General features: G+C 54.5%; 40 protein-coding genes across 45 annotated transcripts; 21 read left to right on the forward strand and 19 right to left on the reverse strand.

Moving 5' to 3' along the window:
- Positions 1 to 16,695: 16,695 nt before the first annotated feature.
- IUM83_11862 (Neutral zinc metallopeptidase) lies at positions 16,696 to 17,613 on the forward strand (the record flags this gene model as incomplete). Its single annotated transcript, XM_067936449.1, has 1 exon — positions 16,696 to 17,613. One exon carries the CDS (start codon positions 16,696 to 16,698, stop codon positions 17,611 to 17,613), a length of 918 nt encoding a protein of 305 aa, XP_067792109.1.
- A 1,008-nt stretch (positions 17,614 to 18,621) lies between these two features.
- On the forward strand, positions 18,622 to 20,833 carry IUM83_11863 (40S ribosomal protein S16; the record flags this gene model as incomplete). Its single annotated transcript, XM_067936450.1, has 2 exons — positions 18,622 to 20,673; positions 20,741 to 20,833. 2 exons carry the CDS (start codon positions 18,622 to 18,624, stop codon positions 20,831 to 20,833), a joined length of 2,145 nt encoding a protein of 714 aa, XP_067792110.1.
- Positions 20,834 to 21,904: 1,071 nt separating this feature from the next.
- Positions 21,905 to 22,288, forward strand: IUM83_11864 (Iojap-like ribosome-associated protein; the record flags this gene model as incomplete). The annotated part of the gene is made up of 1 exon (XM_067936451.1): positions 21,905 to 22,288. The coding sequence occupies one exon, from the start codon at positions 21,905 to 21,907 to the stop codon at positions 22,286 to 22,288; it is 384 nt and encodes a 127-aa protein (XP_067792107.1).
- Positions 22,289 to 25,877: 3,589 nt separating this feature from the next.
- IUM83_11865 (AGC protein kinase) lies at positions 25,878 to 27,338 on the reverse strand (the record flags this gene model as incomplete). The annotated part of the gene is made up of 1 exon (XM_067936452.1): positions 25,878 to 27,338. One exon carries the CDS (start codon positions 27,336 to 27,338, stop codon positions 25,878 to 25,880), a length of 1,461 nt encoding a protein of 486 aa, XP_067792108.1.
- Positions 27,339 to 28,056: 718 nt separating this feature from the next.
- On the reverse strand, positions 28,057 to 30,681 carry IUM83_11866 (TKL protein kinase; the record flags this gene model as incomplete). Its single annotated transcript, XM_067936453.1, has 7 exons — positions 28,057 to 29,387; positions 29,456 to 29,625; positions 29,699 to 29,764; positions 29,840 to 30,040; positions 30,135 to 30,200; positions 30,274 to 30,333; positions 30,407 to 30,681. The coding sequence occupies 7 exons, from the start codon at positions 30,679 to 30,681 to the stop codon at positions 28,057 to 28,059; spliced, it is 2,169 nt and encodes a 722-aa protein (XP_067792105.1).
- Positions 30,682 to 31,090: 409 nt separating this feature from the next.
- Positions 31,091 to 33,701, reverse strand: IUM83_11867 (TKL protein kinase; the record flags this gene model as incomplete). Its single annotated transcript, XM_067936454.1, has 3 exons — positions 31,091 to 33,122; positions 33,194 to 33,259; positions 33,349 to 33,701. The coding sequence occupies 3 exons, from the start codon at positions 33,699 to 33,701 to the stop codon at positions 31,091 to 31,093; spliced, it is 2,451 nt and encodes an 816-aa protein (XP_067792106.1).
- A 691-nt stretch (positions 33,702 to 34,392) lies between these two features.
- On the reverse strand, positions 34,393 to 40,678 carry IUM83_11868 (TKL protein kinase; the record flags this gene model as incomplete). Its single annotated transcript, XM_067936455.1, has 7 exons — positions 34,393 to 36,238; positions 36,309 to 36,374; positions 36,446 to 36,508; positions 36,584 to 36,985; positions 38,746 to 38,942; positions 39,014 to 39,159; positions 39,286 to 40,678. 7 exons carry the CDS (start codon positions 40,676 to 40,678, stop codon positions 34,393 to 34,395), a joined length of 4,113 nt encoding a protein of 1,370 aa, XP_067792113.1.
- Positions 40,679 to 41,101: 423 nt separating this feature from the next.
- On the reverse strand, positions 41,102 to 42,424 carry IUM83_11869 (AGC protein kinase; the record flags this gene model as incomplete). Its single annotated transcript, XM_067936456.1, has 1 exon — positions 41,102 to 42,424. The coding sequence occupies one exon, from the start codon at positions 42,422 to 42,424 to the stop codon at positions 41,102 to 41,104; it is 1,323 nt and encodes a 440-aa protein (XP_067792114.1).
- A 628-nt stretch (positions 42,425 to 43,052) lies between these two features.
- IUM83_11870 (phosphatidate cytidylyltransferase) lies at positions 43,053 to 43,915 on the forward strand (the record flags this gene model as incomplete). The annotated part of the gene is made up of 2 exons (XM_067936457.1): positions 43,053 to 43,496; positions 43,571 to 43,915. The coding sequence occupies 2 exons, from the start codon at positions 43,053 to 43,055 to the stop codon at positions 43,913 to 43,915; spliced, it is 789 nt and encodes a 262-aa protein (XP_067792213.1).
- Positions 43,916 to 44,032: 117 nt separating this feature from the next.
- On the reverse strand, positions 44,033 to 45,508 carry IUM83_11871 (phosphatidylglycerolphosphate synthase; the record flags this gene model as incomplete). The annotated part of the gene is made up of 1 exon (XM_067936458.1): positions 44,033 to 45,508. One exon carries the CDS (start codon positions 45,506 to 45,508, stop codon positions 44,033 to 44,035), a length of 1,476 nt encoding a protein of 491 aa, XP_067792212.1.
- Positions 45,509 to 50,662: 5,154 nt separating this feature from the next.
- IUM83_11872 (uncharacterized protein) lies at positions 50,663 to 57,894 on the forward strand (the record flags this gene model as incomplete). The annotated part of the gene is made up of 7 exons (XM_067936459.1): positions 50,663 to 50,822; positions 50,897 to 51,018; positions 54,291 to 54,730; positions 56,984 to 57,172; positions 57,251 to 57,426; positions 57,501 to 57,782; positions 57,851 to 57,894. 7 exons carry the CDS (start codon positions 50,663 to 50,665, stop codon positions 57,892 to 57,894), a joined length of 1,413 nt encoding a protein of 470 aa, XP_067792215.1.
- Positions 57,895 to 58,803: 909 nt separating this feature from the next.
- On the forward strand, positions 58,804 to 59,787 carry IUM83_11873 (uncharacterized protein; the record flags this gene model as incomplete). Its single annotated transcript, XM_067936460.1, has 1 exon — positions 58,804 to 59,787. One exon carries the CDS (start codon positions 58,804 to 58,806, stop codon positions 59,785 to 59,787), a length of 984 nt encoding a protein of 327 aa, XP_067792214.1.
- A 143-nt stretch (positions 59,788 to 59,930) lies between these two features.
- IUM83_11874 (prefoldin, alpha subunit) lies at positions 59,931 to 60,377 on the forward strand (the record flags this gene model as incomplete). Its single annotated transcript, XM_067936461.1, has 1 exon — positions 59,931 to 60,377. One exon carries the CDS (start codon positions 59,931 to 59,933, stop codon positions 60,375 to 60,377), a length of 447 nt encoding a protein of 148 aa, XP_067792216.1.
- Positions 60,378 to 60,786: 409 nt separating this feature from the next.
- IUM83_11875 (ER membrane protein complex subunit 6) lies at positions 60,787 to 61,119 on the reverse strand (the record flags this gene model as incomplete). The annotated part of the gene is made up of 1 exon (XM_067936462.1): positions 60,787 to 61,119. One exon carries the CDS (start codon positions 61,117 to 61,119, stop codon positions 60,787 to 60,789), a length of 333 nt encoding a protein of 110 aa, XP_067792191.1.
- Positions 61,120 to 61,278: 159 nt separating this feature from the next.
- On the forward strand, positions 61,279 to 61,799 carry IUM83_11876 (uncharacterized protein; the record flags this gene model as incomplete). The annotated part of the gene is made up of 3 exons (XM_067936463.1): positions 61,279 to 61,281; positions 61,473 to 61,512; positions 61,588 to 61,799. 3 exons carry the CDS (start codon positions 61,279 to 61,281, stop codon positions 61,797 to 61,799), a joined length of 255 nt encoding a protein of 84 aa, XP_067792192.1.
- Positions 61,800 to 62,467: 668 nt separating this feature from the next.
- IUM83_11877 (uncharacterized protein) lies at positions 62,468 to 62,796 on the forward strand (the record flags this gene model as incomplete). The annotated part of the gene is made up of 2 exons (XM_067936464.1): positions 62,468 to 62,683; positions 62,770 to 62,796. The coding sequence occupies 2 exons, from the start codon at positions 62,468 to 62,470 to the stop codon at positions 62,794 to 62,796; spliced, it is 243 nt and encodes an 80-aa protein (XP_067792217.1).
- A 102-nt stretch (positions 62,797 to 62,898) lies between these two features.
- IUM83_11878 (putative peroxisomal targeting signal 2 receptor) lies at positions 62,899 to 63,506 on the reverse strand (the record flags this gene model as incomplete). The annotated part of the gene is made up of 2 exons (XM_067936465.1): positions 62,899 to 63,333; positions 63,450 to 63,506. 2 exons carry the CDS (start codon positions 63,504 to 63,506, stop codon positions 62,899 to 62,901), a joined length of 492 nt encoding a protein of 163 aa, XP_067792219.1.
- An 83-nt stretch (positions 63,507 to 63,589) lies between these two features.
- On the reverse strand, positions 63,590 to 64,785 carry IUM83_11879 (Peroxisomal targeting signal 2 receptor; the record flags this gene model as incomplete). Its single annotated transcript, XM_067936466.1, has 4 exons — positions 63,590 to 63,892; positions 63,965 to 64,462; positions 64,531 to 64,650; positions 64,738 to 64,785. The coding sequence occupies 4 exons, from the start codon at positions 64,783 to 64,785 to the stop codon at positions 63,590 to 63,592; spliced, it is 969 nt and encodes a 322-aa protein (XP_067792218.1).
- Positions 64,786 to 64,974: 189 nt separating this feature from the next.
- IUM83_11880 (TKL protein kinase) lies at positions 64,975 to 69,056 on the forward strand (the record flags this gene model as incomplete). The annotated part of the gene is made up of 12 exons (XM_067936467.1): positions 64,975 to 65,042; positions 65,200 to 65,406; positions 65,479 to 65,553; positions 65,631 to 65,771; positions 65,844 to 66,056; positions 66,130 to 66,273; positions 66,347 to 66,559; positions 66,637 to 66,711; positions 66,798 to 66,872; positions 66,946 to 67,023; positions 67,094 to 67,242; positions 67,357 to 69,056. The coding sequence occupies 12 exons, from the start codon at positions 64,975 to 64,977 to the stop codon at positions 69,054 to 69,056; spliced, it is 3,138 nt and encodes a 1,045-aa protein (XP_067792070.1).
- Positions 69,057 to 69,373: 317 nt separating this feature from the next.
- On the forward strand, positions 69,374 to 70,096 carry IUM83_11881 (protein-L-isoaspartate O-methyltransferase; the record flags this gene model as incomplete). The annotated part of the gene is made up of 1 exon (XM_067936468.1): positions 69,374 to 70,096. One exon carries the CDS (start codon positions 69,374 to 69,376, stop codon positions 70,094 to 70,096), a length of 723 nt encoding a protein of 240 aa, XP_067792039.1.
- Positions 70,097 to 70,636: 540 nt separating this feature from the next.
- Positions 70,637 to 71,505, forward strand: IUM83_11882 (Protein-L-isoaspartate O-methyltransferase; the record flags this gene model as incomplete). The annotated part of the gene is made up of 2 exons (XM_067936469.1): positions 70,637 to 70,855; positions 70,933 to 71,505. The coding sequence occupies 2 exons, from the start codon at positions 70,637 to 70,639 to the stop codon at positions 71,503 to 71,505; spliced, it is 792 nt and encodes a 263-aa protein (XP_067792040.1).
- A 113-nt stretch (positions 71,506 to 71,618) lies between these two features.
- IUM83_11883 (cell division control protein 45) lies at positions 71,619 to 73,899 on the reverse strand (the record flags this gene model as incomplete). Its single annotated transcript, XM_067936470.1, has 3 exons — positions 71,619 to 71,763; positions 71,839 to 73,261; positions 73,353 to 73,899. 3 exons carry the CDS (start codon positions 73,897 to 73,899, stop codon positions 71,619 to 71,621), a joined length of 2,115 nt encoding a protein of 704 aa, XP_067792099.1.
- Positions 73,900 to 74,239: 340 nt separating this feature from the next.
- IUM83_11884 (protein kinase) lies at positions 74,240 to 74,743 on the forward strand (the record flags this gene model as incomplete). Its single annotated transcript, XM_067936471.1, has 1 exon — positions 74,240 to 74,743. One exon carries the CDS (start codon positions 74,240 to 74,242, stop codon positions 74,741 to 74,743), a length of 504 nt encoding a protein of 167 aa, XP_067792041.1.
- Positions 74,744 to 75,164: 421 nt separating this feature from the next.
- On the forward strand, positions 75,165 to 76,038 carry IUM83_11885 (Transmembrane protein; the record flags this gene model as incomplete). The annotated part of the gene is made up of 3 exons (XM_067936472.1): positions 75,165 to 75,586; positions 75,658 to 75,864; positions 75,930 to 76,038. The coding sequence occupies 3 exons, from the start codon at positions 75,165 to 75,167 to the stop codon at positions 76,036 to 76,038; spliced, it is 738 nt and encodes a 245-aa protein (XP_067792042.1).
- Positions 76,039 to 76,719: 681 nt separating this feature from the next.
- IUM83_11886 (TonB-dependent receptor protein) lies at positions 76,720 to 77,589 on the forward strand (the record flags this gene model as incomplete). The annotated part of the gene is made up of 2 exons (XM_067936473.1): positions 76,720 to 77,038; positions 77,126 to 77,589. 2 exons carry the CDS (start codon positions 76,720 to 76,722, stop codon positions 77,587 to 77,589), a joined length of 783 nt encoding a protein of 260 aa, XP_067792043.1.
- A 2,616-nt stretch (positions 77,590 to 80,205) lies between these two features.
- Positions 80,206 to 82,428, forward strand: IUM83_11887 (START-like domain; the record flags this gene model as incomplete). 2 transcript variants are annotated; one of them, XM_067936474.1, is made up of 2 exons in its annotated part: positions 80,206 to 80,537; positions 80,665 to 80,674. In XM_067936474.1, the coding sequence occupies 2 exons, from the start codon at positions 80,206 to 80,208 to the stop codon at positions 80,672 to 80,674; spliced, it is 342 nt and encodes a 113-aa protein (XP_067792044.1). The 2 variants fall into 2 exon arrangements, with proteins under 2 accessions (XP_067792044.1, XP_067792045.1); XM_067936475.1 differs by having other exon boundaries at positions 80,206 to 82,428.
- A 2,916-nt stretch (positions 82,429 to 85,344) lies between these two features.
- Positions 85,345 to 86,557, forward strand: IUM83_11888 (ubiquitin-40s ribosomal protein s27a; the record flags this gene model as incomplete). Its single annotated transcript, XM_067936476.1, has 3 exons — positions 85,345 to 85,425; positions 86,011 to 86,116; positions 86,190 to 86,557. The coding sequence occupies 3 exons, from the start codon at positions 85,345 to 85,347 to the stop codon at positions 86,555 to 86,557; spliced, it is 555 nt and encodes a 184-aa protein (XP_067792036.1).
- Positions 86,558 to 86,733: 176 nt separating this feature from the next.
- Positions 86,734 to 87,834, reverse strand: IUM83_11889 (the record flags this gene model as incomplete). Of its 2 annotated transcripts, none has more annotated exons than XM_067936478.1 (1): positions 86,734 to 87,834. In XM_067936478.1, one exon carries the CDS (start codon positions 87,832 to 87,834, stop codon positions 86,734 to 86,736), a length of 1,101 nt encoding a protein of 366 aa, XP_067792038.1. The 2 variants fall into 2 exon arrangements, with proteins under 2 accessions (XP_067792038.1, XP_067792037.1); XM_067936477.1 differs by having other exon boundaries at positions 86,734 to 87,042.
- Positions 87,835 to 88,649: 815 nt separating this feature from the next.
- Positions 88,650 to 89,591, reverse strand: IUM83_11890 (acyl-CoA desaturase; the record flags this gene model as incomplete). Its single annotated transcript, XM_067936479.1, has 1 exon — positions 88,650 to 89,591. The coding sequence occupies one exon, from the start codon at positions 89,589 to 89,591 to the stop codon at positions 88,650 to 88,652; it is 942 nt and encodes a 313-aa protein (XP_067792165.1).
- A 2,178-nt stretch (positions 89,592 to 91,769) lies between these two features.
- IUM83_11891 (Uracil phosphoribosyltransferase) lies at positions 91,770 to 92,585 on the forward strand (the record flags this gene model as incomplete). The annotated part of the gene is made up of 1 exon (XM_067936480.1): positions 91,770 to 92,585. One exon carries the CDS (start codon positions 91,770 to 91,772, stop codon positions 92,583 to 92,585), a length of 816 nt encoding a protein of 271 aa, XP_067792164.1.
- Positions 92,586 to 93,073: 488 nt separating this feature from the next.
- On the reverse strand, positions 93,074 to 93,517 carry IUM83_11892 (Protein involved in establishing cohesion between sister chromatids during DNA replication; the record flags this gene model as incomplete). Its single annotated transcript, XM_067936481.1, has 1 exon — positions 93,074 to 93,517. The coding sequence occupies one exon, from the start codon at positions 93,515 to 93,517 to the stop codon at positions 93,074 to 93,076; it is 444 nt and encodes a 147-aa protein (XP_067792163.1).
- A 2,087-nt stretch (positions 93,518 to 95,604) lies between these two features.
- On the forward strand, positions 95,605 to 96,282 carry IUM83_11893 (uncharacterized protein; the record flags this gene model as incomplete). The annotated part of the gene is made up of 1 exon (XM_067936482.1): positions 95,605 to 96,282. One exon carries the CDS (start codon positions 95,605 to 95,607, stop codon positions 96,280 to 96,282), a length of 678 nt encoding a protein of 225 aa, XP_067792162.1.
- Positions 96,283 to 96,397: 115 nt separating this feature from the next.
- On the reverse strand, positions 96,398 to 96,949 carry IUM83_11894 (duf339 family protein; the record flags this gene model as incomplete). Its single annotated transcript, XM_067936483.1, has 1 exon — positions 96,398 to 96,949. One exon carries the CDS (start codon positions 96,947 to 96,949, stop codon positions 96,398 to 96,400), a length of 552 nt encoding a protein of 183 aa, XP_067792170.1.
- Positions 96,950 to 97,212: 263 nt separating this feature from the next.
- On the forward strand, positions 97,213 to 98,075 carry IUM83_11895 (putative V-type proton ATPase subunit E; the record flags this gene model as incomplete). The annotated part of the gene is made up of 3 exons (XM_067936484.1): positions 97,213 to 97,305; positions 97,392 to 97,501; positions 97,598 to 98,075. 3 exons carry the CDS (start codon positions 97,213 to 97,215, stop codon positions 98,073 to 98,075), a joined length of 681 nt encoding a protein of 226 aa, XP_067792169.1.
- Positions 98,076 to 99,131: 1,056 nt separating this feature from the next.
- On the reverse strand, positions 99,132 to 99,674 carry IUM83_11896 (Carbohydrate-binding protein; the record flags this gene model as incomplete). The annotated part of the gene is made up of 1 exon (XM_067936485.1): positions 99,132 to 99,674. The coding sequence occupies one exon, from the start codon at positions 99,672 to 99,674 to the stop codon at positions 99,132 to 99,134; it is 543 nt and encodes a 180-aa protein (XP_067792054.1).
- A 3,237-nt stretch (positions 99,675 to 102,911) lies between these two features.
- On the forward strand, positions 102,912 to 104,452 carry IUM83_11897 (uncharacterized protein; the record flags this gene model as incomplete). Of its 3 annotated transcripts, XM_067936487.1 has the most annotated exons (2): positions 102,912 to 103,358; positions 104,108 to 104,452. In XM_067936487.1, the coding sequence occupies 2 exons, from the start codon at positions 102,912 to 102,914 to the stop codon at positions 104,450 to 104,452; spliced, it is 792 nt and encodes a 263-aa protein (XP_067792168.1). The 3 variants fall into 3 exon arrangements, with proteins under 3 accessions (XP_067792168.1, XP_067792167.1, XP_067792166.1); XM_067936486.1 differs by lacking the exon at positions 104,108 to 104,452 and having other exon boundaries at positions 102,912 to 103,511; XM_067936488.1 differs by lacking the exon at positions 102,912 to 103,358 and having other exon boundaries at positions 103,934 to 104,452.
- A 605-nt stretch (positions 104,453 to 105,057) lies between these two features.
- Positions 105,058 to 105,981, reverse strand: IUM83_11898 (reverse transcriptase; the record flags this gene model as incomplete). Of its 2 annotated transcripts, none has more annotated exons than XM_067936490.1 (1): positions 105,058 to 105,981. In XM_067936490.1, the coding sequence occupies one exon, from the start codon at positions 105,979 to 105,981 to the stop codon at positions 105,058 to 105,060; it is 924 nt and encodes a 307-aa protein (XP_067792161.1). The 2 variants fall into 2 exon arrangements, with proteins under 2 accessions (XP_067792161.1, XP_067792160.1); XM_067936489.1 differs by having other exon boundaries at positions 105,058 to 105,876.
- Positions 105,982 to 106,059: 78 nt separating this feature from the next.
- On the reverse strand, positions 106,060 to 107,736 carry IUM83_11899 (reverse transcriptase; the record flags this gene model as incomplete). Its single annotated transcript, XM_067936491.1, has 1 exon — positions 106,060 to 107,736. The coding sequence occupies one exon, from the start codon at positions 107,734 to 107,736 to the stop codon at positions 106,060 to 106,062; it is 1,677 nt and encodes a 558-aa protein (XP_067792159.1).
- A 352-nt stretch (positions 107,737 to 108,088) lies between these two features.
- Positions 108,089 to 108,655, reverse strand: IUM83_11900 (reverse transcriptase; the record flags this gene model as incomplete). Its single annotated transcript, XM_067936492.1, has 1 exon — positions 108,089 to 108,655. The coding sequence occupies one exon, from the start codon at positions 108,653 to 108,655 to the stop codon at positions 108,089 to 108,091; it is 567 nt and encodes a 188-aa protein (XP_067792252.1).
- Positions 108,656 to 109,076: 421 nt separating this feature from the next.
- On the reverse strand, positions 109,077 to 109,544 carry IUM83_11901 (uncharacterized protein; the record flags this gene model as incomplete). Its single annotated transcript, XM_067936493.1, has 1 exon — positions 109,077 to 109,544. One exon carries the CDS (start codon positions 109,542 to 109,544, stop codon positions 109,077 to 109,079), a length of 468 nt encoding a protein of 155 aa, XP_067792251.1.
- Positions 109,545 to 119,099: the final 9,555 nt, after the last annotated feature.

Raw genomic sequence — 119,099 nt, forward strand, 5'->3', positions numbered from 1 at the left:
TTGCGCTACGTGTATGAGGAAGCGTAAGTACTTAGTAATTACTTGAGTTAATCATATTTGAATACACGAATATAATTTATAGCAGATAAGACTCCAAGTAGGTAAAATGAGAACTGTATTGTTTGTAAATTGATCTTCCTCCTAAATCTGCTAAAACTGTTTATCATCTATAAAAGGTGTTGACAGCGACTGGCCCGCCAACATCCACGTCTCTAATTGGTAGAAAGATGCTGCTTTGTACCAATAGGATCTTTGGGTAGGTATGGACCACTCATTGTCGTGGCCCACTTCAATATATCTATTGGTGTGACTTACACCAAGGTGAGGAAGTATCTAACACTTTTAACAGATATCCTATCTGTTAAATTCACAAGTGGTTTGTAGCCACTTGTGCGTGTAACCCTGTTACACCATCCCCCCTTAAGGTTAGACGCGCGGGGTCCCCGCACGTCAATCTCTGAATTGACCATTCGTCAAATCTCCGCGTTTGGAGATGAAACCCGCGCTCATTCAACGATGAGCGCGCCCCAAGGGAAGAAGGACCCGAAGGCGGTGGAGAGTAATTTCTCCATCGACGACTACTTCGAGCGCCAGAAGGCGAAGTATGGCGACGTCGTCGATTTCGACGACGACGATGAAGACATGGAGGACGAGAAGGACTCGTTCTCAAAGCGCAGAGACTCAGTGTCGAGCGAATCGTCGACCCTCACGCTAAGAACATTCGCCAGCGTGAAGGGGACGAATCGGACGCTTCGAGTTCGAAGCGTTCGCGAACTGAGAGTGATACCCCACTCGCTTCCGCTGGGGCTCTCAGTTCTCCGCGCGCTACATCTGCAGCGCGCGATCCGTGGATGCCGTCCGCGTCCGAGATCTCGGACCGGTATGGGAACTCGGTACCTCCGAATGAGGTGCCGTTGTACGTATGCAGTGCCATCAAGGATGACGCCGTGGCTGCCGAGCTGCACTTTGATGCGGAGACGCATCAAAGGCGCGATTATTACATCGGACTTTTCCATGAGCTCCGATGGTTTCAAAGCAAGAAGACTTCTTCTCGCAGCAAAGTGCCCGAGTGGCAGGCACTTTGACAAAGTTGGAATGCTTTTGTTGAGAACTTCAACAAGAAGCCGGATGCTTACCGTGAACGGATTAAGCAAGAGCGTGATCGCTTCGAGACGTACTCGAAGCGTGGAAAGTTGGAGCAACTCCACGTTGCTGCGGAGGAAGCTAATGTGCCGTGCGCTGTGCCCGAGGGTTTCAGTGCTCGAAGTGCTTCCCAGGCGCGGTCCGCTTGAGCGACCGCGACCTGAACGGGTACACGTCCTTCCGTGTGCCCGAAAGTCTCAAAGAGCTCCGTGCTAAATTCTTAGCACGTGAGGGTTCGGGAGCTAGCAATGATCGCAGCGCTCGCACTACTTCCGCTGCGCCAGCGCGTACTGCTCTTCGTACGCCCTCACCATTTCCGGAACGTCCTCCAGCAAGACGTTCCGCGGCTCCCATGTATCTTGATGGGGAGGAAATCCCCTCCAACGAATACGAAAACGAACCCTCAAGGGGCTCGTTTTCGGGATACTATGGTCAACAATCCGCTCAACAATCCAGCGGGTTGAGCCGCGGGCGTCACGGATCGGCGGTGGCGGGGGTGGGAACACGCCCCGGGTATGATCAGCCCCGGGCTGATCCGTACACGTCTCTCCACAACCGGGTGACCGCCGTGGAGCGTCTGCAGGGCGCTGAGTTCGCCGCCCTGAAGCAGGAGCGGGCGAACCAGAAGGCCCAAGTCTTGGCGGTCTGCGAGACCGCCTCGAATATCCAGGTCGAGTTGGGGGCCCGGATGAAGGAGTTGCTCCAGCGCGTCCGCGCGCTGGAGGAGACCCTGCTCGTCGCCGAGGCCAAGGCTTCCGCTTCCGCCTCGGCTCCTGCCTCGGCTTCGGGTCAGCCGAGCTAGGTGGCTCGTGCTGCAGGTACGGCTTCAGCCGTCCGACGTAAAAGGTCGGATGGAGGCGCATGCTAGACGGTATGGCTATAGTGTAAGCGTTGCCGTGCCTCGTCAACAGAGGGAACGGCCCGATGAAGCGCGGAGCAAGCTTACTTGCTCCGAAATCCGAAACTGCATGTTTAGGCAGGTTTTGAGTAGCTAACAAAACCAATGAATTAAATTTGAATTCATTTGTGTTGCCTCTGACCACATTGTCTGCGTTCAGCTTCTGTTGGTCAACAGAAGCTGATATTGCGTCTTGGACAAACCGAATTGCGGCTTGCCTTTTGTTAATGAAGTCGATTACATCCGAGTTGAAGTAATTCAGCTCGCTCTCCGCTAGAGGCCCGGCCTCTGCGTGGTTCTTTGCGGTGTCTGCGCCCTGCGCAGACCCGTGGTCCTTGGCCTTGTTGCTACAGAGGTCTGCGCCCTGCGCAGACTCATGCGTTTTCTTCGTTGTTGCAGCTGACACTGTGCAAGTGTCAGCGGTTTTCTGCGACTGCTGTATTGCAGTCGTAGATCTTCCCCCATTTAAAGTGGGAGCCACCACTCCGAGGAAACTCGGCAGACGTGGATGCCGCATGGAATTCACGTAGAACGGTGTGTGCCCGGTCGAGGCATGCACTGAGTTGTTGATGGCAAACTCTGTCATCGACAAACACTCGCTCCAGTATTGGAACGAGTGAGCGTAGCTCTTCAAAATGTCGACGAGCACGCGATTCACGCGCTCGGTTTGATCGTCCGTCTGCGGATGATCCGCAGTCGACATTGAAAGCTGGCTCACAAGAAGTGTAAACACTTCTTGCCACAGGTGCGCTGTGAAGCGCGGGTCTCTGTCCGACACGATGTCGGCCGGCATGCCATGGTGTTTGAACACCATGTCGACGAACAGACGGGCCGTCTGCTTCGCGGTCACTTCTGCCGGCACCGCAGCAAGATGTATCATCTTGCTGAAGCGGTCGACGAAGACCACGACACCGGGGACTGCCTCCACGTACTTGCACAAGTACGTGGCCAAGCCAAGGAACTGCCTCAGTTCCTTGACACTTGAAGGCGTTGGCCACCCATTAATCACTCTCACCATTTCCGGGTCAGGGCGAACACCATTTTTCCCTACGAGACACCCGAGGACGGGTATCGCGCTCGCCCGAAGATACACTTCATCAGGTTCGCATAGAGCTTATGCTTTCGCATGAGCTCAAGTAGTTTCCGGAGATGCCCTGTGCATCTCAATGTCTGTATTCTCGTCCACAGCCCGAACACATCATCGAAGTAGCTCGGTGCGAAGTCGCGCACCGAGGGCAATAAGTGCGTCACGCACCTGTTGAAAGTCGCAGGGGCGTTCTTGAGCCCCCGTGGCATTACTAGCCATTCCCAGAGCATGCCGCTTGGCGTGCTCACTGCCGTGAGAAGGGTATCGCTCTCACGCCTTAGGATCTGATAGAATCCATCTCGTAAGTCGAGAGCACTGTAAACGGTGCTCCCGGTCATCGAATCGATGATGACATCCTTTCGCGGTATCGGCGTCTGCGCCGGTACCGTCGCATCGTTCAGCTTGTTATACGCATGAACGATGCGCCATCCGCCCTGTGGCTTCTTGACACAGAACGTCGGAGCACTGTGCGGGGACTTTGATTCCCGCACTTGTCCTGCTTTGCGACGACTTTCAAAGAAGTCGTTGATCGCTTTCACTTGCTCTCGCGGCAGTGGCCACTGCCGCGTGACACAGTACTTCGTGCCCGGCACGAGATCAATCTCGTGCTGAATGCCCTTGTCCTGTGGAAGCTCCACAGGAATTTCTTCCGGGGAGTACGTCTTTGTACTCCCTCAACAGTTCGTAATAGGGACTGGACTTCAGCGAGTCCCAACCTTGTTCCTCGAAGCGCTCTCGCTTCGTCTTCGCACTGAGAGTGTCTTCACTCTCAGTGTACTTCCCATGAAGAGCTGTCTCAGCTCTTCCCTCTCGCGCTTCGTTCTTTCGCTGTTCGAAAGAACGCAGACCTGCTCGATGCGTCCACCGTGCAAGTCGCGCGTGAAGCGCTTCCAGCTCATGACTGGAAGCGAAGTCAACTCCGACGCCGTCGTCGGAGGATTAGCGAGCTCGATTTCGCGATATCGGAATCCAGTATCGGTGCGCGTCAAGACGTTTAGCATCTCGACGTCCGGCGTCACTGCCTCAGTCTGCCCAGCAGACGTTCTTGTAGCGTCTCGGTCTCGGAGCGAGCCTTGCGCAGCGTTCTTCGCATGCGCCGTCTTTTTGTTGTGCGGATCCCGGCTCCGCACAGTTCTGCTTCTGGTCTAGGCCCAGCCGTGGACAATTGTTCGCCGACGGGCTCTGTCCGCGGGCGCGCGGTATCAAGCCCGACTTGATCGCATGGCGCTTCGGCGTGCAGCCCGGCTGCACGACAGCATGCAAATTGGGTCAGTGCGGTACGTTTGCAACCGTCCGCACTGTTTGCAGCGTCAACTCCCGGAGTTGACACGTCATCGTCTCCTCGACGCTATTCATTGGCGGAGCCCCTCATTACCGAGGGTGCGTCGACTCCCGGAGTCGACGCGTCGTTGTCGACCTGACCGCTTCGGGTCGACGATTTTCCATCCGTATTTGAACGTTCCTGGAACTAACACATCTTCACCTTCCGACGTCGGCAGCACCGCCGACGTGGGTCTCACTTGTGCGCGCCCTCGCGCACCCCTTGGGCACCCCGGGACAGCGACATTAAGCGCTGTCTCGACTGGCGAGTCGCGCCCACCTGCTGGTGCGTGCGCTGCGGTAACAGGGCCATCGCTCTCTGTTCCGCTGTCGCGTCCGAAGCGCACGAGCGTGCGCTTCTTCCAGTCTATCGCCGGATCATGCCGTGCAAGCCACGGCATGCCCATTACCACGTCGAACTTATCGTCCAGATCCAGAACGATAAAGTGTTCGACAAACACCCGTTGTTTGTACGAGAAGCGCACGTTCAGGACGCGCTTCTCGGTTTTCACGATGGCACCTGTTGCCAATCGAACTTCTAGAAGACTGCGAGGTACATTTACCCTCGAAGTCAAGACTCGGTAAACTCCGCAGTCGAACAAAGTTGTTCGACGCGCCCGAATCTACCGGAGCGCGAAGAGAGTCGCTCGCCCCCTTCGACGTTACCTTCAAGATGACCAGGTTCGGCCTGTCATCTTGCTTCTTGCAGCGAGATCTGGTCTCACTGGGGGCTGCAGTCCTCAGTGTCGCGTGCCCGATGTCGGCACGCGCGACTGCATTACCAGTAGGGCGCCCCGCGCCTACTGGATGTTCGCGTTTTTTGTTGGTCCGCGGCGATGCCTGGCATCGCCACGACGGCCACCTTCAGGGGGCATGGGAGCTGTGCACTCCCGTGCAAAGTGACCGATCCTTCCGCAACGGAAGCATCGCACGTTACCTCCCTGCTGCTGGTAACCAGCAGTTGTTGCGTTCGAGAGGTCCATTGGCTCCGGACCTCCCGTCCTCGCTACCGGGCGCGGTTGCGACCTCGGCACGTTCGCATGCAGTTTAGCCTGCCGCAGGCTAAACTCTTCTTGCATTGCGAGAGTAATCGCAGCTTCGAGAGTACTCGGGTACTCTCGGAAGAGATAAGTCTTCATGGGCCTATCTCTAAGTCCCTTCGTGAACGTGACGGCCTTAGTCGCCTCGTCAATTATTTTAGTCACGATATTTGATACCAAGTATCGTGCGCGCTGCGTGTAAGCATGGACGTCATGCTTACCCTGCGGAAGGTCGAGGAACTCCGCCCTCGACCGGAACTTGTTTTGCGGGGGGCTCAAACGCTTGTCTAAGCTCCTCTTTGAATACTTCGTACGTGCTGAAGCACGTAGGATCAGAAAGTCGGCGCCCATACGCCCAACGCCTTGTGCGTCCGCCAAGACAGGACATGGCGAATGCGACCTTCGACAGCGGGTCGACGATGCGTCGAGCCGCTATGGCTGTGTCGAGCTCGACAAGCCGCCGAAGGAGAGGCTCGCCCTCTCTTCCCACGTAATTGCTTAACTCAATTTCAATGATTGGGCACGCGGTGTCGTCCCTGACGACGCCGTCACTGAGGAAGCAGCATCACGCTGCTCCTTCATGATGAATCCTAGAGCAACATCATGTTGCTCCGTCGGCGATAGCGTACGCAGCACCGTAGCTATCGCCGCTTCTCCAATGACTGTTGACAGTCGTTGTAGGGCTTCCCACTCTGGGTCAGACAGGTGGGGGCAGTCGGCGCGTGCAACATGCGTTGCAGGCGTGTTGGAGCTCTCCATAGGCAGCTCCGTGTCTATGGGGTTCTCGACTCCGCGGTCGTACACCCTATACGAACGTGAAGTAGTCGGTCGTTGGACGGACTACAAAGTACTACCAGGTGTAGTGGGCCTACTTTGGCTCGCTACTTTCGCTTACAAGTGTGCCACGTGTATGAGGAAGCGTAGGAATTTATTAATAATTTGAATTAATTATACTTGAGACGGGCGCTTGTCAATGTGACTCTGGGATGGGAGCGGGTCTATGAGTCCGAGATGCGGATCATGAGCCATAATGCCGGCGTGGACGTGGTTCTTGGCATGGATTTTATGATCCCAGCCGGGATTCGGCTTGATCTCTGATCGCCCCCCCCCCCCCCCCTGACGAGGTCATGGTATATCTGCTGACGTCGCAAAGCAGTGTCGAAGACGAGTCCCGAGGTGAGCGGGTCGCCGGAAGGCCGACAGTTGATTTATACGTATCAGGCCGGGAGTAGCAGGGATTTCGATTGCAGAACAAGTTACCCACTCGGTCGAGCCAAGATGAATGGATTCGACGGAAGGACAAGCTGCTCCCACCTCCCCTGGCCGTTTTCATCAGTCCCATCACATCCGTGTGGACTAGCTCCAACACACGCGATGTCTTCATCTTCGACCGTGACGAGAACTGTTTCACAGTCTGTTTCCCCTTCATGCATCCACCGCACAAAGTCTTGACACTACGCCCCACGGTTGGCAAACCGATCGTAGCACGCTGAGTCTCAGCCATAGCGTTCTCACCGGGGTGTCCCACGCGAGCGTGCCAAAGCTCCCACTGACTGTCAGCTCCGGCGTACTGTACGAACCGTGCCGATTCTTGCTACCACTCGCAGTCGAGCACGTACGGCTTGCCCACCTTGTTGCCCAACGCGACCGCGCTGGTCTTCCCCTAGATAACACACGAGGAACGCTGAAATTCCACGCTCAGACCACGCGTTCCGCAAGCTTCCCCACCGACAGCTTCGTGATCCGGACCGTCTGTCGAGTCCCAGCGGGAACTATGTACAGCGGGGACACGTCCATCTAGGGTCATCTTGATGCGTCTACCGTCCATCCCGGTCAGCTTGACTGTTCCTCTTCCGACGACGACCTGCAGTTTCTCTCTCCGTCCGTGATCGTCACTTTGATGCCCGTAACCGTTCCCTCATAGTGACGAAGAAGGAAAAATCAACTGTTTAAGGTGTTACCATGTTCTAGTACTGACCCTGTTTGTTCTCCTACACCACTAATTTTGGCGCCCTATTACAGGCTCCCTGGACCTCGCTGACTCTCTCTATGGTGTTTGCGGCGTCAGTGGGACTGAGATTCGGTGTCTATCTTCAAGATCAGCGTCATTCAGCAAGATCGATACTGCGTCGTTCTCACCCCCGCTGGCTTCCGTGACACCTCGCTTGTGACCCTGACACTCTTCCGAGGTATTACATCCCTTGCCCTTGATCGATGGGTTGAGATCGTGGCATAATTCGATTCTCCACTCCATCACACTACCCACTCTGCAAATGAGATCGAGTTGACTGACTACGCGCAGGAATGGGTGTTTTGCCGGGCTTAACTGAAGTCTTGGTGACAGCCGTTGATTACAGGCCAATGTACGACAACACCACAGGGCATTATCAATCACCCGCTGAAGAATCACGAAGGCATCATGATTGCGAGCAGGAATGCTCTGCCGCCTGAAGCCGAATGGCATATCGATGTACAGCATGCACTCAGAAGTGCCCCCGGAGCGCACAACGAAGCTGAAAGGGTTGCTGAAGGCCAGCCTCGTCGCATTCTCGGCCAGCCCGTGGACGTCACCCATAGTCATCGTCTTGAAAAGAATGGTGTGGTCATTCGAACTCGCTCACTGCGTCGAGCGAACAATGCAACATTGTGATGACCGAGCGAGCAAGGAAAATCCTTCGTTTGTGCGCTGGGGCACTTTGAGTGGCTACGTAACCTCGGCTTCAAGAACGCTCCGGTGATTTACCAGCGGGTGATTGATAATGCCCTCCAGCCGATAAGGAGGATGGAAGAAATGACCACGGAGCTCATGCGTGTTGCTGACCAGGACGATGACTATGGGTGGGCCACGTCCACGGGACTGCCCGGGCAAGAACGGCGGGGTGAGAACGACGCGGCACATGACCCCGCACCATGAGGATTTGTTCGACTATGAGGGAACGGTTGGCCTAAAGTGACGATCACGGACGGAGAGTCCGTCGGAAGACTTAATCAGTGCATGACCGGGATGGACGGTAGACGCGTCAAGATGATGGACGTGTTGTACATACTGGGACTCGACAGACGGTTGCTGTCGGTGGGGAAGCTTGCGGAACGTGGTCTGAGCGTGGAATTTCAGCGTTCCTGCTCCAGCGCGGTCGCGTTGGGCAACAAGGTGGGCAAGCCGTGCTCGACTGCGAGCAAGAATCGGCACGGTTCGTACAGTACGCCGGAGCTGACAGTCAGAGCTCCTTTGGCACGCTCGCGTGGGATACCCCGATGTGAGAACGCTACATTGGTGAGACTCAGCGTGCTACGATCGGTTTGCCAACCGTGGGGCGTAGTGTCAAGACTTTGTGCGGTGGATGCATGAGCCCGGCAAAACACCCATTCCTGTGAAACGTTCTCGTCAGGTCAACTCGATGAAGACATCGCGTGTGTTGGAGCTAGTCGACACGGATGTGATGGGACCGATGAAAACGGTCTCCAGGGGAGGTGCGAAGTACGTGTTGGCGTTCCGGGACGACTACTCGGGATATGTTGTGGCGTGCTTCATGAAGAAGAAGAGCGAAGTGGTTGAGTTCAAGGCATTCTACGTGAACCAGTGGGAAAACGCTTGAAGCGCCTGCGCTCGGACAATGGAACGGTGTTTGTGATCAAGACGGTCACAGAATTGTGCTGTCGGAACGGTATCATGCACCAGCAAACGGTGCCATACACCCCGCAGCAGAAAGTGGTGCGGAACGCATGAAGCACCTGATTAACTGCTCCATCAAACCGGAACGATCGAATGTAACGCCAAACGAGGTCGGTTTCAAGGTGAAGCTACAGTTGAAACACTTGCGTGTGTTTGGGTCGCCAGAGTACGCTCACATTGACGACGCTAAGAGGACGAAGCTCGAGCCCAAGAGCTTCAGGTGTGTGTTCCTCGGGTATGCGGAGAACGCTAAGGGATATCGTGTGTATGACATGGATGCGTCCAAGGTCAAGGCGTCACGGTCAGTGAAGCTGAACGAGCGCAAGGTGGGCGGAATATATGCTTCGCACTCGCCGCAACATGGTACGGTCATCCATGGGGCCAAGGACGGTGGTGCACCAACCGTCCCAGTTGAGACGGATCGCCAACCCGTCGAAGAGAAGCAGATGGAAGCTGCTAAGGAGACTGTCCAAGACGTTAGATGGACGAGGATGAGTCGGAGCAGGAGGTACTGCAGTTACCACCGTCATAGCACACGGCTACACGTTTGGAGTTGACTACGTACCGTTCTCCACCACAAGCGTTCCAGGACGATCGCATAGTATTTCACCCCGAGCCGGTACGATCGAGGAGATCACAGGAACCGTTTTTATTTTCTTGGGGAACGGTGATGAAAATGACGAGGAACGGAAGTCGGAAGATGGCGATGGACCACCATCTCCGAAGCGTCCGAGGATCGATGAGGACGGTCTCATCGCCGAAGCAGCCTTGGCGTATGCGGCAAGGATTACGGAAGCAACGGATCTGCCAGAAACATACGCACAGGCAATTGCTAGTGTTGAAGCTGCTGCCTGGATGGATGCAATGGACGCCGAGTTGCTCTCTCATGAACGGAACGGAACGTGGACGCTAGTACCACGTGGAACGGATAAGCGTACCATCGGGAGTGGGTGGGTATTCGCGAAGAAGCATGACGAGATCGGTCGCGTGATTCGGTACCAGGCACGGTTGGTCGCGAAGGGGTTCAAGCAGAAGTACGGTGGCGACTTCTTCGAGACGTACTTCCCGGTCGTAAATATGAACTCGATTCGAGTCGTTTTGGCTGTATGCATGGCAGATGGCTACGTGATGGAACAGTTGGACGCGGATACAGCGTTCCTGAACAGTGACTTGACGGTCCGTGTGTACATGGAGGTACCACTTGGAATTGACAACGGTGCTGACAACGTATGCGTGCTGAACAAAGCTATCTACGGTTTAAAGCAAGCGGCAAGCGCATGTAATAAGACCATTCATCGTGTGTTCTTGAAGAACGGTTTCAAGAGCTGTGGCGCGGATCAGTGTGTTTACGTCAAGCGTTCTAAGTACAGTTACATCTATGTGCATGTACGTTGATAATCGCTACGAAGATGAGCAATAAGATCCGTGAAGTGAAGGATGGGCTGAAGAACGCATTTAAGATGAAGGAGCTGGGTACGGTGAAGTTCATCTTGGGTATGGAGATTGATCACGACGAGACTGCTGGAACGCTTATAATCAAGCAGACAAGGTACATTGACGACGTTGTGGAACGCTTCGGTCAGCAGAACGCTAAACCTGTGGACAACCCGTGTGTGTCAGGAACGAAGCTGACGAAGACACAGTAGCCTGGAACGGTCAAGGAGCGAGCTGAGATGCAGTCGCGGCGATATCGTTCCCTCATTGGGTGTCTGATGGACATCATGACATTCACCAGACCGGACATCGCTTGTGTGGTGACGCAACTGTGGTGATACCTGGAGAATCCCGGTCTGCAGCATTGGAGAGCTGTTATTCGCGTGCTACGCTACTTGAAGACAACGCGGGAGCACGGCATTATGTACCAACGCGGCGCTGGCAACGTCACGGTTGAAGCGTTCACGGATGCCGATTGGGGAAGCAACATCGATGATAGGCGTTCCGTGTCGGGCGTCATGGTGAGGATCGAGAACGGTCCGGTAGTGTTCAAGTCCAAGTTCCAGAGAGCGGTTGCGCTCAGCTCTGCGGAAGCCGAGTATATGGCCCTGTGCATGTGCGTTCAAGAGGTGCTCTGGACGCGTGCGATGCAGAAGGACATGGGTAAGGAGCAAGTGGATGCGATGCAGATGTGGGAAGACAATCAAGGAGCGATTGCATTGGCGCAAAACGCTGGGTACCATGCTAGAACGAAGCATGTGGATATTCGACACCACTTTATTCGCGAGAACATGGAACGCGGAACGGTCAAGGTGGACTACATCGACACGAAGCATCAGCTGGCCGACGTGTTGACGAAGGAGATGCTCAAGTACTTCCGGGACGCCAGCGGGATCAAGGCAAAGATCACAGTGCAGTAGCGGTGAGTGGGAGTGTTGAAACGTACCGCTAGCAAGGTTCGGACCGTGTAAAACGGTTCACCCTGAACCGCCCTAGAACGCTTCCTATTAGCCGATCATGGGGTGGTCGGCTTGGTTGGTTCGAGGGAGCAGGAAGCGGTGTTTGCACAAGCTCACGCGAAAGGACAACAGGAAGGACAAGAGGGGAGTAACGTTAAGAAGGACAAGTAGGACAACTTTGGTAACTTTAATGAACTCATCTCGGCTTTTGCCACCAACATCACAAGCGTTCCTCAATATCTTTCTTGAAATCGCCAGAAAACGTAGTCTTAAATTAAAAATTGCATGGACCACTCATTTGTACCTTGTTTTAAAAACTTGCAAGTAGGGTGGGAAATGGTGTAGCTCCGAAATACAGAGAACACCGGTTATAGTGGAGGTGTTTGGTCACCAACTCCCGAAGCTCTTTTACAGATGTATTGCTACTATAAGGTAGAACCTATCATTTAACATACAAACTATTATTCCGCATGGTAACAACCAATCATTTAACATACTACTATTCCGCATGGAAGTACGAGGTGATCGAGGCCTGGCACTTAGAGGTGACTACCATTCTCCTGGTGGCGTTGACAACGCTGGTGTCCCGCAATCCGTTGGTAAACATGTAGATCTGGAGCTTTTGCGCTGCTACTAGTGCCTCGCCGTGCGAAAACACCTGTCACTCGAAGACGGCTCGCTTGTGTCTGTGGGTTGTTCTCAACAGCATCTTCAACAGCGACGTAGCCCGGCGCGCTCAATGGATCCAATAAATCTAATCTAGATATCAGCAGTTCTAGATCGCCAAGCTCCGTTTTTCACTGTCGCGCTCTGGCCTAGCGTTCATGCTCGCTGACACAATCCAGGCGCGGTGTCTAGAAAAAAAATCGGGTTGCAGCGCTCGCTCGCGCAGACACGCCCCCGCCGAATCGGCGGGTGTTGGCTATTCGTGAATGCACAGAGTGAGTCTTGCGCTGTAATGTTACTTACGGTACTTGTTTTCCAGTCCTAATAATAATGTGGTCCACATGATATTTTAGGGGAAATCCTTAGGATTAGGAAGCTTTTAGGTACGCACTGGTCTCCCTTTTTAATAGTGAGCCACTTGTCCCCCACTCCTCTTACAACCAGGGATTGACAGTAATTCGATTAAAAGTACTACTCCACTGATACCTATATTAAAATGATGTTCAAAATGATGTACTAACTAGGAATCTGGGACGAGGTATTATACCGACTGATATTACTGTAGCAACTAGTATTGTGAAAAGCAATCAGAATGTCTAATCGGATAGTAAATCGGCTGATTTAGTGCCTTATTTAGAGACGGGAACCCTTATTTATTTCGATCCGTCCCTTATTTAGAATTGGGTACCCCTAATTATAATTGGTCTTATGCAGCATCGCGTCAAAGCTATTTTAGAGTTGGAATCGATTTGGTCTCTAAATAGGCTGAAATGTCAGCTCCAACCTCGACATTCCGAGGAAGTCCGCACAAATAGATCCACCGAGCAAGCGGCTATGCAAACACTAGCCAATATATCAGTCAAAATAGGAGGAATAAACAGGACGAGCAGAACCAGCGTCCGTGTCGAGGACGCGGAGTTTCGCTTCGACCCAGAGGGCAGCTTTGATGACCTTTACGCGAGAGCGGAAGAGCGCATCGTAGCCGCGCTAGTTGCTTTCGATATTAGAACGTTGCGCCCTGATACTAATCTCTACGCTAAGCCAAGTCAAGTTGCCACTCAGCAGGGCTGGGTGGCTTTAACTGAGTCAAATTGGACTGCCGTTATGGCCACGGTCCGATCCAACTTCCAGCGGCATCGCAAGGACACAGGGCCGCTCTGCTTGGAGCTATTCTCATTTGCTGTCAGGGAAAATCAGGCAGGCGACACAACGTGGCGACGAAATTCTGCGGCATACATCGTGTCTCCGCTGTCTCTCTCCCTCACCACTCTGTTCTGACAAGATGGCTTTAGAGCCCAGTTCCCAACTCCTATTTAAGCCGACTTACTCAGATTAGCACCCACATTAACTTCTTATTCAGTACAAATTACCACGTATCGTTTTTGCTCACAGCCCCGATTTACAGAGCTATACGGAGTGACAAAATCACCGGTTTTCACAATAACTCAGATTATTATTATCAACTGCTGTCGCGCACTTGAAGAAATCCAGAGGCGTGTGGCAATCCCCGCTTCCACAAAGCAGGAATTCTGGTTCGGTCCCATGCAAGCTCATGTGAATCACTGCTTGATTGGAGACTGATAGGGCGACTTGTTGGGTGTCTGGGTCCGGGCAGCGTTTGCAAGAGCTCAATCGTCACACAAGCAAGCCGGTGACGCCAGTCTTGCCGATCCAGACTTCTCAGCCCTCATTCTGCAAGTTTACAGCAACACCAGAACCGCCAGCAACGACCAAGAACCCTCTCGGCCTGCCACCCTTCATCCCCATGAAGTGCGTTAATCCCGACTGTTCGTTCGCCGATTTGACGACGACCGATCCGTGTGGTGTCTGCAAGCGTGGAGTTCAGCACCTTTGCAGTAAGCCGACAACGTTCTGCAAAGGTGGCTTGAGTACTCGGTGGACTGGACCGCCGTGGCACTGCAGAAATCAGCGAAAGAGGGGGTGAACAAGAACGACTTTGCTCCTTTGTTGATGGTTCGTCGAAATGGAGTAGTTTGCTGATGTGTGGAGGCCCTCTGCGAGCATGTGGACATTCTTCGTTGGTTTCGCGATGTCGGTCGCGTGAAATTTTCATCTATCGCGGCCTTAGCACGCGTTTGGGTAGGACGCAGCCCTTCCAACGCGTTCCACGAGCGCGTCTTCTCTACAGGGGGATTTGTGATGAGCAGCCTTCGGACGAGAACCGACAACGAACGTGCGGAAATGCAGGTCCTTCTCAAGCGTAATCGAGCAGGAATCCGTCGTATGGAGCTTGACAGCGATAAATACAAAGGTCTGACGATGCAGGAGGTCGAGCACTGAATCTACTAGGAATTACTGGGACATTACTACCGTAATATTACTATAGTAACGGAGATCCCCTGAAATTATAGTAATTTTACTCCAGTAAGTCGGTAGACACAACCGCCCTTTTAATATAGTAGTTTCGGGAAAATTCGTGTTAGTGTCAATCCCTGCTTACAACGTGTGGTTTTGGTTTGGTGGGGGGAGCTCTCTTACATTCTTACAACCTAATAGCCTGTTTCACTTGATTTTATTATAGTCACGATTTGGGATCTCACTGAAAGTCGATTTTCATGTATAGCCGGCGCCACTATAGCCGGTGCTCTCTGTACGGTTGGTCGTACAGATCCCCGTGGGCCAGTGGTCAAACCCTGACGCGGAGACCGGGAGGTACCGGGATCGATCCCCGCCGAGTGCGGGACTTTCCACGGAGGCCGGAGATAGGCAATATCTTGGACGAGCAGCCACTCCGTGGAGTGGTCCGCCCTGCCAACTCGCGCCCCGGTGTAGGATAGTTGGGTGGGCTGGAGGCCCCAAGTGCCGAAAAATGCCCCATAGTGTAATGAGGGGTATCAGAACCCGGTCCCGAAATGGGTCGGATAGCCACAGGCATCCCCACCAGAGCAAGCCTCAAGCCTGGTGTGTGGGTTCTGGTGGCTTAAATCTCTGTACAGTTGGTCGTGCGTGCCTGCGCATCGAGGGCTATAAAACGGGAGGACTCCCCGCCGAGAGCCCTTTTATAAAAACACATAATACGGATATGTGTTTTTCAGGGAAGGTTATTGATTATCCACATTTTCTCCCAATCAAACTCTTCTGGGTGAAGCTCAAGCTTTTGTTACCGCTCCAATCTGTCGTTGTCTGTAACGCAACCACGCCCAAAGCATGACCGATACTCGTCTAATAAGTTAGACCGCCGTATCCCCGTCGATTTGCTTGCTCATGCTGATCGCGGGAGTTAGGCGAGTCGCTCACAATCTTAGGCAGAATTATTAATGAATGAATGATTTACGTGTTCGCGTAACCAGTTACGCTGCACATATATAGCTAAGTGGCACCATAGCAGCATTATGAATAGCATTAAATAAGCGAGAGTGCAGCCCACCTTGGTCAGTGTGGCCTGCTGCTGGGTGCTGCTGGTTGGCTAGTCCCTACCTAACCGCCCCCTGTTCGTGTCGCCGATTGGGAATCGTTCATTTGCCACAGACGCTGCGCTTTAGTGTGCTGGCACAGCACGTTGTTGCGATAACCCACAATTGATGTGCTGCCGCAGACTTACACGAACACATATTAATACATATGGTGGTTGTGTGTCACACGTTCTCTTCTGGCCTCTCAAAATTAGGTAGTGTGTGTAGGGAAAGTGCAAAATGCCTTATCCTATTTTTTTCAAAATACCTAATTGCGGACATGCCTGAAACCACCCTAGCTCGCAGTCTATTCGCGTCGCTGCCTGTGCATTCCACCTTTCGGCGCTCTCCACCTCCTAGCACGAATGGGGAAGACAAAAGGATCAAGGAGAGGGTACCAACAGACCGCACCACAGCCTAAAGTCACTGGTGCAAACCGCTGTGTCAACACTGCCCTTGTGCAAACTAAAATCACCCCTCTACAGCAGCGACAAAAATGGATCCCCATCAAGAACCCGCAGAGAACAGCTCTAACCAACTATGCAATGGAAGGCCAACTCCAGTCGCTGCAGTACTTCTTTTGCTCGACCTAGCTGAACGCGTCGCTAGGAGTCCACGTAGCTAAGACAATTCACTTGAATAAAGTATACCACCTGCCTGCCTAAGTTGGATTTTGAGCCATTTGTATCGAACTACTTAAGAACTATCTATTTAGACCTTTCCCAAAATGCCTAATCGAGGTCAAATTAGGTAGGTAGGTATTTCTGCCTAATTTTAAGAGGCCTGCCGATGTAGCATGTACAATAACACACGCTGTGACTTGAGCGATAAGAGGTGGTCAGCGATTGTCAACACTGCGAAGAGTATTCTTAGTTTCAATATGGTATGGTAGTTGCTTGAAGCATTCTTGCGGTGATGCAAGTTGCTTCATCGCTGGAAGCGCTTCCGCTGCCGAACGCAGGACAAGCTGGAGTGAAGCCCAAGGCGCCTCTCCATGTATTTATTCAAGAAAAGCGTATTGTCATTCTCCAATTTTCTTCCTACAGTGTCACCAGCCACGCGATGCAGTCATCCTCCAACTCTTCGTATTCGTACTCCACCCGCCGTGGTCTTGCTGTCATTGCCATCGCTGGTCTTACCGCGTCATCGGTCATTTCGGCTGCTCTTTCCGCCAATGTCACCACCGGAGGCGAGACGTTGGGCGACATCACATCGGGCAGTGTTCAGTGCGTCGTGGGCAACCCGAACGCCTATGTCCTAACTGAAACAGTTGACTGGGTTTGGACGGAGCGTATGAGCAAATACGTGCCGGGCTCCGAAAACATCATCTTCGACCAGCTCGTGACGAACAAGGGATCGCTCAACTACTGTATCCGCTGGGACAGCAAGGACAGGCTCTCCAAGAGCGATGCGTCCAAGTTCGAGGCTATGCTGAACCGCCAGTTCAAGGCATGGAACCAGTGGCTCATCGGCTACGACTGCTGGCCGTACAACAAAATCAACGTCAAAATCGTCGGCTGGGCGGCACGCGATGCCTCGCTTTTCGAGTGGTCCGATGACTCTCTCGGCAAGATCTACACGAGCGACAAGGACGTCGATGGCGTCCCGCAGTGCCCGACTGCCTGCTACAAGCACCAGGAACGGGCCCTGAACTCGGACACGAGCGCGTGCGAGGGCACGCCGTTCGACATGTCGCTCTGGCCGACACAAAACATGGATGGCGGTGCCGGTGGCGACTGGGGTCAGCGCGTGAACGCTGAGAACTTGCTGGCCACCCTTGACCAGGATCAGACTTTGATCGTCTCTCACGAGATCGGCCACGGGTTCGGACTACCAGACTTCTACGAGGAGACGGACAAGCCCAAAACCGACTTCCCAGCCTGCATCATGGACTCGGGTACCGCTGCCACTGTCACCCCATCGGACGGGTGGATGGTTCGCCGCGTGCTCGAGAACATCAAGTCCCGCTACTCGTTTTAGAGTGTGTCGAACGTGAATCGTAGTAGTGATGTCTTGGTCGTGGTTCCGCACCAACAACCATGAAATGCACGTGTTCTCGCTTGTTATCGGTTTACAATTCATTCACTCTTTTTTTAACCCTGACGTATAAAGCAAAAAAGAGAGAGTTTTTTTTAGGAACTCTCTCAAGTTAAAAAGGGGAATTCCAAATTACGTCCGTAATTTTGAACTAATTCCAAAAAGCATCCGTAGAGAACCGTAATCACCATTATAGAAGGTTTTGCGCACCAACCGTACCTTGTGATAAAACTCGTTTAACAAGCACACAGATCACACCGCTATATTACTTCTACAATCCCTTTGGTAAGATGGCTCGCTGCCTTCGTGAGATCAAGGTACCGTTCTAAGAACTACACGGCAGGAAGCTGACAAAGCGCTTGCCAACAGTTCATCGACGATTTGGACAACGACAACGGTGAAGACGTATTAATGGTAGGAGAGGAGAGTGGGCGGTTGCAGGGTACTCGCTCAGCGCCCTACTACTCCATCCCACAGAGGCTCTCTCTTCTTTAGCGTACACCTTTTGTAGTATGAATGCAAAATGTACCTTGTGTACAATACCATATAATGAATGGCATCGCTGCTATATGCACTCGTAGCAATGTGACGGACCGTCACGTCAATACCATCGCAGTGGCTTACTCTAAGTTCTGGTCTAAGTGTGCCGTGGCTTATTGTCACGGCGGATAGTAATTTAACGCTACTTATTAGAGCGCCCTCCCGTTAAATACGCTTGACGGACGTACAGTATTCTGGAATTAGTCTCAACATTACGGACGTAATTTAGAATTTCCAAACTTAAAAGAACTCTCTATTTTTAATACGTTAACACATCTCAAAATACATAGGCTCGTCCTCTGCCACACCACGTGTACACACGCCGTTTTGAAAAAAAAACCGCGCGCACCACTTGGCGCCGCATTCGCATTCGCATCCGTCCGCGCACTCGAGACGTCCGTTGCGTGCGCCATGCTGAGCCGCGCCGACGACGCTCGCGTGTTCGCGAGCTCGGACGACGTCGTCCTGCGTCCGTGCAGCCGCGTGCAGCAGCATCAACAGCGACTGCGCCAGCGTCTCGCCAGTCGCCGCCAGCGCGCGTCCGACGCCGACGAGGACGAGCAGCTGCACCCGCAGCACCCGTACCGCATGCGCAAGCGCGTGCTGCACGCGGAGAGCGACGAGGACCCGCAGCAGCTCGTGCCCTTCAGCAGCAGAGAACAGCAGGGCAACCGCCCCATGGAGTTCGTCTTCCTGTCCTCGGGCGAGATCCGCGCGCGGGAGGACTGTCCGCCCGGTCTGGGGCTGCCCAAGCTGCAGCAGGAAGCCTACAGTAGACAGAGCAGGCTGGAGTACCACGCAGTGGACGAGGATTCGGACAGTGACGAGCAGGAAGAGGAGGAAGAGGAGGAAGAGGAGAAGTATCGGCAGACTCGACCGAAGCCGGTGGCTCGACAGCCCCGTGAACGACCGGTATCTTCGCCGTCGTGTTCGTCGGGGCGGTCGGAGTCGGAGTCGGAGGATGCTGATGTGTCGTCGGGGGACGAGAGTGAGTCGGTGATGGCGTCCGAGGACAAACAGGTGCAGCGATCGCGGAGCAGACAGGTTACTCGGAATGCCGAGAGTGGAGTTGGAGGGCGGAGGGCGAGAAGTAGCGTGAAAAGCACGCCGACCCGACCGTTGAAATTGGACCATCTCCGTATTGAGGAGGAGGAAGTATCGAACCGCGCAGCGGGTCGTCCGCGTGCTGCTCAACGCAGGAAAACCTCTCGGGAAGAGAACGCGCCGTCTAGTGTGGCTACATCTCGTGAGTCTAGGCAACGGCCGGATCCTCTGGATCAAGTGTCGCAGTTGGAGGATACACACGACGCGCCCACTCGTCGAGCCAAGAGATCCCCCAAGATGGAGGTTGGCCATTTGGTGACTGGAGGTACAACTGCGAAAGCCAAAGGCAAAACGACTTCCAGTACAACTGTGGAGGAGAAGATGATCGAGCGGTTGGAAGCAGAGCTGCAGAAAGAAAAGAAGCGCGTTTTGGAGAAGATGACCCAGTTGCTGGATGAGCAGGGCAAGAACCAGCAACTTCGTGACCAAGTTGAGGCACTGGAGGCACAGATTGCTGCGAAGGACAGTGAAATGAGCACGAGGCTGCAGGAAGCAGCGCGTACGAGTGAAGAGCAAGTGCAGTCCGCAGAGACTGAAACATTAGGTCGTGTGGATGCACTCGAAGAACAAGTTCGTCTTCAAGAGACCAAAATTGCTCGCTTGAAACATGACAAAGCCCAGCTCAAGAGTGCTGTAAAACAGCTGAAGGCGATGGGGGCAGATCCGTCAAATGGTCGTGCCTTGGACGATAACGATGCGGAAACCTTGAAAGCAGAGGTTGATAGCATCACTCGGCGTCTTCGCGAGTTTTTGGCGAAGGTGGAACACTGGAAAGCAAGTAGCAAGGAGAGAATGCAAACTTGCGATCAAAATACCGACATGCCTGCTTTGCTGGAGCAAGTATGGTCGGATTTCCCGCAGTTTGCAGGTGTACCACCGATGCAACAGAAAGGGAGCTCTCCTACCTCTGAACAGCAACAGTCTACACCTGTCGGCGATGAACAAGCGGACGCGGTTGTCTTCCTCAAAAAGCGGCTGCGTCAGCGAGAGGATGAGTTGCGGCAAACCCACGTCAAGTATGTAGAGCTGAAGGAGTTGTGTGCCAGGCAGTGCGTTCGAGAAGCTGATCTGCAGAACTTCATCAATGAACACCGCCTGCGAGGCAACCTCATTATTCGCAAGAACAACAGTGCGAAGCCCAACGGAGTGATGGATAACCAAGAGCAGGTGCATAATAACCACCACAACGAGCATCGGCAGAGCGCCAAGTTGAAGATGATTTCGAGCCGAGGGACTAACACACCGTCGCCTTTCAACGAGCGGGGTGAGGATGAAGAGGACTTCGTCAACGACGAGTACTCGGACAACCAGGAGGACAACGACAACTACGACGAGAAGGACGACGACGACGAGTACCCGGTGCGGACTCCGAAGATTTTCGTTCAGGTTGGGCGTGACGGTGTCTACGAACATGCGTCGCCAACAGATTCGGCTGTGGCGCAAAAGCTCGCAAGTGATCGGAGCCGAGGAAAGCGCAAGCCACAAGCAAAGCAGCAGCGAGTCGAGCGTATCCGATTAGTGCCATCGCCCAGTCTGGCGCAGCGGTATGAACGGGTGCCCACACCAACGACCACCGCTCCACGGAGGAAAAAGTCTGCACAGCCGCCAGTGACACCTCAGTCTTCGGTGCGGTCGTATCCACCACAGCTCGGGGAATGTCCGCCAGGTTGCGGTAGTCGCCTTTCTTTCACGCGCAAGAAATCGGCATCAGTTGCAGCACGAGCCAAGCCAGCCAAGAGGCCAGTAACGACGACAGCGTCGAAAGGGGCCATCGGTGTCATTCGCCCGTGGATGTAATCCGCTAACAGCGCTCATTTTGAACCATTTTGTTGCCCCAAACATGTGATTCAGAGTCAAGCAACTGCAGCATGCACGTCGCGGCTACATGTAGCAAGCTTGCCAAACTCGCTGGAAATCGAACGAAGGTATTGGTCACAACGCCGAGTCGGCGTCAGCATACTAGGCTGCTTGGAGGCCCCGTGGCTTTGAAGCCCCACCATTCGGTCGAGAACTGTACAAGTTGCCCTCGCCACGCTCGGCAAGATTCTTTATCCTGACGTGTGTAAGAAAAGCGTTTTTTTGCTCGCTTTTTCTTTTGGTGGCGCTTTTTGGTGGCGCTCTTTTCTGGCGCTTGTAACGCTTGTTTTCGGGTCTATTTTATGGATTGCGTCAGATCTGGAGGCGTGATTTCGGGGCACCCATCATGCCTCTGTAGATCAAAAATCGCGACGTTGTTAAGTACTATGACAGTCTAAATAGCACAAACGCGTTTGAGTCTGTCTACCGACTTCAAGGTGGATCTAGGGAGGCGCACGATGAGTGCCCCGAAATCACGCCACCGTCTAACCCAATCCCGAAAATAGATCCGAAAACAAGCGTTAAAAGCGCGTTTTTGTGCCAGAAATGCGTCACCAGAAGAAAAAGCGAGCCGACTCTAGGTACCGCAAGGCCCGCCGACATGTTCTCGAGCGGTGGCTCGCTCAGTACGCAATTGGACGCCTAGCGCGAAGGACCCACAGCCACAGGCATAGCTGACTGCTATTACACGCACCCAAGAACACTCACACATATATCACCTACAACTGCAAGCATGCTCTCCTCCCAACTGCTGAGCCGAGCCGTCCAGCTCCAGAGCCAGGTGCCACTCGGCCGACTGGCGGCGCGATGGGCGCCCGCCGTCGGTGTGATGCTCGCGCGCTCGCTGCAGACGTCAGCACGGCGCGCCATCACCAAGAGCTGCAACGTGGAGGACGTGCACGTGGCCGAGACGGAGAACGAGGCCGCCAACGAGTTCCTGGGCGTGCGCTTCAACGCCGCCAAGATCCGCAAGTACAGCGCCGAGCTCGAGGTGGGCGGCCGCGTGATCGCGGGCGGCGACTTCTGGACGCCCACGGACGCCGCCAAGGCCTACGACCGACTCGTGGCCGCGCACGGCGACGAGACCATGCCGCGCAACTTCAACGGAGGCCTGTGAAGCACTGAGACTGGAGGAACGAGGCAGATTAATGATAGCAGACGTGCGGATTGCCGGGCAATGTTTGGCCTAGTAAATACACACACCATTGATTTATTGTACGCGCGGCACGCCTACCTTGTTTAGCCTGCCGCGAGAGCATCTTGCTCAGCGCTTGCTTGCTACTACAGCTCTCGAATCCGAAAGGGCAAAGCGTTTCCTCTGCTTGGTGGGGCTTCAAAGCCACGGAGGGTTTTAGCTCCAAGCAGCCTGCTGAGCGACTAACGTTGCGTGGAAGCTAACCGATCTGCTCCGATCACGGCTACGCCGCCGATAAGAGACTTCGGTCGAAGCCCAGATCATGAGGCAGGCCGCGTGCGCTCGTCAGGTCTTGCGGCGTGCTTCTCTGGTTAGCTCTGGATGTGTGTGTGGCTGCGGTGTGCCTGACTTTGCGGCTGATGCGGTCTTCTCGAACTTCTCCTTGCCGTAGGAAGACAGTTGAGGTGCATTGTCGATGCAGCTATACTGAATTGGCTAAGCAGAAAAGTACCCCCTTCCTCCCGATCCCCTCATCCTGCAGGTGCTGACAGCGCTGGACCATGACAGCGCAGCGACGAAGACGAAAGACAGCACCCGCCGACAAACATCCCCGGTCCATTGCCGGCTGACGTGTCGCATCAGACGTACTGATCGCGACGCGCTTCTTTCGCGCGCGCGCAAGTGTGAAACTCGGACCGCCGACAGCTCGATCGCGCCCGCGCGCTTGCCGCTCCACTCGGACTCGAGTTGGACAGAGCCCTAGGTTAGTTCTAGTCGCGATGTGGTGGCTAGCCGACCGCCTAGGAGCTTGAGGCTATTGAAAACACTGGCGCGTCCAAGCAGCTTCGGTAGTCGAACTGAACTGAACTACAGTGGCTGTTGCCGTTTCAAACTTCAGCTTGCTACGTTGAAGTTCCGATCTTGAAAAGACGCGCGCCTCCCGAAATTAAGGTGTGGCGTTCGAAAAATGCACTTTATTTAGTTTCGGGATCGAGAGCTCATCTTTTTAAAGATGGCTTTTAAAAAAGCTCGATACCTAATTAGGTCAGTACAGATCGATTTGGTCAGCCCAAATATGCGATTGCTACATGCCGCGAAGTCGCCAATTAGTATTGCGGTGCCAAACAGAATACCCCCTGTAGAATCCGATCATCTCGTTGACTATACAATTCCTAGTGTACCTACGCCAATTAGTATACCTCACGTTGGCATCCTAGAGCACGACTTGCGCTGCGGAAATATTGTCACTTTTCAATTCACTGTCAACAACAAGCACCTGCACCAACCAACCAACGCCACCATGCCTGGATCCCGCCTCGCCAAGACCATGTCGGAGAAGAAGGAGGTCGTCACGTGGATCGAGGAACACCGAGAGGTCCCAGCAAGGGCTGCCACGCACTTCCAGAACAAGCGTGGGTGGGAAATCTGTTCGGCTCAAATCCGATATTGGTGGAAGCAGAAGGAGTCAATCAATCAATGTGCCTGCCGACGTTGTTACTCGGTCTGCGGCAGCGGCAGGATTCGCTCCCTGTTACCAAGATTGGCACATCAGTCGCCATGACGTCTATGGAGAACTATTTTGCCGCAAGTAGCTCTCTCGCGACGATGATTCCGATGACAATGATGTTGAAGAGGATCTTCTCGAAAATCTGGACGAGTTCACGATTTGGGACTCCGAGGATTCCGTCTAGGCAATAGTTTACCTCCTCCTAATTGTGTACCTTGCTAAGAATGAAGTGTGTTCAATTCGATTGTATACAGTGCACTAATTGGCATTTTCCGTTATATATCACCGACTTCGCGGCATGTAGCAATCGCATATTTGGGCTAACCAAATCGATCTGTACTGACCTAATTAGGTATCGAGCTTTTTTAAGAGCCATCTTTAAAAAGATGAGCTCTCGATCCCGAAACTAAATAAAGTGCATTTTTCGAACGCCACACCTTAATTTCGGGAGGCGCGCGTCTTTTCAAGATCGGAACTTCAACGTAGCAAGCTGAAGTTTGAAACGGCAACAGCCACTGTAGTTCAGTTCAGTTCGACTACCGAAGCTGCTTGGACGCGCCAGTGTTTTCAATAGCCTCAAGCTCCTAGGCGGTCGGCTAGCCACCACATCGCGACTAGAACTAACCTAGGGCTCTGTCCAACTCGAGTCCGAGTGGAGCGGCAAGCGCGCGGGCGCGATCGAGCTGTCGGCGGTCCGAGTTTCACACTTGCGCGCGCGCGAAAGAAGCGCGTCGCGATCAGTACGTCTGATGCGACACGTCAGCCGGCAATGGACCGGGGATGTTTGTCGGCGGGTGCTGTCTTTCGTCTTCGTCGCTGCGCTGTCATGGTCGGCGCCTGCGGGACGAGGCGGCAAGGTGTGACTCGCTACGTTTGTTGTTACTGCTCAACAAATTCAGCATAGCTGCTTCCACAAGGCCAACGTCAACTCGCGACCTACGGCAAGGAGACGTTCGAGAAACCGCAACCCGCGAGATCAGGCACACCGCAGCCGCATATCCGGGGCTACCCAGAGCAAGGCCCACGCGGCCTGCCTCACGAACTGGCCTCGACCGAAGGCTCGTATCAGCGCTCTCGTAGCCGTGACCGGAGCGGAATTTGGCCATCTCCTAGTGGCAAATGTAACGTTAGTCGCTCAGTAGGCTGCTTGGAGGCGGAACTGAAAGCCTTCATGGCTTTGAAGCCACACCAAGCAGAGGAAACGCTCTGCGCTTTCGAATTCCGACAACAACGACGTACTCATGCCAACGTGCTCACACCGCTTTTAAACTTACATCCACATCCACGAGCTTTGAATTCCTCGTGTCAAATCGTTTTTACTCCAAAAACTACGAATGTGTAGATGAGAAGCACGCTCTGTTGGTCACGATTGCAGAAGCAACTCAAGTACCTTCATGCCCATGGGGGTGCGGTAGATGTTGTTGGTACTATGGTCGTAGTGGTGATCTCGAAAGCTTCTCGCGCCCTTGAGCAAGCTCTCTTCGGCAGGTGCATCCCGGTCTCCGCCACGCGCACTTCAGTCCTACTTCGCGATGGCAACCAGCCACCACCTTGTGGTGGTGGAACATACAGAGCTTGTGGAGACTGCCGTCGAACTTGGTGGTGCGGGGACGTGGGTTTGGTATCAGTACACAACACAGCATGGAGACCGGCGTAGCGGGAGGTGCTTGGTCGAAGATAAGGGGGATGCTGATCGACGTGGTTGAGTAGATTTGAGTAGCGCGCTGGCTGCCTTAGTGTGGGATGAAGTTGATCGGAGAAGCGATACTTCCGAAGTAACTTTTAGTAGGTTGAACAGCTCTTCCGAGCAAGTAAGAGATTGCTCGCTTTTAGATCGATGTACGTGAAGGACCAACAAATGGTACATGTATAGCAGCAAGCACACACGATAGATGTCATCGGTTATTGACTTTGAGCTCGGATCGAGCTGCAGTCTATGGAGTCCTACTTGGTGTCTTGCGCACATGAATTGTTCTACTGGATCGCAATAAATATACTTGACTCTCTCTACGCTACTACTCGCACTGTGGCGAGTTCACAAAGTCTGCACTCTGCAGTCTGGGGTTAGTACCCGAAATCCGAGTCGGCGTCGCTGCCGTAGTCTAGCTCCTCTTCCTCTTGGACACGCACGAAGAGACTTGTGTCGAATGGTCCGTCCAGCCTTGGAACAAATGGAGCTTCCACCTGTCGCGCCTCGAGTTGTTGCCAACCCTGTGTCGACGGGAAGTAGCTGCGGAAGAATGTGGTCTTCCGCATCTCAGCGAACGACGCGAGCCGCAGCGCAGGGTCTTTCTCCAGTAATTTACGGATGAGAGAACAAACGTTGGCGTGGCCTTGCTCGTAGTCGTCCGGGAACTCCACAGGCGCTGAAATGATGCGGCGACCTTGCTCCCGAGTGTTCGCGTGATAGAATGGCGTCGTACCGAACAACATCTCGTAAAGTAAAATACCGAACGACCACAAATCCACTCGCTGGTCATAGGGTTTGTGCTGTAGAATCTCAGGTGCCATGTATTCTGCACTTCCACACATAGTCGAGCTGCGTTCGGAAGTCCTCGTCGCGTTCGGCTTGGACAGCCCGAAGTCGACGATCTTCGGGTACCCATCGGCGTCCAGCACGAGGTTCTCCAGCTTCAAGTCCCGATACAACACACCTTTTCCGTGCAAATACTCCATTGCAGACGCCACACAGGCGGCGTAGAACGCCACGTAGCGCTCATGCAGTCCGCCATGCGAGCTCCGCAGCTTCTGCTTGAACAAGAAGTTCTCCAGCGTCAAGCTGTTGCGACTCATGGCCACACTCGTCCCTCTCCTCTGTCTGCACTGCTCCTCGTCCGACTCGGACCTAGTGGTGACAGCATCGGATGCCTCGGGTTCCTCCTCCACCTGTCTGGTCCTGCTCGGCCTCCTCCCAACGTCCTCCTCCTCTGAATCTTCACAGTCCTCACTCTCCTCCAAGTGTCCGTCGTCGTGCGTGTACACCAAGCTGTAGATCTCTCCCCCGGGACAGAACTCCAGCACGAAGTACAGTGCGTCGTTGTCCTGGAAGGTGGCATAGAGCTTGGCCACGAACGGGTGCGCCAGCCCCAGGTGCACGCTCTGCTCTCTCATGATGTTCTTCTCCTGGTGCAGCTCCTGCACCAGTTGCCGCGCCAGCACCTTGACGGCCACGGTCGCGCCCGTGTCCAGGTGTCGCGCCAATTGCACCGTGCCGAAGGTGCCTCGGCCCAGCACGTCCAGCAGCTCCAGCTCGTGGACGTCACTGGTCTCGTGCAGCTCCGACTCGAAGGAGGGCGTTGCAACGGACGAGCGCCGCGCCGCCTTGACGCTCACGGCCGCCAAGTAGCTCGTGGCGCTGCTGAAGCGCTTGGCCGCGTCCTGCGCCGAGCTCTTGCGCCACGTGGAGGCCGAGAAGCGCTGCTGCGCGGGCGTGGGCGGCTGCCTGGTGACCAGCGCCCGGATCTCGCGCATTTTGCGCCACATGGGCGCCATGGACGGCGGCTCCACGGCCGGAAAGACCCGCATCCGGTGCGGCTGGAGGTCGAAGGGGCGAAGGTGTCCGCAGGCCGATAGCGTTGTGGTGCAGTGGCCGTTATTGGCGACTGCGTGCATAGAGCCGCTGCGTGGTGTGCGACTGGTGTGGCAGCACGGTTCTACGCACGTTCGACGCACGTGCTGAACGTGCTTCACTTGGCGTTTGTATGCGATGCGCCTGTCGCTGCACAAAGCGGTCTTTACCGAGTCTTTCACCAGCGAGTGTAGCCATGTCATCCTGGACAGGACAAGCTGGTGCGGTGCAGTTGGTGCAATCGGTGCCTGCCTGCACCTGGCCTTCCTTGGTCTTATGAGTCCAGCAGCAGGCGGACGTTGCAGCTCAGCGAAAGCCAGCCAGCGTCACGTGGCAGTATCCGACAGGAAGCTGTCACTGCCTCCGGACGCCTTGCACCTAGGTGGCGATATCCCAGACAAGCGAAGTGTGGCATGAAGCTGTCGCTGTCGTGCGTGCCGGCAACTTGTTTTCCGCTGGATACGAGACTTTCAGTGCGCGACCGGCTCCTCGGTGACGTTGAAGTGGATGAGCCGGGCTGATCTGAACCTGCATCAAATCCACTTGGCAGCAGCAGAGTGTGGGGCGGACCAAGAGCTAAAGGAGCTACTGTACCCTGCATTTTAATCCGTTAAACAGGAGCACCTTCTCCACCGAGCTGCTATTTACCAGCTCGTATACTTTCTAGCGTGGAATTTACATCATCGTCACGTCCTGGTACGCGTTGGCGATGCTGCGTAGCTGATAGTGCAGCGCGACGGCTGTCGGCCGATCTCCGGCGTCGAACGCGACGCAGCGGAGGATCAAATCGCGGATCTCCGGCGGACAGTCGTCCTCGATCGTTGGTTTGATGGCGTCCGTGCTCACCAGCAACGCGATCTTCGCGTCGGTGAGCGCGTTGTCCTCGGTTCGGTTGCTGTTGTACGGGTGTCCGCATGTGTCCATCTCGCTCAGCAGAATGCCGAACGAGAAGATATCGGCGCTTTCCGAGTACCGTTCGCCTTGTAGAACTTCAGGCGCGATCCAAGCGGTGGTGCCCATGCCGCCGGTCATGGTGGACTCTTCGGACGTTTCTCGCGAGATGCCAAAGTCGCTGAGCTTGGCTTCCCACTCGTGGTTCAAGAGCACGTTGCGCGACTTGATGTCGCGGTGGATGATCGTCGGGTCGAACGAGTGCATGTACACCAACGCTTCCGCAGTATCCAACGCGATGTCGACCTTGCTCCGCGGTTGAGAGGTCTCACCGACCCACGAAAAGGTCCGACGGCTGTCCTTTTCACTCCGTTTCTGTCTCAACAGAGTGGTCAAGTCACCCCTGGGCATGTACTCGACGATCAGAGACAGATCCATGAGGTTCGTCCACGCTAAGCCGACGAAATGAACGATCTTGGGGTGGTCCATTCGCGCGAACAAACGGATCTCGTCCATGAATCGACGCAAGAGGTCTTTGGACATGGCCTTGGGTAGAATCTGCTTGACGACCACGAGCTGGCCGTACAGCTGAGCGAGATGCACAACGCCGAATCCTCCACTCGCGAGTTCCTTCAGGATGGCGACGTCTTCAATCGGCAAGCGATACGGAATCAAATCCTCGTCGTTCCGTACGTCGTTGCTGAGGTAGCCGCTACCGGAGGATGGAGGGAGCGACACCGTGCGTGAATCCAAAGTTGTATCACCCATGGTGCGGTCTTTGCTTGAATTCAGAGCCAAAAAGCCGTCACCCTGCGAGTCTCTCCGCTGGCGTCGTTGCTGGCGCCGGCGGTACACGATAAAGCCCACGATCGCGAGGATTATCACGACAACAGCTGCAGCTATACCGCCAATTAGCCCTGCGTTGGAACTCGATCCCTCCTTAATCGTGACGACGGTTGTTCCCGATTCTCCTGAGTTTTTGTTTGTACTTCCAGTGCTGGTGCCGCCTCCATTAGTTCCAGAAGCTTTGCTGGAGCTTTTGCTTGAGCTAGTTCCAGCTGCCGAACCAGAATCATCGCTGCTAGATATCGGATACAGGCTCGAAAACGATTTATCTGCGCATGTCGGTGGTTAAGATGGTCAGAACGAAGGCATCGAAAGGTTGTAGGATGGAAAGCCTCACCGTCAAGCACACAAGCGGAAATGCTGTCCGAGATATCCGTGACGGTGCCGGACACACTTGAACAAGCATCAGAACTCAAGCTCACTGTGAGGCTGAGTTGTGCGCTCTGCAGTAGGGCAACATCGGACTTGCGGATGATGAAGCTTGTCACGGTCGTCCCGCCCAGTGTCCTAAAGCCAACGCAAGCGGAGTAGGCATCAGATTAAACTCATTTGGGTAAAATGGTTCAAGCACAGTTCGTACAGCTTCGTGAGACTCGTAGGGAAGGTGACGCCAACGATTTCTGTAATTCGGCAGTCGCTGCACTCTCTGCTCACCAGCGAACAGGCAAGGCGTCAGCGTGAAAGCCCCCAGGTGGGCTACCACAACGTATTGCGAACTTACAGGTATTGCAGGCTGTCGGGGAAAACTGCGCCTTCCAGAGTCGTGAGCTGCTGGTTCCCGTTGAGGTACAAGTACTGCAGAGAAGATGAGAAGCGGAACTTGGCCAGCGAGTCGATCGAGTTCTTGCGCAGGTACAGCTTCTGCAGGTTATCAGGGAAATTTGATGCCTTCGTGGACGTGAGCGCGTTCAGGTCCAGCGTCCTGCCATCGAAAGAGCACCGCACAATCCCATGAGCAAATCTAGGCATCCCCCTTAACCAACTAGCGAAACCTCTAAAGCGGTAAGGCCACATACAGCATCAACACGCTCGACGGGAACTCCAAGCCATCCAGCGACGTCAACTGATTGCTTGTAATATCTCTGCGCATCAGCACACACCCGTCAGCATTTTACACACCAGGCACTTCGCAATAAGGCACCTCCACCCACTCACATTTCCGTCACGGACGTCCCCACCGCCTTGAACGTCTTGATCTTGTTGTTCCACAGCCACCTGCCATCGTCACCGCCGCACGCAGCATTAATACACATTCCCCTCAATGGTATTTTGCTCGGTCTCAACGTACAGACTCGCGACTGCCGGGTAGCTCTCCACCACCTCGATGTCCACGTAGCTGGCGTTGATCATGTACTCGCCCGGGTTCTCGGAGCTCGTGGCGTCGATGGTGACCTCATCGCAATCGGAATTCTTGACCAGGATAGCCACGTCGTCAGCTCCATCAGCTGCCGCGGCCAACGTGACTTCCGCCGGTGGTGCAATGCCGGACTTCGGACATGTCGATGCTGCGTGCAGACCCCGAGGCACCGCCGCCACAACGCCAGCGACCGCCAACGCCCACATCCTCATGAACCCGTTACCGTTTTCCAGCGGATGGATGGATGGAGGAATGAATAGGGATATCGGAGACTGCCAGCAGTCCAGTCCGCTGGGTAGAAGAGCTCGTGCCCGCTGGTAACGACCGACCATGGGTGCAGTGACGATGGGGAGCGAAGTGCTCATATCCCACACGGTAGAACAGCCGGGGCACAACACCCTTCACCCTCGGCTGTATCAGTGATCATCGTGTGCTGAAGTACTGCAGCAGAAGTGCTCGACGGACGCCACACGTCCCACTTCAACGTGGGGTGTATGTCGGTCGACCGGCTGAACTTCAGAATAAGCTAAGGTAGTTGACTATTTCTCAGTTGTTACAATGCTCTGCTCTGCTGCTCTCGCTGGACTTGGCTGTACGCGACTCCATTCATCATCCTCACACATAATAGTTGACGTGGTCTCGGCGCTCCGCAGACAGCAGCGCGATGTCGTCGTCTTCGACGAGGTGTACCATGGGCGGCGGCTTCCGTCCGCGCTCCGATCGGTGTGTTGTTGGCCTGCGAGGCGGTCTGCAGTTGTTTCGGGGCATGGGGTTGGACATCCGCCCGGTGATCGCCAGGTCGTCCAGCGCGAGCTCGAGGTTGCGCAACTCGTAGTGGAGCTGCAGTGCTGACGGCCGGTTGGCCGGGTCCGAGTCCAAGCACTTGTCGACCAGGTCACGCACGCTGTTGGGGCAGTCCGGACTCAACGATGGTCGCAACTTTCCAGCACTGACGAGTACAGCGATGCGAGCGTTCGTGTGCTTGACGTTGCCTCCGCGGTTGTCGTCGTTCGGAATGCCCTCGGAGTACGGGCGTCGACAGGTGTCCAGCTCCGTCATGATCACGCCAAACGAGTACACGTCGGCCTTCTCCGAGTACCTCTCGCCGCGCAGCACCTCGGGTGCAATCCACGAAATGGTACCGATCTCCGCAGTCATCGTCTGGTCCTCCGTGAGCTCGCGACTGACACCGAAGTCCGTCAATTTGGCCTCCCACTTCTCGCTGAGCAGCACGTTGTTCGGTTTGAGATCGCGGTGGATCATCGGACTTTCAAATGAGTGCAAGTAGACCAAGGCTTCTGCGACGTCCAAAGCGAGCAGCGATTTGCACTTCAGGCCTCCTCTCTCCGTTTTGTTGGAACGGAACCATCCGTACGAGCTACGAGCTGACGGATCACGGGTCTCTTTCTTCAGCTGCTTCTGCAACAGGGAAGCGAGATCGCCGTTGGGCATGTACTCGAACACTGCGGACAAGTCCATGAGAGAGCTGAAGGTGAAGCCGAGGAACGTCACGATCTTCGGGTGGTCGAGCGTCGAGCACGTGCGGATTTCGTCCATGAAGTCGTTGAGCATCCGCGGGTCTCGAGCTCGCTCGGGTAAAAGTTGCTTCGTGACGACCTGCTTGTCGCGGAAGGTGGCTTTATATACTGCACCGTAGCCGCCCTTCGCGATCAGCTTGCCGCGCGTCACTTCTTCATGCATGAGACGGAAATGCCGCATCTCCTGGTCCGTACGAATATCGTTGTCCAAATGCCTGGCTGAGATCACCCGCGTCATGTTGGTGGATGCCATAGAACTAACCGTACTATTCATTCCCCGGCGCTTGGTGCCCACTATCGTGTCGTCCAGCTCCGAGTGCATTTCCACCTCCATCATTCCTGTGTTCAAGGTCCTATCGAAGAAAGTGTGGGCGGTCGGGTTGTTGCTGGGGACGATATCATCGACAGATCGGAATCCGGAGGTTCTATCGGCCGTGTAGTCATTAAACTTCTCGTTCGTGCGGCGGTGGCGAAACACTAGGTAGGCCACAGCACCGCCAATGATCACGAGGAGAAGCGCAACTCCTGAAATCATCGCCACCAACATCCAGCCGGAAGAAGACGAGCTGGAGGAAGAGGACGTCTCGATAGCCTGTGAGCCATTAGGTAGAGGTGGAGCTCCGCTTGAGTCACGTACAGTTCCAGGGATAACATACTTGCTGTTGTAGACGGCATCGGGCAACACGCAGACTGACACGGACTGCACCACCTCCTTCGTAGCACTCGAGTCACTGCAACTGGAGCTCGAGACTGTCAGCTTGAATGTGCCAAGCGCCGCGATAAGCGGCTCCGATGAGTTGGCGATCTCGTATGAGTCTATTGTGCTGCCTGAGAGATCGAGGGCAGTCAGCGTCCCGGCCGCTGGCAGCGTCATACCTGATAGTTTCTGGACGCCGCAGTTTTGGCACGAATACGCCTCCAGTTGAGCCGGCATTTCCCATTTGGAGAGATCATGAATTGTGTTCCCGCTCGTGTCGAGCGTCACCAGTGTGTCGCTGAAGGTGAAGCCGGTTAATACGATGATGCCGTTGGTTTTCAGAGACAACGCTGACACGGTGTCGGGGATCTCGCCGCTGTCGACACCGACGATGGAATTCCCGTCCAAAACACTGCAAAACAAAGCGCATTCAATGTCAACGCTGGGGATGGACTATCAACCACAGCAGCGACTCATACGTACAGCTTAGTCACGCTGCTAGGGAAGGTTAAGGCGTCCACGCTGCTGAGACCATTCGACGACAAGTCCCTGTTCGAAGCCAAACATAAAGTGCCACACAAGTCAACCGCTTCGATCGGACAGCAAAACCAAACTTCAGACTGCGAGGTACTACGCACAGTGTCTTGACGGTAGCCTGGGTGTCCTCATAGATACTAGTGACCTCGTTCCCGGAGAGCACGAGCGTGGTCACATCCGGGAAGCTGGCGATGGCCTGAATCTCCAAGTTGCTCGCATCGATCGTCGTGGTTCCGTTGCTGGACGTGGAGCTGATCTTGACGACGGAGCAGTTGGAGTACACGACCTCGGCGTTCGACGCGGTGTTATCGCTCCGTCGCAGCGTGGCGAGTGTGGGCGCTGGTTTCACGCACGCGTTCGTCTGGAAAACCCGCGCGGTGCTCGGACTCACCAATACGGCCGAGATGACGCCAAGCACCGCCAGTCCGCACCGCGGAAGACGTGTCCGTCTCATTTGAAGTGTACGTCCCGCTCACGTGCCCGCGCGACGTCGGGGCTTCCTAACGAGATCACGTTCGAATGTAGCAAACTGAAGCCCCACAGTGCGCAGTGCTCGGTTTTTGATGCGCGACACAGGGCACAGTCCGCTCCCCATCCGAAAGTGCTCTCTTGAGGCCGGTCCATGCAATTTGCGGGTTGTTACGTCGGACAGCAGGCTTCCACCTTCCTCCAGAGAAACCCCACCACAAAAACACCAGGCGGAGACATGCAACGCTCGGGGTTTCCAGCCGCCAGTCGCACCTCGCGATATTCATGTTGAGGTGGGTCCACGCAACACTTTGCTCGAAAACTAAAAGCACCGGCCTTGACGACAGCGATTTACCGCATGTAAGGAACAGCTACAGCTGGATTAAAGATGCCTACCCCGGTCGTTTACCAAGGCGACATACAGTCCATGGTGCAGCACTGTACATGTATCGGCGACAGACTCAATTTCAACTCCACCGGATCTCCCAAAGTGGTGGCAAGAGCCAACATGGAAGACTAGCAGCATACACTACAGTGTCAGCATGGCAAAATCCTTATTAAATAAATTGAAAGGCACTCCCCAGCCTCGTGAGGCCCCTCTATCTGCCCCAATTCCAGTCCTCAGACTCGACTCTCGACTCTTGATCCATTCACAGGTTTCCAACATCACCATCAGTTCATGATGAAGGGCGGAACGGACGGTGACCGGAGTGGCCCATGCTGCTCGCCTTGGATTGAGTCCGCGTCATGCGTCTCGCAGAAGCGGCCAGCTCCTCCTCGCCGAGTTCCAGGTTGCGCAGCTCGTAGTGAATTTGTAGAGCCGACGGACGATCCTCCGGATCGAACGTCAAGCACCTGTCCACCAAGTCGCGCACACTGCGTGGACAATCTGTGTGCACCTCGGGTCTCAGAGATCCGGCACTCACCAACACCGCGATGCGAGTGTTCGACGTCTTGTTGTTGCCGCCGCGGTTGCTCTCGCCCGGGATGCCCAGTGAGTACGGTCGGCGACAGGTGTCCAGCTCCGTCATAATGACGCCGAACGAGTACACGTCGGCCTTCTCGGAGTAGTGCTCGCCACGCAGAACCTCGGGGGCGATCCAGGACACCGTGCCGATCTCCGCAGTCATAGTCTGGTCTTCATCCAGCTCGCGACTGATTCCAAAGTCCGTGAGCTTCGCCTCCCAGGTGTCGCTCAGGAGCACGTTCTTGGGCTTCAAGTCGCGGTGGATGATCGGGCTCTCGAACGAGTGCAGGTACACCAAAGCTTCGGCGATGTCGAGCGCAATGAGGGACTTACACTTCATGTTCTCGCCTTCGCCGACCGAGTGGAACCAACTGTAGCCGTCACGGGCGATCTCGTCGTGAGTTTCGCGCTGTAGCTGCTTCTGCAGCATCGTGCTCAGGTCACCGCGCGGCATGTATTCCATGACCATGCTGATGTCGAGTAGAGTACTCCAGGTCACGCCGATGAAGCGCACGATCTTGGGGTGATCCAAAGTTGAGCAGATGCGGATCTCCTCCATGAAGCTGGCCAGGTAGCGCTTGTCACGCGCACGCTCAGACAGTAGCTGTTTCGTCACCACCTTCTCGTTCTGGAATGTGGCCTTGTAGACGGCACCGTAGCCGCCCTTGGCGAGCAGCTTTCCGCGTACAACTTCTTCCTGCAGGAGTCTGCACTGTTGAATATCGTCGTCTGTGCGAATGTCGTTCAGCACGAAGTTGGCCGTCGAGTCGCTCATGAGTCCTTCGGGCATCGAGTTCGTACGGTCCGTATTTGACATGCCTGTCAAGTGCCCGGGAATGTACTTGGTCGCCTTCGATGACGACGACACGTCCGGGTCAAACTCCAGGTTCTCTGCTTCCTTCAACTCTTCGTCCCGGGCCTTTTGTCTGCGGCGGTAGATAACGAATACGGCACCGCCAAGGACACAGGCCAGCATCGCTCCCAGACAGATCATCGCCAACATCATCCAGTTGCTGAAGCCACTGCTGCCGCCGCCACCTCCTCCTCCCGCAAAATTTCCACCACTTTGATCACTGGAGGAGCCCGATCCACCCACGAGGTATTTCGCGTCGAAGTATCCGTCCGAGAGCACGCACAGGTTCATCGAGCGAGCAACTAACGGTACAGCATGGCTGTCAGTGCAGTTCGCTCCGACTGTCGTAACCACGAGGTCGTCCACAGCCTCCAGCACCGCAACGCTGGAGTTGGCAACCTCGAAATTCTCGATATTGCTGCCAGTGAGGTCCAAAGTCGAAAGCGACATATCCGCGGGGAAGACCACGCCCGCGATGATATTGATTTCGCAGTCCTGGCACCTGAACGACTGCAGACTGTCGGGGAGTTGCCAACTAGAGAGTTTCGTCATCGCGTTGTTACTTAGGTCGATGGACTGGGCTTGGTCGCTCACTGTGAAGCTCTGCAGCGACGTAATGCTGTTGTTCCGGATCGAGATCGATGTGACGGCATTCGGGATGTCGCCGTTCGTCAGGCCTGTCAGGTAATTATTATCCAAGTTCCTGCGTGTTACAAGTAAAGACGTCAGACCCGCAGATACAAATGTGGGCGGCAAGCTCAACCTCGACTTACAGGACAGTAACGCTGTCAGGAATCGAGATGTTGTTCATATTACGAATCCCGTTGTCGGATAAATCCCTGCAATCAATGAAACAAAAAACTGTCAGCATTTGGTAGATAACACGACGATCGAACCAGTGGCCACGTACAGCGTCGTGATGGAGGTGCCGTCCGAATCCTGGATGTTAGCAATGCTGTTGCCCGATAAATCCCTGTTCACACATTCCCACCAGCACGCTCGTCAAACCTCATCCACCCGTATCACGGCGGGTGTTCATGACACGTACAGCGACTCGACTTCGGGGAAGCTCTTGACAACCTCGATCCTCTGTCCGGAGGCGTCCATGGACTTAGTACCGTCGCTCTGCGTGTCGGCGCGGATGGTCAAGATGGCGCAGTCCTTGAAAATGACATAAGCTGCGCTGGAGGACGACGCGCTCTGCGTCAAGGTGACCTGCGTGGGCGGAGACGCGAGACATTCCTGACGCTGCGTCTTGAGCGCCGCCAAACTTCCGGCACTGCTGCCACTGCTACCGGACGAGTCCGACGAAGTTTGAGAGACGGTCGTCCCCACCTGTATCACCGCTAGAAGCGCGAGCATGCGACCCGGCCATCTGCTCGCCCTGGCCATTGTGAAGGTCTCCGATCCGCCCGATGCGACCTGTTCGTCCGACCTGCCGCCGTCGCACCTGGAAATTGATTGAGCAGCTCTGTGCAGTCGCTGACAAGTTGGTTCTCTCGGTGCAGCGACTCGGTCGTGCTGCCGGAGGATCAAAGACTGGAGCGGGGCGAACTGTGCAAAGCGGACGAGGAGGGGATAGGATAGTCGTGTCCGCGGGGCCAGCTGGGATCAATCCAGCCCTGCCAAAGGCGCGTAAAAGCCCGAGTCCCCATCCGAGTCGTCTTCCTCCGTTGGCGTCTATGCGCGCTGGCACACGCAGAAACTGGCGCAGCGGGCGTTCATGCTGCGAACGGTGTCGGGAATTGTTGAGCGGCTCGTGCTGCAACGATCCCCACGCCTCGAGCTTTGGCGACACCGAATGCGAGCTGACTCTTCCTCGTCGGACAAGGAAAGCATGTAACCTACATGCTTTGCATAGTGCAGCAGAGTAAAGCCTTTGAAATGCACTGCGGTGCAAGCCTGCGTAGTGGTGGGAGACTTTGGTGCAGGTGATCCTTGCACACGCTCGAAAGTTTTGCAGCACCGTCGATCTCTGGTCGTTCTCCGCGCCTCACTGTTACGTTTCTCGCGATTTCGGATGGGCATGTGCTGCACTTCAAGCTGCGAGGCGTGCAGGTCTGGTCCACTGGCCCAAACGAGCCGAAAATCTGCCCGAGTCCACCTTGTTCACACGCATTCCATCTGCCGTTAGCGCGGCCATGACGTGATACACTTACTATTGCATTATTATACAACGGCGACGTTCATGCATGTCGGCCTGGATATGTATGTTTGCTAGGCTGGCGGCTGGCAGGTGACGATTGATTCTAACGCGCGCGCGAAAGAAATCACCCACGTACGCATGCTGGATGTTGCGTCAAGATGCACGCGTTGCACTGTAGTGTAGGTGTACAGTACTGTAGAGCCTTGCAAGTCCAACATCGCACTTGCTGCTTTGAAACAAGCTGTGCAATTCAGCAAGCGTGACCGCCTTACTCCGTGTGACAGTCTGCGCCGGCCAGGTTGACTCGACGTAGAGCACGATCTCAAGACGTCCATAATCGGCGCTCGTAGTGGGAATACAACTGTGAGTCGATATCATGAATCATGCGTTGCATCTTGCAAGTTGCAAGGCCCAAAAGCCTGAATCGAATGTAAGTAGATGCACCTACTGTTTTGAGGTGTTGTCTTTGTAAAACTCCGAGTCAATTGTACAGCTATGGAATACTGCACTTGTAGCATCTCGACCTTCGCCGATTCACACCACGTTATTACTACTAGTACATAGCTATCTTGCCTTTTTCTCGAAATATTTCACGATCGACGGATTAGTCTCAGTTTGTGCTTTCGTTGTTATCAGCGAATGAGGGGATACCCGAAAGCGGCGTCAGGGAATGACGGCGAAAGGAAGCATGTCTTCGAAATGGTTGAGGCTTCGGCTGTCGCTGCTGAAGTTCCGACGCACCTTCGCGCTCATCAGCGTCCTCAGGCTCAGGAGCTGGTCGACGCAGAGGGGGTTGCTGGTTGCTCTTGAAAGCCGCAGTCGACTTGTAGGGAGACTGCGGGTCGAAGTTTCCACCTCTGGGGCTCCACACACGTGATCCTAGAGGGAGAGTATTGTCGAGGCTGGGGACGGGGCTGTCATTGACGATCTGGTTGCTGCTGGAGCTCGACGTATCTGGGGTGTCGGTTCCCTTTCGCCGACGAGGTGACCCAAGACACGTGTCCGCCGCATTCGAAGGCGAATAACTTGAGATATTGGATAGAGGCGGCGACAATGTCCCGTACATCGATTTTGCATCGCTACCGCTGTTTCGATTGGCATCGAACAGGAGGGTAGTATCCTCTCGTGAGCGACGCAGCAGCTCGGCCGAGCCGTACAAGTCGGGGGTCGTATAAGACGTAACAGTGTCTGCAGCGTCTTCCTCCTCTTCGTATCCTACAAAATCGCAGAGATCAACGGAACTAACAGACTCGGAAGAGAGCTGCTCGAAAAAGAGATTAAAAATGATAAGCAACAAGTCATCTTGTCAAAGCAGCACCAGCATAGGCGTACCGAGCTTGTGACACGGCGATGACAGGTCACAATTGTCGTCGCTGTGGACGCGACACTTTCGTCAGAGGTGCGCAGCTCATTCTGCTTGACGGGACTGTTGGCCTTCTCCTTGCTCTTGCCACCCATGACCTGACCCAGAACAAGCGCTGTTGTTTTTCGACGTCCCTTATTATCCCGATGCTTCATTTCGCTGGGGTTTTCTTCAAAACTGTTTTGGCGAGCTCGGGAGGCGCGAATGGCGGCTGTAAGACGTGGACTCGGCCTTAACGTACGCTGTTCACTAATACCAAGTGAAAGCGTGCGCAAGAGTAGTGGGGCTTGAACAGGGAACAATGCCAACTCATCCGGATCGATACCTGTTGCAGATTTCTCGTCGCCTTTGATAGGGGACAGCGGTGGTGTCGGTGTCGACACCCCAGACGGGTGCTCAGCGACCGGCATCAGGTGCTGCCTCATCCATTCCTCCTGTTGCTGTTTAAGAAGTTGCTCCTCCTCGAATTTGTGCTGCAAGATCGTCTGCAGCGACTCCTGTTGCTTCAAAATATCTCTCTGCGCCACGGGCGATGCCGGAGCTTGAAATTCCAGTACTTTCGGGACCACGCGAGGCACGTTCACTTTCCCCGCAGTTGCCGGGGCAGCGGCAGCCATTTTCTTGGACACTTGAATGCGCAGGTCATCGCGTCGGGAAGTCGGTCGGGCCCCCGCGCTAAACGGCGGCGGCGGTACTCCCGCTATCAACCCCGTACCCGGTGTAGGTCCACTACGTGGCGGCTGCTGGAACAAATTATGGCGTTGTCGTCCTGCCAGCGACGACGGTGACACCGCCGGAGAGCTCGAGTACTCTAACGGCGGCGGTCGTGCCATTTTCCCCGTCGTTTCCCCATCCGAAGACCCAACTGACGGCACCTCCGCCCCTTGCACGAACCGCGTGCGGGACCTATGGAACGAATTGGGGTGTCCGTGTCCGTGCTGGTCCAGCGGCGGCGACGGCGACCTCATGGCCGCGGTCAACGTGGTGGTGGCGATAGAGTTCCTTTTCCGCCTCCACCTGGCCCCGGGGACGGGCGACGCCGTGTACTCCGGCGGTGCCGCCACAGGCTGCACCGCATCAAAAGCTGCGGGCTCAGCGAAGCCAGGGCCCGACGTCTCGATCCTGGGCAGCCGTTGCCTGGCCTGCTGGGCCTTGGACGCCGACACGGCGGCGCCCCAGGGCGTGGACGCTCGACGCTGCGCCATTCGGCGAGCGCTCCGCGGCTGCGGCTCCTGATTGGTCTCTGCCTGCTGCTCTTCCTCAGCCTCCGGCCGGTCCTGTGTCTTGTGCGTCTGCAGCGTCAGCGCCACCTGCAGCTCTGTGCGGCCCAGCGTGAGTCTGTCGCCGTGACGCACCACCACCGCGTCGTTGTGCACGCGCTGCTGGCCGTTGAGCAGCGAGCCGCGGCTGCTGTGGTCGCTGAAGACCCAGACGCCGCGTCCGGCCGTGCACTCGAGCGTGGCGTGGGCTTCGTCCAGCTCCGCGTCGGGCGGCAGCTTCACGCTGGCGAGCAGACCGCAGCCCAGCACGATGCCCAGCGGCGGAGAAGGCTGCGACCAGAGCTGCTGCGAGTCCTCGTTGTTGTCGGACGGGCGGAGCACACGCAGCGTTATCTGCGACGGAGACGCGGCCATGGAGCGAGGACGGAGGGGAGAAGAGGAGGAGGAGGCAGGTTGAAGCGAACGGACTGCTCGAGAGCGTCGACCTTTGGCGGAACTTGAAGTTTGTATGAAGAGTGTACCGGGAAACGGGTACCACGTTGATGTATGTTTTTTTTTGCTTTTTTTAAAAAAGAAGCATCATGTATTATGATATAAGGGTGTTTTTTTTGTTTTGCTACCTAACTACCTTGCTAGAAGTATTAGTACCAGTATATTATTTGTTGGCTCTATGTATCAAAATGATCTATCTATCGCTTGCTGGGGCGTGAGGGTGCGCTGACCAGATAAATTAGTGGGGAGACGAGGAATTCGGGAGGGTGCGAGTGCTGGGCTGGGGTCGTAGCTGGATCGGCAGTTTTACACGTGAGACAGAAATGAAGAGGCTGGCCAGGTCGACTAGAAGTCGCGGAAGATGTTGGAGCCGTCCTCGAAGTAGGGCTCCACATCCGCCTCCAACGCCTCTTGGTAGTCGTCGTCAATGGTCTGGAAGAAAGATGTGTCGAACGGACCGCTCAGCTCGGGTGTGAATGGTGCGTCGTACTCTCGGCGTAGCAATCGTTGCCAGTCCTCAGGACATGAAAACATCCGCGAGAAAAACCTGTGCGTCTTGATCTTCTGCATCGACGATAGCCGCTCATCGGGATTCTTTACTAGAAGCTGAGTGATGAGGTCGCAAGCCAGCGGACACTCTTCCTCGAATTCGTTCGGGAACTCCACGTTCTCGTTGGTGATCCTGCGTCCGAGCTCGCGCGGGTTCTCGTGGTAGAATGGCGTTTTGCCCAGCAGAATCTCGTACATGATGATGCCGAACGACCAAATGTCCACGCGCTGGTCGTGCGACTGGCGCAGAAGCACCTCCGGCGCCATATAGTCCATGCTTCCACACAACGTGAGGTTTCGCGCGTTCTGGGTCTGCTCGCTGCTGTCGTCGGTATCTTCAGCTCGTTGCGCATCGGGCTTGGCAAAGCCGAAATCCAAGATCTTTAGATATCCTTCCTTGTCAAGCACGAGGTTCTCAAGTTTCAGGTCACGATACAGCAGTCCCTGGTCGTGCAAGTACTCCAGCGCGCTCAGGATGCAGCCCAGGTAGAACACGGCGTACTCCTCCTTTAATCCTCCGAACTGACTGCGTAGAACACTGAGACCACCTGCATCCAGAGTGCGCGTTTGAATTGGCGCCAGCGACTCGGACATCGCTGGTTTTGCCGCTCTAACGGGTGTGGCAGGACGAAGCTCATCATTGTCGTCCTTCATCGATCCCTGCAGCTTCAACTGCGGCGTGGTCTTGACAATCTCCGCATTTCCATCCTGCTCTTCTTCACTGTGCGAGTACACGAGACTCCAGAGCTCCCCGCCCGGCAGATACTCCAGCACCAGGTACAGACAGTCGTCGTCCTGGAAGGTGCCGTGCAGCTTCGCCACGAGCGGGTGCTGCAGCTGCAGGTGCACCGCGCGCTCCCTCAAGATGTGCTTCTCCTGTCGCGTGGTGACCACGTGCTCCTTGGACAGCACCTTGAGCGCGACGCTGGTGCCCGTGGGCTTGTGCTTGGCCAGCTTCACGACGCCGTAGGTGCCGACTCCGAGCACGCGGATGACCTCAAAGTCGTCCGCCGCCAGCGTCTGCAGCTCCGGGTCGCTGCTCTCGATCAAGCTCGCCGCCTTGTCGCCGCCCATGTCAATTTCTGAAGTGGCGCTGGGCCTCACCGCCGGGTAAATCATGGCTGTCTGCTTGTCGGGACTACTGCTACTGCTAGTGCTGCTACTGCTGGAGTCTATGCGGCACTCTGCTACTTGGCAACTCATAGACGCACGCACGCTCAAAACTCAGGAGATGGATAGTGGAGGCCTCAGAACGCGTGGCGAGCTGGATTGGGCCGTCTGATCCGCCCACCCACCAGTCTCTCGCAAGGAAGAGCGGTAAATTTGGGCCCCGAGGCTTCAAGCCCACGAAACTTCCACACGGATGAATGCTACGTGCGACGAGAATAGCCAAGTGCGCACACGTCGCAGGAATAAGACCAAGATCTGTGACGTGTGAGAATCCATTGACATACACCCCGTGGATACTCTCGCTCGCGTCGAGGTCCGTCCATCGATGCCATCGAGCGGTGATACATACATGAGATCACAGCGACGACACCACGCTGGATACTGCGCTGGAAATTGACGATACCTCGTTGCACACCGCGGCGCATTAGGCGTACATATTAGGCGGCGCCGCCTGTTAATGCCGGTTCGGGAGGTGTAGGTGAGCCGTTATTAATACATGCATCAACGGATTTGAGGGGGGCTGAAGTACGTCAGCCCCCTCAAATCCGTTAATAACGGCTCGCTCACTTGGTCTCCGATGTATTTGAGCGACGGAGAGCGAGGGGTGTCTCTATCCGTCTGTGCCGCGTGCGTGGCGGCGATCCTGGCGTTCCAGTACGTGGTGTCTGCTCGGCCGCTGGAGGCGGCGCAGAATGGTGCAAAGCGCCGCGACGACCTCCACGCGCAGCGCAAACTGCAGCATGTGGGCACAGGGGCCATGATCTATGCGGCCTCGAGCTTCTTCGGTCGAACGGCGGGCGCGGCGGTGCTGCTGGGCTTTGCAGTACTGTTCTATGGGCTGCATGATCTCAGAGGACGCAGCGAGGCGGTGAATGCGGCGTATATCAGGTGCTTTGGCTCTATCCTGCGGCAGTACGAGGTGTCCAGGGCGGCGCTGCCCGGAGCTTACTACTTCTTGCTGGGCTCAGGCTTCTCGCTGGCGTTGTTCCCTTCCCGAGTCGCAAGACTCGCTATTCTCCATGTGCGTTGGTCAGTTTGAATTAACGGTAGAATAGTTGGTGGTGTGAGGTCTTACAGTGGTGTTTCACTGTTTAGTTGTCCGTGGGGGATCCAGCCGCGGCGTTCATCGGGACGCTGTACGGGCGACACAAGCTGTCGGCGTTGGTGGGGAAGCTGGGAGGCAAGAAGTCGCTGGAAGGATCGATCAGCTGCTTCTGCGTCACTGCTGCAGCTACATTCGCGGTGTTGATGGTGGAGAGGGACTTCTACTTTGACGTAGTGGACAGTGAATTTGGAGCGGTGGCTGGCACGATCACACTGGCATCAGGAGTTGGCGCTGCTGCCGCCGAGCTGCTGGACATCGGCGGATGGGACGACAACTTGACCCTGCCATTGCTCTCGGGCGTGTTCCTGCAGCTCACCGTTGGTGGGTTGCTTTAGAAGGAAGGCATATCATAGCAATATGCAAAATACATTTGGCACGGCAATGGGAACTTAGGTCTATTCTAGTGAAAATTGTAGAGCTCTATCGTCTTGATGCAGGTCTCGAGTCGGAGCTTAGAGGTACGCAGCGATGAATTTGGACACGGGTCGGATCCAGTGGCCATCCTTCCAGCTGAACAAGCCGTGCAGCATGCGCTCGGGTCGTCGCCAGAGCTGCTCAGTAACCACTTCAGTGTCTTGAGTGAGCGCGTCGTACTCGTCCTGCAGCCTGCACTGGAGGTCAGGGTTGCGTGTGAAAACCACGAGGTTGGACTCGAGGTCGCAGCCGTACGATCGCTGCCCGAAGTTGGAGCTTCCCACAACGGTCAACTGTGGCCAGCCCAGCTCCGCCTTGTGTCCGTTGGTCACCGGCAGCGGGGGTGGCCTCCACCACATGCCCTTGCCGTGAAAAGTCCAGCCGGGGCGGTTGAACTCGCGCAGCACCGTTGGGAACTCGCGGCCGAGCGTGCGCTCGAAGAAATCCTGCTCAATCAACGAGTAGGCCATGGGCAGCGCTCCTTTCACGCCACGTGCATCGTAGAACCCGTTCGCGCGTGGCGCGGCCGAGACCACGTCCAATCCAGCACCACACCGCTCCAGCAACTCGCTCAAGAACGGCGGGAAGTTCAAATACCCTGATGCAATCTGCAGCTGCGAGCCACGGGGCAAGTTCTTCACCAACATGCTCAGCACGCGTTCGTCGTGGTCCATCGCGACCGGCGTGAACTGCAGCGTCGGGAAGGCCCAGGCGTCGGTGAGCTCGTCAGCCTCGTCCTCCTTGTGCTTGTCCGGGTCCACCAGGTCCTCCATGCTGCGTCTCATGGCCGCTTTGGCTTCCTCCGAGTCATGAGGCAGCACCGGGTGCAGCAGCTCGTAGTCGTTCTCGTCCCCTGTCAACGTCTGGAGCTTCACCTTGTACGAGAAGCCCGCGACGAGCTCCACGAAGTGGTGGTAGAACTGGGCGAGCCCGCCGCACTGCGTGAGCTGCACGTATCGGTCCTGTCTATTGGTGAAGTAGTCGGCGCTCAAGTTGGCGCCGCTCAGCACGAGCGTGTCGTCCACCAGGTAAACCTTGGCGTGCGAGACGCCGAGCGTCTCGTTGAAGGGCGGCGGCAGCTTGGCCTTGAGTCCGGACAGCTGCGGCACGCGGAACAGCAGCAGCTCCACGTTGGCCGGGAACTCCTTGAGCAATGGGGCCAACATGGTCACGGAACTGGCGCTCGGGCCGCCCCGCTGGCCCCGCGAGTAGTCCAGCACCACCTGCACCTGCAGTTCGGGTTTTTCTCGCAGTCTGGCGGCCAGGGCGGCCACCAGCGCCGCCTCCAGGCGACCAGTGCCCAGGTACAGCGACGAGATGGATACACGCCGTTCCGCGCGCTGCACGTTGCGCAGCAGCTGCTGGTAGAAGGAAGAGGGCGACGGCAGCAGCGCCACGTCCGCGCTGCGCAGCGGGAAGAGCCGCGAGTGCCGCGCCAGCGACCGGAACAGCAGCTCGTAGCTGGTGCTGGGGTCGTCGAGAGGAGCAGGAGCAGGAGCAGGAAGTGTAGCCATGTTGGGCTGATGAGCGAGGAGCTCCGATATAATTTGTGTGGGGCAGAGGACGGCGGTGGGATAAAAAAAAATTAAAGGGGTGGGTGAAATGGTTGGGTGAAATAGAAGTTGAAGTGGGTTTTATTCTGGTGGTGAAGCATATTCATCGTGTATTTTGTCGATGGAGTTGCGACCTCATCGCGGCAGCTGCTCTTGTTGTCCGCATCCATAGCGACGGTCTTTATTGCGTGCGTGGTTGCCGTCGTAGCTTACGCCATTTTCCCCGAAACTTGTCGTTCTTGGCATACCGCGGATACTTTGGCAAATAATGGCGCATCCAGCCCAGGCGAGGCAGTATGTGGACTTTGTCTCCAGCCAAATCATGCTCATCCGGCGCACAAACGTTGTTTCGCGTAGCACGGGGAACGCAGTATCAGTTTCCTGTGATTGTTCTTCTCCCAAGATAATCGTGAAGAAGATCGTGTTGCGGTGCGTTGAGCACCGTGAAGACATAACACACGAAGCGGTTTTACACTCACGGTCGACAATTTCAATGCCATCTATGTGGCGACGTGCATGCAAAGAGCAACCTCGCCTGCCGCTATCGCGACAATTGCTGCTGTCGATTTATCGCAAACGATCAGCAAGCTCTACGGATTGCATCGTCACACGGCAATCATCCGGTCTAAACTTCACCATTCTATTGACGCAAATCGAAACAGTGATGACTTGTTATTCACGGCCAGCTCTTTGTGCAGAGAACCCAAAACGTTTGAGAGGTTTTCAAGTAGAGCCATTTCCAAGCGGCCATGCCATTTGCACCCGCTATCGAGGGCAGCTTTGAATTTATAAACTTGGCGATACCGTGCAAACGACAAGTGTCAACAGCAGCTACAAGGCTACCTGTTGTTTACTGAATGCCTCGTCATCGCATCTCATTGGAGGTCGTAGTTCCACTATTTTATGTCGGCTACATGCTGGTAATGGTACATCTTCCTAGTGGCCAGTATCACGCCGAAATGAAGGGCGAAAACGTTGGTGCTACGGTTCTACCCGTGTTCGTGCTCTGACTTTTTTTTTTGGTTTGTATTGTAGTCACTTAGTTACTCTAACGACTTTCGTGCTCTGACTGCTGTATGTCGCATCACTAACGTGGTTAGTTGCGGTAATTAGGCGCATATGAGGAATGCGAGCAGGTCATCAGCGTGCGTTTGTCTTAGAGTCTCAGATGTGGCTGATTCAGGGCAAACTGATCTATGGATGTTGATAACTCTATCGTTTTGTCTAACGCACTTTGGTACGTCGATTTAATAGTGTTATGCGGCTATTATATCATGACAATTAATCGGGTCCAAATGTCCGCTTCCTGATTTCATGAGACGACCAACTTGGTCACCAAGACAGCGGAAGAGTAAACACTTTATCGAAATAAACTCAACTACGTATCGAATAGTGCCCGGGGAAGTAGATTAGACAACGTGCGCCAAAGCTTTCTTCGTTACCCCAGCGAACATTAAAGTTTAGCATACCGTTACAGTACAACATAACTAACTCGCTTTCTTCTGCAATTAGAGTTGATCTCAAATCAAACTGAGCGGTGCTAGTTATTTTATCCCAGCAAGGGTAACAAGAGATATTTTTTACGTCCAGAAATACCACGACCAATCCTACTTACCTACTGCATCTTGTAAGCCGGCTTACTCGAGGAATGAATCGACTTCATACGCAAGCTGGCTCCCGCGTTCGTGCGCTGGTAAGGAGATGGGAGTCCATCCAAGTGGAATTACACGGTCGCTATTCAGTTGAGCGGTTTGTGTCCATGCAGCAATATCGAGAATCCACCAGTACCTGGTGTTCGCTCTTGGTATTGTTGGCGATTCCACTCTTTCCGTTGGGTTGTGTGGCGGTTGTTGACGCTTTCCCGTTAGAGTCACCAGATCTCGGCTTGAAGCATACTGGAACGTTATGGATTCGGGGAGTTTTAGTGGGGTTTCTCGATTCTTACGCCCTCGTGTGGATGTTCTCTCGCTATGTACCAGAACTGAAATTGTCTAAATTGACGCTACTGTCCGCCGCAATAGCTGCAACTGCAGCCCTTCACATCACTGCACTGTGCCTGATGGTATTGCTTTGGTATCCGCTCCCTTTTACTTTGTTTTGGACAACTGGCCCATGGCTAGGAACCTTGGCGTTGTCATTGAAAGTTGCCAGAGGAGAATTCCTGCGCTGTCGTACTGAAGCTCTAAACGAAGTTCGGCGCTTCTCGACCATATTGATAGTGACGACGTCGACTGCGGTGATATACACGGCATTCAATATTATCTTTCAAACTGTATCGATCGAGTGGCAATCGCTTGCAGCCCTTACGATCCCGGTGTTCAGGATCGCTCAGAAAAACTTATTTTGCCGCTTTCTCCGCGGAAAAGATGACTTGAAGCCAGAGATGGTCACCTTGAACGTCGATGTGGCCAACGCACTGTTTATCTCGTCGACCATGGAGAATCTCCAATCCATTAAAAGCAGCGCGATGCTCGTCGTGCTAGATTTTATGCAAATGCTGACTTCACTATCAGATTTGAAGCGCATGCTCAAAGAAATCAGAGATATTACCAACGAGGAAACCGACCAAGCCATCGCTAGAGCGCTTATGATTGCTTCCAAGTACCCTGAGCTAGCAAAGCAACCTACTACATCGTTATCGTTACGATCCAATTATGAAATATCTCGAGTGTCTACACTGTCGAAAATCCGAGACATTACCAACGCTATGGCGAAGAATTCAAACTCAACACAAGTTGCCCCCTCGCCAGTTGAAAGCAGCATTCTGCCAGATTGCTGTTTAGGGAGCACGTACAAATCTCCTACTTTACTGTTGGGCAAAGGTGTCGCCGGGGTTAGCTCCAGGACGGTTGAAAAGCGCCATCTTTTGCTTCAAAACGTTCTCCAATTGACTTTTTTCATGGAATTCTTTTTGCTGAGTGAACTCATGAAAGCGCTAACGCCACTGACATATAGTAAGTGCTTACTTAGCAAACTAATGTCTTTCTTAGTATCATTATGCTAACAGAGTCAATAACGTTCCAGGTTGCTACCTTCTGATCATTTTTCACTGGCCCAACCGCAGATTTTATTCGCAGTTGGAGGGTCTAGGTGAAACCCAATTCTCGAAAGTTATCGGACACATTCTGATCTACGGACTCTTGGAGGTCGTGTTGTTCGCGTTGTTAATCTGGACGCTCCACAAAATGACCTATAAGTCCCCCTTGCAGCACCTTGCACACACCGTTAATAGAAATTGGGGTGTAATCCAGTGCAAACTGGTGATCTGGCTGCTAGTATTGGTACACTCAACTATTCCTCAACTGGGTACGTCGGGCGAGCTTCACAGATTAGTCGTATCCTCTAATAACATTGTGGTTAAATGCGCCAATGTGTAGGGATGGACTTCACCTTCAAGTTTGAATGGATGCACAAACACTAAAGACATTTCCATTATGCCCACGACTACTGTTCGTGCTGAGGTCCTCGTGAGTTGAACTCAATTTTGGGGCACGTTTATTTTTTCAACCTGATATGGGTATGCCGGTTTTATTCAGTGGGGTAGCTGAAAGCGAACTTTTAAGCTAATTTCACAAGATGCTGTAAAAATTGCAAACAACACTATTTAATTTCAGTTTAGGCGACAGTATGGCAGATCGTGCAGTCAACCTGAGCTAAACTGATTGGTTTTGACAGCTAAGGACTTTAAGGCATGGATGGAGCCAATCATGACGCTCGGACCTTTGGGTCGTAGTATTTCGATTAAAGCGCTAAAAGTTTCGGCCATTTTACCCAACAGCCTACGTGAATATTTTTTTTTTACGTGTTGCGTTTCAACACCTGCGTTCTCTAATGCTAATTTTAGTGGATTTTCATCGTAGTGCAAAAGTTTTCTCGTCAACACAAGGTCAGTCCGACCGTAGAGCCTCAATTTCACTGAGCAAAATGACACCGCTAGATGGCCTGCTTTCTCGGCTTGGCTCAGGTATCCGTGCGATTGTTCAGCGATGGGAGTCCGTCCAAGTGGAGCTGCATGGAAGCTATTCGATGGAGAGATTTACTTTGATGAAGAAGTATTGTGAAGTAACCAGTAGTTGTTGCGCCCTCGGAGTATTAGCAACCACCCCGCTGCCAATGTTGATTTGTGCGGCAATTGTCGATGCATTTCCGCTGGAGTCACCGAGCCGCGGTTTCTCACACAGTGCTATGTTGTGGATTCGAGGAGTTCTAGCTGGGTTTATTCAGTCTTACGCCCTATCGTGGATATTTTGTCAGTACGTGGCCGAGCTTCAGATCTCCAGACGCGTATTAGTGTTGGCATCAATCATTGCGAGTTTTGCAATTCATGGCATGGTATTATTGCTGGCACTATTGTTGTGGTACCCGCTACCGTTCACGGTAATATGGGTATCTGGCCCATGGATATTCATACTGGCTATTGCGCTAAAACTTTCAAGAGGGAGTTTCCTGCGCGATAATACCAAAGTTTTGCAAGACGTTCGGTGCTTCTCAGTAATTTTTGTATCACAGACATCTACGGTACTAGTGTACACGGCGTTCAATGCTATCTTTGCCAGCGTCCCTCTTCAGTGGCAACCCGGCGTTGCACTTATCGTCCCGGTGTTCAAGATCACACAGAAAAACGTGCTGCGTCGGATTCTTCTCGGGAAAGACGACCTGAAACCAGAAATGACTATCTTCAATATTGAGATCTCCAATGCGTTCTTCATTTCGGCGAACATGCAGCGCGAATCGTCCATCAACACCAGTATCTTGCTCATCCTGGTAGACCTACTACAAATGTTGCTGTCGCTTTGTGATCTAACGCTCATGCTCAACAGTGTAGGAAGCATTTCTCAGAAAATGGGAATTGGTACCACAGAGGCTGTTAATATTGCGCTAACGATTGCGGCCAAGTACCCGGAGCTACCAGCTCGAAGCCACGTAACCGACAGTTTAACTCAATCGAAGGCCGATATGTGGTTCCTGTCATTTCACCAAAGACATACCAACACTAGTATACCCAAATCCGGGCCGAGCAAGACACAGGTCGCACCTATGCCAGCTGAGAACGGTATAACATTTCTAAGATCACCTCGGGGAGGTCGAACGGCCCCTCATGTATTGCCAAAAGAGATGTACGCGACTGAAAGTGGTATCGACACTGCGGTGGCTATTGAGCGCATCACGCAGCGAGAACGATACTTGCTGCTTGATAAAGTCCTCCAGATCATGTTTTTCACAGAATTCGTTTTGCTCACCGAGTTTATTGAAGTCTTCATGCCTGTGATGTACAGTGAGTCTACATCCTCAGTATTTTTTTATGATGAACTGAGGTACTACTGCTAACTTGCTGTGAGTTTGAGCTAGGTCTCTACCTCGTAATTCTCTTCTACTGGCCGAACCGCCACTTTTATCCACAGTTTGACGGACTTGACGAAGCTCAATTTTGGAGGAAAATCTGCAACATTCTTGTGTATGGATTGTTGGAGGTGGGATCATTCGCACTACTCGTTGGCATGATTTACAGAACGACACACAGGCACCCACTTCAGCAACTCGCATACGCGATCACAAGTAGTTGGGGTAAAATTCAAGGCAAGCTGCTAGTTTGGGTGATATTGCTACTCCAGTCTACTATTTTGCAAATGGGTGCGTGCAACGAGGTAGCCTGTAAATTGCATCATTGTCTAACTTGGAAATGTGTAGGAACGGACTACACCTTCAGGTTTGAGTGGATACATAAACACTGAATACAGTCTTTTGGGCAGTGGGTTCTACCAGAGTTGCCGACTGATGTGCGCACTGCAGACAGCCAAGTAGACCAAATACTCAACAATGGGCGAATCTATAAAGCTTGGATGACGTACAGCTGATCTAACTTCACATCCATGGAAACGCTCTGGTGCGCTCTCGATTTATACTTTCATCAGCTAACCTCAAATAGGCGTCCATTTTTGCTCAAGTTGACTGCATACTGTCACTGACTTTCATGATGGGGGCGATGCTAGTGACGTGGGGGTGGAGGCTTCATCGTGACTGGAAGCGACTGCAGGTCAGCTATTACGGCGGGAAGTACTCCATTCACCGATCTCTAGCTCTCGAAACCTACTCAAGAAACGTCTCCTTCCAGCACGTTCTTCTCCTCCTTATTGGCACCCCACTCCCCATGACGATTCTTGTCATTTTGCAGGAGCTAATTCCACTGCAAGATCCGAAAGAAGGCTGGCGCGTTAATTACGGGTTCTGGATTCGCATGACTATCGTCGCGTTCGTGGTGAATTTAACCAACGTTGGCCAAGCCCCCTACTTTGTCAAGGAAATATCGCTCTCAAAAGCACAGTTGGTTCTTGTGGCCGGGTGCACATCGACCATTTTCACCGCATGCGCTATTCCCATCGTAGCACATACCATGTTTCCAGTTCCGTTCTTTCTGTTGACGTTTGGCCCGATGTATTACCTGGTGCAGATCATCGTCTTTCGACTCGTGACCGGAGCTCGTATCTTTCGCCAAATGCTAACACATCCGGACCAACTCCTTCGCTACATGACATTTGTGACAATACAACTTACTCTATTGTTCACGTATCCTGCTTACGAGGCTTTGTTTCGAACTGCACAAGGAACGCAGTATCAACTCCCGGTTATACTGCTCCTTCCTGTCATTAAAGTATTCTTCAAGAATATGGTTCTACGGTGCACGGTGCACTTAGAAGACATGATGCCGGAAGCTGCCATCTTCACAGTCGATTATTTCAACGCAATCTATGTGGCGACGTGTATGCAAAGTGCGACTTCGACTGCCGCCATCACTGTGATGACTATTGCGGATTTGTCCCAGTCTGTCCTTATGATCTACGGTTTACATATCAAGACGAGAACGATCCGAACGAGAATTGGTATGGTTGCTAGGGCTTTCCCAAGGAGTTGCAATCTACTTGTCTCGACGAGCATGGTGTGTAGAGATCCCATGAAATTCGACAACCAGTTCTGCTCAAGTATTCGGATACGTTCCAGCTTCCCACACCAATTATCCGAGGACGATGAAGAACTTCTGGACAAACTGGAGAGCACTACTGAGGCAGTCAACGCCGATAATCACCATCCCATTGGTCCAGACGAAGCTGTACATGCGCGGAACTCTCCTAAAGTTCAATCCCGTGGCACGCCTTCTGGAAAAGATCGTTCGTGGTGCGCGCGAAAACGCAGTAATACGGTCTATCCCGTCGCATCCGTTGTGGTCAATCAATTACATTTAGGGAAAAAGAAGAGCACTCTTCGGGAAGCACTGGAGGCCCTCTTCACGATAGAATGCCTCGTTGTTACTGCTTACTTGGAGGCTGTGGTTCCACTGTTTTACGCTGCTTACATGTTGATGATGGTGCACTTTCCTAGCGCTAAATACCACTCGGAGTTGGCTGGTATCACCCGCGACAATGTCGGGACTACAGTGGTTTCCGTTTTCGTCTTCGGATTACTTCAGATTTTGTCCTTCGCAATGCTTGCTGTAGTAATTAAGCGCAACTGCGGGATGCGGATCCTGTATCATCTCGCGTTCGTTTTGGAGACACAGATGTTTCTGATTCAGTGCAAGTTGATGGTCTGGATCATGCTTACGCTGTGTTTTCGAGTTAAACATTTTGGTAGGTTTGCTTCATTCGAATATTTAGATCATACCACTTACCCGTTGTGCTCCAACAGGTGTCGACTTCACCTTCAACTTCGCCAAATAATTGCACTTTCACCAAGTGTGCCACTGGCTAATAGACTCAGTAGCATAAGCCAAGTAACCGGCTAAAATGGTAACTGTTCCTACTCAATCGCCGTTGTAGCACAAAGTGCATTATCAGCAGTATCAGTCCTACGATTTTGATGGTCCTAGATTCATCTTGTCTCGTGATCGTCGAGGTGTTCTTTGGTGCTGGAGTTGAAACAACGCCCTTCGTTACAGAATGCAAGATTATTGCGCTATTTGTCCAAAAGTACGGATTCACCGCTGGTGGAGAATACATGTATCACACTAAGTAGCGCAGAATAGATTACTCCTTTCGATCACTGGTGACATTCTGCTGGTATTCGATTTGCATGATCCCGTGGGAGCGTCCCGAAATACTCACTTCCCTTGCCGCCTCTGAAAGGATTAATGAAGGGAACTCTTGCTCGAGTAAGCTGTGACGTTCGTGCACTGGTACGAAGGTGGGAGTCCATTCAAGTGGAACTTCATGGTAGCTATTCGGTCGAGCGGTTCATTTCCTTGCAGAAATATCGCGAATCCACCAGCATTCGTCGGTCGCTCGTGGTATTGGGTACGATCCCGATTCTCCCTTTGGCTTGTGCAGCAGTTGTTGACGCCTTGCCACTCGAATCACCGGATCTTGGTTTGGCACACAGCGGGACCGTTTGGGTTCGTGGAACGTTGGTGATGCTGTTTGGCTCGTATGCACTGGCGTGGATGTTTGGTCAGTACGTGCCGGAACTTGATATCTCCAGACGTACAATCATTTTATCCACAATTGCTGCAACTGTAGTCGTTCAGGTGTCGGCACTGTGCCTGATAATGCTGCTGTGGTATCCACTTCCCTTCACAGTGATTTGGATAACCAACCCTTGGATATGGACTCTAGCGTTATCTCTCAAGTTGTCCAAAGGTGAATTCCTTCGCAATCATGCTGAAATTCTGAGCGAAGTGCGTCGCTTCTCGACCATGTTGATAATGCCGGCGTTAGCTGGATTGGTGTACGTTGCGTTCAATGTCATCTTTCAGACAATTCCGGCCGAATGGCAGACATTTGCAGCAGCTCTTGTTTCAGTGTTCAAGATAATTCAGAAAAACGTGTATTGCCGTCTTCTCCGCGGGAAGGATGACGTGAAGCCCGAGGTTGTCACTTTGAACGTCGACGTCGCCAACGCGCTATTCATCTCGTCAACGATGCAGAATCTCCAATCAGGCAAAAGCAGTGTGGTGCTCATTACGTTAGACATTATGCAGATGCTGACCTCACTATTCGATCTAAGCCGCATGATTAAGGAAATCAGAGAAACTACTAACGAGGAAATCGACCAGGCCATCGCCAGTGCACTGCTAATTGCGCACAAATACCCGGAGCTGCGGGAGGAGTCGGTGTTGCCCACGAGGCCATTCCCGTCGAGATCGGACATCTTCAAAGTGCAGAAAATCAAGACCACCACCGACTATATTGCAAGGTTTGCCAGTATTACGCGGGTTGCTCCTATGCCAGCTGAAAGCAATATCGGGGTCGTGCCAAATTATTCGTTTACAAGTCCAACCCGGCCCCTAAATTTCCCCACCGGAACTGACCACACGACGGTTGCCCTTGTCGATCAGATGACGCCTCAGCAGCGTCACCTCCTGCTCCACAAAATTCTTCAGATCATGTTTTTCGTGGAATTCTTTTTGCTTGGTGAATTCGTGAAAGCACTTATACCTGCAGTGTACAGTGAGTAAACACTTCATAGAATGTTCTACCAATATTTCTTGCTAACACGTGTGAATAACTTGCATTTGTGCCAGGCTGCTATTTGGTGCTGCTTTTCCACTGGCCCAACCGCAGATTCTACCCGCAGTTGGAAGGCCTCGACGAGGTTGGCCTCTGGAAAGTTGTCGCGCACGTTCAAATTTACGGACTACTGGAGGCTATATTACTCGTGCTACTCCTATGGACGCTCCAAAGAATGGCCTACAATTTTCCCGTGCAGCAACTTGCATTCGCAATTGATACTAGTTGGGGGAAAGTCCAATGCAAGCTCGTGGTAATTACTGTGCTGCTATTGCAGTCTACGATTCCTCAATTGGGTATGTCCTGCATGGATCATAAACTTTTGTTTCCTCACATGTCTTTCATTCATGTAATTCGTAGGAACAGACTACACGTTCAAGTTTGAATGGACACACAAACAGTAATCGGCATCTCGGGGTCCATCATTACTGGCGCCGTGCATTTCACGTAGCTGATGACTGTCTTAGATCTTGCGGACAAATAAAGGAATCAAAACCGTAGATAGCCCTGCAGGAACCGCACATCCTTAATGCCTACGATGCTCTATGAAGCGAGAAGGAAAACCAGCCATGGGTGAACTCAAAGATCCAGCACTTTCGACAAGGTGGCGATTTTTCGCGCAAATGAAGGAATGATGAATGCCGGACGTCCAAGAACGCGGCTTGCATGCTATCGCTCGCGCTGTCGCGTACGTCAAAGCATCGCAGCAATAAGGTCTACCCCGTCGCATCTGTTGTGTTCAATCACTTGCATTTAGTGAAAATGAACAGCACTCTTCGGGAAGCACTAGACGTCCTCTTCACGATAGAATCTAGGTAGATATGTGGTGCGCGTAGTGAAGATCGTACCATCAAAATCAGTGTTTTTTATGAGTGGCCAGCTAGTAGTCCGCACAATCGGATTGTTCGCGGGTGGAGAACATTTAGAAAGGCGCAAAAGCAGAATAGATTACCCTGTCGAGCACATCGTTTGATAATATCAAACGATATTATAGTACACGGCTTCCCGAAATACTCATTTTCCCATAACCCAATCCGAACGTTAGCGTGTCCGATCGTTGCGACTGAATGCGTGGAACTCTTGCTCGAGTAAGCTGTGGCGTTCGTGCACTGGTACGAAGGTGGGAGTCCATTCAAGTGGAACTTCATGGTAGCTATTCGGTCGAGCGGTTCATTTCCTTGCAGAAATATCGCGAATCCACCAGCATTCGTCGGTCGCTCGTGGTATTGGGTACGATCCCGATTCTCCCTTTGGCTTGTGCAGCAGTTGTTGACGCCTTGCCACTCGAATCACCGGATCTTGGTTTGGCACACAGCGGGACCGTTTGGGTTCGTGGAACGTTGGTGACGCTGTTTGACTCGTATGCACTGGCGTGGATGTTTGGTCAGTACGTGCCGGAACTTGATATCTCCAGACGTACAATCATTTTATCCACAATTGCTGCAACTGTAGTCGTTCAGGTGTCGGCACTGTGCCTGATAATGCTGCTGTGGTATCCACTTCCCTTCACAGTGATTTGGATAACCAACCCTTGGATATGGACTCTAGCGTTATCTCTCAAGTTGTCCAAAGGTGAATTCCTTCGCAATCATGCTGAAATTCTGAGCGAAGTGCGTCGCTTCTCGACCATGTTGATAATGCCGGCGTTAGCTGGATTGGTGTACGTTGCGTTCAATGTCATCTTTCAGACAATTCCGGCCGAATGGCAGACATTTGCAGCAGCTCTTGTTTCAGTGTTCAAGATAATTCAGAAAAACGTGTATTGCCGTCTTCTCCGCGGGAAGGATGACGTGAAGCCCGAGGTTGTCACTTTGAACGTCGACGTCGCCAACGCGCTATTCATCTCGTCAACGATGCAGAATCTCCAATCAGGCAAAAGCAGTGTGGTGCTCATTACGTTAGACATTATGCAGATGCTGACCTCACTATTCGATCTAAGCCGCATGATTAAGGAAATCAGAGAAACTACTAACGAGGAAATCGACCAGGCCATCGCCAGTGCACTGCTAATTGCGCACAAATACCCGGAGCTGCGGGAGGAGTCGGTGTTGCCCACGAGGCCATTCCCGTCGAGATCGGACATCTTCAAAGTGCAGAAAATCAAGACCACCACCGACTATATTGCAAGGTTTGCCAGTATTACGCGGGTTGCTCCTATGCCAGCTGAAAGCAATATCGGGGTCGTGCCAAATTATTCGTTTACAAGTCCAACCCGGCCCCTAAATTTCCCCACCGGAACTGACCACACGACGGTTGCCCTTGTCGATCAGATGACGCCTCAGCAGCGTCACCTCCTGCTCCACAAAATTCTTCAGATCATGTTTTTCGTGGAATTCTTTTTGCTTGGTGAATTCGTGAAAGCACTTATACCTGCAGTGTACAGTGAGTAAACACTTCATAGAATGTTCTACCAATATTTCTTGCTAACACGTGTGAATAACTTGCATTTGTGCCAGGCTGCTATTTGGTGCTGCTTTTCCACTGGCCCAACCGCAGATTCTACCCGCAGTTGGAAGGTCTTGATGAAGCTGGTTTCTGGAGCGATATCGCTCACATTCAGATCTACGGAGTTTTGGAGGCCGCAATCTTCATGTTATTGCTATGGACGCTTCGCAGAATGATTTACAACTTTGCCGTGCAGCAACTTGCATACGCGGTTTATAGTAGTTGGGGGAAAATCCAATGCAAGCTCGTTATATTAACGGTGCTGCTATTGCAGTCCACTATTCCGCAATTGGGTATGTTCTTGTTGGTTGGACCGTAACGTTTTTTTTTCTCACATTTCTTGCATCCATGTGATGTATAGGAACAGACTACACGTTCAAGTTTGAGTGGATCCATAAGAAGTAACCTGCATTGTTCGGAGTTGGTGACCGATGGCTGCAGCTTTCGTAGTCCCCAGGCTATTGGATGTCAGTCTCGTACGCTGGACAGTGAGATCGGCAAGTGGCTGAACGTAGGCAATTTCTAAAATGCGGCTAGGCTTTTCCGGACGTGCAGGACATGATGAATGCCAACAACAAGTTGGTTCAGCCGATGACCAGAAGTTCGGATTCCCAGACCAAACGAACGTCCAAAGAAGGCGACTTACACGTTGTTGTTGTTACAGTCACGTAAGTCAAAATATCGATATCGGACAATCGTACATTGAACGTTGCCTAATTGCTGGATTCGCAACCGCTTTTGAAATAATGTTCGTCAACGTGCAATTAGGGTCGCTAACCCCTGTCTACGCTGTATGCGAGGTTTGACCGACACCAGCGGCCTGGAACCTGCGAGGAACTGCATCTTACTGCTATTTCGCAGGACTTGTAGCTTCCGACCTCACCCTTCTACGACATAAACGGTATTAGCTGCTCGGTTTTTGCCAATAGCACAATACACCTCAACATTATGCCCGAAGTGCATCGTGCACATTGGCACGCCTTCAGCTAAATTGAAGTAAAACGGTCATACAAAACTACTCAGGCGCCAGTGTCAACCAGGACCCTGTTTGGCATAATGGAAGTTTGTTGGTATTTACCATTCTTGGATTCCCGAATAGACGTTTTCTAACTTCTTGTCGAAAAAAAAAAACGACGAACGCCAAGTGATTTTCTGCGGAAACGGCAACAAAACTGAGTTGAAAAATGGCACTAAATTGACCAAATAAAGTCCTTCCTCGCACTTTACTAGGGGTAAATTACCACCCTTCCGTCACTTTTGAATCTGAAGAGGCACGAGCCAGGAGCTCAATTGTGTCACAAGCTCAGCAATAAGATGACAACTGAAGTCTCGCGGCTGCTGGTGCTGGGCCCCGACCAGGACAGCAGGCGGGCGGTGATCTCCAAGCTGCGCGAGCTCAGCGGCGACGCCGAGAGCCTCGACGCGGCCGTGCTGAGCCTGCGCACCAAGTACTACCGGGCGTCCGTGGAGCTGCACGAGCACCAGGTGCGCGACAACGCGCCGGAGCCGGCGCTGCAGCACGCGCTGCACGACTACGAGGCGCTGCTGTGCGTGGCGGACGCTCAGAGCTTCCTGCACGTGCAGCGCTTCGCCAAGCGCGTGGTGGACACGCTGCCCTACGACGTTTGTCTGCTGGCGGCGACCACGTCGGCGGCGCCGCGCGAGAGCGTGCAGAAGATGCAGGGCTGGTGCCAGGACAACGGCTTCGAGTTCGTGGACCTGGACGCAGAGCAGCAGGCGGGCGACGGCGGCGACGACGACGTCATCGACGAGAAGCACGGCATCGAGCGCGTGCTGGAGGCGCTGCACTGCAACATGTGGCGCTCGATGGAGATGAACCCGCCCAAGGTCAATGAAGCCAAGCCCACGGAGGTGAAGGACGCGGCTCCGGAGGTGGAAGCAGTGGAGACGAAGGAAGAGAGAGCCGAGCAGCAGAGTGACAACCAAGTCGAGCACAAGGACAATAGTGCAACGGGTGATATTGCTGGTGGTGGTGGTGGTGATGCTGAAGGGCAGGACGCTGCGACGGATGATTCGAGGCTTCAAGCACTGCTGCAGGCTCTGGAGATTGCAGGAGGCCCCGACGCTGGATCAGCTGACGCAGGTGGAGGTGACGATGATGACGACATCGACATGGCTGAATTCAGCGCGCTGATCTCGGAGGTCCGCAACGTTCGCGACCAAGGACAATCCCTCACCGACGAGCAGCGACGTGAGCGAGCTGCCGAGGTGGCCATGAAGCTCTGGAGCTTCCTGGGCGCGGACGACGAGGACGGCGGCGCGAGCGACTCGGACTAGCGCTGTAATTGGTCAAAACAAAGCTGCAAATCCCGCGTAACGCGTTGTCATTGGCTGTACATTCGATTACAGCCCTGTGATTGGTGGAATTGACACGGATACACTCGTTGGTGGTCGATGGCACTTCCAGAGAGAGTATCATCATGGCGGACGCGCAGAGCGAGGTGAACCTCGTGGACCTGTCGCTGGAGCAGCTCAACGCGCTCAAGGGCCAGCTGGAGAAGGAGCTGCAGCAGCTCACGGCGTCCTTCGGCGGCCTGCGCGAGGCCCAGTCGCGCTTCTCCGAGTCCAAGGAGGCGCTGCAGGCCATGGCGGCCGCCGACCTGAGCAAGGAGGTGCTGGTGCCGCTCACGGCCTCCATGTTCGTGCCCGGGCGGCTGGCCAGCAAGGACGAGGTGCTGGTGGACGTGGGCACGGGCTACTTCGTGGAGCAGTCGGCGGCCAAGGCCGAGCAGTTCATGGACCGGAAAGTCGAGTTCCTGCAGAGCAACACGGAGCAGCTCAAGACCGTCATCGACGGCAAGCGCAACATGCTGGAGGCCGTGCTCATGATCATGCAGCAGAAGATGCAGGAGGCGCAGCGCCAATAGGCCCCGCAGGGAGGGGCTCCCACTGCAGCAAAACAACTACAATATAATCCAGAAAAGAAAAAAAAAAACAGGAACCGTCTTGAGTTGTTGGCGGCGTTCATCCCCCCCAGTATCTACTGCATTGACGACAACAGGATTAAAACACCAGGAAGGAAGTATGCAGCAACAGCAAGACGTGTAGGGTGGGATTGTATCAGCGTGGGGTCTAGCGACGCAGTCGCTCCGACATGGAGCGTTGATCTGGATCATTTGAGTCTGCAACTGCATGCAACTGCATGACTCCTCCCTGTGGTCCTGTATTTTTGTAGTGCAGTCTGCAGTTGTGGAGGCCGCTGGGTTGCACTGTGTGTAGCTTGGTTGATGGGTTTTCTCCTTCTTCTTCTTCTCTTCTCGTGGGTCTTGGGGCCGGTCAATAAATATGCACGAGTCCGTAGGAGAGCGTCCAGAAGAGGATGAAGGACAGCGCCTGCGACATGACGCCCGAGAAGATGAAGGAGAAGGCGCTGGTGTTGAAGTAGAGCTTGACGTCCATGCCGAGCTTCAAGACCCAGAGCGCCACGGCCGTGAACACGTAGGCGGCGGCCAGGAAGGCGAAGCCCTGCAGCCCCGTCATGCCCGTGATGCCGGCGATGCAGCCGGCGATGACGCACATGGACGTGTGCACGTACTCGACGGCCTTCTCGTTGCTCTTCATGTTCTCCATGGAGAAGAACTCCACCTTCTTGTCCTGCAGCGCCTCCATGTCGTCGTCAGTCCGATCAAAGTATCTGGCGCTCAGTATGAAGGGGGGGGGGGTCTGCTCGTTAAGTGCGGGTTAAGTATTTTATGCGTGGACCACGCACAGTGGTGTTTTATACATAGTTAAGTGCGGATTAAGTATGTTATGCGTGGACCACGTAGAATGGTGATTTAAACACCGTCTCTATGTTCGCGGTTCAATTTGAATTCAAACATCCGAACTTTGAACAAAACACAACGGATGCTGTTGCTTTCGTGTGTCAAAACTGCAGAGTGCAAACTTCCGCCTCGGAGTCACCACGCCGACTCTGCGCGTCTCCACTTCGGCCTCGCTTCAGCCGATTTGTCATTAATTAGCGACCAGCTACGCTCGAGAAATACTCAATAATTGCAACAGGTGCGAACAACCACCGCATCGACTGTGCAACGCTTCGATTTCGACTGACATCGCTTCCCCCATTGCTGTTGTCAGTTTGGACGAGTGTATCATCAGGCTACGTAGATCATGGCGGGGCAGAGACGCTCGAAGGTGGCGCCGAGGAGGTCGTGGCACGCCATGACGGGGCTGCTGCTGCACAGTCGTGCGCTGCACAGCACATTGGCAACGTTGGAGCACCAGGAGACCTGCGCCCGGCTGATCAGCGAGATGCCCCGGGTGCGCAGTCCAAGGCGGCGAGCGATTGAGATCCAGGGGGCTCCGCACGCTGCACCTGTTGCCAAGCCACTCGCCAAGCCATTGGTGTTCCGGAAGACCAAGCGGGAGCTCGAGCGAGAGCAACAGCAGCAGCGAGCGCAAGAGCAGCTCGAGATGCAACGGAGGAAGAAGATCCGAGTGGAGGAGAGGACGGATGAGGGCGTTGGAGTAAGGCGATCTCGCCCAAAGTGCGCGCGGATGCTGGAGTGGACCTGTCGGAGGACGTCGCACACAAGACCGGGGGCAATGCGCGCACATTCGAGACGCCGCTTGTTGTTTTGAAGCTGCAGCCAAGAGTCCCGCTCGAGTCGATCAAGTGCACGCGTGGAACATTGAGCACAGCTCCGGTGAAGCGAACCAGTAGCCTGCGGAGAAGATCGGCTGTTGCAAGCAGCAGACAGCGAATGGCGCTTTCCACCCACACTATGAACGTCGGCAGATCCGTCTTCAGTTTTTGACTTTTTACGATCAGGGGAAGCAGCAGCTTAACTAGCCGCCCATACAATAAATAGACGCACACGGTACCATTATCTTGCCACACTCGGAACTCTCCACAGCTCCATCCAGAACAAGCCAAGTCCGAGTTGAAGCTAGTCTCGTGCGAACTTAACCTCATTAAGTACGCAACATCGAAGAAGCCTCAGTATCGGAATTCACTATGGGGCTGGAGGAGCTGGTGGTGACCGGCGCGTACGTGTCAGGCGCCGTGTGCATCGTGCTGCTGACGCTGACCATCAGCTGGCTGGTGGTGTGGAAGTGCGTGCTGGCCAAGATGCCCTTCATCCAGGAGCTGTTCGACCTCAAGCCCAAGAAGCCGTCGGCGCACGACGAGAAGTCCATCTCGTTCCAGGACCGGTACCAGGCCTACAAGCGGGTGCGTCCCCAGCCTCCGCTGCCGCCCACCCAATTGCATAAACTGCATAAATGGCTGATGCATTGCTGTGCACTTCTTCCTTGCAGAAGCGGCACGCGTCGAGGATTTCGTAGAGAGAAAAAGAGGGAGCAGAAGAACGAGCAGCCAAACATCACAGCGAGCGCTCAGCAATAAACTATCGGCTTCATCTGCTCTTTTGGCTCTGCTTTATTCACCTACCTGACCAGCCACTTGCCGCCGGTGCCTTCCTCGCCGTCGTCGTTCTGCTGCAGCTGGCGCACCAGCGCCAGGTACTCGCTGGAGCCTTCCGCGTGGCTACTGGTGGACGCCATTCGGCTGCTGCTCTGCACCTCTGCGGCCTTCCGCTTCTGGGCAGCCAGAGCCATCCTCTCCTCCAGCGAGAGCTTGGTGGATGCAGCTTGGCCCTCGGCAGCCTCCGTCCGGGACTTGGCCAGAGCTTCCTCCCGCTTGCGACGCAGCTCGTCGTCGTCATTTCCTGACTGTTGCGTGGCAGCGCCGTATTTGCGCTCCGCCGTCTCTGGATCCCACTCACGCAGTGCATCCAGTGTTGGCTTCTTCACTTGAGCCTGCAGCTCCGACGGCAGCTCCCAGTAGCTCCGTCCCAGCGCCATATTGAAATAGTACGTGCGCTGGAGGAGCATGGGCACAGTTTGGCACCGAATTTCGCAATGGAGAAGCGCCCGTTAGCAGAGCAAACACGACTAGGATGTAGTTTGGTGTTAATAGAGGAGATGCAAGCGATTACCCCAGTGTTTGGGTCCACGTGCTGCGTCCAGAAGCCCGTCTTCTTCGGCGTCTCCATGCCTGCCTGCGGTCAATAGTATCGAGGTGCTGATAGTGATGAACGCAATCGGATTATGGAGGGTTTAGCTAGCGAATGCGAACTTAACGCGGCGGCGACGGCGGTGGACCCCCGAAGTAGTTCCACACGGCCACATGCCGGTCCCAGGAGCACGAGGCCACCAGACCATCCACGAAGAGGCTGAAGTCGAAGCCGAAAACGAACTCGGAGTGGTGCTGCGCGTTCTGGAGTCGAGGATACGGCGACTTGGTGTTCCAGATGCCGACCGACATGTCGTAGGACGCCGAGGCGATCACGTCCGGGTCGTGCGGCGAGCACTTGATCTTCTTCACAGCGTAGCTGTGTCCCGGAAGCATCCGCACCTCTCGAGCTGGGTTCCGGATGTCCTGCAACGATACAATGCGAGATAAGTAAGGCTATCAATCATGAGAAAGTTAAACGAATTCCGACCAACGTACCCAGACTTTGATCGTGCAGTCGGCCGATCCCGAGACGACTTCGAACTGGTTGTACTTGTTCCAGTCCAGAGCGAGCACCTCGTTGCCATGAGCAGCGATGGTAGTGACCGAGCGCGCGCTGTTGAGGTCCCAGACCTTCACTGTCCCATCCCCCGAGCAGGACGCGACCAGCGAGTTGTTCTGCGTGTTCCACACCGCATTGTACACCGCACTCGAATGCTCCGCAAGCGTCAGCACCGAGTGCGGCACTTCGGGCTTCCAGATCTTGACGCTGCCGTCCCACGACGCCGACGCGAACGAGTCTTTCGCCACGAGGTTCCAGTTCACGCCGGAGACCTCCTGCTTGTGCTCGTGGTAGTTCTGGATCGGGAACTGGTCGCGCGTCTGCAAGTGCCAGAGCTTCACCGACCCATCGGCGCAGGAGCTCACGAGCTGCTGGCCGTGGTTCTCGCTCCACGCGCAGTCGTACACTCCTTGCGGCGTGTCGAAAGCTCGAACCTGATCCGAACTCACCACAATAAGGTCCCAACTTCCACCCTACCAACACTGCAGTAACCTCAACGCACCGGAGCCAATCCCCCTGCTGGCAGCAGTTCGTACACATGCTGGCGGCCGTTGCCCACGATGCCGAAGTACTGCGCCGTGCCGACCGCCACCAAATTGTCCACGAAGGGGCTGAACTCCACCTATTTAGCCACATTCCGAGCAGAATAAACACGTTAGGCGCGCGCTTCTTGCGTGACACAGCGCAGATATCTGTAGGCAATGCACACCGAGTAGCCGTGGAGCTCCGTCTGCGTCTGTCGCGGCTGTAGGAACATGGCGCCGGTGGCTCAGATTCCCTAGTAGAGTGGCATCCAGCGTCAACGCAAGCTCCAGAAGCTGAAATGGTACAGTGTACCGGTTCCTTGTAGGAACAAACTTCAAGACTATAATTGTAAATACTAGTATTAAAATGACTAAAATAGTACTGATTGTCAATAGGCTCAGTTCGAAAAAACAGGGACACTATGAGGCGTCTCTGCAGGCGCGTGCTCCAACTTGCGGCGCTCGCGGCGGCGGCAGGACGCGCGGAATGGTGCGTAACGAAGCTGCGTCAGATTCTGCATCCTCTTGGCTGTCTGTAGCTACCCTGTTCACCCCCAGCCGCTGCGTATTGGCGCTGCAATTAAAGTTTTTCGGTTGTCATTTACCAATATTGTCTGTTTCTGTATGCTTCGACTTTTTGTTGTCAGTTTGGAGCTCTCTGGCCGACAGCTCACCAATGTTACGGCTTCTGGCAGTGGATCCACGCTGGCCTTCGCCTTCTACAGCGACGGCACGGTGGTGTCGCAGCTCTCGGCCTCGGACCTGGCCCAGGAGAAGACCCTCTTCCTGCAGAACAACTCGCTGACCGGCATCCCGGCCTCGCTCTTCCAGACGGCCAGCAGCCTGACTTACATGTAAGCATACGGGTTGTGACAATATTGCTGGCTTGCAGGCATTAATTGCCGTGTTGTGTTTTGTGTGAGCAGAGATATCTCAAACAACCCATTGGCAGCGCTGGAGGCGCAATCTTTTGCCAACATGTCATCTTTGCAGACCGTGCTGTAGGTTTATCCTGCTTTGTAGTTGCTTTGTGGGCAATTTTGGTAATTTTTTTGTTTTTTTCTTTCTTTTCGTGTAGGTGCACGAATACGGAGGTGTCGGTGTTGCCGACAAACCTGGTGATGAATTGCCCGGTGTTGGATACAGTGTCGTTCAATGGGAGCTCTATTCGGACTGTCCAGTCGCAAGCGCTGGTGAATCTGCCCAAGCTCCAATACATGTATGTGGTGAAGACACTTTGTTTTGGTTGACAAGTTGCTGGTAGGAGACTAACGTGCTACCGTTTACTCAGCTTGTTGGCGCAGAATAACGTATCGAAGATTTATGGAGACTCGTTTGTGAATTTGACGGCGCTGCATACACTGGATCTGAGATTTAATGAGCTGCAGTCAGTTCCTAACACGCTGTTGACGGCGTCTTCGTCGTGGAAGGCCCTCGATTTCTCCCATAACCTGATTTTGGACGTGCCCTCCGGCATTCGGAACGCTGTTGCTGAAGGATACATGTGCGGTAGTGTTTGCGAGGACATCAAGGCTTTTGCTACATGGTTCTGACTCGAACGTGGTGCTTGATTGCAGCTCTTTCGACTATAATCAGTTGGTCGAGATTGATGAAGGCGCCTTTGCTGACGCTTCAGGGATCTATGAGCTGCGGCTCGCATCCAACGCCATTTTCACCATCAACTCCAAAGCTTTTTCCGGAATGTCAGCGCTGAGAAAACTGTAAGTGGTTATGTTTTACAGGGTAGTTTTATGTGCGTAGAAGTGTTCTAACAAGTGTGCTCCCCCTGAATAGAAATTTGAGCGACAACGTCATCTCAGTTATCGATCAATATGCGTTCGAAGACATCAACGGACTCCAGGAACTGAGGCTGGCTGCCAATAACATTCATCGACTGACGCTGTCATCGGTTCCAGCAAATCTGGAACGTTTAGAGCTTCAAGAAAACCTGCTCGACCTCATGCCTGATTTCCCTGACAACTTTCTAGCCTCCGATCTGGTGTACCTGTACGTCATGTTTTTGCCATAGTTTCAGGTTTGCTTGGCGTGTTGTAAACTAACAATGGTGTGTGTCTGGATGGTAGGAACATGAGCCGCAACTACCTATGGTCTATTTCGACGAATGATGCCCTCACGCCGTATATAGGCCTCGTGACATTGTACGTATGAGTAAACTCGTACGATTTTGGACTCCACTCCTTTGTCATAATTAGCGATACTAACTACTGTTCCTTCATACTTCCAGAGATCTAAGTAACAATCGCCTCGTTAACTTCAGCTCCGCTGTGTTTGACCCGATCATGTATACAATCGAGTCCATGTACGGAGGCGATTTCTCTTTTTTGTTCCTGTTTTATTGCTGATCTTTGCTTTTGGCGAATTCCATGTTCCAGGAATTTCGACTCAAACCTTATCACATCCATCCCCAGTACGAATTTCATTGCGCTTGTCAAGAAGCTCCTCACCAATATGTACGACCGTTATGCTTTGTGGAGTTTAAAGTTGAGAGGCGCTCACACTAAATTGTTTTGGACGGTAAAGTACTCTACTGGACAATCCAGGTATTGGATGGTCATCGGACGTGGATATGCGCAATGACTGCCCGAACGGCAGTGTTTTCGAGGAGATTAACATGACATCCTCGACAGGCTCAGACGTGTCACTCTATGGCTGCATTCAGTGCGTTGCGGGTACTTTTCACGACAACTCAACAGGGACCTGCGTGGCATGCAGCGAAGTATCATCCCGTGCGTATTCAGAGGAAGATGGAGCCACGGTTTGTTTGTATTGTCCATACTCGTCAGATCTGGAATCTGACCGCACAATGTGCAAAGACTTTGAGTGCAACATACTGTGCTGGCTTACGCTTTCGATGGGAATTGCAATTCCGGGTATAATCTTCAGCAGCAAATTCTTGCTCTACTTGATCATGAAGAGCTCCAAGCGAACGCGCAAAATGGATATCAAGGAGCAAGAGGCCATGAATGACTGGCGTATGGGGCTAATGATGCACCAGCTAGCCGAGCCCACAAGCCCGAGCGATTCGCTCCTAGATGACGAAATTGACGATGACGCTTCGGAACGCGGGGAAATGCCGTTCCGCATCTACGACCTCCCGGAAGAAACGAAAGACCTCGTGCTGAGCACCTTACGAGACTACTTTCAGATTCGAAAGGAAAAGCGATGGCGTGCACTTCCCCTGGCTGAACAAGAGGCGATGCGTGAATGGAACGACGTGGAATGGGAGACCTTCCACATGCATCGCATTCTTAGTCGCAGCTATCATGGTGAAATTTTTCTGGGTGATTACTGCGGCACACAAGTTGTCGTAAAACGAATGATGACGCTGCGCTTTGAAGTTAAGGAACTCGCTGATACTATCAAAGATGTTGAGTTGCTGGAATCATTGCACCACCCGAACATCGTTGCTTGCCTGGGCACGATGTGGTCAGATCCTGAACATTTGTGTGTCATTTCTGAATACGTAAAGGGTGGTGATCTAGCCGCCGTGCTTGAAGTCGATGCACTGGACCGCCCCAACTTCAGCAACTCATCGTTATCCCAAGCATCCGCTTCATCTGCGCTGGAGAACCTGTCCGGCGAGGATAGCGACATCACCCCGTCCCAAGCTACGATGTATGGAATGTCGAAAAGCTCGTTAATCACACGCTTTCGCATAGCTTTGGATATTTGCAAGGCACTTGCTTACATGCACAGCATGGGTATTTCCCACAGTGACCTGCGAAGTAGAAACGTGATGGTGACGGAGCTGTTCCGGTGCAAAATTGGCGACGCTCGGCACCACAGCCGTGATGACAAGCATCATGCTACACACGTCCTACTTGTAGAGCCCCCTGCGACCCAGAATTCAGACTCCGACGAGGAAGAGGGAGAGGGCGTGCGATTCCTCCAGCCAGAAAGAAGAAACCCCCAGCAACAGGCTGGACCGATGTTACCGCTAGTGGCACCTGAAGTGCTACATCACAACTCAAAACACCTTCATGTTGATATCTACAGCGTCGGAATACTACTGCTGGAACTTTGGTTCTACTCGTACATTTTCTTCCAGAATGACCGACCAAACGATGAGTTCGAGGCGCGGAGTCGACCCAAGCAACTAAGGCTCAGTATTGATGATCATGAGGACGAATCAAAAAGTGCAACGACAAGAACAAGCAAAGAGGAAGCGTCTCTTCCCAGAACAGCCAGTGCTGTCCAGAAGGGCAAACTGCACAATGCTGCAATGCATCACTTCATGAGCAAGCTGCGCATGCTGGCAAACATCGGTAGCGCAGATCCCGACGCAGACGAGAGTAGCTTCGGCACCACACCGACATCTTCTGCGGCCTCATTGACTTTATCCTTGTCGTCATCAAGTGCTATCGTCGACAAGTTGTCTGGGGCAATTGAAGACTGCCTGCAAAGCGACCCGAAGAAGCGTCCAACCGCGAACAAGCTGGTTGACCTCTTCCAGTTCTTCCTGGATGAAATCAGCGCTGCATAGAGCAGCTCGCGCTCTTCATATTTATGAATACAGTTGGGACTGAACGATATCACATTGGTGCAAGCTGTGATGGAGCATGGGCTAAGGAACCTCAGCTGACCTCAAGTCCATGTCCCTACCTGGGACGGGCATTGATGCTGAGATACTTGGCCCGATTCTAACTGCCGGATCGAACGAGGCTCAAGGCACCGTTAGCTTGTCTTCCTCCATCTCCATTTTGGTTTTTGCCCGGAAACCCCAAGAAGCTCGTCAGGACGCTCCGATTCAGCAAGAAGGTGACCACACGCCGTTTCTCGCACCGCATACATTCGCCCGAGATGTCGTCTTGGCCGTGTAACTCGTCGAGCAATGAGGGCTTGGTCAAGAACTTGAAGCGCTCGGGTGTCATCAGCTCTGATGCCGTTTTCAAGGCGATGTTGAAGACGGATCGCGCCAAGTACCTGGCGCAGATCGAGACCCCCGACGGAGGGTTCGTGGGCGAGTTGCAAGCGTATCAGGACGTCCCGCACCCGATCGGCTACCACCAGACCATCTCGGCGCCCCACATGCACGGCCACGCAATGGAACTGGGTCATGCAGCGACCAAGGACGTGAGAAAGCCGCGTATCCTGGACGTGGGATCGGGTTCTGGGTATTTGACGGCGTGCCTCGGTCGGTTGGTGGAAGACAGAGGTGGCTTCGTGTTTGGTCTCGAGATCATCCCGGGCCTCGTGCAGTTCGCCAAGAAGAACATCCAGATGGCCGACGGTGACTTAGTCGACCGAGGAATCGTGTCTGTGCGCTGCCACAACGGATGGGATGGCCTGCCGAACGAAGCGCCGTTCCACTACATCCACGTGGGGGCTGCAGCCGAAAGCCCGCCCCAAGCGCTCATGGAGCAGCTCGCGGATGGCGGACGGCTCGTACTGCCGCTGGACGAGCCTCGTGGCGGCCAGATCTTCGTGGAGATCACGCGGCATGGCAACAACTATTCGCAGCGCCGACTCTTTGGCGTCTGCTACGTGCCGCTCGTGAAGGAGCGCGAGCGCAAGCTCAGCTGAAGCCGGTGCATCGCGAGTGCCGAGAACCGTGGAGGTCAAGTTGAAGTTGCTGTGGTACCGTAGCCCCAGAAAGTATTAGCCGCCCTATAATTTTGCAAGCTTGATCGTATGAATCTCAAAAGAATTCGTCCACAACTTCAACTTGAGCTTTCGCTGTTCGTAGGCATCTGATCTGCGTCAACGATCTCGTGTGGCTTGATCGTCTTCGACGTCACGCGTTGTTCTTCCTCCACACTTGCTGTCGTCTATTCCGAAGCGTGTCTTAGGAGCGAAACGCTGGCCATACTAATCGTCCTCATATTTTTAGTGGTTGCGGCCAGGTCCGAAGCGAAGCTGCTCATCGCATGTCGAGGCAGCTCCATGAAGGCAGTTGAGTTGCTGGTGCTCAGTGGCCTGGCCAGTCGCATGAGACCTGCTCTCGCCTTCCATAGTATCACGCTCGCCATTCTAGAACCCCCAGCCAAGTTCTTGTTGCTCTGGTTGCCCCCACGCCAGCCAAGCTGTGAAACTCGCGCCGCACTCGTCACCAGAGAGGAGGCCATGGCGCCCATGTTGCCGCTTTGGCCTTGCAGCGCATCCACCAACGAAGATCTGGTGCAGAACCTCCAGAAAGCTGGAATCGTACGCTCCGATGCAGTGTTTGACGCAATGAAGCGCACGGACCGAGCACTGTTCGTCCCGCGGGCTGTCAGAGAGGAGGCATACCAGGACTCACCGTGCCCCATCGGCTTCAACCAGACCATCTCTGCACCTCATATGGTAAGGGGAGCCCGCTCCGCTGAACCTTCATCGATTCGAGTGATAACCTTGACCGCTCTGTTTGGCTGTGTGTACAGCACGCGCACGTCCTGGAGCTCGCCCACGCCACGTTTGCGGGTGTCCTCAAGCCACGTGTGCTTGATGTGGGTGCTGGATCCGGCTACTTGACTGCCGCGCTTGCCCGTCTGGTGAATGAAGCGGACGGTCGCGTGTTTGGACTCGAGCTGCTACCGGCGCTTGCTCAATCTGCACGCAAGAACATCCTGAACGCGACTCCCGATCTGATGAAGAGTGGCGTGCTGTCATTGCACTGCTACAATGGCTGGCACGGGCTTCCTGCTGAGGCTCCATTTCACTTCATCTTTGTGGGGGCAGCCGTCTCCACTCCGCCGCAAACTCTGTTGGACCAGTTGGCCGACGGTGGACAACTTGTCGTTCCTGTCGACGATCCACGTGGTGGACAAGCACTCGTTGGGGTAACTCGTCGAGGCGCCAGCTTCATCCACCGCAAACTAATGCCCGTGTGCTTCGTGCCGCTCGTCCGTGGAGAAATTCACAAGAAACGCCGCGGTGTCAGCATAGCTGGAGACGCGGAGATCCCGGGTCCGAAGGCTCTCCACACCTCGCACTCGTTCCGCGCAATTCGATAGAGCTCTATAGAGAAACAACACCTCGTGATAGAAATTTGAAGAAGTGAAATACACCGTCCACATCTGGACATCTCTGCGTCTATTTAGTTAGTTACCTTGCCGAGTCGTTAGCCTTAAGCATCCAGCACGTTGTGCAGCTGCTCGACGAAGTACTGGATCTCGTCGATCTGAATTTCCATCACGGCGCTCGTAAAGCCGTCCTGCCGGAAGTTGGCACCTGTTTCACCCGCAGCCAACTTGAAGGCAGTGCCTAGTGTGCTATGAAATACAAAGCAAAAGCAGTCAGCAACGCATTTCGATGCAATGGAACCAGCCGCTATGCTAAATACTTACTTTCGGTGGATCTCGCCAGGAGTCGAAGGGCACGTCAGACCAACGACGAGGAAACAGTTTTGGGCTGGGTTGCGCGTGATCAACACCAGCGGGACAATAGACTTGTTCGTCACAGGAGCCTCTTCTTCCGCGTCGCCGTCCTCTCCATTTTCACCGTCTTCACCCTGGGGTTTTCTCCGAGCGGGAGCATTGGGCCCGCCCCACTTTCCGCTCGCACGGTGAACATTGAGCAAGAAGAGTGCTAACTGGGTGAGCACGTTGGCGTTCGCAAAGAGCTCTTGCTCACGTTCCGGGACGTTCAAGCATACGTAACGGAAGTGCTTGACGCGGACAAGCAGCTTGCGCTCCATAATAGACAGTCCTACACGAACAATAGCCTGCTTGAGCGACATGGCCACCTTGATACCGCTCTCCATCAGCTTACTGGAGGTCACTGACTGACACGCAAGCGCTGTGTGTGCTAGCATAAAGTTTTGCTGCCTGAAATCGTCTTGAGGGGATTCTTCAGCAGCTTCCGCGTCTTGATCTTTCCCATCCTTCTCGACAGCATTACTGGTAGAAGACATGATCGAATCCAGCGAGAAAAGTCTTGTCAAAGAATTATGTTGCTGGTGCTGCGTCTCGGCCTCAAATACTGCACCAACATAGCTTTCGGGGGCTTCCAGCAGGGCTTGAAGTCCGTACACAGCATCAGCAGCGCAAAGCTGGTACTGAAACGCGAACGTACGCTTAAAGGAGCCGTAGAAGAGCTCATCTAGTCCAAATTCTGGCGCCATCTCCTGGGTCTTTTCGCGCAGCATCTGCTTCATCTCCAGAGGCATGTACGAAAACTTCTGCTGGCTCTGCCTTAGAGAGAAGCCCATGCGGGCCAAGAACCTGTGCAGCTCGGTATCGCCTGCGCTGTTTCCACCTTCACCTGAAGCGTTGCGAGCGCCAACGCGCCGGGCCTGATCGTGGTAGAGCCCAAGCTTGGAAGCCACGTAGTCCGAGTAGTACATGGCCTCGTACAGCGACCAGTGGCGGTAGCACATGAAGCGGTACTCCTCTTCAAAGTTGATTTTGCCGTCATCGTAGCCCGGGTGTCTGTCCTCCTCTCCATTCGCCCCGGGCCCGCTGGAGGGCGTCGGCGCGTCGATCGCCAGCACTTCGTCCTGGAACTTGGTGACCATGAGGTTGTAGTTGTCCGCGTCGATCTCCTCCATCACGAACTGCTTGGTCAGTCCAACGATGGCGAACCACAGCAGGTCCCGCTGCGAGCTGTTCACCTGCTGCGCCAGCTCAAACGCCACCGTGGCGGCCGGCGCGCCATGGAACGAGCCCCGGTAGTAGCGCAAGATCTCCTCTCGACGGCGTCTCTTGGCCATCACCGCACTCTCCTCCACCTCTTTCTCCTCCTTCTCCTCCTTTCTCCTCCTCCTTCCTCCTCTTGGGGCTCTGCTCAACGTCCTCGTCCTCCTCTCTCTTCCTCTTCTCCTTCTCCCCCGTCTCCGTACCAAACTCTACCTCTGCCTCACTCTCACTCTCTTCTTCTCCTTCTACATCTTCTCCTTCCTCCTCCTCCTCCTCCTCCTCCTCCTCTTCAAAGTCCTCCACCTCCAGATCCGGCCCGAACGCCGGATACTCCTCCAGCGCCAGCGCGCCGTCGTCGAACACCACGACCTGCCGGTGCTCGTCGTAGATGTTGGCCAGGTGGATGGGCCGGTGGCTGTCCAGCACGTAGCACTTGACGTGCGGCGGCAGCGCCAGCAGCTTGGCCACGTCCACGATGGCGCCGCAGTTCAGCAGCACCACGGAGCGCAGCTCGCCGCCGCCGCGCAGCGTCCCGTCGGCCCCGCGGACGCGCGTCTCGCGCGCCTGCAGCACGTCCTCGTAGCCGCGCACGGCCAGCAGCGAGTAGCTCAGCAGGTCGGCGCGCAGCAGCCGCGTGAGGATCTCGGCGGCGCACAGCGCGTCCACGTCCAGCGCCACCAGCACCAGCACGCTGCAGCCGCCGCCCGACTGCAGCGCGTCGTGCTTGATCTGCCCGTACGCGGCGTGGAACTCCTCGCGCGGCCACAGCATTCGTTCGATTAGCTTATATTTTCTTATATATATATATATTATTTGCGATAAAGTGCGGCTTAGGTTCGGATTGGTGGGGACAACATAACGGTGATGTGGCACACGTGAAGTTAGTGTACAGTTGGTGGGAAGCGGATGGCACATCGTCTGGTTGAAGTCACTGACGATCGGACGCGTAACGGCTGTTCACCTTCAGCTGCAGGAGGAATCCGCTTCCTTCCACGTGGAGCTCGGCTCGGCTCGGTTTGCGCTCATTCTCCGTCTCGTCGCGTCCGTCGCAAGCAGAAACTCCTTCCTTCCTTCCTTCCTTCCTCCCCCTCCCGTCACCGCAATTGCAGCCATGTCGCTCGACTTTTCCAAGGTGGAGAACAACCCCGTGCCGCTCATCGCCGAGAAGCACAACCCGAACGTGGCGTTCGTCGTGTACCGCAACAAGAACAAGAACGTGGTCGTGTACGCCGTGCGGCTGCTGGAGGACGGCACGCTGGACCCGGAGAACCCGCTGGACGTGTACTGGATCATGTTCGAGCAGGACGGCGCCCCGCGCGAGGAGCTCAACATGATCGAGCGCAACACGGCGTACGGCGCCACCGTCAAGCCGCGCGAGGGCCACCCGGGCGAGTTCGAGGTCACGCTCACGTCGCTCAAGGACCGCGTCATCTACCTGTCCATCGTGGACGGCAAGCCCGTGGGCCGCGGCTCCATCAACGGCCAGGACGGCTGCACGCTCGAGCGCGTGTTCGTGTACTCCACCTCGTCCTGGGGCATGCCCAAGGTGCAGCACATCGAGATCCACGGCAAGGACGCCGCGGGCAACGCCATCATGGAGAAGAAGCTGCCTTAAGCACGGGACAGACTGCTCTCTCGCTACGGTGCTCGCTCGATTCACCGTCCCCTTTGGGGGCGCCCAACTACACAGACAACACATTGTAATAGAAAAATAATGCAACACCCGTGAGAAAGTAACCAACCGCTTGAGCAGTGTGCATGTCTTGCCAGGAAGAGCACAGCCACGCGCGAAACGAATGCAGGATACCCCCGTGAAAGTCGCATGCGAGCTCGGTATTCTTGGCTGAGATGTGCAACGTCATGGCAGTTGCAGCCCAATGGTGCTGGCATTTATTATTGGGAAGACGTCGGTCGAGATTGTTCTGGTCACGCCAACTCGGCCGACGTGGGCGAAGACGGCAGCGACCTGAGCGCATTTGTAGCAGAGCGCGAGGTTCTGCCTGTATTTGCATCGATAGATCGGTGACGGTATCAGGATGACGGATGTGGAGGACTCGGCGGTGAACGACTTCCTGCTGATCCTGGAGGAGCACCGTAAGAACTGCGAGCGGCAGGGCAAGTACGTGGAGGCTGAGATCGCCAAGAACCGTCTGGAGGAGCTCAAGGTACACGAGGAAAATCGGCGGCGGGAGGCGATGCGCTCGCGGCAGATCGCCGAGCGCCTAGGTGTTGAAGAGGCCCACATGCTCGAGTTCCAGCAGTTCAACCAGGTCTGGGACCGCAAGATGGACGAGTACGAGCGCAACGTGGAGGAACTGGTCGTCAATATGCGTGAGAAGCACAAGTCGGAGCTGCTCGAGTTCCAGCAAAAGATGCTGGAGAAGCACCAGAAGCCAAAGTTCTCGAAGGACCTGCTCAATCTGCGGCGCATCGAAGAGCACCTCGCTCGGCAGAAAGAGTAAGTGGCAGGCTAAGCTCTCCACCATGATAGTTCCTCACCTTTCTCACCATGGTTTCTTCCGCACGTAGCTACGGCGAAGCACATAAGATCAAGCTCAAATCGGACGCGCTGGAGGCCTGGGAGCTCGAGAAGTGGCGCAACCTCAAGCAGCAGGAGATGTTCCAGCGCGAGGTGACCTTCAAGCAGCGGCAGAAGCAGGACCTGGACGCTCTCCAGAAGCGAATTCAATCCGGTCGCGAGGAACAGAAGAAGCAGCGTCAAGTCGACCTCGAACGGTTCGTCTTCTCTCTCCTCCCTACCAAAAAAATTCTTCAACTTCTCTAACTCGTTTCGCTTTCAGACTCTTGCAGCGGTACCAGAACGTCAAGGCGGAGCTGCAGCAACAGCAAAACCTGGAGCGAATCCGGCACGAGAAGTTTGCGCAGCGGTCAGGGGGCGTAGTGAGATGAAGGAAGCACTCTGCTCTGCTCGAGCACCAGCCCAATAAACCCAGCAGCTCAATCAACACCCACCTACAGCCGATGTATCATTAAGAGAGAGAGAAAAAATATCGTTCTCTGTCATTTCCGGTCCAAATTTCGTCGTAAGTGGTGCATGTTGCTCCTCTCCCTCTCTTCCAATTGCACGTCGTCTTTCATCTCCTCACGACGTCGTCTTCCGCTCCAAACACGCGATCTTCTGCATTTGGTCTCTTCAAAGCGCCTTTGACTGCGGATTTCTAGTCTCTCCGCACCGCCTTGAACGCCTTCTTGTTCTGCAGCACCATGTAGACCATCGGCAGCACCACTCCCACCAGCAGGATCACGAAGCCGGTCGCGTAGGCGCCCGAGGCGTACGACACCGCCACTTCCGCGTCATCCATGGTCAAGTCCGACTGTGATTGGCGCAAACTGCCTTAAGAAAATGTATCCCCCATTCAGCCAATCACATCATTTAAGTTAGACCACAACAACTCCCTCCATACTATCACCTTACAATGAGTAGTCAGAGGCTTTACGAAATACACATATGTTTATTTTATACAACCACACCTCTAAGATACAAAATGCGAACATTTTATCATTAAATAAGGGATTGTCGGCATCTGTGGTGGTCATTCAGGATTTGTCAAGATGGTCCTGTTCCGGCCGATGCTGCGCGCGCTGCAGCGAGGCTCTCCGCGCCTCTTCTCCTCGGCTGCGCCCTCCGCCGCCAAGCCCAAGGGCCCCCCGTTCGCACGCTACTTCTGGTACACGACGGCCATCATGATCGGCATCCCGGGCGCCGTCGGCGGCGTGTTCGTGTACAACCTGCAGACGGACGACGAGTTCTACAACCACTTCAACGACCGGTACCCGGAGCTCATCGACGCCATCAACGAGTACGTCCCGCTGAACGAGACGCTGCTGGAGCTCGCCAGTCGCGAGGACATTGGCCCCATCGGCTCCACGGAAGATCTCATCAACGAGAGTACGTCGGAACTTTGTTGTTTTAGAGCTGTAGGGAGGTTTAATTGCGGCAATTATTGACGGTTTATGGTGAAATTTGTTGCTGCAGCCGTGACGGTGGTGGCGGAGCTGAAGTCGGGCGAGAAGGTGCGCTTCGAGGTGTCGGGCTCGGCCAGCCAAGAGGAGATCGAGAAGCTCGCGCTGAAGCAGTCGGCCCAGCCGGAGAACGACCGTGTGGTCGCTGTCACCTTCGCGGAGGACGGAGAGGCTGAAGAGGAGAGCTCTTCGGCCAAGCAGGCGGCGCCCACGGCGCAGGAGGCCTGGCCGCCCGCACCGCGTGTGACGTGGGGCAGCGCTGCGGCCGCGCAGAAGAAGAACAAGAAGCCGCTGGACTCGGCGAAGGAGCTTCGACTGCAGATCGAGGAGATCCGCGCCCAACAGGCCGCGCTGGAGGCATCCAAGTACACCGGACGCGACATTGACGAAGCGGACGAGGAGATTGCAGCCCTGGAGGAACGCAAGATCGCGCTCAAGGAGCAGCTCCCTCGCAAGCGGTTCCTGTGGATCTTTTAGAAGTGATATGGACATAACAAGCTCAGGCTTACCTCGTATTTTGTTTTCTACATAGCTTTGCAACTGAAACTTTAAACCTCGCCTCCACCTACGACTAGGCGAACTGCAGCGATGGTGTCGCATATAACCACAGGCGTGCCACTAGCATGTCTAGTCTCGACTTGCTTCTGCGGACGTTGTTCTTGAAATGAATTTCGAGCCCCAATCTTCTGACTAAAGGAATCGAACTCTCATAATTTCAACTGGTCGAGAATTTAGTTGGACCGCTGGATAGCATCTCCCGGTCGGAAGCTATCCTATCAAAAACCGACTTACATGTGTTAAAACTTTCAAGGGGTTCCTAGATGCTTTAAACCACAATCGGTATCGTGTTTTTAGGACCCGTATCCGGGATAATACAGTGCATGTAATACATACTTAAGTATACAGTATACGGTAGAAAACTTTCCTTATTTTCTGTCGATGCTTTCTGCCTGAAAGAAGGAGCAGATACCTAATGATATCGACTGCACATCATACCTTGGCGATATTAGAGCATCTCCAAATTCTTCGATCTGTATACAATGAAGCTCGAGATCCATTGGTACCGGTAGTATCATGCTCCAATCAAGACTTAGAAGTCGAGTGGAGAATCAGTAGGACTACGTAGTAGACGAGAGTAGACGGAACGAGAACGGCATTGGCGAACACGACAAATGTGAGTTTTGATTTTGTTTTAAGTATTGTTCTTTTTGTGGTTAACGTTGGTAGCATTCAGAGCGAGCGCGGCATCAACCCCGTATACCGAGAACTCCTCACTATACCCGGCGGTTCCAGCTACAGCTATGACAGCATTTGTGGTGCTTGCGATGCCGTCGGCATCATGCCGAGCTAGTCCATGACCAGTGGTCATTGACCAGACTTGATTTCCCGAAGAGTAATTAGCCACCTAATACATACAAATGCGGCTGACTACGACAACATGAAAAAAATAAATGCAAATGCAGGAAGCGGGGGCGCTGAAAGACGTCCTTCACCATCGAGATATAATGCATGCGACCGGATCGAGAAGAGGGTGGAGACGAAACGGATCAGTCGGGAATCAGCAGGAAAGTCATGAAGACAGCGTTGAAGCTGCTGTCGTTCTGTAGTGCTGGAAGATCGCAGTAGAGAGCGACAATGGGCACTAAAATCATGAGCCGACGCATCCAATGACAGCGTTCCCGTCGATCTCATACTGAGATTCTCATATGCCAATATCCGGCGCGTGTCCCCACATGAGAAAAGAAGAGCATTAGCGCGAGTAGCAAGATCGAGCTGTCAAGATACTTTTTTGATTCTTTGGTGGACTGCAAGTGGACAGCAGCCATATCCGGGATAACGTGCATCGAGCAATTGGTCTGGCTACTCGCGCGGATTGGCTGGCGTAGTTGAAGTGCGTGTAACGCCGGCGGCGAAACGGCCTCTCATGATCTCCCCGCCGTACAGCCATTGCATTACTCAGTCCTGCCAACCATGAGCCCATGAGCCCCAGAGGCGCCCCCGCGGTGCCGTCGCGGCCAGTTTCCCGGAGCCGCGATGCGAATCAGCGCAAATCAGCGCACGCACTTGCAACCGCCGGCGGTTTTCGCTGCTCGGAGTCCACTATCGTGGTGCTGAACTGCCTCCAGCTCGTCCGTCCAGCGCCGGCAGAGGCGGAGTTTGCTACCGTGGCAGAGCTCGGCCGGCGGACTCAGCAGCCCACCTAGCCGTGCTGAGGCAGCGCGATGCTGCTTGCTATCCACATCGCCACCACCCATGCGCTGCCCAAGCCTTGTTGCCTTCTTGGCGCTGCCAAGTTGGCAGAGGCGCCACGCCCGACGCGAATAGCTCACAACGAGATGACAGCAGATGATCCGCACTGAGAAAATGGGTGTGATCGTCGAGATGCAGGTTTGGCCAAGACCGATTCAAGTGACGCGGCCAATTTCCCAATCCGCGGCGCTTGTGAGCATGCCGCGGACTTCGACTCCGACTGCGACACCGGTACGGTACATGTAATACATCTACCGTACAGTCATTCATCCAACGTCCGCAGATCTTGTCAAACGAGCTGTGGACGAACAGAGCTCTGTAGCGAGAGCCGGGGGAAGATGCCACCGGGCTGCATCGTCGCTGGAAGGCCAGCAACGGCAGAGTCCTCGCTTTCGCGCTGCCCACTTGGGCTCTTTCCCGGGGCTCTGGCAATCCAGATGCAGCAAAGATGGGTACGACGGTGTACCTCCCCGCCAAAATTTAGCCGCCTGGAACTCACTCAACAAGCACCGCCCAAATGCTAGCGTTGCATGAGATCCCACCCAAGAGAGAGCACCAGCGCTCCGCCCGCAGGCTGCAGCGCCCCTCGGCGTGGGTTGTGCTAGTGCGAATAAGAAGTCGGCTCTCGCTCTCTGCCCCCGGCGATCGAAAGCGCGGGCCCGCCTATGCAGCCCGCGCTGAAGCAAAAGATACCCCAGCTGCCGTTATCCCGCGTGCGATACGTCCGAACATGGTCTCACCTCGCGCATACTGAAGGCCAGTCAAGTCCAGACGACGAGTAGACGCTGCTCCTGCTCTCGGAGCGGAGCCGCTCACAACCGAATTTGCGTCCGTCGAGCAACAATGGCGTCGGACGTGTGCCAGCCGCCCATCAGCTCCGGGCTCGTGTCCACCTTCACGCTCGAGATGGACGACGAGGACGTGCGTGCCGAGCGCCAGTCGCTCAACGACGTGACCGCCGCGCGGCTGCGGCGCTACCACCAGCAGAGCGACCGGCGGCTGCACGCCACGCTGCAGCTCTTCCGCGAGCGCCAGGAGCGCGAGCGCCGCTCTCGCCTGCGCCTCAGCCGCTCTCCGCTGCCCCCAGAGCTTCCCCGCGCCGTCGCGGCCGGCCGCCTGGCCGCCGTGGAGACGCGCCAGTGGAAGCTGCTGCGCGAGAGCAGCGACATCCGCGTGTACCGCCTCAAGGCGCGGCAGCAGCGCACCTCCACCGTGCAGGCCATCGGCACCGTGCACGGCTCGCTGGGCGACGTCATGAACGGCCTGTACGCCGACTCGACACGCACGGCGCGTGTGCTGCAGATGCTGCTGAGTCCGCGCGCGCTGGACGCCCGCGTGCTGCAGGTGGACAAGAGCAGCACGGAGACCAAGCCCTTCCAGTTCTCGGGCATCGTCTGGATGGCGCTCAAGCTGCCGGGCCTGGGCTTCTGCAGACGCAGGGACTTCCTGTGCTTCAAGAAGATGGACCTGTTCAAGGACGAGCTCGGGGAAGACATGGGCTACTTGGTGCTGCACTCGATCGACCCGTTGGCGGACGAGCTCTCGCCGCAGCTCTCGAGCTTCGACACGTACGCGGCGACCGGAGCCACGTGGCCGCCGCTCAGTCAGGGACACCAGAACCGCTCGCGCAGTGCGAGCTCGGCCGGGGTCGGCTCGGGGAATTTTGTGCGCGGGTTCATCTCGCTGGCTGTGGTGTTCAAGAGTGTAGGCGACGACCGGGTGGCCATGTTCGCCCACGGCCAGTTTAACCCCAGCGGCCGCTTGCCGCCGGTGCTCGGGGACAGCTGCATCGCCGAGTGGCTCACGTCCATGGCCAACACGGTGCAGAGCGGCCAGGCCAAGAACCTGTCGTTGCTGTTGGTTGGACAGAGGCAAGTTAATGCAGACCACTCCACCGCCAGACAGCGCTGCGCGGTGTGCGCGCGATCGTTGTTCTTCTGGGATGCACCTAGGAACTGTCGTGGCTGCTGGAAGCCGTGCTGCCGAACCTGCCGCGTGACCAAACCAATCTTCTGCGCCCACTACCACCCGAATAGCGCTGCAGCAGGCGCTACATCGGGCCCATGCACCGAGACTTTCTGTCTTGCTTGTGTGTGCGCAGTGATCCCCTCCGGCGCTACCATCAACGCTCGGCTGATCAAGCGACTGGCGAAGAAGCGCAAACGGGCCCCAACATTCTTCAGGCCGACGATGACAGCCTCATCGATTACGGACGGCTCGGTCCCGCACCACCACCAACAGCAACAGCAGCCGGCGATGTCAGAGCGCGCGGAGCGATTGCTAGCAGCGGCCGAAATGTCTTCCATTTCGGTGCTGTCGTCGCGTGAATCGGAGAAGTACCAGCAGCATCGCCTGAGCCTGAATGCTCGACCAAAGAAGCGGGCTTACCTGCAATCGCAGCCGGAGATTGCAGGCCAGGAAGTCGAGGAAGGTGAAGATGGCATGGACGCCGCTAACATGTTGGAGGTGCTCGAGCACTACCAATTTCGTCGGGGTGGCACTGGCTCCGTCATTTCAGGGATTTCTTCGTCAAACGCGGGGACTTCGCTTCGCTCGTTCACGTCCGCGGACTTGGCGACTTCTTCGAGCAATCACCTTTTACTCGGCCGATTCTCCTCTGGAAACAGCCTGCTCACGCACAACAACCAAAGTTTTCTCCAACGACCGGCCGTCCCTACGACAGCGAGGCAGGGTCAAACGCCGATGGAACGACGTGGATCGAGGGCATTTCAAACTCAGAGCAGCTTCTGGCTGCCGAACCAGTCGGTCTTAGTGAAGAAGACGCAAGAGACGTCGCCCCCGCTTGACGACGAATACTACCAACGCCTACTGCAGAACTACCTGCTTCATACCAACAGCACCCGCAGCTTGGCAAGCGCGCTATCGTTCAGTAGCTACGGTGGCAAGTCGGCGGTGCCCCAGCCGCCAATCTCGCAGGAATCAAACGTGCTGTCGGAGCCCCAGTCGGAACCTCCCAGCGACGCTCGAGCTGAGTCAAACTGCTCGTCCGCCGGTGGGTCAGCGATACTCCCACCGGATGTGGTTATCTATCGCAGATTCCAGTGAGCTCTTCGCAGCTCCAGTGAGACCTGACGATGTGGATATTGTACCAAATTGTTCAAATGCTTTGAAGATGTCGAATGAAATTGAAGCTACGCATGTACAGCAAGCAATAAATACGTTCTTTGCCACTTTACCGAGCGTTCTGCTCGCTCGCTCTTGCCATCATTGACTATCAATACATCGACCGATTCCTGCCGGATCAAAACTGCACTTCGGCTTCGACCCCAATACTACCAGGTCTGTCCCCTGTTGCTTCTTCAAGTAGTTCGTCATTTGTTGGGTCTTCCTTTTGTTCATCCATTTGTGTGTCTTCAGGCAGCTCGTTCACGTTAGCCTCTAGTTGGCTGGGATCGATAAGCGGTGGATTGCTTCTCCTGCCTTTGGGGGTCCAGGTGCCGCTGGAGTGGTGGGAATGGGCTCGGCCACCCGAGTACTCTTCGAGGCCTGGTATTCCAAGTGTGCTGTTGATGCGGACTTCTTCAATCTCGCTGGCAGTCATTTCTTGCTTGGAGGTCCTCTTCCGCTGAGGTCTTGAAGTGGAGAGCCCTTTGCGAAGCGAAGACAAAGTGATCGGAATGACTTTGGCGTTGGCATCGTGTGATTCAGCAAAGCGGTGGAGTTCGGCTTGCGTAGCCGTAATTTGTCCGCGTTGAATGTGAGCCGATAGATCGATACTGCCATCATTTTCCACAATACTCTTAAGTCGAGAATCATCGCCCCCGCCGCTTTTAGTCCGCAACCACGTGCTCAGCGTTTGGGAAATGTCAGCAAAAGAAGGACGTTGCTCGGGATCGGCATCCCAACACTGCCGCATGAGCTGCTCAAGCCCTAAAGGTGCTGGTCTGGAAAAATCAGCAGGCCGAAGCCCCTCGTTCGCCACTTGGAGAGGCACTTGAAATGCGTTGAGGTTGTCGTAAGGATCTTTACGCTCCACCAATTCCCAAAGCACGATGGCGAACGAGTAAACGTCCGCTTTTTCGTCGTAAGGTTCGTGTCGGATAACTTCAGGTGCCGCCCAGAACGGCGTGCCCACCCACGTGTACGGACCGTATTGCACACTACGAAAGCGCGCAAGACCGAAGTCGGACACTTTGACGACGAGATTCTCGGACAGCAAACAGTTCTTGGATTTCAGATCGCGCTGTAATACGTCACAAGCGTGGATGTGAGCCATCCCTGAGGCAATGTCGAATGCGCTGGTGACTATAAGTTGGTGCGGAAAGAAATTGGCTGTATCTCGCAAGTACTCGTACAGCGAACCATTGGGCATGTACTCCATTATGAGGACATAGCAACTGTTCGTGAGACTTGCACCGAGGAGCTTGACGATGTTCGGGTGCTTGAGTGCGTTCATGACCCAAATCTCGCGCCGGAAGTTCTTCACCGCCTCCTCCAAGTTGTCAACGACCCCCTCTCGCGGCATTAGAAGCTTCACGCCAACCTTTGTGTCACGCCAGATAGCTGCATACACCTCACTCAGCGGGCCTGACGCTAACCGCTTGACCAGATTCACTTCGCGGAGTTTGACTTCGTACACTGAAGCCTGGTCTCCACCTACCTCGAATTGCACGTGTGAGCTGGCGCCGACACTCACGCGCCTTTTATCTCGGAGCTGCATGCTTGCTCGCCGTTCGTTCTCAGCTCTGTCCTCTGGGGATAATTCTGCCATCCCATTTTTCGTTTCGTATGAAGGCTCGTTGAAAAGTGCTCGAGAAGGCGAACGAGGTGGCATTCTCCTTTTGAAGAACTGGAATTTCTTCTTGAAAGAGCTCGAGTGGGTGCGCTCGGATGACATGGAGTCTGTGGAGTCTGTGCGGCTTCCACTCCCTCTTGCCCTTTTCGTCGGAGCGGCAACTCGTGCAGCTGCTAAGATGTTGCGTGAACTGCGTGCCACGGATACCGAGACTGCTCGAACCTTGTCGCTGAACTTGAATTTTGTGGGATGCATAGCGCTTTTCGAGCGCTGCCTGTTCATTTGAATTGAGAGCATGTGCCTGCTGGGGTCTCTCTTCTTCACCACCACTGATCCATCTCGTACCAGGGCTGGCTTTTCAGGATCTACAGAAGCTGTGGTGCTGTCATCGTCGCCAGGAAACACGAGCGGTGGGATCTGCGCTTCCGACTGCCCGTCGTCCTCGGCCGCGCATGTAGACTGCGCTGCAAAATCCATGTGCAGCATCCGCTGCGTCTGGAGAATGAAGGCTTCTCCCTGCTGCGGCGAGTTCTTGTGGCCTTGAATTCGAGCTTCTGTTGCATCCTTCTTGATGACCGCTAGAGGAAGAGGCGACGTTCGTCCGGCGACTCGGACGCCGCATTTACGCAGCAACCGACGAACTCGCCACGCCACCCCGCGACTCGTTCCGGTGAGCACCCGGTGCACCAGCGAGTTGTTCCGTGGGTCATTTGCCGCATTGCCGCGTCTTCCACGTCCACACAGCCAACAGCAACGGGAACCCACCAGCAATGCGCACACCACCAAGAAACAGCAGAAGCACAGGAACAGCTCCAGCCACGCGTCCACCAGTACGCACGAGTGCCTATCCGCGCAGTAGGCGCGCGAGAACACCTCGAACGTGCCCATGCTGGCCGGCCGTCAATGCTACCGTGTCTGGAGATAAAAACACCCTGAGATTGATCAACTGCGGCCTCGAAATAGCGTCCGACAGGCGAGAAATTGAGCAGCGCTGCGCTCACCAAGACTAAAATTGCCTGGCTGTATCAAGTGGTTGAACCTGTCATGCCCCTAAATACAGCACCATAGTACATGTACAAGTCAACTTCAACTTGTCAACTACCGGTTTCCTCGCTTAAGTATCCCCTCTTCCGCTTTTCGTCCAATCCGCAGCCGTCAAGTCTCACTGGCCGCCCTCGGACAAGTGCGGCGGTCACTCCCCGCTCCAGTGACTTCTCCACAATTGAATGGCTGCCAGGAGCTGCACGAGTGCGAGCAGCTCCAATGGGCATTACAGTCGACAGTTTGGATTTGGAAACCTCCTGACGGTATGTCGCCCCGCTGAGCTGCCCCAAGACCTGCGGATCCCGATCCTCGATGCCCCCCGCGCTCCCGACGCCCGCGCTTTCGGCCCAAGCGACGCGCTGCCTGTGACGACCACGCGCGCCTTGCGGGCAGCCGTCGCTTGGCAAGAAATCATCCGCGTCCTGCGTGTATCGAGGATCGGATTGGGGGCGGGCCACGAGGCTCCGCTGTGGCTCTGCGCCCGCCCCTGATCCGTAGGTATTCGTATGATGCATGGTTGCCTTGCCGCGTCGGTCCGATCAAGCCAATCAGCAGCGCAAAAGGAGGAGCACAAGAGAAGGAGGAGGAAACGAGGAAACCAAGCGCCAAGCTGCAGCTCAGGACGCCAATGAGAGGACGCAAAAGACGGAGGATTATGACGCATAGGACGACGTCCTTTTGCGGATTTCTCGTTGGTGGAGAGGGCGTTGCAGCTGGGTAGAAGGTCTTTCTTACGTTTGACTCTTTCTTTGACTGTTCCTTCGCTGCTGGGAGGAGTTGGAGGACCGACGCGGTAGGGAACTCCCCGGACCTGCGTGGGACTAACGCGCGCCCGTTGTGACTCACAGAAGATGCAGATTTTCGTCAAGACCCTCACGGGCAAGACCATCACGCTCGACGTGGAGCCGTCGGACAGCATTGACAATGTCAAGCAGAAAATTCAGGACAAGGAGGGTACGGCAACGCTGCCGCACTATGCTATATGGAGTGCAAGAAGGTGCTGACTTGCTTTGTTGTGGCTTTGCAGGAATCCCCCCTGACCAGCAGCGCCTGATCTTCGCCGGCAAGCAGCTGGAGGACGGCCGCACGCTCTCGGACTACAACATCCAGAAGGAGAGCACGCTGCACCTGGTGCTGCGTCTGCGTGGTGGTGGCAAGAAGCGCAAGAAAAAAGTGTACACCAAGCCTAAGAAGATCAAGCACAAGCACCGCAAGGTCAAACTCGCCGTGCTCAAGTACTACAAGGTGGACGACAACGGAAAGATCCAGCGCCTGAAGAAGGAGTGCCCGTCGCCCCAGTGCGGCGCCGGTGTGTTCATGGCCACCCACTTCGACCGCCACTACTGCGGCAAGTGCCACGTGACGTACCAGTTCCAGGGCGAGGACAGCGCTTAAGCGCCTTCCTTGTCTCCATGGTAGTCTCCAGTAGGCGTTGCCTGCCGTTGACCCGACTGGTGTGCGGCTTCGTGCATGAGAAGGCCTAATGTCAATGCAATGCTTCGGTTTCCATCCATCTCTAGCCCACGTCTTTATACTTCGCCATTCATTGTATCAATTGCTAAGCGCTACGTTCATTTGATGGTGTTCTCCATGACCTGGCGGATATTGCTGCGCTGAGGGTTGATGACTTCCCATTCCTTGGAGCTCATGAACGCTACAGTGTCGGTCTGTTGCTGGGAGTACACAATCGCCTTGGCAGGGAAGTCCTGCACGACGCCAGCGCCAACGCCTCGCACTTCGTTGGGCGTTTCTTCGACCACGTACGTCTCGCCATCCTCGATCACGTCGTCGCCAAATAATGGTGGTAAAGCGTAAGGGTCGGAACAGAACGCCCGTCGCTCGGCACTTTCGGCGTCGATCATCGCAGCTCGAGCTTTCATCTTGGGGGACACTTTACTGGTTGTTGCGAGAGCGCTGAGTGAGCTGGCACGAGGCATTGTCGGACTGAGCTGCTCGTCGTACACGTTGGGCGTGGCTGTGGTGTGTTGGAAGAGGATCGGCCCACACATCCGACAGACACGCACTGCGTCGTAGCAAAGTGGTGGTCGATACCGAGCTGCAACTTCGCGTTGAGGCGGTGTATAACCCCAGAACTCGTGCAAGTCCATGATGCACTTGAACGACACTCGGTGCGGCAGGTTTACAGGAAGAAACGGGAATGTGCACAATGCACATTCCACTCGATGGATGAAGCCGTAGCGTTCTCGAACGAGTTCTTTGGCGTACGGATCGTGCCGTGCAAGTGCTGCTTCTAACGATGCAGTGCCCCGACGGAGCGTATCACACTTCACGCGTTCTGCCCGAAGAATGCGAAGCTCTCGTGCTAAAATACGCCCAGAAGACAAGTCGCGCTTGATCTGCTCGTCGAACGCCATCACCATGGAGCTCTCTGTCCTGGAAGGATGGTGGTGAGGTTGAGAAACGACTTTGTTGTTGCTGTCACTACCTGATCCATGGCCGCGCTTCTTCTTAGCCTTCCGTTTCTTGGACAATGTCACGGTTTGCTGCTGAATTTCGATCGGACCCAACGCAGCTGACGAAGATGGTCGTGATCGAGTCTCGTTTTGTTCAAGAATGGCATCAATGTTGATAAGATCTCCAGCGCCTGATGATTCACCTTCGGCCACCATTGCATCCGTCTTAGGACGTCGCACAGTTCCTGCTGCGGGCATTCCTGAAGGTGTTCCAAGTTGCTTGTGTCGTTGACTTGGCCGGACTACCGGAGACAGCATTTGACTGTATGCCTGACGAAGCGAGAAGGATGTCTGTTTCAGTTTGGAAATGCTGTTGGGCTGTGGCGATGCGAGACACAACGTGACAGGTGGGGCGATCACATCCAAAGCCAGAGCTGCTTTCGGGGACACACAGAATGCTAGCAGCTTTTCCAAAGTACTGGTACCAGCGCTCGAACTTCCTCGAGCGATGGCGACTCGACAGCTATTGTGCATTTCGAACCAGAGCTGGTCATCAGGTCGTGGTATCCCCTTTCGCTCTAGCTCAACCTGCATCACCTTCACCGTTTCTTCAAACTTATACCGAGTGAGGAACTCCTCCATCAGTTGCAACGCGAACGCTGCCAGCTTATCCATCGGCTGTGGCACATTTATCGTGAGGTCGTCGTCGTCCTGGGGACAATCACTTTCATTGACACGTTCAAGCTTTTCTCGACTCTTGTGTGGTTCAAGTTCCTTGGCACTTGCAACCGAGTCGCTCTCATTCTCGCTAGCCATAACTTCGCCACACTTGCAAATGCAGTCGAACGGTGCTGTACCAGATCCCAATCACCCACGTCCTAGCACCTACTACAAAACACTAAAATTATCTCGCGTCGGTAGTAGTCGGACCTGCTATATGTGCAAGAGCCTAAGTTGAAGGCGCATGTGATCATCAATAAGGTAAGCTTGTTAGCGAATATAGTCTTTGGCCTGGGCTCTACTGCGGCCGGCGAAGACTGCAAGGACGGACAAAACATGCTGACTGACTGCGGTTAATTGGCCTTGGCCTTGAGCTCGGAGAAGGCCTTGGTGGGGTCGTCGCCGTTGGGGTCCTGGAACGACTTGGAGTCCTTGATCTTGGCCCAGATGTCCGTGGCGCGCTTGCGGTCCGTGACGAGTCCCAGCAGGGCCATGAAGTCGATGGTGAGCTTGGTCGGGTTGAACTGCGCCGTGGCGCCGAACTCGCTCGTGGCGTAGTCGTACGGGAACTTGTGGTGCCAGTTGTGCCAGCCCTCACCAATGGCCCAGAGCGACACGAACCAGTTCTCGCGCGGCGGGATGTTGTCGTAGGTCTGGTAGCCGTAGAAGTGCGCGGCGCTGTTGACGAGCCACGTCGCGTGCAGCACGGCCACGTAGCGCAGGAAGCCGAGGACGAACAGCGCGTTCTTCCAGTCCTCGCCCACGAGCTGCACGCCCAGGACGGTGGGGAAGACGAAGCACATGAAGAGCTGGCCCCACGGGTTGAGCTTCTCCTGCACCACGACGGTCCAGTCGGCCCAGAGGTCGTCGTAGTTGAGCTTGGTGCCGGCCTGGAGCACGCGCGGGTCCTTCTTGACCAGCAGCCAGCCCATGTGCGCGAAGAAGAAGCCGCGGCCCGAGTCGTGCGGGTCGGCCACCGTGTCCGAGTACTTGTGGTGCACGCGGTGGTCGCGGCTCCAGTGGAAGATGGTGCCCTGGTTGGCCATGCAGTTGCACAGCATGAGGAAGAAGCGCACGATGCCGTGCGCCTTGTAGCTGCGGTGCGCCCACAGGCGGTGCGCGCCCATGGTGATGCCCAGGCCCGACAGGTAGTACACGAACACGAACAGCGGGTACGTCTCGAGCTTGCACTGGAACAGGCGGCGCAGGCCTTCGATGGCGCCGAGGTGCACCACCGACAGGTAGTAGACCATGAACCAATTGGCCTCCTTCTTGAACGTCGACAGGGACATCATGGCTGCTGTGCTGTGGACGAAGGGGGAGGCAACGTGCGCAGGCGACTGGAAATCTCGGAATGGCCACAGACGTCGGGCGCTCGCCAAAGGATGGATGGATGGCCACCTCCTTCTCGGTCTCTCATGTATATGGTACAGTGTACACACAGCGTTGAAGAGCTGCCCGTTTTTCGTGGGGTGGAGGATGAAGCGCATTGTTTCGGCCTTTCTCTTTCGCGCTGGCTGACGTACTTGCGCGAAGCACCGTTGATGTCATCGAAGTTACACTTGCTGTTTGTATGCCGAGCACCAAGTGACGTTTCGCTGCAAAACGCGATGATGTCAGGGGTACTGTACGGTACCGAGCGTCGAGCGTGGACGGACCGAGAGATTCACCGCCCCGGCCACCGCCGGTTTTGAGGATAGCCGTGGCGCCGTGTTGTTGCTCCTCTGGTGGCGCTTTTCGCCACGCTCGCTGAAGACCAGCCATCTCGGCGCTTTTTGCGGTGCCCCCCGGTTGGTCGTTATTCGGGTCTCGCAACCAATCGGCGTTCGTAAAAATCTTTTTACGCGCGGCGATTGGTCCGCGGCGGGTTCTATTTTCTGACATGGGCTCCGCTGGCTGTCGCCTCAGCATGTCATCATCGCGACAGCGCAACTTGCGTGGGCGAAGGTGATGGCATCGCCGATCCAATGGAGATCACCCCGCTGTCGTGGCCATCACCGCTGCGCTGACGCCACACCACCGGAGGAACACTCACGCGAACACTGAAGGAAACACTCACGCGAGCACTGGCGGCAGGGAATATGTGGGTTGGCGAGCATCGAGGTGCCGGCGATGCGGTGGCAGGGCCGAGGGCGTGGGGAAGGCGGTGAATGCGGTTTAACATTGATTTGGCTGCGCGTTGAAGTGCCCCGAGTCCATTTCTTCGTCGCCGATGTTAAACTGGGGCGGTGGGGCGAAGACACGCGGCACACCGTCGGAAAGACTGACGAACGGATAAAAGGATGACCGGGGCCTGGCGTTGACGCATCGGCTGCGCAGGTTTAAGCTGGTGACGGGTAGTAAGCAGAACAAGAGCCGTCGGATGCTACAGTGCATTTTGCACGAGGTGCGCCGCATCTTGTGCTCACCCAAGGATCAGCGCGGTGATCACAGAGGACGTCCATGCCGGTTGCTGGGCATGTAGCATTGCGGTGCAGCGTTCGGTGCGTGACGATGAGCTCACATCGTTAAGGTGGAAAACAATGAATGGCTATGCTTTTCAATGAGTCAACTCGATTGAAAACTCTCACGCTGCTCGGCTGTCGCGTGCCAAACCCGCAGCAACAGCGCCTATTGCATTAATTCGGCTTGCAATCCCCGCCCGCATTTTGGATTCCGCGAGGGATTTCTGTTGTTCCTAGCGTGGATAATGTTGGCTCGAAAAATCATCGTGGCTTGCATCCATCGAACTTCAATAAAACACTTACATGTAGTACGAAAATGATAGGATACAAACGCGAAATCAAAGCGAACAGTGCGAATAGAGCCGAGCCGAGCTATCGGTCAAATGCCCTTCGCCGACGTGATACCCAGCGTCGCACGGCACACTGCATGACTGAGACTCGATGCACTACACAACGCGAACCTACAGTTCTACCAGCGAACGGAGTTTGGTACAGGTAGTGGAACAGCGAATGTAAAAGCGTAAATAGAGAAAGGGCAAAGTTGGCCCTGCCAACGCAACAACTGCTCCGCACGAGACACGAAGTCATGAACATGATGTCACGTCTCGTCGTTCTTGGGGTCAATGACTGTCAAGGGCGGACACCACATGCCTTACGAGTCTTCCGGATCGTTGTAAAACATACACACCTCGTGCACTGCGCATTACCGGTATGTCTATTATACCCAGTCATCACCACCAGTCCGTTCAAGTCAACGGTATACATATCACCATGGCGACCCCGTCAATAGACCAGCTTCCGCCCACAAGGATCGAGCACCATGTACAACCCGCCATAAATAAAATAAACTTGCAAGTGAGATTGTGTGTTTCCGCTCGATCGTTCTAGCTATTCTTGATGGTATAAGTACTATGCCTTGCAAGTATGAGGGCGATATCAGCCTCTCAGCAAACTCTCGACCTCATTCTCCAATCTCTCAACTTACCAGCACAGCTCCAACAGATTCGCACATTCTAACAGCCAACAAACATGGCGATCTCCAAGCACGGCTACGGCGCCATCGCCATGATCACCATTGGCACGCTGTACAACGCCGTCGCCATGATACTACCCATGTGGACCGTCAACTCCACTGTCAACTCGGCACTCACGGACCAAGTCGCCAGCACCAACTTCAAGGCGGGCCTCATGAGCTTCTGCATCGACAGCAAGCTAACCAACTCGAGTACCGCGCTCAACCACTGCTTCTACTACAAGTTCGGCTCCGGATACAAAGATCTATCCATCGTCAACGAGAAAGTGTGGGCTAAGTACTCGAAATACGCGACGTGCGAGGGCTACAACAAAGCTGGCGACGTGAGCGATTCTGAACAGTTGGCGTACGCTACGGTGCTGGCCACTGCCGCCGGCATGGACGCCGAGCAGTTCGACAAGTTCCTGGATAAGTCGTGCGGCTTGATGGGCTTTGCCACCATGACATTCGGCGGCATGAGCATGTCAAACGGTCTGATGGCGATCATCGCGATCGTGGGCTCCATCACGTGCCGCAAGGGTAACAAGAAGTGGGTCGGCGGCGGCTTCTTCCTGGCGGGCGTGGCTTGCTTCACGGCCATGCTGACGTTCGTGCTGTGGATCGTTCAGGCCAAACCGCTGGGCGAGAAGGACGACACGTCGCTGAAGACGGCATTTTTTCTGATGATTATCGCGATGCTGCACTACCCGCTGGCGATGTTCATGTTCTGGAAGCACTTGCAGCCGCAGAATGGAGCAAAGGACGATTTCGACCAGAATACGTTTATTCTTGAAGATTCGGATAGCGACAGCGGATCACGTGCTTGCATGTAGGAATACTGAAGTTTTCTGAGCGAAGTAGTTGACATAACAGAACAAGAAACCAGTACTGAAGTTTTCTGAGCGAAGTAGTTGACATAACAGAACAAGAAACCAGTATTTCGGAAAAATATCCAAAATTGCTTACAGTAAAAGGTCTCCACGGTTTCCACAAAACTTTTAGACACGAGAAAAAAGTGCTCTTTTAAAAGCACACTTTTCTAACCTGAAAAGGCAGTGTTGGACTCTTGAATTAGCACGAATATTAAAGTCAATGATCACCCATGAAGGGTCCTAGCACTACGTCGTAAATCATACCGCTTTCCAATTGCCGACGTGGCATCCCGTAACAAGCACCTCTAGTGGAAGGGGTCAGTAACAAATGGCACGTCGTGTTCACTACGACCTGCGTATTGCTCAGCCCTGTCTAAGTTATCTTCCTCCCCACAGTAGACGATCCTGTATTGATTGATCGGCCTGCGGCTCGACGACCCGCTGCGTCTTCACCGCACCTCGTCCTTGTCCTCCTCCATGGCGTCCATGAGCTGCCTCAGCTCGCTCCAGAGCTGTTCGCGGGCCTCGCCCTCCAGCGCGCCGTCCAGCTTGGCGCTGCGCTCCTGGCCGTCCCTGGCGAACCAGACCTGCGCGATGTGCGAGTCCCCCTCGGGCAGCGGCAGCGCGTGCTTGTCCTCCAGCCACACGGGGGGCCCCTTGGCCACCAGGCGCCGCAGCTCCGCCTTGCAGTCCGCCTCCTGCACCTTCTTCATGAACGTGTGGAACTGCGAGTCCAGCAGCTGCTCCACCACGTCCGCGCAGAAGAGCGCCGCGTGCCACAGGCCGCTGGGCGCCGTCTGGAACTCGCAGTAGTTGCCGTCCTCCTCCGTGATGTCGTCCATCGTCGCCATGCACTCCAGGCCCGCCGGGGGCTTGCCGTGGCTCGAGCTCATGCTGATCTATCGCAGTTACGGAAAAATGTACCGCTTTTGGGGTACAATACAGGGAACATGCCACTTCAACCTGTATTAAAAAAAATGTCGCTGTTTGTTATAACTTCGGCAGCTTTTAAGTGGGTTGTTCAATAGGAAAGATGCGCGGCTGACGCTGTTATCGCTGAAGTGTGAAGAATGTCGAAAGACTTGTGAGTTGGCATTCCAAGCTGGCAAGAAACTTGATGGGGAACAAAAGAAGAAATGGATCATTTGGAAACTATCTGGCTAGGAATGTCTCCAAGCCAGCGATTTACTTGAGGCGACTTGATCGTTGCCACAGACTGATTGAGTTCGATATTTTTTGCGACGTACTGTCACTTTGGAGAGCACACGACAACTTGTCCGACGTCCAATTTCGATTTTAGCAAGAAAATACAAATTCAACACATTGGAAGTTATCAGAAGTCTGCATTTTCTTATTTGTTTTGCACATTCTTGAACATTCGCAAAGCTTCACGGAGACGATGGGCGTTGGAATGGTCAATTGTGCAGTCACTTTGGTGCTGGTGCTGACGTCAGTCGCGAGTGCGGGCTCTGCGGGCGGGACTTCGACTACACCTCTGAATACGAGCGATTACTGGAGCGAAGACCACCCGCGCGCATACCAGCCTCACTGGAAGCGCCAATCGGATGGAGAAGTCGTGATCGCAAGAAATGACTCGAGTTTCAATGGCTTTGCTGATTATCGTGGTGCAGTTGAAGCCCAGACGCCTTGGATTTCCAAGTGGGTCCTTTCAGCCCAGGGCCGACGCACCTTGAAGAAGGATATACCGCGACTTCTGATGTACAATCTCGTGTCTCCTATGGACTACGGAGGCTCAATGAGGTCGAACAAAGTTCGTCGCCGTCGCAACAAGGCGATCGGGATGTTTCTTACGGACAAATTGGCGTTACCACTGCTGAAGTCTCTGGGAAATGTTGCTTGGAATCTCATTCAGAGTCATTACGGGGGGTATTTCGAAGACGAGGTCTTCGCAAAACGCCTCGAGATGATGAATGCCAGCGAGATGGTACGAGAATTCAATCTCTCACTGTCGATAGATGCTATCATCGACGCGGAAGACGAGGAGGCTCGACCAAACACGACCTTGGGGTATACGTACGATGGAAATAGCAAGCGAGCGCAGTTGTACGCAGCTTATACTGGTGTTTTCGTCCCGTACGAAGGTTATTCGGACCAGTACTACACTCGCGACGACAAATTGCCCCCGCCAACGCTCCCTGCTGACAGTTATCCGTGGTTGTGGTCCCCTCGCCTCGATGTGGTGCGTAACATTACGGCGCAGCTCATGCAGACTCTCACGCTTGACGACACTGAGGAGAACATGACTGCCATCGGTGATGCGAACGAGGTAGACTCGTGTTCATCGAAGTGTGTGGCTTCCGGAGGCACATTACCGCGGCAACTCAATGGAATATCCTCCATTCCGAGGAATATATCGACAAACGAGAAGGTAAACTACGGCAGTTTGAACGCAGGTGCAATGGATTCACGGGATATTCGAGCACTTGATCAAATCCAGTTGCTCGTTCAGGAATTTTACTTAGAGACTGGCATTCCTCGCTTCATGCTCCGCTCCAACGAGACACACTCAATGTTTCCGTCCCTGTCAGTTTTTCTTCGGACACCGCTAGCAGGCACTACAGATTCTTACATCTCCTCTGCAACCAGAAACAACGCTACAGAGATCTCGGGTAACGAAAGTAGTGCTAAAATCGTTGCAGCTTTCTTGCCGAATAGTTCTAGCGCAGGAAGTGGTGATAGCACTGGCGATGTGGTGGATTTCTCTTCAAGGAGTGGAGTGTACGCTGCACTCACTCATTTCTATGGATATCCTTCGGTCGACAAGTGGATGCTTATTCGTGACGAGCGCTTTGGTGATGACAACGCATCAGATTGCGTGGTAGAGTATCCTTGCTTAATGCAGTCAGGCGTTACCGTCTACACACCCTCACTCACAACACTGTCGCTGTTCACAGCATTCACCAATGCGAGCATAAACCCACTCACGAAGCGAGCAAAGCGAATAGAGGCGCTACTTACGATGGTTACCGTGGCCTTTGAGGCTGAGAGAAGAGCACTGAATCACGGTCTGCAGGCCCCCTCCACCGTCTGGTACTCAACTCACGACCTCGACGTGGACGAGTTCGCCGATGCAGTGCTTGGAACCGTGAACATGTCGATAAGTGGCGATCCAACTCCACTGCACGTCTTTGAAGCCCTCATGAGCGAGCGCGTGCCAATACTGGACGAGGTGGTGTCGTACTATGCAGACACGAACCACGACACGAAGATCTCTATGCAGCTCAACCACAACGTGCCCATGCTGGACAAATTCGCTGAAAGTGAACTGACCCAGCTGATTTCCCTACTTGCGACCGAAATGAAAACTCTCGATCGCTCCATCGCTTCTTACGTGCAGACACGCGCTGCGAATCCACAGTACCAAGAAGTTGTGACTGCCACCGAGCGAGGAGACCTTTACAACGGCAGTGAGTACTCGCTGCTTGGCTTCGGCTTCGTCGTACCGGCGACCAACGACAAGAACGTGCTGTACCGCGACCTGAAGCTGCCCGTCGCGTTCCACCTCGCGCTGCGCTTGATCGTGCGCTGCCAAGAGAGTCGTCTGCTTCTCCCTGAAGAATCCCGGCAGCTGCTCGTGTGCCTCGCCATGGCTCTCCACCACATCTCGTTCTACCGCTGTCGTCCATCCACCGACTGAACAACCGAGTGAGAAAACAGCAATAAACAACGTCGTCGCTACAGTAACAAGTAACCTATTTAGCGACAGAGCAACAATGAAAAAAAAAAAGTTTTTTTCCTCCTCCTAGGTAGTTTTAGTTGCTCATGAACTTCTTGTTCTCCGCGAAGCCCTCGAGCGAGGCCTTGCCCAGCGGCGAGGTGAGGCAGTAGGCCTGCAGGCGTTTCATCATGGGCGTGTCCAGCCGCGCGGGCACGGGGCTCTTGCCGGAGATGTAGTTGAAGATGTCGATGGTCTCCTCGTTCAGGATGTCCTCGTACTGCTGCAGCTCCTGGCGCGACAGCTGCATCACGTGCTGGCTGGCCCAGCGGCCCAGCAGCAGGTCCACCTCCAGCCAGCCGCGCTGCTTGCTGCGGTAGATCACGCGCTTGCGGTTGGCCTCGTCCGCGTCCACGAGGCGCTCGCCCTGGCTGGCGGCGGGGAAGGCGGCGTCGCCCTTGGCGGCCACGTGGTCCGCGCGGATGGCGGCGCCGCGCGCCAGCGCCTTCTGCGCCTGCTGCGGCGAGATGCTGCGCACGAAGGCCTGGTCGTCCACGTCCGGGTTCGTGGACAGCAGGCGCAGCGTCTGCGTCTGCACGCGGCGCGCAGCGGCGACAGCGACCGTCGTCCTCAGCCTCAGGCTCAGCATTATTGCTGCGTAGCTGCTGGTGAAGAGCTCAACTGACTCTCGATTGGCGGAAAACGGCGTCTATTACAGGATTGGCGGAAAACATCGGCTATTACGGGATTGGTGGAAAACACTGAATATCCGGCTAAGTGCGAAAACGGAAGATCTCTTCGAACGTCTTCATAAAGCGCAAGCGGAAGAGCAAAAGCTGCACCGGTAGATACCGTGCGTAGAGTGGAGAGAGTGAGAGGGTAGTGGGTTCCCCCCCAGCAGCCAGAGCCAAGATGAACGCGTCCGACGCCGACCGCCAGATCAAGCAGATGGTGAACTTCATCCTGCAGGAGGCGCAGGAGAAGGCCAACGAGATCCGCATCAAGGTAGAATCGAGTAGAATCGAGTAGAATAGCCCCCAGAGCTACGGAGAGGCTGACTTGAGCCGCTGTTGCTGCTGCTGATGCAATAGACGGAGCACGACTTCAACCTGGAGAAGCAGATGCTGGTGCACAACGCCAAGATCAAGATCCAGGAGGAGTACACGCGCAAGGAGAAGGAGCGCGAGATCAACAAGCGCATGTGCGTGGCATGACGCCTCTACTGCTGCTTGGCGCTGCAAGGCTGGCGTGATAATTAATTAGTACATTTTTGTTGCATTGTTATTTATTGGGGCAGCGCGCGCTCGGCGGAGATCGGCGCGTCGCGGCGACAGAAGATGATCGCGCGCGACGAGCTGCTCAAGACGCTGATCGTGGAGGGCCAGGCCCAGCTGCGGAACTACACGACGGCCGACGACAAGAACAAGGCGCTGCTGCGCGACCTGATCGTGCAGGGCCTGATCAAGCTCTTCGAGCCGGAGGTGGTGGTCGCTGTGCGCGCCAAGGACGTGCGCCTCGCCGAGGCTGTGCTCAAGGAGGCCACGGACAAGTACATCGCCATCGTCAAGAAGGAGGCCAACGTGGACGTGAGCAAGGTCAAGGTCTCGCTCAACAAGGCGGCGGACGGCATGCTCCCCGACTCGAAGGCCGGCGGCATCGTGCTGTACGCCAAGCAGGGCAAGATCGTGTGCGACAACACGCTGGACACGCGTCTGGACCAGATCTACTACGACCTTAAGCCCACGGTGCGCAAGATGCTGTTCCCGACGCCGTAGAGCGCGACTCCGGCTAAGCAGCTAACTTCCGCTACTTGGGAGACTGAAGGAAGGGGAAGAGAGGATGATGCATCGAATTCAACGTCGAGTTGTCACTATGTCGAGCCGCCATGGCAACCCGATCGAATCGGAATGAGCACCAAGGCCTAGCTAGGTTTTTGTGTCTATCGCTTTAACTTTACATACAGCGCAGTTGCAACTGTACTGCATTAGGTCAACGGATCAGTCACACGCGAAAGAAATCCAATCCGCCCTGCTAGGAAGCTCATTGTCGACCTCTCCCGAAAACATCACTCCTGATTTTAGCTGGGATCCTGCTGTCTCGCGTGTTCGAAGCTCCCTGCGCATTAAACCAAGTTTTTCACACACGGGTAGGCGAAAATGAACACCGCCTGCGTGAGCCCTGTACACACACTGCGGGCTACACGCACGACTTCCAACGAGAGCCACAAGAGGATGCATATCGTCTAAACACCGACGCGCATTAATAGACTACAAGGTGGTCGATGTCGCCTGGCTGCTCGCGTTTGCTTAACTCGAAAACTATGGACTACTACTACGGGATCGTGTCAACACGGCACGAGTATCCTCAGCGAGGCTGCAGAGGATAGCAGCACCTGGTTTATCACAGTTCCGTTTCTTTATTCAAGTGTTTGTATGCTCTTGGTTGAAGTTCGCTGGACCAATCAGGAGGTCTCGATCCAACGAGTTGATTGACGACGGACGCAACGAGCACGACACTCACCGACCTCGTGCCTACAAGTACCAGCATCTACTTCGTACCTGCCGATCTTGTTCACCCTGATGCACGCTCGAACAACAGCACTGCGAGCAAGCTAGTCTCAGACAAAACACCGATTGCATTCGACCTTCTTACTCTTTACGCTATAGACTAAACACAAGACAAGTACGGAAACGCCAACGACAGGAGGCTCTCGTGGAGGGGCGATTCGAAGATGCCCAGATACACCAAGCTCTTTGCTGCGCTGCGTACCCAGAGCTGCCTCGCCTCGCCTCACCTCGCCTCTCCACAGACGCCGAGGACAATGCACTCGCTCATTCCACCGAGCGAAGCTGGCGGTACGTCTTCTGAGACGACGTGCCAGCCGTGGCCCTAGCAGACGCACTCGCAGTGGCGCTTGCCGACGCACCACCAGTCGCTGCGCCATTCCCGTTCGACACGGACGCAGCGTTCGACGTTCCGTCTCCGTTCGTGACGGTGACGGTCTTGCTCGAGTACGGGCTATTGTTGCCGGCGTTCGCGTTGGCATTCGCAGTGGACACGCCGTTGGCGCCGGAGGTCGTAGTCGTTGCCGTTGTAGGGGCGCTGTTCACGACAGTAGCGGGCGCCCCGTTGTTCGGGTAGACGGGGGCAGCGTTGTAGCTGTTCACAGCGGGCGGAGGAGGATTGTAGCTGTTGACAGGCACGCCGTACGGATAGCCGAGGCCCGGCACACCCACTCCGACGTTCGCACCGAGGCCCAACATGTTGGCGCCGACGTTCACGCCGCCGTTGCCCAGACCGACGCCGACACTCGCGAGGCCAGGCACTCCGACACTGACGCCGGGACCCACGCCGTAGCCGTAGCCCCACACCAACGCCGGGGACACCGAGCAAGCCGAAGGTCTCGGCGACCTCTTTCTCCGCGCGCACACCGCTCGACACGGCCGCGGAGGCGACGCACAGGACCAAGATCTTGCTGCTGTTACTGAGACTGAACATGGTTAGAACGCTCGGTAGGGTGTGGTAGTAGAGGTAGAGCGTTGGCTCTGGCGGAGATCGGGCGGCTTGCTTCGATGGGTGGGTGCTCAAGTGAGTAGATTTGAGAATGAGTGAGTGCTTTAGGCGGAAGCGAAGCGGGATGGCTGCCTGGCGAACACCAAACGTCAACCTCACCTCGCTTCGACTACCTCGGTAGCGCAGACCTGTCAGCCGCCGGGTCTCGCTGCTGTGCTATCATAGCGCTGGGCTAATGTTTACCAGGGTGGAGCTGGATGGATGCTCGATCTTGTGGACCGGAGCTAGTGTACCGGCACCGGTAGGGTCACCACGGTCACCACCTTCACACAGATGCTGGTGCATAGCGGCGAGTTGAGCGACCAGGTGATGGCAGTGTAGACATAGTGCGCAGTACTGCACCACCTACACTACGGAAGGGGGAGGGGGCTGCATGGATATTTTACAAAGATCCGGAAGAGCCGTCAGGCATGTGGTTTACGTCCTTGACCGTCACTGACCCCAAGAACGACACCTGCTCAAGGCTTGACGTCATCCGGCTGGAGTTACGACTTTGTGTCCCGCGCGGAGCAGTTGTTACGTTAACCCTCCGCTTTCTCTCCGCTTTCTTATTCGCTTTTCCACTATATGTACGAAGCTCGGTTTGCTGGTTCGTTTTGTATAGTGCATCGAGTCTCAGTCGTGCTGAGTGATGTGTGCCGTGGAGATGCTGGGCACCTCGTGGGTGGGAGGTATCTAACCGCGGCCTCGGCTCGGCTCGGCTCGGCTCGGCTCACCTTGGTTCCTCGATTTCGAGTTTGTATCCTGTCACTTATACTATCGTTTGTATGTACCTTGTTGAAGTTCGATGGACCAATCAGGAGGTCTCGATCCAACAAGTTGATTGACGACGGACGCAACGAGCACGACACTCACCGACCTCGTGCCTACAAACACCAGCATCTACTTCGTACCTGCCGGTCTCGTTCACCCTGATACACGCTCGAACGGCAGCACTGCGAGCAAGCTAGTCTCAGACAAACACCGATTGCATTCGACCTTTTTACTGCTTACGCTATAGACTAAACCCTAGACAAGTACGGAAACGCCAACGGCAGTAGATACTTGTGGCGGGGCGATTTGGTGGTGGTCGCATCGATGGGGCTTGCAGGTATGCCTGGGTCGTGGTCCAGACTAATGCGCCATCTGCTCGGACGACCAAAGTTCCAAGTCTTTTGTGATGTCTACCTGGACGCTATCTGTGTGTTCTCTACAACACTGGATGATCATATTGTCCACCAGTGCGATGTCCTATTAGTCCTCCATGAGGCCAAGTCATACGCTCTCAAGAACAAGTACAAATGGGCGCAACAATCGATTATGTTGCTAGGTCACCGGATCTCTGCATCGACAATTAGTTTGGACCCTTCGAAGACGAAGGCAATCTAGTGGGATGTACTATCCTGTTCTACTACTCTCCAATTTCTCGCTGCCGGTTTTCGTCACCACGGATGCCTCGGACGTGGCAGTCGGCGGCGTGCTCGGCCAGGTTTTCGATGGTGTGGAGTGGAACGCCCGTTGGCATTCCTAAGCCGTAAACTGAGCGACGTCGAGAAGCGCCTGCTGGCACACGGAAAGGAACTGTTTGGTATCAAGTTCTGCCTGGAGAATGGCGAGTCTACCTGCTAGGTAATGTCTTCACTATCTACACTGACACCTCGGCCTGTGTCTGGTTCTTCACCAAGCCGACGCCGTCGCCCAAGCTGCTGCGATGGCTGGACTTCTTCAACAATTTACATTTAAGATTTTTCACAAACCTGGTCGCACGACTACTGTCGCCGATGCTCTGTCTCGTCCAATGGCGTTTAGTGCGGTTGCCATCACTGGACCCGATCCGACGCTCGCGAATCGGATCAAGCAGCTGTATGCTGACGACGTCTTCTGCTCGACGCTGCTCGAGCAGCATCTCGCGAGGGAGAGAAGCGCAACCGACAAATATGCTCTAGGGGACGGTTTGGTAATTCTGCGCGAAGGTAACAGAGTCGTGCTGGCTCGATATGAACGTCAGCTGCTGGACGTGTTGGCCTATCATAACAATGCTATGGCAGCTCACGCCGGCGCGGTGCGAATGTTTCTAGCCTCGCGGCAGCATTTCCTGTGGCGAGGAATGCACTCGACTGTAGATGAGTACATTCGTACGTGCGAGACTTGCGCCAGGAACAAATCTGGTGATCGGCAGTGTGGATTATTACAGCCTCTATTTATTCCTACAGCTACCTGGACGGATATCTCGATGGACGTCATGACTGGGTGTTTTGGAAAGGATTTCACGCAATTTATGTGGTTGTCTACCGTTTCAGTAAGCGAGCTACCATGTTACCCCGCTAGGCGCTCTATTAAAATAGAGAGTACAGTGGGTGTTGTATTTGTGTTGAACGCCTAGGCGTTGTATTGCAGACACAATCTCAAACTTAGAGAACGTCAAGGCAGGAATTTATTAGGGAGTAAGTATGCACGCCATTCACTTGTAAGACGAAGTATGTAGTGGGTCTAACTTGACTCACTACTTTAGCTTACACGTTGCGCAACGTGTATGAGGAAGCGTAAGTACTTAGTAATTACTTAGGTTAATTATATTTGAATACACAAATATAAGTTAAGTAAGAAAGGATTCCAAGTGACTTAGATTAGGTAGAATGAGAACTGTATTGTTTGTAAATTGATCTTCCTCTAAAATCTGCTAAAAACTGTTTATCATCTATGAAAGGTTGGCAGCGGCTGGCTGTCAGAGCCCCGTTAATATGCATGTCTCTGATTGGTAGAAAGATGCTGCTTTCTACCAATAGGATCTTTTGGGTATGTGTGGGCCACTCTTTGTGGTGGTCCACTTCAATGTATCCATTGGTGTGTCTTACACCAAGGCGAGGAAGTATCTAAAACTTTTAACAGATAACCTATCTGTTAAATTCACAAGTGGCTTGTAGCCACTTGTGCGTGTAACCCCGTTACACCATCCCCCCCTTAAGGTTAGACGCGCGGGGTCCCCGCACGTCAATCTTTTGGAATTGACCATTCGTCAATTCTCCGCGTTTGGAGAAGAAATCCGCGCTCATTCAACGATGAGCGCGCCTCAGAAGAAGTCTTCTAAGTCGGTGGGGAGTCATCTCTCCATCGACGACGACTTCGAACGCCAGAAGGCGAAGTACGGCGACTTCGTCGACTTCGACGACGACGATGAAGATATGGAGGGCGAGGAGAACTCGCCCTCAAAGCGCAAAGACTCAGTGTCGAGCGAATCGCTCGACCCTCATGCCAAGGACATACGCCCGCGCGAAGGGGACGAATCGGACGCTTCGCGTTCGAAGCGTTCGCGTACTGAGAGCGATACCCCACTCGCTTCCGGTGGGGCTCTCAGTACTCCGCGCGCTGCTGCTGCAGCGCGTGATATCAAAGCTCAAGGTTCTCCGCGCGCTGCGCCTGCAGCGCGCGATCCGTGGATGCCGTCCGCGTCCGAGATCTCGGACCGGAATGGGAACTCGGTACCTCCGAATGAGGTGCCACTGTACGTACGCAGCGCCACCAAAGATGACGCCGTGGCTGCCGAGCTGCACTTTGATGCGGAAACGCATCAAAGGCGCGATTACTACATCGGACTCTTTCATGAGCTCCGATGGTTTCAAAGCAAGAAGACCTCTTCTCGCAGCAAAGTGCCCAAATAGCAGACACTTTGTCAAAGCTGGAACGCCTTTGTTGAAAACTTCAACAAGAGGCCGAGTGCTTACCGTGATCGGATTAAGCAAGTGCGTGATCGCTTCGAGACGTACTCGAAGCGTGGAAAGCTGGAGCAACTTCATGTTGCTGCTGAGGAGGCAAATGTGCCGTGCGCTGTGCCCGAGGGCTTTCAGTGCACGAAGTGCTTCACAGGCGCGGCTTGCTTGAGCGACTGCGACCTGAACGGGTACACGTCGTTCCGTGTCCCGAGAGTCTCAAAGAGCTCCGTGCTAAGTTCTTAGCACGTGAGGGTTCGGGCGCTGGCGATGATCGCAGCGCTCGTGTTACTTCCGCTGTGCCAGCGCGTACTGCTCCTCGTACGCCCTCACCATTTCCGGAACGTCCTCCAGCAAGTCGTTCCGCGGCTCCCATGTATCTCGATGGGGAGGAAATCCTCTCCAACGAATACGAAAACGAGCCCCTTGAGGGTTCGTTTTCGGGATACTATGGTCAACAATCCGCTCAACAATCCAGCGGGTTGAGCCGCGGGCGTCACGGATCGGCGGTGGCGGGGGTGGGAACACGCCCCGGGTATGATGATCAGCCCCGGGCTGATCAGTATGCGCCTCTCCACGACCGGGTGACCGCCGTGGAGCGTCTGCAGGGCGCTGAGTTCGCCGCCCTGAAACAGGAGCTGGCGAACCAGAAGGCCCAAGTCGCGGCGGTCTGCGAGACCGCCTCGAATATCCAGGTCGAGTTGGGGACCCAGATGAAGGGGTTGCTCCAGCGCGTCCGCGCGCTGGAGGAGAGGCTGCTCGTCGCCGAGGCCAAGTCCTCCGCTTCTGCCTCGGCTCCTGCCGAGGCTTCGGGTCAGCCGAGCTATATGGCTCGTGCTGCCGGTATGGCTTCAGCCGTCCGACGTAAAAGGTCGGATGGAGGCGCATGCTAGACGGTATGTCTAGCGTGTATGCGTTGCCGTGCCGTGCCAACACAGTGAACGGCCCGATGAAGCGCGGAGCAAGCTTGCTTGCTCCGAAATCCGAAACTGCATGCCTAGGCAGGTTTTGTGTAGCTAACAAAACTAATGAACCAACTTTAAATTCATTTGTGTTGCCTCTGCCCGCATTGTCTGCGTTCAGCTTCTGTTGATCAACAGAAGCTGCTATTGTGTCTTGGACAAACCGAATCACGGCTTGTCTTTTGGTGATGAAACTGATTGCACCCGAGCTGAAGTCATTCAGCTCGCTCTCCGCTAGAGGCCGCCTCTGCGTGGTTCTGTGCGGTGTCTGCGCCCTGCGCAGACCCGTGGTCGTTGGCCTTGTTGTTGGGGGAGTCTGTGCCCTGCGCAGACTCATGTGGTTTGTCCATTGTTGCAGCTGACACTGTGCAAGTGTCAGCGGTTTTCTGCGGCTGCTGTATTGCAGTCGTAGATCCTCCCCCACTTAAAGTGGGAGCCATCACTCCGAGTAAACTCGGTAGACGTGGATGTCGCATGGCATTCACGTAGAACGGTGTATGCCCGGTCGAGGCATGCACTGAGTTGTTGATGGCAAACTATGCCATCGATAAGCACTCGCTCCAGTATTGGAACGAGTGAGCGTAGCTCTTCAACATATCGACGAGCACGCGATTCACGCGCTCGGTTTGACCGTCCGTCTGCGGATGATCCGCAGTCGACATTGAAAGCTGGCTCCCAAGAAGTGTAAACACTTCTTGCCACAGGTGTGCTGTGAAGCGCGGGTCTCTGTCCGACACGATGTCGGACGGCATGCCATGGTGTTTGAACACCATGTCGACGAACAGACGGGCCGTCTGCTTCGCGGTCACCTCTGCTGGCACCGCAGCAAGATGTACGATCTTGCTGAAGCGGTCTACGAAGACCACAACACCGGTGTTCCCTCCGCTATCCGGGGGAAGACCAGAGATGAAGCCCAAAGGCATGGACTTCCAACACTCCGACGGAGTCGGTAGTGATTGTAACGGAGCCTGCGCGAATGGCGCAGGCTTTACGCGTTGGCATACCTCGCAAGCACGGATATACTTGCGCACCCACTTATACTGGTGGTGCCAGTAGAAGTCGCGCGTGAGAAGGACGTATGTCTTCTCACGTCCGAGATGTCCCGCAGTCGGGCCATCGTGATACTCGTACATGATCCTGAGTCGCAGGTCATGATCATTCGGCACAACAACGCGATCCGCGTTGTCGTCGACCGCATTGTAAAGCAGTAGTCCGTCGTGCACACGAAAGCGGTGTGCACGCGCTCGAAGGTGCTTGGGCAGCTTCTGACGGGACTTGTCAGAAGGCGCTGTGCCATAGGCCAGCAAGTGCTTCGTGTCCGCGTCGTGCGCGTACGCGGCCTTCACATCATCCAACAGAGACGATGTGGGTTTGCTCGATCGCATGACGTCAATGGCATTGACGTCAGCAGCTTCTGCGTAGTCCGGCCGACGTGATAACGCGTCGGCCACCACATTCAATTTTCCGGGTTTGTATTCGACCCGGTAATTATACTCCGCAAAGAATGAGAGCCATCTCGCCATTCTTTGTGATATGTGTTATGACTTCACTGCAGTGCGCAGTGATGCATGGTCGGTGTAGACCACAAACGGTCTACTTCCAAGCAAATACACTCGGAACTTTGCGAGTGCGTATTTCATGGCAAGGAGTTCCTTGACATGTACCGGATAATTACGCTCAGCTGCCTTCAGCTGACGCGATTGGTAGTAGACGACACGATCACGGCCCTCGTGATCGTGCTGCATCAACGCGCATCCGATTGCAAAGTCGGATGCGTCACATACGACGTGAAATGGACGATCTTGGTCGGCTACTGCCAAGATCGGTGCCTCAGTCAAGCCCCGCTTGACTGCATCGAATGCCTTTTGGCAATCGGTTGTCCAATTCCACACAGCTTCCTTCTTGAGAAGCTGTGACAGCGGGCGGATCTTGCCCGCATAGTCCTCCACGTACTTGCACAAGTACGTGGCCAAGCCAAGGAACTGCCTCAGTTCCTTGACACTTGAAGGCGTTGACCATTCATTTATCACTCTGACCTTTTCCGGGTCAGGGCGAACACCATTCTTCCCTACGAGACACCCGAGGACGGGTATCTCGCTCGCCCCGAAGATGCACTTCTTCAGGTTCGCGTAGAGCTTATGCTTTCGCATAAGCTCAAGTAGCTGCCGGAGATGCACCCTGTGCATCTCTACGTCGGTCTTCCCGTCCACAGCCCGGCTGTGGATGAATACATCATCGAAGTAGCTCGGTGCGAAGTCGCGCACCGAGCGCAACAAGTGCGTCACGCACCTGTTGAAAGTCGCAGGGGCATTCTTAAGCCCCTGTGACATTACTAGCCATTCCCAGAGCATGCCGCTTGGCGTGCTCACTGCCGTGAGAGGGATATCGCTCTCACGCATTAGGATTTGATAAAATCCGTCTCGCAAGTCGAGAGCACTGTAAACGGTGCTCCCGGCCATCGAATCGATGATAACATCTTTTCGCGGTATCGGCGTCTGCGCCACTACCATCGCATCGTTCAGCTTGTTATACGCATGAACGATGCGCCATCCGCCCTGTGGCTTTTTGACACAGAACGTCGGAGCACTGTGCGGGGACTTTGATTCCCGCACTCGTCCTGCTTTGCGACGACTTTCAAAGAAGTCGTCGATCGCTTTCACTTGCTCTCGCGGCAGTGGCCACTGCCGCGTGACACAGTACTTCGTGCCCGGCACGAGATCAATCTCGTGCTGAATGCCCTTATCCTGCGGAAGCTCCGCAGGAATCTCTTCCGGGAGTACGTCTTTGTACTCCCTCAACAGTTCGTAATAGGGACTCGACTTCAGCGAGTCCCAACCTTGTTCCTCGAAGCGCTCTCGCTTCGTCTTCGCACTGAGAGTGTCTTCACTCTCAGTGGTACTCCCCATGAAGAGCTGCCTCAGCTCTTCGCTCTCGCTCTCCGTTCTTTCGCTGTCCAAAAGAACGCAGACTTGCTCGATGCGTCCATCGTACAAGTCGCGCGTGAAGCGCTTCCAGCTCATGTCTGGGAGCGAAGTCAACTCCGACGCCGTCGTCGGAGGATTCGCGAGTTCCATGTCCTGATACTGGAATCCAGTATCGGTGCGCGTCAAGACGTTCAGTGTCTCGACGTCCGGCGTCACCACCTCTGTCTGCCCGGCAGACAGTTCTTGTAGCGTCTCGGTCCCGGACCGAGACTTGCGCAGCGTTCTTCGCATGCGCCGTCTTCTTGTTGTGCGGAGGCTGGCTCCGCACGGTGGTTCTTCTGGTCCAGGCCCGGCCATGGACTGTTGTTCGCCGGCGGACCCTGTCCGCGGGCGCGCGGTATCAAGCCCGGCTTGACCGCAATTTCCTTCGTGCAGCCCGGCTGCACGGTAATGTGTCCCTTCGCCGGCAGACCATGTCTGCGGGCGCGCGATATCAAGTCCGGCTTGACCGCATGGCGCTTCGTCGTGCAGCCGGGCTGCACGACAGCATACAAATTGCGTCAGTACGGGACGTTTGCAACCGTCCGATCTGTTTGCAGCGTCAACTCCCGGAGTTGACACGCCTTCGTCACCTCGACGCCAGTTATTGGCGGAGTCCCTCATCACCGAGGGTGCGTCGACTCCCGGAGTCGACGCGTCGTCGTCGACCTGACCACTTCGGGTCAGGGACTGTCCCTACACGCTTGAACGTGGGTATTGGTTCCTGGAACCAGTACATCTTTTTTCTTCTGACGTCGGCAGCATTGCCGACGTTGGTCTCACTTGTGCGCGCCCTCGCGCACTTCTTGGGCACCCGGACAGCAGCATTAAGCGCTGTCTCGACTGGCGAGTCGTGCGCCCCTGCTGGTGCGTGCGCTGCGGCAACAGGGCCATCGCTCTCTGTTTCGCAGTTGCGACCGAAGCGCACGAGCGTGCGCTTCTTCCAGTCAATTACCGGATCATGCCGTGGCTTGCACGGCATGCCCATAACAACGACGTCGAACTTATCGTCCTGGTCCAGGACGACAAAGTGTTCGACAAACACACGTTGTTTGTACGAGAAGCGCACGTTCACGACGCGCTTCTCGGTCTTCACGATGGCACCTGTTGCCAGTCGTACCTCCAGAAGACTTCGAGGTGTATCTACCTCCTCGAAGTCAAGTCTCGGCAGGCTCCGTAGTCGAACAAAGTTGTTCGACGCGCATGAATCTACCAATGCTCGAAGAGAGTCACTCGCTCTCTTCGTGTAAGCCTTCAAGATGACTAGGTTCAGCCTGTCATCTTGCTTATTGCAGCGAGAGCTGGTCTCACTGGGGGCTGCAGTCCTCAGTGTCGCGTGCCCAATGTCGGCACGCGTGACTGCATTACCAGTAGGGCGCCCCGCGCCTACTGGATGTTCGCGTTTTTTGTTTGTTCGCGGCGATGCCCGGCATCGCCACGACGGCCACCATTGTAGTGCACGGGAGCCGTGCACTCTCTGGCAAAGTGACCGATCCTTCCACAACGGAAGCATCGCACATTACGTCCGTGCTGCTGGTGACCAGCAGTTGTTGCGTTCGAGAGGTCCATTGGTTCCGGACCTCCCGTCCTCACTACCGGGCGCGGTTGCGGCCTCGCACGTTCGCATGCAGTTTAGCCTGCCGCAGGCTAAACGCTTCTTGCATTGCGAGAGTAATCGCAGCTTCGAGAGTACTCGGGTACTCTCGGAAGAGATAGGTCTTCACAGGCCCATCTCTCAGTCCCTTCATGAACGCGACGACTTTAGTCGCCTCGTCTATCGGGTTGGTCACGATGTTCGAGACCAAGTACCGTGCACGCTGCGCGTAAGCATGGACGTCATGCTTACCCTGCTGCAGGTCGAGGAATTCCGCCCTCGACCGGAACTCATCTTGCGGGGGCTCAAACGCTTGTCTGAGCTCCTCTTTGAACATCTCGTACGTGCTAAAGCACGTAGGGTCTGAGAGTCGGTGTCCGTACCAGTAGAAGTCGCGCGTGAGAAGGACGTAAGTCTTCTCACGTCCGAGATGTCCCGCAATCGGGGCATCATGATACTCGTACATGATCCTGAGTCGCAGGTCATGGTCATTCGGCACGACAACGCGATCCGCGTTGTCGTCGACTGCATTGTAAAGCAGTAGTCCGTCGTGCACACGAAAGCGGTGTGCACGCGCTCGAAGGTGCTTGGGCAGCTTCTGACGGGACTTGTCAGAAGGCGCTGTGCCATAGGCCAGCAAGGGCTTCGCGTCCGCGTCGTGCGCGTACGCGGCCTTCACATCATCCAACAGAGATGATGTGGGTTTGCTCGATCGCATGCCGTCAATGGCATTGACGTCAGCAGCTTCTGCGTAGTCCGGCCGACGTGATAACGCGTCGGCCACCACATTCAATTTTCCGGGTTTGTATTCGACCCGGTAATTATACTCCGCAAAGAATGAGAGCCATCTCGCCATTCTTTGTGATATGTGTTATGACTTCACTGCAGTGCGCAGTGATGCATGGTCGGTGTAGACCACAAACGGTCTACTTCCAAGCAAATACACTCGGAACTTTGCGAGTGCGTATTTCATGGCAAGGAGTTCCTTGACATGTACCGGATAATTACGCTCAGCTGCCTTCAGCTGACGCGATTGGTAGTAGACGACACGATCACGGCCCTCGTGATCGTGCTGCATCAACGCGCATCCGATTGCAAAGTCGGATGCGTCACATACGACGTGAAATGGACGATCTTGGTCGGCTACTGCCAAGATCGGTGCCTCAGTCAAGCCCCGCTTGACTGCATCGAATGCCTTTTGGCAATCGGTTGTCCAATTCCACACAGCTTCCTTCTTGAGAAGCTGTGACAGCAGGCGGATCTTGCCCGCATAGTCCTCCACGTACTTGCACAAGTACGTGGCCAAGCCAAGGAACTGCCTCAGTTCCTTGACACTTGAAGGCGTTGACCATTCATTTATCACTCTGACCTTTTCCGGGTCAGGGCGAACACCATTCTTCCCTACGAGACACCCGAGGACGGGTATCTCGCTCGCCCCGAAGATGCACTTCTTCAGGTTCGCGTAGAGCTTATGCTTTCGCATAAGCTCAAGTAGCTGCCGGAGATGCACCCTGTGCATCTCTACGTCGGTCTTCCCGTCCACAGCCCGGCTGTGGATGAATACATCATCGAAGTAGCTCGGTGCGAAGTCGCGCACCGAGCGCAACAAGTGCGTCACGCACCTGTTGAAAGTCGCAGGGGGCATTCTTAAGCCCCTGTGGCATTACTAGCCATTCCCAGAGCATGCCGCTTGGCGTGCTCACTGCCGTGAGAGGGATATCGCTCTCACGCATTAGGATTTGATAAAATCCGTCTCGCAAGTCGAGAGCACTGTAAACGGTGCTCCCGGCCATCGAATCGATGATAACATCTTTTCGCGGTATCGGCGTCTGCGCCACTACCATCGCATCGTTCAGCTTGTTATACGCATGAACGATGCGCCATCCGCCCTGTGGCTTTTTGACACAGAACGTCGGAGCACTGTGCGGGGACTTTGATTCCCGCACTTGTCCTGCTTTGCGACGACTTTCAAAGAAGTCGTCGATCGCTTTCACTTGCTCTCGCGGCAGTGACCACTGCCGCGTGACACAGTACTTCGTGCCCGGCACGAGATCAATCTCGTGCTGAATGCCCTTATCCTGCGGAAGCTCCGCAGGAATCTCTTCCGGGAGTACGTCTTTGTACTCCCTCAACAGTTCGTAATAGGGACTCGACTTCAGCGAGTCCCAACCTTGTTCCTCGAAGCGCTCTCGCTTCGTCTTCGCACTGAGAGTGTCTTCACTCTCAGTGGTACTTCCCATGAAGAGCTGCCTCAGCTCTTCGCTCTCGCTCTCCGTTCTTTCGCTGTCCAAAAGAACGCAGACTTGCTCGATGCGTCCATCGTACAAGTCGCGCGTGAAGCGCTTCCAGCTCATGTCTGGGAGCGAAGTCAACTCCGACGCCGTCGTCGGAGGATTCGCGAGTTCCATGTCCTGATACTGGAATCCAGTATCGGTGCGCGTCAAGACGTTCAGTGTCTCGACGTCCGGCGTCACCACCTCTGTCTGCCCGGCAGACAGTTCTTGTAGCGTCTCGGTCCCGGACCGAGACTTGCGCAGCGTTCTTCGCATGCGCCGTCTTCTTGTTGTGCGGAGGCTGGCTCCGCACGGTGGTTCTTCTGGTCCAGGCCCGGCCATGGACTGTTGTTCGCCGGCGGACCCTGTCCGCGGGCGCGCGGTATCAAGCCCGGCTTGACCGCATGTTTCTTCGTGCGGCCCCGCTGCACGGTAATGTGTTCCTTCGCCGGCAGACCCTGTCTGCGGGCGCGCGATATCAAGTCCGGCTTGACCGCATGGCGCTTCGTCGTGCAGCCCGGCTGCACGACAGCATACAAATTGCGTCAGTACGGGACGTTTGCAACCGTCCGATCTGTTTGCAGCGTCAACTCCCGGAGTTGACACGCCTTCGTCACCTCGACGCCAGTTATTGGCGGAGTCCCTCATCACCGAGGGTGCGTCGACTCCCGGAGTCGACGCGTCGTCGTCGACCTGACCACTTCGGGTCAGGGACTGTCCCTTACACGCTTGAACGTGGGTATTGGTTCCTGGAACCAGTACATCTTTTTCTTCTGACGTCGGCAGCATTGCCGACGTTGGTCTCACTTGTGCGCGCCCTCGCGCACTTCTTGGGCACCCCGGGACAGCAGCATTAAGCGCTGTCTCGACTGGCGAGTCGTGCGCCCCTGCTGGTGCGTGCGCTGCGGCAACAGGGCCATCGCTCTCTGTTTCGCAGTTGCGACCGAAGCGCACGAGCGTGCGCTTCTTCCAGTCAATTACCGGATCATGCCGTGGCTTGCACGGCATGCCCATAACAACGACGTCGAACTTATCGTCCTGGTCCAGGACGACAAAGTGTTCGACAAACACACGTTGTTTGTACGAGAAGCGCACGTTCACGACGCGCTTCTCGGTCTTCACGATGGCACCTGTTGCCAGTCGTACCTCCAGAAGACTTCGAGGTGTATCTACCTCCTCGAAGTCAAGTCTCGGCAGGCTCCGTAGTCGAACAAAGTTGTTCGACGCGCATGAATCTACCAATGCTCGAAGAGAGTCACTCGCTCTCTTCGTAAGCCTCAAGATGACTAGGTTCAGCCTGTCATCTTGCTTATTGCAGCGAGAGCTGGTCTCACTGGGGCTGCAGTCTCAGTGTCGCGTGCCCAATGTCGGCACGCGTGACTGCATTACCAGTAGGGCGCCCCGCGCCTACTGGATGTTCGCGATATTTTTTGATCCGCGGCGATGCCCGGCATCGCCACGACGGCCACCATTGTAGTGCACGGGAGCCGTGCACTCTCTGGCAAAGTGACCGATCCTTCCACAACGGAAGCATCGCACATTACGTCCGTGCTGCTGGTGACCAGCAGTTGTTGCGTTCGAGAGGTCCATTGGTTCCGGACCTCCCGTCCTCACTACCGGGCGCGGTTGCGGCCTCGCACGTTCGCATGCAGTTTAGCCTGCCGCAGGCTAAACGCTTCTTGCATTGCGAGAGTAATCGCAGCTTCGAGAGTACTCGGGTACTCTCGGAAGAGATAGGTCTTCACAGGCCCATCTCTCAGTCCCTTCATGAACGTGACGACTTTAGTCGCCTCGTCTATCGGGTTGGTCACGATGTTCGAGACCAAGTACCGTGCACGCTGCGCGTAAGCATGGACGTCATGCTTACCCTGCTGCAGGTCGAGGAATTCCGCCCTCGACCGGAACTCATCTTGCGGGGGCTCAAACGCTTGTCTGAGCTCCTCTTTGAACATCTCGTACGTCCTAAAGCACGTAGGATCTGAGAGTCGGTGTCCATACGCCCAACTCCTTGCGCGTCCGCCAAGGCAGGACATGGCGAACGCGACCTTCGACAGCGGGTCGACGATGCGTCGAGCCGCTATGGCTGTGTCGAGCTCGACAAGCCATCGGAGGAGAGGCTCGCCCTCTCTTCCCACGTAATTGCTTACGCTCAACTTTAATGGTTGAGCACGCGGTGTCATCCCTGACGACGCCGTCACTGAGGAAGCAGCATCACGCTGCTCCTTCATGATGAAGCCCAGAGCAACACCATGTTGCTCCGTCGGCGATAGCGTACGCAGCATCGTGGCTATCGCCGCTTCTCCAATGACTGTTGACAGTCGTTGGAGGACCTCCCACTCTGGGTCAGACAGGTGGGGGCAGTCAGCGCGTGCAACATGCGTTGCAGGCGTGTTGGAGCTCTCCATGGGCACCTCCGTGCTCATGTGGTTCTCGGCTCCGCGTTCGTACACCGCGTACGAACGTCAAGCAGTCGGTCGTTGTTGGACGGACTACAAAGTGCTACCAGGTGTAGTGGGTCTAACTTGACTCACTACTTTAGCTTACACGTTGCGCAACGTGTATGAGGAAGCGTAAGTACTTAGTAATTACTTAGGTTAATTATATTTGAATACACGAATATAATTTATAGCAGATAAGACTCCAAGTGACTTTGAGTAGGTAAAATGAGAACTGTATTGTTTGTAAATTGATCTTCCTCTAAAATCTGCTAAAAACTGTTTATCATCTATGAAAGGGTTGGCAGCGGCTGGCTGTCAGAGCCCCGCTAATATGCATGTCTCTGATTGGTAGAAAGATGCTGCTTTCTACCAATAGGATCTTTGGGTATGTGTGGACCACTCATTGTGGTGGTCCACTTCAATGTATCCATTGGTGTGTCTTACACCAAGGCGAGGAAGTATCTAAAACTTTTAACAGATAACCTATCTGTTAAATTCACAAGTGGCTTGTGAGGCGAGGCCGATGAAACCTTGATCGCCCAGGGGTGTTTTGTATAGCGTAGCCCAGGAGCATACTGGGAGTCAACAGAAGAAGAATAAAACCCAGAGTGCCGCAAAGCAAACTCTGAATTGCACCCTCCCTTGTTTGGCGTGAGTACCTTGCGTAATCCCTGTCGGCTCGTTTATCTTCGACGGAACGGCACTTCACCGGAGTTGTAAATGTAGCCTTTGAAGAAGCGCTGAGGTGCACGTCTAATCCAGAACGCGTCCTCGATGCTGAAGGCAACCCAGAGTTTCAGATCACCCGAACCCAGAATATCACGAATTCAGGATCCAGGATTCACTTCCACTCTGGGTGAAGCTTGGAACTCAGAAGGCACCTTACCCAAGTGCTCTCTAGCCCGATAACCAACAAATACAGAGTATACAACACTACAACTAGCCGTCACTTATTCTTTTGGACCCTCGGACGGTGGGTCACTCACACACTAGGCTCACTCGAGTCTGAAATCCAGGCGCCTAGCTCGCCCGAATACTCGCCAATACGCGCACCACCCTCAATTAAGAGGGAAAATACAATCACTATCAGTTAACCTTCCCGTCACACGCAGCAGTCAATACAATATCCTGGAGGCGACTACTTAGCACTCCAGAACACAATCGGGAACATGAAATGGGCTACCACGAGCACAGCAAGTGACCCAACTAGGATATGAAATAGATGGATCACCCCAGGAAGCACAAGGCGTCTCTGGTCACCACCTAACTGGACTTAGAGTAGGTGGAGCTCACACAGACGACTCGTCCTTGTAGTCGATGTGCCCTTAATGTCCCGCGGTCGTAGTCTCGGGTCCTCCGGATTTCCGTCGGCAGGCTTGGCCGAAGTCACTTGCGCATTACAGGGAAAATTGAACTCTGTTTTGGTTATCGACTACACTATCACTTCTCTCTTCTGCACTCTTCTACGGGCAAATGTCTTCGGTTCATTATGCTTCGGGTCGAATATCTTGGCTTCAGTATACCTTGGGTTCAGAGGTCCTGACTAGTGACGACTTGGTCGTCGCACCTTCGTCGTGGGTTAACAAATGACTTGGTTTCACCATGCAGCGAGTCCGTTGTCTTGGTTACAGTATAGTGTGAGCTCTCTCCTTCTTCTCTTCGAAAAAGTCGAGTCGACAGGTCTTAGTGGATTCTCGACTGTTCTTCAAGCCACACATCACTTGATTGCAAACTGACCTCAAACTGGCTCCAAACTTGCTTCGCATTCACACTCAGGATTCCACTTGGTATCTTGGGTGATTCTTGGAATCTTGGCGTAACTTGGTGAATCTTGGCGTAACTTGGTGAATCTTGGATGTCGGCTTGGGAGATACTTGGTTTTAGTATAGGGCGTCTGGATTCACGGTCCAATCCCAGGATTCCATCTTGAAATCCTGGGCACTTGTCTTCACACAAGTGAATCTTGGGTTTCCGTGGTGCACGCTGGGTACAAACTCTTCTTCAGCACAGACTAGCGTGTAGTTCCACAAGCATCAACTTGTACGGCTTCTGGCGCGTGATGGCGGTGGTGGTAGTGGGTGTTTCTTGGTACTTGATCCATCTTGTCGCTCTGGACCGCAGCAAGACGAGGTGTACTCTGGGATACGTTCTCCAGAGACACTTTCCGCCAGCCTTTAGGCACTCGTCGTAAGGGAAAGTCCGGTGGCTGGACTGAATGCACTTGTTGAATCCTGGGTGTGCACGCCCAGGATTTCACACTTCCAGCCGGTTGGGCCCATCTGCGGTCAGGCGCGGGATTCCTTCCACAGAACACGCCTCATCCCTGTCGCCACTCATGTCACACGGGTACGGCCGTGCCGCATCCTTTCTCCCCACCAATCACAACTCAATATAGACTCCAAGTCAAACCAGTGACGGTTCGTCGTCAGCGAAAATTTGGGGCCGCTATGTGTCACTTGTAGCCACTTGTGCGTGTAACCCCGTTACAAAGTAGGTTCCCACCTTAGTGATACAAATGCTGTGCGTTGCGTGTGGCACCGAGTAGGTATACGCCGAGATGACTCTACAGTTCTCGTTGACAGTTTTCACTTGGATATTGCAGTTACGCAACCGCGATGCTGCAAACAGCACCAGATCACCTTCGTCCGCTTTACCTGTCCGTAGTTTGGCGAAATCTTCGTCGTCGACCAGCCTTTTCAACTCACCCAGATGCAAATTGTAATTAACATGGACGGTGGGGTAGTCCACGCCCGAGTTTGTAAGACTGTGTTGGAGACAGTAAAAGAGACTGGTTTCGATCCACTCCGGAAGGCACCAGGCAGGTGGATGCAGGACCTATTTCTCGCGGTCTTCGTTGTCTTCGACAATTAGATGCTGGTAACGAAGGTGCCAGTTGTGCATGTCGACGCGTCAGGCGACAAGATCACGTAGAGAGGGATGCAGTATTTCTGCGTCGAATTCAGCCCTCGCAACAACTCCGCATATTTTAAAAGCCTTTGCGGTATCATCTGCTTTCTGTGTCTTGATCCAGTCCAGAACCCACTGTGAAACGATATATTAGTGTGGAACGCTTTCTTGGTCTGCAACTTTTTGTCGACAATGGCCTTCCCCATGTTCTCATCCAACTTTTCCGTGTAGAATTCCTGGAAGATCCTGTTCACCGCTACATCGAGTGGTTTAAGTAGGCTTGTCAAGTTGGGTGGCACGAGCAATACAAAGATATTGTACCGTTGGAGTCGACTCTCATTGAACAGTTTGATGTGGTACGCGTAAGAGTCGATAATATACAGGACTGGCTGCCGATAAAATTGCGTTTCTTTTCTGTTGCAGTTAGCGGCTTCAGTATACTGGAGTAGAATAATATACTTGTCTTTGACGCGCAGGCCTTTGCTGTTTGGTGTAGTCACCCACTATGAAGGTCACGCTCTAGCTCTCAGTACTCGGCCTTTCGGTAGGCGCCCGGCATTCTCCGCAGCGTGCGTATGGTAAAGCGGCGGTCTTTCGACAATGTCTTCAGCTTAGTGACTGCTGCAACTCAGTCGCGGACCATTGAATCAGACACCATGTACTTCTTCGCCAAAGCGTGATAGCCGCGCCCTCTTACGATTGGCTTGCACCCAGTCGCGACGGTAAACTTGAAGTGAAGACTGTATCTGTTGCGCTTCTTGCCGGTGGACATGGTGGAGTGCAGATTAGTTGTTGGGAAGATTTTGTGAAATGTAGTTAAAGCTCTAAATTGGCTACTGAATGAATGACAGAGGTAAGATCGAGGCTCGTAGCTGAAACGGCGCAGAATGGATGGCGACGACAGTATTAGCGGAACAACTGTTAACTAGACCACGTGTTCGTTCAATTTATCCATGCGTTGAAATCGAGGGCAAGATAAATCTAAAACAAATATGTTTTGTTCGATTTGACCGCCTAGGCGGTAGATTCGGGGAAGATGGTAGGTATTTACCTACACGGAAGGATGCCTCAGCGGGCGACGTCGCTCAACTTTTCTATAACGACATCGTCGTGATCCATGGTACGCCGCGCTCGATCATTTCCGACAGAGATCCGAAGTTTCTAAGTGATCTGTGGACTGCCATGGCTAAGATCCTGCAGATTGAGCTGCGACGAAGTCCGACGTGTAATAACTAAGAACGTTGTACCATTGAACCCTCTTATAGACCTTCGTACGAGGGTCTATAATATGGATCAGACAGCTATTTTTGCATCTTTAACTTTGAGGTTGGGACTCGGGTGGTACCTGTGTTGACGACGGGGTCGGACAGTCAGCGTATTACTAGGGCTGTCTTGGTGCGAGCGGATGGCGTGGTTTTGTCGCCGCACTTTGTGTTCAAGGGCCAGCCTGGCGGTGACGTGGAGAAGGAGGTGCGGAATTATGTGCCACAGCACGTGGCTACTTTCTCCGTTAACCCCTCCAGACAGGCTGCTGCATAATGCTGGATTAGGATTTCCCTTAAACTGCATATATGCAGTTTAAGCGATTTTTTACTTGAAGTTTGTATGGGGTGTATTTTCCCTTGCCAAGCCGTATACAAAACTTAAAGTCAAAATATTGTCTCGTTTTTGTTTGCGCTTCTTTTTGGCTACACAAGAAAGGACTGGTCTTTTGTCTAATTTAAAAATGCAGTTTCTGAAAGGTTTGACGCAAGTGCAACTGATTTGCATCGCCTTGTGAAGAGTTATGGGACATTGGCCTCCAAACGAGTGTCTCAGCAGCTTTTGGCCCCTGCCACATTTTCCGAAACTACCTCATTCGAGAATTTGCGCGCGCGGAGCGCACGTCGATGGTGAAGCCGCGCGGGAAAGTTGTGCGCGACCTTGAGAGCACGGTTCGAGACCTGTCGTTCAAGTCGGTGTGGCGGGACCTGCGGGAGCAAGGCTGGACGCGGAAGCTTCCCCCAAGACGCGGGCTGGACGACCGCTATTTCTACTTGCGATCTGGTGGTGACGCGAGCGGCGCGTAGGCGTTGATTTCTTCCGTGGTGAGGAAGCTGTGTTGGACTATTATGCGAACGGTATTTATATATTCACATATACTCGCTAATAAGGTCTAACGCACTTATATGCAATGTATGCAGTCCTACGGCGTAAAGCACGCACTCCAGCATCAGCTCCCGCTTCGAAATCTCCAGCTCCGGCGGCTCCGGCTTCGGTGTGCGCGGCTGGTGATGCTCAAATCGCTGCCGCTGAAGTTGTTCGGCTCAACTACTTGCCAAACATCGAGGCCACCGAAGCTCGTGCTCGTGCTAGGGACGGTGCTGCCACCGAAGTCCCGTCTATTTCTCCGGCCCCCGTGCG

The sequence above is a fragment of the Phytophthora cinnamomi genome (assembly GCF_018691715.1).
Source record: "Phytophthora cinnamomi strain GKB4 chromosome Unknown Contig37, whole genome shotgun sequence".
Taxonomy (NCBI): Eukaryota; Oomycota; class Peronosporomycetes; order Peronosporales; family Peronosporaceae; genus Phytophthora; species Phytophthora cinnamomi.